General features: G+C 41.4%; 2 protein-coding genes across 7 annotated transcripts; one reads left to right on the top strand and one right to left on the bottom strand.

The window, feature by feature from the left end:
* Positions 1 to 50631: 50631 nt before the first annotated feature.
* On the bottom strand, positions 50632 to 109034 carry CDCA2 (cell division cycle associated 2). Of its 4 annotated transcripts, XM_084884801.1 has the most exons (17): positions 108844 to 109034; positions 108583 to 108743; positions 107313 to 107373; positions 107044 to 107217; positions 98582 to 98736; positions 88981 to 89128; positions 87497 to 87693; positions 85205 to 85289; positions 81772 to 81968; positions 79461 to 79545; positions 78805 to 79049; positions 78322 to 78360; positions 73460 to 73538; positions 72371 to 72453; positions 71299 to 71436; positions 56193 to 56364; positions 50632 to 55289 (listed from the first exon to the last, which is right to left on the bottom strand). In XM_084884801.1, exons 3-17 carry the CDS (start codon positions 107371 to 107373, stop codon positions 54169 to 54171), a joined length of 2979 nt encoding a protein of 992 aa, XP_084740927.1. In that variant the 5' UTR covers positions 108583 to 108743; positions 108844 to 109034; the 3' UTR covers positions 50632 to 54168. The 4 variants fall into 4 exon arrangements, with proteins under 4 accessions (XP_084740927.1, XP_084740929.1, XP_084740928.1 ...); XM_084884803.1 differs by lacking the exons at positions 108583 to 108743; positions 108844 to 109034 and adding an exon at positions 108536 to 108554; XM_084884802.1 differs by lacking the exons at positions 108583 to 108743; positions 108844 to 109034 and adding an exon at positions 108132 to 108359.
* Positions 109035 to 109123: 89 nt separating this feature from the next.
* On the top strand, positions 109124 to 141764 carry KCTD9 (potassium channel tetramerization domain containing 9). 3 transcript variants are annotated; one of them, XM_084884852.1, is made up of 12 exons: positions 109124 to 109373; positions 117487 to 117608; positions 120554 to 120597; positions 124855 to 124951; positions 125547 to 125605; positions 125799 to 125927; positions 129983 to 130050; positions 130139 to 130234; positions 131678 to 131827; positions 135942 to 136047; positions 136786 to 136919; positions 139885 to 141764. In XM_084884852.1, the coding sequence occupies exons 1-12, from the start codon at positions 109194 to 109196 to the stop codon at positions 139999 to 140001; spliced, it is 1302 nt and encodes a 433-aa protein (XP_084740978.1). In that variant the 5' UTR covers positions 109124 to 109193; the 3' UTR covers positions 140002 to 141764. The 3 variants fall into 3 exon arrangements, with proteins under 3 accessions (XP_084740978.1, XP_084740977.1, XP_084740976.1); XM_084884851.1 differs by having other exon boundaries at positions 109219 to 109373; positions 125419 to 125605; XM_084884850.1 differs by having other exon boundaries at positions 109219 to 109373; positions 124855 to 124955.
* Positions 141765 to 144179: the final 2415 nt, after the last annotated feature.

The raw sequence follows: 144179 nt of genomic DNA, 5'->3' as shown, positions 1-144179 counted from the left end.
ATCGCACTCAGGACCAGATGTCACTGGCTATCTCACACTTTCCCTGTTTGCTCTCTCTCCCCACCTTGCTCTAGCAGCTCCACAGCAATTTTTGCTCTTACAGGGGTCTTCAAACTACGGCCCGCGGGCCACATGCGGCCCGCAGAGGAGTCTGATCCGGCCCGCCAGGTTTTTTGGGCAGTGAGCGCAGCCGAGGTGTTACAGTAGGAATTAGTAGTTCATATAGTCCGGCCCTCCAGCTCTCTGAGGGACCGTGATCTGGCCCCCACTTTAAAAAGTTTGAGGACCCCTGTTTAGGACAACACCATCAACTAAGTTCCGAGAGAGCACCAGGCCCACAGGCCTTGGTGTTCCACCACCTGACCTTCCTTACCCTTCTCTCTCCTCCCACAAAACCTCGCATCGCCCCCTCGGTGGTCAGACCACACCAGGAGGCAGGGCCTTTCCCAAGGCAGGAGACCTTGGCCTGAGTCTGGCAGGACTCCGGTCACACCGTTGCCTGCAGGTCTTCTACCTGCAAATGATTTCATACACAGCAAGGCAAGCTACGTAGTTCAATTTGAAACCAACCAAAAATAACAACAACAAAAAGACTTTCAAAGAGCAACAAGCCCTCTGGTATAAAAGAGAAAGAAGGCCCTGGCCAGGTGGCTCAGTTGTTTGGAGCACTGTCCCCTACATGGAAAGGTCATGGGTTCGATTCTCTGTTAAGGCACATCCCTAGGTTGTGGGTTCAGGGTGGGGTGTATATGGGAGGCGATCCATCCATGTTTCTCTCTCTCCCCCCTTCCTCTCTCTAAAATCACTAAATGTATCTTCAGGTGAGAAAATTTTTTAAAAGAGAAAGGTCGGCAGTTTTCCCAGGAGGCTAAAACAGGAGTGACAGAATATAACCAAATCTATGTTTTAATAATGAAAAATACATATGCAGCTATTGTCAGACTTGAAAATATAAGGCAAAAGGTGGGAGGTAGGGCCAAAACCAGTTTGGCTCAGTGGATAGAGATCGGCCTGTGGATTAAAAGGTCCCATGTTCGATTCCGGTCAAGGGCATGTACATTGGTTGCAGGTACATCCCCAGTAGGAGTGTTGCAGGAGGCAGCTAGCTGGTCGATGTTTCTTTCTAACATCGATGTTTCTGACTTTCTATCCTTCTCCCTTCCTCTCTGTAAAAAAATCAATAAAATATATATTTTTTTAAAAAAGGTGGGAGGTAGGGTAGGGTGGAAAGAGCTAAGGATTAGACATCTCTTAAGCAAAATTCTTGGTATATTGCCACTCAATAGCCAGAGGAGGGTTCAACTTCAGCAGCTGAGAGGAACAGAGGCATAGACGGCTCTCTGTTGCCACCCAGTGGGAAAGGGCTGTGCAGTGGCCACACTCTGCCCTGAAAGGATTCTCTGTGTAAAATCACATTATTTCCTCCAAAGAATCGCTGAAGATTCCAGAATGTCCCCTCTGCTTCCCTCACTCTTCGCATCTCCCTCAATCCTGCCATTGTTCATCTTTGAGATAAAGGGGTCTTGGCTGGCCCTTCCTTGCTGACTAAAAAACTCAATACTAAACAACAAAAAAGCAGCTTCTGTGGCACTTGAACCAGACCTGCGGGTCCTTTAATTGGTTTAAGAGACGGGGGAGAGAGAGACCTCGCCCCATCTGAGTGCCAAATGGTGAATAAGCCCCTTTTTATGGACTCATTTGGTGTTGATGCTACAGAGGCTTCTCCAATTGAGGGAGGAAGCAGACAAAACAGGCCATTTCCAGTGATTTCTGATTCTTCCTGAGGAGGCTAAAGGTTGTGGCTGATCTGCAGAACAGATAAAAGGGATTCCCCGGCTGCATTTTAAGACCAGGGGTTAATTAACCCAAAATGAAGTGTCTTGGTCAAATTGTGCTGGGATTTGCCCCTCAGAGGTCTCCCATCCTCTGGTTCATGCTCTGACTCCTGTTTGCGCTCAGGAGCCAGGTCAGCTGTGCACGGGTCTGCACCAGCGGGTCTCTGGGTAGGTTGTCAACAGCCCGGGAGGCATCAGAAACCTCAGCATATCTTGCAGGTAGTTTCAAACTGCGTACCCCTGAACCCGGGGTTGCACTGGGATCCCACCACTGTTTGGCTCGATCCTCTTTAGAAATTATTTTATTTGCCCTAGCCCAGTGGTCAGCAAACTGCAGCTCGTGAGCCGCCGAGGTTTGCCGATCTGTTGACTAATGAGTTTGCCAACCACTGGGATAGGGGCTTAATCACGAGGAACAACAACAGCCTGTAATTATTGGATTCGAGAGTCTAGGTCAGTGGTAGGCAAACTCATTAATCAACAGAGTGGCAAACCGCAGCTCCAGAGCTGCATGTGGCTCACGAGCCGCAGTTTGCCGACCACTGCCCTAGCCAGTTTGGCTCAGTGGATAGAGCGTCGGCCTGCAGACTGAGGAGTCCCAGATTCAATTCCGGTTAAGGGCACATGTCCAGGTGCAAGCTTAATCCCGGTTAAGGGCACATGTCCAGGGCATGCAGGAGGCAGCCAATCAATGATTCTCTCTCATCAATGATGTTTCTCTCTCTCCCTCTTCCTTCGGCTCTTAAATCAATAAAAATATATTTTTTTAAATAAATTATTTTATTCTTTTAAAAAGTAAAATGCACTATGGAATGTCTTACACATCCAATTTTAACACATCAGGACACCAATAAGTTAATCGGGGTGTCTACACTTTTTTAAAAATCTAGGCCAGTGGTCAGCAAACTCATTCGTCAACAGAGCCAAATATCAGCAGTACAATGATTGAAAGTTCTTTTGAGAGCCGAATTTTTTAAACTTAAATTTCTTCTAACGCCACTTCTTCCAAAAAGACTCGCCCAGGCCGTGGTATTTTGTGGAAGAGCCACACTCAAGGGGTCAAAGATCCGCATGTGGCTCGCAAGCTGCAGTTTGCCGACCACAGCTCTAGGCTTATACATGTCTCCCGTGCAATACAGTCCGTGGTGTTCTCTGGTGAGCATTAGCTGTGCTCAGGCCGCGGGCAGGCAGGCATGCCCTCCTCTGAGCCTGTGCTGCCCCAGCATAGCATCCGTTGTATAGCAACCAGTAAAGAGATGCAAGACTCCTGAGAACATCACATTGCAAATCATTTCAGTCCTTATTGTACACTTTGGATGCTTTTTATTTAACTTGTCTTTGTGATGAATTATATTAACAGATGTTAAATACTGGAAATAATTCAACTTAAATTATTTTTAAGAATCCAACTATTCCTCTTTTGGGCTTTGCATCAATTTATTTGAAGGGTATCTAGAGAGTGCAATATGAGCTAATTTAAACTGTTGCCATTTGCAAACACTTATCTGCATGAATTAGAATTTTCACAATACTGTTCTACCCACACAAAACAAATACTGTGCTAATAAAGCCAGCATAATGCTTATCAGCAAATGTCATTGGCAAATACAACTACAGACTTCTACTGTCTTAAAAAGTGTATATTTAAAAAATATAAGCTTCGGGGTCTGTTATGGGCTGCATATTGATAGTTTGAATTCCTAAACGTTGACATCCCAAAATTGATATGTTGAAATCCTAATATCCAGGAGCTTACAATATAACCATATTTGGAAATAAAGCCTCTAAAGAGGTGATTACATAAAAATGAAGCTTGAAGGTGGGCCCTAACCCAGTCTGACTGGTGTCCTGATCAGGAGAGGGAATTTGGACTCACAGAGAGACACCAGGGGCGTGTGCGTGCACACGAGAAACTGAGGACACAGAGAGAGGAGGCCACTGGCAAGCCTAAGAGAGAGGCCTCAGGAGAAACAAATTCTGCCAACACCTTGATCTCAGACTCCTCAGCCTCCAGAACTGTGAGAAAAATACCTGTCTGTTCTGTAAGCCACCCAGTGTGCAGTGTTCTGTTATGGTAGCCTGAGCTGAGTAATACAAGGTCAAAACAAATAGGCCTACTATTTCCTGTTCTGCTGCAGACTACCTGCATGGTCTCTTAAAAAAAAAAAAATAGTTTATCTATAATAATGAAAGTGTAATATGCAAATCGACCAAATGACCGAACAGCAGAACGACAGTCCGGATGAACACGCTATGGCATGCACTGGCCCCAGGCCAGCCAAGGCAGGTGTGATTCGACTGGTCTAGGGCCCTGCCATCGCCCCATGATCGTCCCACAAAGGGAAACCCAGGCCACCGGCCAGCGGAACAATAGGTCAGGAACTCCACAGAACCGGGGGACTGAGGGTATATGTGGTGGCAGGCGCAGGCAGCGCCAGGCCAAGGCAGGTATGGGAGGGGGACGGGGCTGGGGCCGCAAAGCCAGTAGCCAAGGGAAGGAACGCCTACCCTTGCATGCATTTCTTGCATTGGGCCTCTAGTTCAAATATAATTTATATATCATACTGTGTGTCTGTGTTAAGTGTAAAATTCAATGATTTTTAGTAGATTTACAGAGTTTTTTAACCAATACCTGTGTGATCTTAAGAAAGATACTTATCCTCTCTGGACCTCAATTTCTTCCTCTGTAAAAGAGGCTAATACCTCTTTACATGTGTTTGTTTTGAGAGTTTAATTACATTACAAAAACATGTGGCATGTGTGTTTGTTTCTTTCCTTCTTCGATCATACTTAGAATGTGGTGCCCTTCCATTCTAACCCAACTGAGCCTGAAACCCTTGATGCTTGCCGGCTCCATGTTTCCTGTCAAGGCTCCAGTCCTTGCAAAACCTGGCACAATATGAGGTTAGGAGTCCCCAGCTCCCTGCAGTCTAAAATAACTTAACTACTAATAGCCTACAGTTGACCAGAAGCTTTACCCATGACATAAACAGTCGATTAACACATACTTTTGTATGTTACGTGTATTATATCTATAGTCTTACAATAAAGTAAGCTACAGAAAAGAAAATATTATAAGGAAGATAAAATACATTTACAGCATTTATTAAAAATAGCCTGTGTATAAGTGGCCCGTGCAGTGCAAACCTGTGCTGTTCCAGGGTCAGCTGAACTTGAACCCTCAGTAACAGTGACTGGTCTGAGAAATAAACAAAGGAGAGCCCTTCTCTTGGGTGGCTGGAGAGATTCTGTTTGCTAAGCCCGGAGAAATGCATTTGGGAGTGCTGGCTACCACACGGACAAAACCTGGCTGCAGAATGAAGCCAAAACAAGGACCGGGGAGAGAAAGAGGGAGAGGGCTCTGGTAGGATACGTCCCCATTCCAATTCCTAACACTCTGATCTTGAGGTTCTTTGGTGTCTGTGAGCAAATCAAGGACCCTTCCCAGGTATGAGTCCGCAAATAAAGCTGGTCTGACTTGAGTTTCATTTACTTGCAACTCAAACGATCTTTATAAATGCAAGAGGCTGACAGGATGTGAAGGTCATTAGAACAGGTCCTATAGGGTGGAGAACAAAACAAAAGGCTTTGGACTGGAGTAATGGGACAATTCAAGGCACAGGACCCAGGGACCTGAGGTGAAGTATCCAACTTGACCCCTGTCCAGATGTACACGGTTGCAGATTGCCAACTAGTTCTTAGAAGGTGGAGAAAGAACAGAGGTTAGCTTTATGCAAGATCCTTGTCAGACCTTCCGGGTATCCCGGGCAGGGTTTCTTTCAAGCTGTATTTGTCCATTAAGACCAATTATTAGAGCAGCCTGTCTCCATTGAAAGGCCCACGGAGCAACCTGTGCTGTCCCCAAGGCGGGCAGCCTCTGCTGTGTCAGTGTAAGGTGGCTCTGTAGACAGGGTCATTGATTAGATGGCCATGTTACAAAAGTCCAAGGGCAAGTGAACTCAGAGCAGTGGCATTGTGCTAGAGGGGAGCGCATGGGTGTTGGGAAGTATGCAAAGTGGAGTCAGACATGTTACTCTCTCACCCAATCCCCACTATGTGCAAGGGTGAAGGGTGTCACCTCGGTTTTGGAGCCGAGTCACTAACGACTCCTCAGGGGATAGAGCCCATAGCCTTGGCCTTGGTCTCATTAGGACTAAGCTCTAGCCAGATGAATTAATCATAGAAATGAGCACTTGTCTATGTAACACACATTTTCCCAGGGCACTTGAGCTCTGGGCTTAAAGGGAAGTTACATTAATAGTAGCAATCCATATTTTGCCGCATTTTTCTACCCTACTTGCTATAACGGGATATCCATTCCCCAACAAGTTCCCTAAAATTATATCTTGGGACCTCTGAGGGGGTTTTACAATGCACAGAAACAAACCCTGATGGCTGCAGTAGGGAGTCCACCTCCATTCTCCTGTCCATACTCTCTTCTGTCCCTTTAATGTCACCAAAAAGGATTGCCATTATGTCCTTCAGATGTCCCAATGCACCAACTCCACACTCCACGGAAGTAAGGAAAAATCTTTCTCTAACTCCTAACATCCACTGACAGGAACCACTGACCACTAGCTTTGCACCTTATGAAAATACACACACACACACACACACACACACACTTCACTAAAAAGATCTGTCACATTGATCTCAAAAGATGCCACATTGATCTCAAAGAAGGGATGTTACACTCCAAATTATAAAGGGGTCCTTTGGACAGACCACTCTATTCCACTCCCATATGCAGCTCCTTCCCATATTTTCTATGGACCCAGATGTGACTCCATGGGAAACCAGGCCTCACAACAGCCCCAATGATGCCCTCCAGTCCAGCACCTCCACCTGCCAAACATGACTCCCTTTCTGTCATAAATGTCCCTGGGTTCCATCATCCATCTGGAAGCCACAAGCCTTTGTGCTTTACTTTGATGTTTTGCTTGCATGCACACAATTTCCATTTTGGATAGCATAATAGATAATAAAGCAATTGCTACTGAATCCAGTCAGACTTAACAAGGAAGACACCTTGCCTCATCTTCCTTAAAGAAGGGGCTCACGCTCTACTGCTCTTCACAGTGTAGTGAAGAAGATCAATGCGATAGGAATCATCTTAAGAAGACAGACTAGAATTTAATTTTTCCTGTTCCTTGCCAGCTATTTTATAAACTTATATATATATATATATATATATATATATATATATATATATATATATGTATGTATATATATATGGAAGTTTATATATATATATATATATATATATATATATATATGAAGAAAGTCTAGCTGCAAAGCAAAATAGAGAGTGGGTTGGGACTCTGGCAACCCACCAACCAGGAAAGTCTATATTGAGTAGAGTGCTACAAGTTCCTGGACCACATGGTAACGTTTTAGATTCAAATTCAGACTTAGGTACAAAGCCCCCTTATCTTCCAACTCCTGTGTTAGGGACTTTCTTATATATTATTACATATTATTCTGTTTAATCATCATGATCAAACTGCCAGCTATGATATATGGAACAAACTATGCTGTTTTATCTTTTGTTCTCAATGTGATAGATAAATGCTCACTCTAAAAGAAAAATCTGATAAAAAGAGACATTTAACAATCATCTATAATTCCTGTGCCTAGAGAAAAGAATTTTAACCTTCAGATGTGGTATATATTATTCTCCCATGTTTTCTGTGCATATATAACATATAATTTATACTATTACAATTTTAAAGCTACCTTTTTTTGCATTAAATAATAGTGAATATTTTTCTAGGACATAAAATACAATTTTTTCCCACTACTCCAAGGTTGCAGGTTCAATCTCTAGTCAGGGCACCTACAAGAAGCAGCCAATGAATGTATAAATAAATGGAACAACAAATCAATGTTTCTCTCTCATTCTCTTTCTCTCTCTAAAAATCAATCAATACATAAAATTTTAAACACAGATATAATTTTTTATAACATGTTAAGGTTACATAAAATTCCATCATATATTATACACCATGATATATTTAGCAGCTTCCCTGTTGTTAATGAATTAAGCCATTCTGGGTTTTTTGTTGTTTTTTTTGTTGTTGTTGTTTTGTTTTTTTTTAAATATATTTTATTGATTTTGTACAGAGAGGAAGGGAGAGAGATAGAGAGTTAGAAACATCAATGAGAGAGAGTCGTCGATCAGCTGTCTCTTGCACACCCTCTCCTGGGGATATGCCCGCAACCAAGGTACATGCCCTTGACCGGAATCGAACCCGGGACCCTTCAGTCCCCAAGCCGATGCTCTATCCATTGAGCCAAACCGGTCTCGGCCCATTCTGGTTTTTAATTATTGTATGCTTTGATCAACAGTCTAATAGCAATTTTTTTGTACATAATTATTTCTTTTGATTGATTCCTGCATAGCACATGAAAATTTTACAACTTTTCTTCTATATTGCCAAATACCCATATAGAAAGGTTATACCCATTTCTATGGCCACAGCCAGTTTAAAACAGGACTAATTTCCCTGCAACACTGCTGGTATTTTTATCTTTGCTGATTGTTTGGAAGAAAATTTAACTTTCAATGGTTCAAAATGTACAATTTTTGACATTTATCAGCAGATTAATTATTTTTCTCATAGGTTTACTGGCCATTTACTTCTCTTCTTATGTAAAGTGGTGTTCACTTTTTTGTCTCTTCTGTAAACTTGTTCCTCTTTTCCTGGTTGATTTAGAAATGCTTTTTAATAAAATTGTCACCCCAAGACATGTTTGTTATTGAATAGAGAGAGAGACTAATGTAAGAGAGAAACTTCCATTATTTGCCTCCCAAACATGTCCTGACTAGAGATCTAACCTTCAACCTAGGTATGTGCCCTGACTGGTAATCGAACCCACAACCTTTTGGTGTAGGGGACAATGCTCCAACCAATTGATCCACCCATCCAGACTGAAATGCTTTTTGTTGAATTACTCATATGCACCATAAATATCTTATGATTAACTCTTCCATAGATACCCAAAATATCTCCTAGTTTGCCTTTAATATTGTTTAGTTTTCAATATACATACTTTTTATGATAAATTTTATGAAGTCATATTATTCCATATATTTAATTATTTTTGTACTTTCATACACATTTAGATTATTATTTTTTTAATATATTTTATTGATTTTTCACAGAGAGGAAGAGAGAGGGATAGAGAGTTAGAAACATCGATAAGAGAGAATCATTGATCAGCTGCCTCTTGCACACCCCATACTGGGGATGCACCAGCAACCAAGGTACATGCCCTTGACCGGAATCGAACTCGGGACCTTTCAGTCCCCAGGCTGACACTCTATCCACTGAGCCAAACCGGTCCCGGCTTAGATTATTTTTAAAAATTACTTTCTTATTTTTTAGAACTGTAGTTTTATTTTCACATTTAAATCTTTACTTTGGGTGTGATCTGAAGCAGAAATCTACCTTGATGAAATAACTCTCCTTATTAGATAATTCATTCTCTTCCCACTGAGTTGAAACACCTTTATTATCACATGAAAAATTCTGTCATATTTCAAGTCAATTTTTATTCCATTTCATTTGTTTAGCACACAGTGTCTATCATCATTCTTGTGTCTTTTTCCCTTTTTACTGCTCTACCACTGGGGAAAATATTCTTTTTTCTTCACAAAAAGTTTTTAGATCTGTTTTTAGATCTCCTTGAAAAGCAGAGTGGAAATAATGATTTGCCTTGGATATTTTAAATTGAAGAGTGTCATTTTAAAGAAAGTATTCCTAACGTAATAGACTTCAATCCTAGCAATTTTGTCACTATTAGCCATGATAGCAGCTGAAACAGAGAGAAAAAAAAAAAGAAAAAAAAAAAAGTCCTGTCAAAACACTTGTCTCTCTCTTTCCTGAGCTACATGGAGAGGTGGGCGCTGGACAGAAGAGCAATGCTATCCAGTCCACACAGATGAGGCAGAGAGCAGTGCCCCGTCCGCATGGCCGTTCCTGTCTCTTGCTGCTCCTTGGACGTGGTGAGTAAGAATCCACTTGTGACAGTGGGTGGTGTGAAAAGGCCTTTGACCCTGCACTGAAGGCCTCTATCACTCACTGTCTTCAATCTGTTTCTGGTCAACCCCGTTGGCCCGAATGGAGCCCTAATGAGGCTGAGGTCATGGGTTCAATACCAGTGTGTCCTAATTACCACAAAGTCAATGGTTTCAGGCCTCGGCTTGCACTTCTAAACCAAGCCAGCCATGCTGCCTGTGCCCAGCTCCGGTCCCACAGGGACAGGTGAGAGAGCAGAGGTCAATAAGAACAGGTTTCCCACCAGGCTGGACGTGTTGGCAGGGCCGTGAGCGAGGAGATCACATTTTATATTGGCTCAGAGGGCATCAGTGACTGCAGTGAACCCCACCCCAACCCACTGAGGGGCTGCCAGGCTCCCGTCTCAAAGGAATTCCTCGAATTCAAGGCTAGAGATGCGGTGAGGAGGGAGGAGGTGGATTCCTGCTTTCACAGGAATGTTTTCAGTACCCGTGATGCTAGGGGAACTAAAAAAGTTAAATAGCAATACAATCCTTCTTTTGCATTTCATTACGAAGTAAATCTAACATGTGACATTTGGAAAACCAGGACCGACAGAAAACACCCATTCTAACCAACACAACACAGGCACAATTAGAAATTTTAAACTCGCTTTTCATTACCATCTTCATGCATTGTACAAATAACATTTTACAGGAGGAATCAACATTGTTAAAGAAGCCCTGACTGGTTTGGCTCAGTAGATAGAGTGTCGGCCTGCAGACTGAAGGTCCCAGGTTCGATTCTGGTCAAGGGCATGTACCTTGGTTGTGGGCACATCCCCAGTGGGGGGGGTGCAGGAGGCAGCTGATTGATGTTTCTCTCTCATCAATGTTTCTCACTCCCTCTCCCTTCCTTTTTCTCTCTGTAAGAAAAATCAATAAAATATATTTTTTAAAATTGTTAAAGAAAACAAAGATCCCCTCCTGCCTCTAATAAAGTGACTATTTTACATTTACATTCCCCCCACAGACATCCAGGCCTCCTAAATGCAGAGGCCCTCAGAGCCACTGGCCCCCCATCTCGACCCAAGATCCAGAGTGACAATCCCCCAGGAAACAGACGACACCCCCGTGTTCCTGATTGCGCTCGCATGCTACCTGCTCCAGAAGTTTCTAACCTCGAGTACTGGGCCCAATATCATTTGGAAAACATCAAGAGGAGGCGAAAGTCCTCCCGCCCGATGTGAACTCAGCAGAAGGGGCCTTCCCTCTTAGAACGCACTGCGATTCCTCATGGAAACACTTTGCGAAAAGCCAGTCGTATATCGTAGCCCCTGCGTCTGAAGCCGCGGGTCCCTCCAACCACACGAAACAGCTGTGCCCTTGAGAGAAAGGTCACCTGCTGCAGCCGTGTTTCTTTTTACTTTTAAAGAAACGTCAGGCCGTGTTTTATGCGGTCCTTATGACAGGGTGCTGTTTATTGTATCAGCAAGCTGCCATAGCTTCAGGATGAGGAAACTGCCATTATTCGGAGAGCATATATCTTCCTGACTTGCAGGAAAGATGAAAATTAAGAACGGCCCTTTTGCGGAGCGGGCCTGAGGATGCCTTGACAGTCCCCCCCTCATATTTCAAACATCTTCGTCAGACCCATAAAACCCGATGCTCGCCTCGCTCGGCCCAGCTGAAGCCGCGTCGGGGTTCGGACATTCATCACGGGTGCGGTGTGAACGCTGCCACTTGGCAGATGTTTCGGAGCAAGGTTTGGAAGCCAGCTCGCCTCACATCCCCAAGGACGCCGAAGCGTACATAACAAAATCATACTACATTCGGAAATGATAACAGTAGCTAATGTGCATCATGTGCTCGGATCTGTGTGAAGCATTCTACACGCGTTATCTCAATTTGTCCTCACGTCCAGAAGGTCAGCCTTATCAACCCAGATAAGGAAATTAAGATGGAAGGAAATCAAGTTCCTCTCCCCCGAGGTCTCACTGCTGGAAAGCCAGGGGGCCGGGACTCGAACCCAGGTCTCATCGCCCTGAGCCGCACGTGTAATCCACATAGATGTTTCCTATGCGCTGTGGTCCCACAGAATATGTTGCTGTCACTGTCCAAATCATATCAGAGAGAGTATGTTCCCTTGGCGTGATAACACAACCCCGTGTGACAGCCTGCGCTTGAAACCAGATCCGTGTGACCTCCAGCTCCATACGCTGGTGCCAAAGTTCTTGACCTCGAGAGTGGAGATGAGAAGAAGTAAAGGGAACGTGAAACATTTTTTAAAACCTGCTCCAGGTCTTTGCGTGTCTGGGATTGACGAGGGGTGGAATGCAATAAAGTCACTTGAGAGTTCTGTTTAAAATCCTTGGCAAGTTCTGTTCCAATGTGCTCTTATGTTCTAGTGTCAGTGAAGTTTTAGGAGCGCCAAACTGATTCGAAAATCAGATTGTGGGGCAAGCGGTTACTAAGCGAAAAGCAGCCTGTGGGCATGGGTTAGTCAAGCCAGTGATACCTGGCCTGGATCACGTAGCTCGTGGTGGCCCAGGGCAGTGTAGGCAAGGTCCCCTGCCAGCCAGAAATCTCTGCTGGGATGGGGAAACCGTGAAGTTCAGCCTGAGTAGGTGAAGTGGCTGAGAACCTTTCTTTTGCTTAGAGAAAAGCAAGTCACGAGGGAGGCAGACAGCTGACATACAAATTTACTTTCTCCTTCCCCTCGGCTCGCCTCCCCCTCCCCCCACACCCCCCTTCTCTGTCCTCACTCCCTCCTCCCTCAGCCACCCTGGGGTGGGAGAGAGAGCAGCGGGGGGTGGGAACTGACTGAATAGGTGGGCTGGCTTCTAGCCTGTGCTCCGACACTCACTAGCTTTGTAACTCTAGACAAGTCGCTTAACCTATGTCTTTCGACCTCAATTGCTTCATTTTTTTTCCAGCAGATTTGTCTTAAATGCCAAATGAAATGTTCATATTTCATCGGCGACACGAAGAGCCAGGCCAAATGGAGTTTGCAGTCCTCTCTGGGTTTAAAACGCTGTGACTCTTCCCCCCCCTGCAATGATGCCCTTTTCCCTTTCTTTCTCATTTCTTCCTTCATTCTCTCCTTCTTTCTTCTGTAACCTGCCTTTCAGCCTGCCTCTAAGTCTCTCTGACATGGAAGCAGAGAAATAAAGATGGAGAGGAGAGGAATTCGTAGGTGTGTGAGATCTTCTGTTCTTAAAGTCAATCTTCTTTCCTTTCTCCCTCCTTCCCTCCTTCCCTCTTCTTTCCTTTGCTTCCTAACCTCATGGTCATTTTATTTGGCTTTTCAAGAGAGCATTTCAGGGAATTAAGAGGCCCTTCCCAATTCATGCCCTCATCCAGGCAAACATTTAGAGTGTATGCGAGTGCCAGCGTTTTGTTAGGCACAGTAATTACAACGGCCACCAGTGGGATCCGGGAAACGTTTGCTCTCCTTGGTTTGTGAATGGTGGTTCCTCAGGGAACAAAGGAGCTGATGCACACTGTGGTCACCTGCCTCGAGGAGAAGGGCCTGGACCAGGCACCCGGCCTACCTTAAAAGTGGCAGTTGCCGCCGAAACTGGTTTGGCTCAGTGGTAGAGCATCCGTCTGCGGACTGAAAGGTCCCAGGTTCGATTCCAGTCAAGGGCATGTACGTTGGTTGCGGGGCACATCCCCAGTAGGGAGTGTGCAAGAGGCAGCTGGTCAATGTTTCTCTCTCATCGACATTTCTAACTCTCTATCTCTCTCCCTTCCTCTCTGTAAAAAATCAATAAAATATATTAAAAAAAAAAAAAAAAAAAAAAAAAGTGGCAGTTGCCAGAGTGCCCTGTAAGGAAGCCTTCCGGTTAGACATGATCCCCGTGGCCTTCAAGGACGGTCGGCAGGTGCCAGCTCTGCATGTGTTGAAGGCATCTGGCCCTCCTGCGTGAGAAGAGCTCCAAAGGGCTTGAGGAATAGCTAGACCAGCCCTGCCCAATAGAACTTTGTGCAGTTATGGAAATGTCCTCTCTCTGCGCTGTTTCATATGGAGGCCAATGGCAACCTGGCTACTGAGCACTGGAAATGTCACCAGTGTGACTGAGGAACTGTGCTTGTAGTTTTATCCTATGTTAATTATTTAAATTTAAATAGTCACATGTGGCTAGTGGTTACCACACGGGGCAGTGCAGATCGAGTAAACACTACAGATTAAGCAATAGCACTCCTAGGTAGTCTACATCAACTTACATAAGATGGAAGTCAGGTACCTGGTATAAGACAATGAGGATGTGGAGGGTGATCAAGTCCTGAATCATGAGGGGAAAATGCCAAAACAAGGAAAAGGGAAGGATCTTACTCTTAGACAGTGTTAGATGACCCTGGCTTGTAGTAGCTCTCCAAAACTTCATTGGATGGATGCATGATTGCTTCTGGCATGGCTAGGCTACTTGTTCATCATGAAGAACAGAGACCCACCCATATTAGCTTAAGCAATGGTGGCAGTAGTTGTGGAGAAGCTGTGCTTGTTCTAGATAGGGGTGAGGATCCTTCGGACCTCCAAAACCAACAGCTAAATAGAGCTAAATCTCATTGTGGTTAGATGGATCTGGGATAAATTTAAACAATTGTTTAAAAAATAATATGTCAGATACCAGTACAAGCTGCATAAGCACTTTTCTGGATTTTAGCCATAGATACCAAAAATACCAAAGATAAAATTATTAATGAAGGGCTTTTAAAGAGTATACCAAGGGCAAAAAGTCGAAGGTCATCTTCATGCTTGGGGCAGAAGTTGATGTTAATTGATTACAGACAGAAAAAGGACTTTTTGGCTCCAGTTATTTTGTTTCCTCTTGTTTTATCTTAAGAAGATCAATTTCCAAAAGATAAAAGATCATGCAAACACTGTAAGAGAGAATCTACAGCCATTTGTAATACACAAATTTTGTGCATGGGTTGGGGGAGGGGTCCCTCAGCCCAGCCTGCATCCTCTCCAATCCAGGGCCCCGTAGGGCAGTGGTTCTCAACCTTTCTAATCCCTCTATGCCTTTAATATAGTTTCTCATGTTGTGGTGATCCCCAACCATAAAATTATTTTCATTGCTACTTCATAACTGTAATTTTGCTACTGTTAATCGTAATGTAAATATCTGTGTTTTCTGATGGTATTAGGCAATCCTGCTAGCAGTTCTCAACCTGTGAGTCATGACCCACGGGTTGAGAACCGCTGCTGTAGAGCCTAAGACCATCGGAAAACACAGTTATATACATTATGATTCATTAACAGTAGCAAAATTACAGCTATGAAATAGCAACAAAAATAATTTTATGGTTGAGGTCACCACAACATGAGGAACTGTGTTAAAGGGTCGCAGCCTTAGAAAGGTTGAGAACCATTGCCCTAGCTGCTCAACTGCTGGCCTGACTGCCTCCTAACTGTTCCCCTGCTGGTCTAATGGTCCCTAATCACCTCTGCCTCTGCCCCCACCACCATGACTTTGTCCAGAAGAAAGCCAACTATCAGGAAGATGTCTGGTCAACTGGGTCTAATTAGCATATTACCCTTTTATTAGTATAGAGGCTGTTGCTCTCAGCACATTCAAGTCTCAAGGTCTACACAAATTATACCACCAGGGACTTGTAGAAATAATGAAAGCTGAAATGCTATGGATACTCTCTGAACAATTATGGAAAATGAGAGAAGGCCCAGCAGGCTGGAGATGACTAAACATTTTTCCCAGTTTTCAAGAAAGGGTATAATAAACATCCTATAAACTAAAGACCAATAGGCTTGATGATAATTTATCAAACAACCAAAGAGGGTTTTAAAGAAAAGGGCTTGTGGACATACTTTGGAAAGAAAGCAGTGATCACCAAGAGTCAGAATGGGTTCACCAAGAATAAATCATGCCAGTCCACCCTTCATCCTGCTTTGGCACAGAGGATGGCAACCTATAAATTACACCACAGCATGGTGTTTAATGGGGTCTCTCGTTAGAGACCATCTTTGTGGACAAGATTTAGTAATTTGAGCCAAATGCTGGTACCATTAGTAAGCATTGGATGGCTTTCCTCAAAGAGCTGTGATTAATAGATTACTGTCAACCTAAAGGGAGGTTTTTATATCGTGCCATAGAACGATTTGTCCTTGGCCTGCTCTGCTAAACATTTACATGACTTAGTTGAGGGCAGTGATGGTATGTTTATTAAATTAGTGGGTGACAGGAAACTAGGAGGGATAGATAATAGATTTTAGGTCCCAAATCTTCTCAGTCTGAGACAATAGGCCAATTTTAATAAATTTTCAGTGTGAAGATCACCCACATCCACATTGACAAACACCCCCTTTAGCTCCTTGAGAGACCAGATGGGATGAAGCCAGGAAAACTTTGCCTGAGTAATTAAAACCCAGCTTCCACCATTTCCCATGATCAGATCACTAGAAACAATTTGACTTCCAGCCTCTTGACCTGTTTTATTTTGTGGTCAATAGAATACGTACAATATCTTATCTCATCCATTAGCTCTTGTTAGGACTGACCTCCAGGATGACTCCTCAGTGTCTTGTCTTGGCGCCTTGCTCCCCAGGAAGAAGTTTCAAGGTTCAGCCCACAGTTACAACCCGCAATGCTTTTTTCTCTTCCTGGTGAGGAACTCTCAAAACCAATTCTTGCTATTTGCCTTGTGATGGGGCTGAAGAAGGCTTTTGTCCTGCGTGACCATCCTGGGCTTGTGTGGAGTTGCACTATGTTCTGTTTAGCAGGCTCTGCTTGGTCTGTGATGTCATCCAAAAGCCTCAGGCTACAGAGACATAGCAGCATGGAACATACTGATGAATTTCAGAGGCAAGGTGGAGGAGGGGAGTGATTAACCAGGGAATTTATATGCATATATGCATAACTCATGGACACAGACAATAAAGTGGTGAAGGCCTGGGAGGGGCAGGTGTGGGGTGAGGCGGACAATAGGGAGGAAAAACAAAGCACAAACAAACAAAGGGGACATCCGTAATACTTTCAATGATAAAGATAAATTTTAAAAAATATGAAAAATACTCAATGGATCTGTTTTTCTTAGAAATAAATAATTTTTAAGAAAGAGATGACAGTTGGAATATCTATTGAGGGTAATGACTTCCCCCAAATCACATGCTAACAAGAGCAGTAAAAAATCAAAAGCTTCAGGCAACCCTGCTTTGCCTCTTAACACTTTGGGAGAAGGCCCCTGTGACATGACAGACGATGGAAGTTGGTTCCGTTAAAAAAAAAAAAAACAGGAACATAAGCCCTGGGCAGCAGCAGCTTGTGTGCAGTTGATTCTGAACCCCAAAGCCAATGGGAGCCTGAGCTCTTCTGTCAGACAGCATGAATCCATCATGAAGTGATTAGATTGCTCCTCCTTGTGAGGATTACACCATGCTGGAGACCACATGGAGTAACATCAAGTTGACTTGAAGTCAACTAAATAACAGACAAGTTGAAAGCTTGGAATGTTCATCTGGAAAGAAAAAAAAAATGGTAATAGCTGACCACAGATGTTAGGTCTGGCACGTAAAGAAAGATTGGAGTTATTCTACTAGACAGAGCAAGTATCAATAGGTGAAAACTACAGAAAAATCAAGTTTCCTACAATAATCTCTAACAATTAGAACTGTCCAAGTCAGTCCGGGGTTCCCTTTGGATTTTCTGAATCCCATGTTGCTAGAAGAACTCAAAAGAGGCAATGTGTGATCTGTAACATCGCAGCCAGAATGCACGAGCCAGCCTGTAGTCAACTAGAAAGTCTTTAAGGCTCCTTTCACGCTAGGTTTATAATTTTATAACTACGAGTATATGCTGATTTAACGTGGGCTCTTGTTTTCCTAACTTTCCTTGTCTACTATTCCAAGAATATATTCTGGAGGAGATATATGGCCTGTCTTTTTAAGTTTTTAAGGCGGCAGAGGAAAATTGGGGAAGCCCAAGATTAATCCTTCTTTGAAGCTACAGCTGGTAAATATCTGCCCGGGTTTCCAACATTTGCATAGTCATTTGTAACAGTTCTTCCCCTTACCCCGACTCCTTTGGGTCTGCTGAGCTATGATTTCAGTCCCGTCCTGTTATCAGACTCTGGACAACACATCAGTTTCCCTCCCAAGCCTTCCTCTTCACAGATGGGACCCACTCCAGGACACTGTGGCCAAGCTTGGTGGAGGGGGCCTTGATTACTCAGTCACTGAAACCCACACAACAACCTGACTGGCTGCTTCTTATTCCAGGATGAGAAGGGGAACAGAGAAAGGAGGGAATGATAACAAGGACGATGCTGACTAGGCTCATCCATCTGCGTCAGCCCATGGCCATTCCACTTCTGGGCCTCCTTCCATCCCTGGGCTTGTCTCTCTCGCTATACAGCTCCAAGGTGACTCCCTGCTTCTCTCCCAGGGTTTTGGGTTACCCTTCCCAGAAGAGCATCCTGTCTGCATTATTAGTGATCTCTGTCCAAACCACACATATTTCATCAGTTCAGATAATTGCCTTCAGAGAGGGAAGGTATGATTATTTTAATTGTTCTTGCTTCATTCCTGTTTCCTAAAAACTTACAATGTCAATGCTGGAAGGTACTTCCTGAAACAGATAAGTAATACTGAATAATTTACTAGTCTCAGAGCATGTTCCAGAGAGAACCTACAACAATGTGGTGTAACCAGGTGACAATAAGGGATCTTTTGAAATCTAAAAATTAAAAGAAAAAATAGAAAGTAGAATGGTGGTAGCCAGGGGCTGGAGAAAGGGAGTCATGGGGAGTTCTTTTATGTTTTTCAATTTTTCATTTTTTTCAATTACAGTTGACATTTAATATTATATTAGTTGCAGTTGGGAAATTATTGTTCAAATTAAGAAGATGAAAGAGTTCTGCAGATAGATGGTGGTGATGGCTGCCCAAGCATGTGAACACACTTACTGCCACTGAACTGTGCACTTAAACATGATTAAGGGAGTAATTTTTTTAAGTTATGTGTATTTTAGCACAATAAAAATTGGAGGGAAAGATCTCAAATTTAGATCTGGACTCTGTGATTTTCAATTAGGACTTCTAATTGAACTTCTAGCTGCTATTTAGACTGACTATGTCATCAGAATGCTTAATAAGCTCACCAGCCTTCGTTAAGGAGACTTCAGCACCCATAGTCCTCAAGTGATGGAAGATGCTTCTTGAGTAATGGATCACCTTTAACTGAACCAGAAATGGGCACCCGCTCCAAGGTTAGTGAATCCCTAGGCTGATCAGTAAGGTGGTCTGGCATGGAACAATCTACCCCACAGGTAATTACCAGGTCAATCTTTGTCTCTCATCAGAATTTGAAAAAGGAAAATATGGAGAAATTCAGCCAGTGTGTTTGAGATATGTGCCATGTAAGAATACTCTCTGTCCTCAAGGAGCATAAAGAAGAGTGGCTTTGCAGGCAAGAAAATACTCTTACTGTAACTGCTATGATCTTGTGAGATATAGGCTGAGATAAGTGAAGAGAGGGTGCGAAGCTGGATTTGAGTCTTGGAAAGGTTGTCAAGGGGACAAGACCTAAGCTGAAACCTAAAATATGAATTGAATGATGAGAAAAGAGGAGAGAAGGCAGAACAACCCATGTGAGGGTTAGACCAACATCAAGAGAGAGCTGCTGAGTCCAATAATGTAAAATTACAATACATCAAATGTGCAGGGGAAATGAGGTCAGAGGGACATGAAAGCTTTATAAACACCCTTAAGCAGTCTCATCTTTATACCAAGGGGGAAAGGAACCACTGAAGAAAAGAGATGTAATTAAATCTATTTCTAGAAGGACCATTTAAATTGGAGAATAGAAAACAAATAAGGGAGAAGCAAATATGGAACCAGGAAGCACAGTTTGTGCAGCAATAGGGAAGAGAGATAGTAGTGACTTGAATTAAAGAGATGGCACTGGGCCTGGAAAAAGAGAAGTCTAGGTGGCCGGAATTAGGAACTGGATTTAAAGCAAGTTATGAAGCCCAGGAGACGTCATCAAGAATAAAAGTTCCAGACTCAGCAATTAGATGGGAGGTGATAGCATGCAATGAGGTAAAGACAAGCAGAACACCTAAAAGACTGCCTAGCATCACTAACCATGGGTAAATGCAAATCAAAAGACAATGAGATAATACCTCACTCTTGCTAGAATCGCTATTATCAAGGAGATAAGAAATAACAAGTTTTGCTGAAACCGGTTTGGCTCAGTGGATAGAGCATCGGCCTGCGGACTGAAAGGTTCCAGGTTCGATTCCGGTCAAGGGCATATACCTCGGTTGCGGGCACATCCCCAGTGGGAGGTGTGCAAGAGGCAGCTGGTCGATGATTCTCTCTCATCGATGTTTCTGGCTCTCTATCCTTCTCTCTTCCTCTCTCTAAAAAATCAATTTTAAAAAATTAAAAAAAAACACACACACACAAGTTTTGACAAGGAAGTGGAGAAAAAGGAATCCTGGTACACCGTTGGTGAGGAAGTAAATTGGTGCAGTCACTATAGAAAACAGTATGGAGATTTCTGGGTATTTATCTGAAAAAATCCAAAAACACTAACTTGAAAAGATACATGCATCCTCATATTCATTGCAGCATTGTTTACAATAGCCAAGACATGAAAACAACCGATGTGTCCATCAATAGACGAATAAATAAAAATAATGTGATGTGTGTGTATATGTGAATATTATCCAATCATAAAAAGAAGGAAGTCCTACCATTTGTTATAGCATTGATGGATCTGTGGGACGTTGTGCTAAGTGAAATAAGACAAAGGCAAATACCATATGATCACACTTATACATGGAATCTTAAAAAGCAAACAAATAACAAAAATTAAAAACTGAACTCATAGATTCAGAGGACAAATAGGTCATTGCCAGAGGCAGAGGTGGGGGTTGGGGGATTGGGAATTGGTGAAGTGGATGAAGGTGGTCTAAAGGTACCAGCTTCAGTCATAAGTAAATCCTGGGTGTAATATACAGCATGGTGACTATCCTATATAATAAAACCCTAATATGCAAATTGACCAAATGGCAGAATGACTGGTCACTATGACACGCACTGACCACCAGGGGTCAGATGCTCAATGAAGGAGCTGCCCCCTGGTGGTCAGTGGGCTCCCACAGGGAGAGCACCAATCTGTCAGAAGCCAGATTTATGGTTGGCCAGCAGAGCTGTGGTAGCAGGAGTCTCTCCCACCTCCACTGCAGGTGGGCAGTAAGAAGCAAGGGGTCCCTGACTGCGAGAGCCCTGAACTGCAAGAGGGATGTCTGACTGCCAGCTTAGGCCCAAGGGGGATCAGGCCTAAGTTGTTAGGCAACATCCCCCAAGGGGTTCCGGAATGCCAGAGGGCGCAGGCTGGGCTGAGGGACCCCTCCACCCCCCAACGCACGATTTTTGTGCACTGGACCTCTAGTAGTTAATAATACTGTATTGTACAGTTGAAAGTTGCTAAGAGAATAGATTTTAAAAGTTCTCATCACAATAAAAATATTTGTAACTGTGTGTTAGTAAATGTTAACTAGACTTATTATGGTGATCATTTTGCAATATATACATATATGGAATTATGTGTACACCAAAAACTAATATAATATCATATGTCAATTAGATTTTAATTAAATTAGGTGGAAGGTGAGACCTTCCCTGATGTTCTGTCCAAAGGTTTTAAGTCTGCTTAAAACCTTTCTATAACTTCCTGATGTAAACAGAAAAAAAGTCCACACTTACTCCTCTGATCTAAAGGATGCACAAGCCTGGCCAGCCCGGCACAATGTTTGAGTGTTGATCTGTGAACCAGGAGGTCACCCTTCAATTCTCAGTCAGAGCACATGCCCAGGTTGTAGGCTTGATCCCCAGTGGGAGTGAGTGCAGGAGGCAGTTGATCCATGATTCTCTCTCATCATGGATGTTTCTATATCTCTCTTCCTCTCTGAAATCAATAAAAAAAAATTTTTTTTAAATAAATAAAGGATCTGGTCCTTGCCTGTATCTGATCACACCCCCTACAGCTTTCCCTGCCCTTCCACCCAGGTCTTCTGACAGTTCCTAGGCCTCGTCAGGGCCACCACAGGGCTCCCTTGTCTAGAACATGCTTCCAAACACAACCAGATGACTGGCTGCTTGTCACCCAGCACTGCACAAAACCATGGAGGAGCCTGAGGAAAATATGTTCCTCTAGTCCAGCGTTTTTCAACCGCTGTTCCGCGGCACACTAGAGATGTTGCCTGGTGTGCCGTAGGTGCAGACAAGACAAGAATTTTATAATTTTTCACTATTTTGTTTACTTAATATTTCATAATAAAGTAATTATAAAATACTTTCTTTGTGTTTATTTGATTCCTATTCAAGAGAATTACTTTATATATAGTCAATATAGGCACAGAGTTAAATTTTTTAACATTTTCTAATGGTGGTGTGCCTCATGTTTTTTTTCATGAAACAAGTGTGCCTTTGCCCAAAAAAGGTTGAAAAACACTGCTCTAGTCAATAACATATTTTAAATCTGCTCCTTTGCTTATCTCATTTTCAGTGGTGAGAATGGTCATATTTGACATCTCTTGACCAAGTGATAATCTTAAATAATTTTTAATTAGATTCAGCTTATTAATACTTTCTAATTAAAGTTTTGATATTTCATTCTTCATTTTTTTTTTTTACTTTGCTTTTTAACAATATTGTATTTATTTGGGTTACTGAGATTTTGGTGCCCCCTTAAATTCTGTGCTCAGTTCTGTGCTCATGCCTCACGCAGCCCAGCCCTGCTCAGCTCAAAGGCCTTCTCCTCTAAGAGGCCTTCCCTGACGCTCTATCCAAAGCAGCCAGGCAGCCTTGTACTTGCCCAGGTATCTTTCCTACTATTCCCCTGAACTCGTTTTAGTAGCACAACTATTATTCTACATGATTTTCCTTAACTTTTAGATTTTTTCTTGACTTTAGTCTTCAGACCCCAGATAGAACTTCTATGCTCTTTGCCAATCTTATGCATCGTCCTACCACACCTAGCACAGCAGCGGCACACATTTAAAGGAGTAATACAGCCCTAATCGGGTTTGGCTCAGTGGATGGAGCGTCAGCGTGCGGACTCAAGAGTCCCAGGTTTGATTTCAGTCAAGGGCATGTACCTTGGTTGCGGGTACATCCCAGTGGGGGTGGGGGTGGGAGGCAGCTGATAGATGTTTCTCTCTCATCAATGTTTCTCTCTATCCCTATCCCTTCCTCTCTGAAAAAAAAGAAAAAAAAAAAGAAGAAGAAGTAATACATTTAGGATAGTGAGTTTCTAGATGGTCCTTGAAGTCACAGACTTAAAGAATGTGTGGTACGAAAAGGAAAGCAGGCCTAGGACAAACTCTGGGAAACAACAACATTGAAGGAGCAAATAAAGAGGAATCTACAATAACTGAAATACAAACGGTGGTGAGAATGTAGAGGTCACAACTAGGAGCCCTCATTCACTGCCCATGGAAATGCAAAATAGAATAGCCACTTGGAAAGAGAGTTTGGAAGTCTCTTACAAAACTATATATACTCTCACCATATGACCCAGCAATTGCACTCCTTGGTGTTTACCCAAAGAAGTTAAAACTGTATGTCCACACAAGAATTGCACACAGATATTTGTAGCCAAAACTAGAAGCAATCAAAATGTCCTTGATAAATGAATGGGTAAATAAACTGTGGTACATCCAGACAATAGAATAGTATTCAGTGCTGAAAAGAAATGAGCTATTAAGCTATGAAAATATGTGGAAACTTAACTCATAATACTAGTTAAAGAAGCTAATATGAAAAGACTACATACTGTATTATTCCAGTTAGAGGACATTCTGGAAAATTCAAGAGTGTGGAGTAGTAAAAGGATTAGTGGAGACAGAAAAAAGGTCTAGGAGGGATGAATAGGCAGAGCACAAAGGATATTTAGGGCAGAATGAAACTCCTCTGCACAATGTGGATACATTTATCCAAACCCATAGAATGCACAACACTAAAAGTGAACCCTAATATAAATGATGGCCTTTAGATGATAATGATGTGTCAATGTAGGTTCATCCGTTGTAACAAATGTACCTCTCTGAGGGTATGCTTGTGATGGGGGCGGATGTGTGTGACTGAGAGTAGGAAATATATGGGCACTCCCACTGTACCTTCTGCTTCACTTTGCTGTGCACCTCAAAACGGCTGTAAGAAATTAAATCCTATTAAAAAGAAAAAGAGCTGCCCTGGTTGGGTGGCTTAGTTGGTTGCAGTGTTGTCCCATACACCAAAAGGTTGTGGGCACATAACCAGGTTGTGGATTCGATGCCCAATCAGGCATGTACAGGAGGCAACAGATCCATGTTTCTCTTTCTCCATCTCTTCCTTCTTTTTCTAAAATCAGTAAAAATATATCCTCAGGTGAGAATTGTTTTTTTTTTTTTTTAAAGGGCTAACTGATCAAGTACAAAGAAGCAGAGAGAATCTGAAAAGTAGTTCTTGAAAAAAGCAAAGGAAGAGACTTTCACACAGAGGGAGGGTGCGGCAATCATTGCCTAGGGCTGCCAAGAGATCATCTAACAAGGACCACAGAACGCCTCATGAATTTAGCAACAGATGTCATCCTCCACTTCAGCATCAGCAGACTCAGTGAAGAATTGTGGGTGGAAGCCAGATGGCAGGGGGTTGAGGAATGGATGGGTAATATGGAGGTAGAGATAACAATAATGACTACTCGAGATGTTTGGCAGGGAAGAAGCAACATAAAGAAATGTCTAGAGAAATAAAAGATTCAATAGAATATTGTTGTTTTTAGAGTGGGAGAGACAGTAACATGCTTAAATACTGATAGGAGAAAGCCAAGAAAAAGAGAGAGATAAAGAATGATAATGTGCCCTGGCTAGTTTGGCTCAGTGGATAAAGCATCAGCCTGTGGACCAAAGGGTCCCGGGTTCAATTCTGGTCAAGGGCACATGCCTGGAATGTGAGCTCAATCCCCAGTAGGGGGCATGCAAGAGGCAGCCGATCCATGATTCTCTCCCATCATTGATGTTTCTTATATCTCTCTCTCTCCCTTCCTCTCTGAAAAATATATTTTTAAAAGAATCATAATGTAAGAAAGGGAATAATTTAGCTTTGATATTTCTGAACAGGTGGGAGTGGGTGCAAACCAGAACCCTGGTGGAGGGTTTTACCTTAAACAGGCAGAGAAGACCTAGTCTACTGTGAATAGTAGGAAGCAAGATGGGGTGAAGACAGTAAATAGGTGTGATGGGAAATGGATGGCACCTTCTCTGCTGGTTTTCATCTCTTCTGTGAAATTGGAGGTGAGATCATCTGCTGAGGATGAGCAGTGAAGTGATCAGGCAGAGCTTTTTATTTATTCACTTAACAAAGATTTGTTGGACATCTACTCTGTGCCAGGCACTGCTTTGGGTGCTAGAAATCTATTAATGAACAAAACAAGATTCCTGCTATTGTGGAATTAAGAATAAATAATGAACATGCTAAATAAGTTATACGGTGTGTTAGAAAGTTATATAAGTACTTTGAGAAAAAAGAACAAGGCAAGGAAGATGCAGAGTGTTGTGTAGGGGGAGGCAGAGAGCAGCTTGCAGTGTCTAATAGAGAGATAAAGGTATAACTTGTAGCAAATATTTGAACATGATGAGAGAGTCAGATGGATAGCTGGGAGAACAGCATTTGAAGAGGAAGGAATAGCCAGTGCAATAGTTGTAAGGTGGGAGTAAATTAGATACTGTATAGGTTTCCTACTGCTGCTGTAACAAGTCACCATAAAACTTACGATTTAAAACAACACCAATGTGTTCTCTTACAGTTCTGGAAGCAGAAATTCAAAATCAGTCACAGGGTCAAGGTGTCAGCAGGGCCCATTTCTTCTGGAGTATGTAGGGGCGGATCTATGTCCTTGCCTTCTCTAACTTCTAGAGGCCGCCTGCATTTCTTTCCTTATGACCTCTTCCATCACTCCAGCCTCTTGTTTCCATCCTCGCACTTCCTACTTCCCCTTCCACAGTCAACTCTCTCAGCCTCTCTCTTATAAGGCTGCTTGTGATGGCAGGTGGTGTCCTCCAGGATAATCCGGAATCATCTCCCTATCTCAGGATCAAGCTCTGGCCAATGACATCTGCAAATCCCTTTTCCTGTAAAAGGTAATAGTCACATATTGCAAGGATTAGGACCTGGATGTATTTGGGGTCCATTCTCCAGCTTACCACAGTTCACCCTCTGACCCCCAAAGATTAACATCCATCCAATATGCAAAATACATTCACTTCCAACCCACCATACCTAAAAGCCTCAATCCGTTACAGCATCAATGTAAAGCCACCCAGAGTATCTAGAATAATCTCCCTTAGGCTTTCATCACATCTATGAAACACCTTCACAGCAACATCAAGATTAATGGGTTGTTTTTTTTAGTGGTTTTTTTTTTTTTTAATTTTCACCTGAGGATTTTATTTTTTTAGAGAAAGAGGGGGAGGGAGGGAGAGAAACACATCAATTGGTTGTCTCCCATATGCAACCTAAGTGTGTGCCCTGATCTGGAATCAAACCTGCAATCTTTTGGTGTAAGGGACTATGTTTCAACCAACTATGTCACCAGGGATGGCCACCTAGATTAATGTTTGATTGACTAACAGGCTACTACAGCTTAGTCAAGCTGACCCATAAGCTGACCATCACAGACATGTTCAAGATTCAGCAGGAGGCCATTTGGCTGAACAGATGAGAGTAAGAAAAAAGTAGTAAGAGATCATGTTAGAGAAAGAATGGAGGGCCTGCAATATAGGCCATTGAAAAGAACAAAGTTTTGGAACTATTACTTTAGAGAATCAGAGGGCCCAGTTTTAAGGCTGGAAAAACATACATGTAGAATGTACCAAACTCTATAATAATGTCATTTCCTCTAACAGCCAGCAGTCCAAGTTTAGGTAAGTTGAAGCCAGATATTTGAATTGAACCAGGGATTTAATTAAAAAAAAAAATAGACATAACTGTAAAAGGAAATGGGGGTAAGGAAATTAACAAGAGAAATATGAAACAACAAGCCATGACGTCTAAATTGGGTGGGAGGTAAGTGAACACTGGATAGGGAGAGAAGCTGGGCTTCGAGGCATCAGAGGACGACAAGGACAATAGTAACAACAGACCACACGGTCAAGGGGCATTTGGAGTAGGAGTTACTGCGTGGGACAGCTAGACACTCAAGAGGCCCTGGCTGACGTCCACACATATCCTTTCATGACAGAGCAGTGATGGGCTATGACAAGGAGCACCTGTGTTTGTGGACAGGGTAACTGATGAGAAATTGAATAAGTCATGGAGGTGAGCGGGACTTGGAGGGGAAATCTGCAGGATGAGCCTCTGCCAGTGTCTTCACTGAATGAAGGGTGCTTGTCAGGAGATGGGGATATAAGCAGAAGGACCAATCCTAAGGCAGAGGCTGGAAGAAAGTAGGGTTTTTCTTGCATCCTGAGGCATATGTGGAGGGCAAAAGTGAGAACTATCCGTTTGAGAGAAAAAAAAAACAAAAAACAGTGCCCTAAGGAGCCAGCCTGGCTACAGTTAGGGCCTGTACGTAGAGGGAATCTCCAGTGAAAAGGTTGAGCATGCAGGGAATTGTTCTCCATGGGACCTTGGACGGCTGGGAAAGGAGAGCAGTAGGAAGGTAAGCGGGAGAGGGAGCAGAGAACTATAAAAATGAGAGAAAATCCAAGGATCTTGGACGGTGACCAAGAGTAACAGAGAGAGAAGGCATGATGGATTTACTGGTGGTGAGTTTTCCAAAAGAGTAAGTCCCAGCAGTCTCCTGGTGGCTGAGGAGAGGGACACTTAGACCCTGAGTCATCCTGGCCCTGGATGGATTCCACGAGCAAGAGTGGCCTGCTGCTGGGCGAGTGGATCTGGCCTCACTGCAAGAAGACTGCCTTGGGCAGCATTCTACTGTGCTGCTGGGTGGAATTTAAGAAGGGGCGGACCTATCTATATATGACTGACCACTCAAAAGTGATATTGTGAATCGCTCAAAGGTGAAGGTCAACGGAAAGAAAAGCCCAGCAGACAGTTGGACCATGGGACAAAGAACTGTAGTTATAAATACACACATACATTTTTATACTGCTCTTTCATTGCTATCAATATTAGTGCATAAATGAAAGTTGAAATTGTGGCTATAGAAGAGGAAAAGTGCCGTCTAGGGATATCATTGATGATGACAATGATGATGATAATAATCCTATCTAATAAAAGAGTAATATGCAAATTGACCATCACTCCAACATACAAGATGGCCAACCCCATGTGGACACCAGATGGCTGGCAGGGGAGGGCAGTTGGGGATGACCAGGTTGGCAGGGGAGGGTAGTTAGGGGTTACCGAGCCAGTAGGGCAGGGCATTTGGGGGTGACCAGGCCTGCAGGAGAGGATAGTTAGGGGAAACCAGGCTGCCAGGGAAGGGCAGTTAGGGGCAATTGGGCCAGCGGGAGAGCAGTTAGGCATCAATCAGGCTGGCAGGGGAGTGGTTAGGGGGTGATCAGGCTGGCAGGCAGAAGCAGTTAGGGGCAATTAGGCAGGCAGGCAGGTGAGCAGTTGGGAGCCAGCAGTCCTGGATTGTGAGAAGGGTCCCAGATTGGAGAGGGTACAAGCTGGACTGAGGGGTATCCACCTAACCCCGTACCCCCAGGCATGAATTTCATGCACTGGGCCTCTAGTAACTATAACAATAATATTAGCAAACATTTATTGAGCACTTCCCCCACACCAGCCACTACTCTAGCACATGACATGTATTAACTCATTTAATCATCTAAATAACCTTATGAGTGGGTATTAATACCTTTCCTATCCTGCAGGTGATGTCACAATACTTACATTAATTACATTAGGATTCAAACTCAGAACCCAAACTCTTAATCCAAATCTTGAGAGAGAGAGAGAGAGAGAGAGAGAGAGAGAGAGAGAGAGAGAACTGAAGACATAACCCTGGAGAATATCAATAGTTAAGAATGTATTGCAAGGAAAATGGAGAAAGTGTATATGGTTAAGATACTTATGTCATGGATCTTAAATATGATACTAAAAGTTGATCTTAAAATAGGTTCTTGGCAATACCTCATTTTCATGCCTTTGACTCTTTTTTTGAATGTGAATGTAGAGGGAGAAAATGAATTCAAGTTATTTGGTTTTCAATTAATGAAAGTGTTGTGATATCTGCTCGGTGGCTTAATAAAAGCAACTTTAGCACTGAAAATTTTTCCTCCGGCCTTCCTGCATTCCCACAAGAAATTTTTATTTAAAAAATAATAATCACCATAATCATAATAATTTTTCTTGTTTTCCAAAGTGAACGCCTTGGACCCCACTGACTAGAGCAGTTACTGAGGAAGGGTCGGGGTTAATTTCAGTTCTCCTGGGTTATGAACACTGACATGGGACTTAAGAAAAACCTTCATCCAATTTTTTCCAAATTAAATCAAGAGCATTGATAATTAGTTTCTATCAAAGACATCTAGTGGGAAATGAAAGAACTGAAAAAGCCATAAGCTGCCTTTACCTCTTCATTAATATTTGCTCCCAAATGCAGGTCAAATAAACCACACTCGCAATTTGAAATGAGTTGCTTCAAAGTTGATGAATTATTTTTCTCTTTGGATTCATACCACCCGCTGCGGCTAATTATTCCCACTGCATTCCCTTCTCTTGCGCGAGGTTTTAGTCGAACAAAGAAAACAAATCGAGGCTCCCTAGAAATTAAACTCCGTTTTGCCATTTTGCTGTAAAGATTTCTTCCACCTCATAGGCAATCCCACTTTGAAGACCCAGAGAACTGTTCTCACCATCACTCCTCCAGTTCTCACTGATGGTTTGTGAGGTCGGCTGATTTTATGGTTTTCAGAATCCCTTGGGCACAAACAAGATTTGGAACACAGAAGCCTGTAGGAGCTGCAAGTGCCAATCCCACCAGGCCTACCACCGCCACCACTCTAATTTCCCTTGAAGCTTGCTTTCATTCTACTGTATCTCCGTTTGCCCATCTGTAAGATGAGGCTAAGAGCAGAGCGGTAGACACAGCTGGCTGGCCAAGCAGAGCTTCCCCTCCCCTGTGCAGTCTTTGCTGGGAAGCAATCATTCAGCCAGGAAGTACATTCCCCGCCTCCGCTGTATCCAAGTGGAGTACGTGACTGGTTGTCACCAATAGAAAGTCAATGGGCACAGTGTCCCTGGTTCTTAAGAGAGAATCTCCATATCCTTCCCCGAGTAATAGGAGTGTCTTTGTTATCCATGAGCCTCTTGGAACACACCTGAGTTTGTGCTAAGAGGTGAGATGACGCAGCATGGAAGCTGTCACCAGAAGAGCAGGAGATAAAGTTCAGTCACGTGGCCAATGGTTCACTCCATCACACCAGGAAATTTCTATTTAAAAAATAATAATCACCTCCAGGATAAACTCTGAGGAGCTCAGAGGAGCTTTCCAGCTGATAACACATCAGTATGCCGGGAGGGTGGGTGACAGGAAGTGTCCTAAGTCCATGGGGAGAGGACACTGGAGCCCTGTGTCCAGGGCCCTCCTGGCCCTCATCCCATAAGTGTCTTCACTTGGGTGGTCCTGACTTATATCCTTCATAATAAAACTGTCTTTATAATTTTTTTAAAAGTTGATGCAGTTGTGTAGGTGGAGGCTTTTAGGAGTGGCATGCACTCCGACTTCTGGCTAAGATAGCGTGCCAGGGACTAGATTTACCTAGAACACTAGACAATGTATGTAAAGCAATAGCTCTCAAGACGTAAGACATCAGTGTCCCTGAGTGACGGGAAGCAAATGAGGAAAGCACCAATGATTGGCCACATGTGTTGCCTGAGAAAAGTTTTCTTGTCTCTGCACGGGGAGAAGTTGAGGCGGAGCCCTGCAGTGTCCCTGAATTGAGAAGACAGAGCTGGGAGTCAGGGGAAGCAGGCCGCTTGGGTTCACAGGCCAGAGGACAGTAGGAGAGAGCAAGTACCACACAGAACTCTGAGCTCTGGGGAGGTCTCCATGGAAAATTCAGTTGACTATTCCTCAGCACATGTGCGTGAGTAAACTGCCTGAGGGCAGCAAAAGAACCACACAAAAGGATTAGAAGGAGCACCGTCCAGAACACACACCGGGCCAGGAACAGTGCCTGCCCAAGTGGCCACCGTGGAAAGTCTCAGAGGATATGAGGCATGGGAGCACTAAGGAGTCCTACTTCCCTTCTGGGGAGAGATTGATCTTAGGTTGAACACTGACCTCACCTAAAAAGGCTTAAAAGCAAGACCCAAAAGGATCAAACCATTTTTAAGCAACTTAACTGCATCCCAGTACAAAACTGAAGACTGTTAGTTGGAATACAAACATAGCCAGCACCAAATAATGCAAATTCACAATGTCTGGCAAAAATCGCCAAGCACATAAAGAAGAAATATACACTTCACGATAAGAAGAAAGTATCAATTGAAACTGACCCAGAAATGACACTAACAATAACATCAGTAGAAAAAAAGCTAACTAGAGGCATAAAAGATACTTAAAAAGAACTGAAGAAAAAAAAAAAAGTTGTTAGAACAAATGCAAAACCACTAGCACTAATAAATGCTTTTTGGCAAGGCTTCAGGGTGAAAAGCTAACATGTAAAAACCAATTGTATATCTATATAGTAGCAAAAAACACTCAGAAAATAAAATTTTAAATGCCATTTATAATAGCAAAGAACATCTGAAATACTTAGGGATTAATCTAACGAAAGATATAATACTTGCACACTGAAAACAACTCTCAGAGTATGCCCAAAGACCAACCCAATTCACAGAAAACATCTCCCCTGGACAAATTCTCTTTCAACACGCCCATTGCTCCCTGTAGGTCCCACCCCTCCCCATGATCCCGTTCACAAGCCAAAATTGGGTGAAGATAGGAAGCAACCACCATGAGTTTATATGAAAAAACGTTTGAGCATTCCCAGACCCCAAATCCAATGCATGCATGTCTTTATTTCATTCATGAGGATAAAAATGCCTAATTTTGTACAGTTCCACACTCATCGTAAGACCCTCTTGAGCTCTCTTTGGTCACATCTTGTTAATGGATGCACAAAGTCAACTGAGATGAAACACAGACGCTCATGGACGCCATCCAGAGCTCCGGGACTTGGTGCTGAGATGCTGAGTGTGGTTCCCAGCAAAGGAGCTGCCTCTGGAATTGGCTGTTGCCAAACAATGCTGAATGCTGTTTGCCCTTTTCACCTTTTCTTCATAAAGGCGAAATCCTCTTTGGATTTCTTTCTGTTGGCAAAATAGGTGCTTATGTAGGTCTTACTCTTCCCCACGCCCCACCTCTTGTCCCCAGCCTAAAGCCTGCCCCGTGGTCCCACCTCCTTTGGGGTCCTCTCCCACCATCCTATATAATAAAGATGTAATATGCAATTGGTTGTTACACCGTGAAGCATAACGACCGACCACGTAATGACGGGATCACGGATCAGCAGGAGGGTGGGGAAGTGAGCTACCAGCGGGTGGTGGAGAGCTACAGGAGGGGGTAGAGCAGCAAGCTATGAGGGGGGTATAGGGAGGAGGAGGACTGGGGGAGCTCCAGGAGGGTGAGGCAGTGGGCAGAGAGCTATTAGAGGGTGATAGCAAACTACTGCCGAGCTACTGGTGCACAGATTCATGCGCAAGGCTACTAGTTTCTGTGAAAAGTCGTCTTTTCAATACCCCAGCCCTGCCCATTTTCCTTTTCATTCCCTGGGTCTATCCCCATACAGGGTTATTGACATAAGGATTTTCACTCTCAGAGAAAACTCAGCCCCCTGGTTTCAAGGTGGTTTATCCTAAATCTCCCATCTGTCAATGCCCAGTAATCCACCACCAGCATACTGCTTGGGGCCATTGTATTTAGCTTGGAAGAACAACCCTGTGTGCCTTCACACATGGAATTCAAGCCTCCGGTGTAACCTTGCCTCATCTCAGTGGGACCAGGAAGGAATTGTCCCTGCTCTCCTGGCTGAGGAATGGCTTCGTCAAGAACCAACAACTATTTTTGGCAAGAGGGCTTGCAAAATCCATATAGAATGGGAAATTTTCTGAAAAAGTAAAATCTGAGGATTTCAAAGACAACTGTTTACATTATTTTGCAGAAAAGCTTCCTTTCTTCTTTTCAAAAATGTGTTTATTGATTTCAGAGAAGAAAGAGGGGGAGAGAGAGAGAGAGAGAGAGAGAGAGAGAGAGAGAGTGAGAGAGAGAGAGAGAGAGAGAGAAACATCAATGGTGAGAATCACTGATTGTCTCCCGCACGCTCTCTACTGGGGATTAAACCTGCAATCAGGCATGTACCCTGACTGAGAATCAAACCGTGACTTCCTGGTTTATAAGTTGACGCTCAACCACTGACCCACAGGTACCAGGCCAGCTTATTCTTCTTAGAGACTCTAGTTTGTTTGAAATCTATCCTTTCCAAGAAGGGAAGTATCTTTAAGTTTGCAAAGCCAAGGTTCCACTGAGCTGGTCTTTCCACAACCAATAACTATTTGTCCTAAAGTTCCTCAAGAACCCATATTTTAAATGTATTTTATCCCCCAGATTTCCAAGATCTCGGGACTAACTCTTTGGCAGGGCTCAAGTTCACGGTTGTGCTTGCTTTTGTTCCCAGATGACAACAGAGCAGTTGATGCAAGAAGAGCATATTTCTAAACCAGCAGCCGGCTGGCCACCCACAGCGGACCCCAGGGACCCCAGGCTGCACTTATTACAGGACACACAGCACACATCTAGTATAATATGATATGCACACATCACAGGTCATATATAACATACCACGACACACGAAGTATCGTGTTTGCTGACCTCCAACAGCCATGCCTACAAATGGCTGCCTCTGCCTGTCTCCTGTCTCTGCAAGCCTTGCCTCCAGGGTCTCTGTTCCCAGCAGTGAGGCAGGGTCCCTTTACCCTCTGCCTATACTGGCAGCTACAACGGGAATTTAACAGCTAGAGGGAAGAGGGAACACATGTTGGAATGAAAACGTCTGTGTATCCACCAGCATGCTCATACTAGGGGAGGGCAGGGGTTCTCTGCGTTCCACATTGCGAAATAGTTTCTGGAAGAAAACTCGTGCTGTGTTCTACACAAGCAGCCTTTGTCCCTTTATCATGCTTATACATACGACATCATGTAACATCCCCCACAGCATGTTTTCTCTCTGTACTATTCTGTGAGATAAATAGCAAGCAACTTGCTAGCTCCAGGTTACAGATGGAAGATCTGGAGCCTCGAGAGCACACAAAACCAAACAAATTTGTCCGTGGGCCAGGTCTACTAAGAGAGACTTCTTGCCAGCACAAACCAATCTCCCAGACACATACGTGAAGACACAGAAAAATAGAGGAAAACAGAAGAGTGAACCTTGCCCAAAAGACAGCATTGTACCACGTTAGCTGAGCCCCGCAGGCTTAGGGGTCTTAGCTTTCAGAAGTCTTCTGCTTTGGCCAATTGCAAACATTCCGTTATTGCACCAAGACAGAGGAATAAAAGAACCCACCGGGACACTTTGACTCAGCTTTGCTTCCATCCATCAGCCAAGAACTTCCTAGGTGGAAATGAAGTATCCACAGCCCTAAATTTTCCTGCCTGGCTCCCAACCCAGCCAGCTCCGAGGGGAGGCCACCGTGTTCTCTCGCCGAGGTCCCTCAGGTGTCCTCTCGCTGGCCAGCCTTGAGGTAGAACTCCAAAAGAAAACTGTTACTTCCACTCCGTTACAGTCCATTCTCTCACGATAATGCATCCCAGGCGTTGCGTTTCAGGCTAGTATTTACGGGCTATACGGGCTATTTCCAGGCCCAGCTATTACCAGCGAACGCGGTGACATTAATATGAGTAAATGCAGGAAAAGGGATGAAATAAAACATATCCTATTGAAGGAAATGAGAGCCCCTTAAGAAAGGAAAACACACATAGGAAAAGACATGGGCATATCGGAATACAAATAGGACACTTGGGAACGGTGGATTCCACAGGCATGAGGTTATTGAAGTATTTGATACTAGAGTAAGCACCTGCAGATATGAATTACATCCTTGTTCAGACCACTAACATCAGAGTACTGACATCTCAGGAAGTGCTTATGTTATATTTCAAATCCCCCTGCCCGCTGCCCACATATCCAATAAATCCATCAGTGATAAAGGACACTGGCTAAACGGCTTAAAATGCTGAACAAGCCACCTCTCCCTCCTCAGAGAGGCCGCCACCCTTAATTTATAGGGGGGCTTCCCTGGTCACTCACACCCCAGCTGTGGGACACAAAGAGAGGGAGATGGGCCTTTAACACCTTCAGTGCTGAAGTGGCGGGGGAGCAATAGGCTGGACATCTGGGGACGCTGAGGTGGGCTCCTGAGGTGGGCGTCAGCTTGGAGAGGGCAGATAGAATTCTCTAGTATCTCTCCCCACGCCACTCTGTCCCCTTAACTCAGTTGTCACTTCTCTCCTTGGGGTGAGACCTGAGGTTGTGGGCCATGCTCACTTTATTTGGTTATACAGTGCCTCTTAGATATTTGAGGCAGGCTTTCTAATAATAATTTTTGTTGTTGTTGTTAATTCTCACCCGAGGATATTTTTTCCATTGATTTTTAGAGTGGAAGGGAGGGGGAGAGACAAAGAGAGAGAAACATTGATGTGAGAGAGAGACATCATTGATTGCTTCCCGCATGTGCCCCAACCGGGCCATGGATAGAGCCTCCACCGAGGCATGTGCATGCCCTTGACCAGGATAGAACCCCAGACCTTTCATTTTGAGTACTGATGCTCCAACCACTGAGTAAGCACAAAAATCAAAGGCATAGCCGAGACCGGCTTCGGCTTGGGGACTGAAAGGTCCCAGGTTCGATTCCGGTCAAGGGTATGTACCTTGGTTGCGGGCATATCCCCAGTAGGGGGTGTGCAAGAGGCAGCTGATCAATGACTCTCTCTCATAGATGTTTCTAGCTCTCTATCTCTCTCCCTTCCTCTCTGTACAAAATCAATAAAATATATATTTTTTTAAAAAAATCAAAGGCATAATGGAAATTTTAGATACTTTCCTAAAACAACATGAAATCTCTAGTTAAGTAGAATGGGATTAAAAACTAATCTGTGGTATGTTTTTAAAAAGATTGGGGAAAATGTCAACTCTACTAATGGTTATCTTTGGGTGGCAGAATTTGGGGAAGTGTCATTTTTCCCCCCTATATTTCCCCAATATTCTGTAAGATTAGTGTGATGGTTAATTTTATGCATCCGTGTGACTGGGCTGCAGAGATGCACTATTAGGGTGGCCAGATATTTGGTCAAAAATTATTCTGGGTGTTTCCGTGAAGGTGTTTTGGATGAGACTGGCATTTGAATCAGGAGGCTGAGTAAGGCAGTGTGCCCTCCCCAACGTGGGTGGGCCTGGTTTAATCTCTTGAAAACCTGAGAAGAATAACAAGGCTGGTGAGAGAGAACCGCTCCATAACTGTCCTTGAGCTGGGACATCAGTCTTCTCCAGCCTTCGGACAGAGACTTGGACTGAGCTGCACCCTCAGCTCTCCTGGGTCCCGGGCTTGCCAACTACAGATCGTGGGACTTCCCAGCCTCCAGAACTGCATGAGCCAATTCCTTAATATATCTTATTAGTTCTGTTTCTCTGGAGGACACAAAGGCAACTAGTTTTGCATTTATACTTTTACTAGCTTCTACAATATTATTTCTGTAATTAGAAAATAACTTTTAAAATTCATCTATGCAAATTTAGGAAGAACTATATGTACTTATGCAAAGACAGCCTAACGGATTAATCCCACTGGGAGAGCATTTGTGTTTCATTTTTAGGTTTAATTTTAATATTTATTCTTATCACATAAATCTTAAGGCACCTAGAAAGTATTAACTTCAATGTTATTTACATAGGATTACTCAAAGCCTTTACTGGTTTTGAAAGTGTAGTTTTTTCGGTTTAAAGTTTTGCATTGGAAGTGAAATCAATTTATAATTACATGCCAACAATACTCATCTTCAGTGATTTTAAAACCCATAATAGCAAAAGTCTTAGCCTTGTTTTTAAATCAGAGAGCATTATACAATACAATTAACAGTAATGAACATTTTTTTAATTTACCAAGTGCTGTATTAATTATTTTATTTAATCATCACAATAATCACATCAGCCACATTTTATAAGGGAGGATATTACGGATGGCAGAGATAGGCAACTCACCAAAGGTCACACGGGCTAACAGGTTTCAGGGCTGGGGCTCAAACCCCGGGCCTCTACTTCCCAATCATAGGCTCTTTCCTACGAAGTGTGGCCCTGTCCCCAGCTTGAAGAGCTTGCCGTCAGGACCAGAGAGATACCCAGGAAACGCCATAAGAGTTTAAGATTAAGCATTAATTCTGAGTGGTGTTTTCATTGACTTTCATCAATTATAGCAAGTCTTGCCTGACTTGCTCCATTCTAAAAACTGAAGTTCAAAGTCGGAAAAGAATTCACCCCCACAGTTAGTGGCAGCTCCAGAAAGAGAAGCCTGGAATGATGGCTTGGGCTCCAAATGAGGCATAAACATGGACCTCGCTGCAGCCCACGAAGCCGTGTTCTGAGGAGGCCGGGCGAAGGCAGCCTTCCTCTCTGTCCAGATGTTCAGAAACAACACAATGTAATGATTCAGAGGGGAGAAAGCTTTTGTTTGATTGTGGGACTTTTTATTAAGCTTTACAAAATCAGTGATTCTCTTTAGGGTCCTCAAAATCATTGATTTCTTCTCCATGGAATGCCAAGAACCGGATGTCCTTTAATAATTAATGTCTTCCTTCAGAGCATCCAGAATTGGGCTAGGGAGGGCGGTGGTAAGGACAATGTGGGAAGAAAGGGAAAAACAAGAAGGGAGAAAGAAGGAGCAAACAACAAAGGAAAAGAATACAGAAAAAAAATTTGTTTTGCCCTATCAAGTTTATTGCTATTACAATTAATCACCATTTTTGAGGATTTTCTAAGAGGTGTTTTGTGTATATTAAGTATCACAAAAACACTTGAAAAGTAGATATTGCCATTATTTTAGACAATGAATTTGAGATTAATTAATTAATTAGCTCAGGGCCATGCAGCTAAATGCAGAAGCTGGGATCCGAATCCAGGTCAATCGGACTCTACAGTCTGAGCTCTTAACCTAATGAGAGAAACTCTTTCCCATTTCTAAGCTCTATAGGCAGGGATCCCAAATATTCCCAATGCTCTTTCCCAACTTGGCCAAATAATGGCTAACTGGCAGTTCCCAAGCTACTTAGAGTTCTTTATCTATTAAAACCCATGGTCTGTGAATTGAGATTCTTTTCCCATTGAACTTTTAATGCAATTGAGAATCAGGGCTGTTGATTAAAACACAGGATTTTATTTGAAGTGGAATTAATGCTAGTACCAAAAGGGTTCTGCTAGAATTCCTCTGTACTAAAATTTTCCAAAGGGATGTCAACCCAACAAACAAGTTTGTTCTCCAGGTGTAGCCATAAGCAGATCACGCCAGGTCTATCAGCTACAGCCAGCTGGGAAATCCTCAAAGGGAATGGGGTGGGAGGGGGGTGGGGGAGAAAGAGAACAACCAAAGATCTTATATGCATACTAGAGGCCCAGTGCACGAAATTCATGGACGGGGATGGGGGGCGGGGTTTGGCCTTCAGCCCAGCCTGCACCCTCTCCAATCTGGGAGCCCTCTAGGGCAGTCAGACATCCCTCTCACAATGCAGGACTGCTGGCTCCCAACTGCTCACCTGCCTGCCTTCCTGATTGCCCCTGACTGCTTCTGCCTGCCAGCCTGATCACCCCCTAAATACTCCCCTGCCAGCCTGGTTGATGTCTAACTACTCCCCTGCCAGCTCGTTTGCCCCCAACTTCCCTCTTCTACTGGCCTGGTCACCCCTAACTGCCCTCCCCTGCAGCATTGATTGCCTTCAACTGCCCTCCCTTGCAGGCCTGGTCCCTCTAACTGCCCTCCCTTGCAGAGCCTGGTGCCTCCCAACTACCCTCCCCTACTTGCCTGATCACCCACAACTGCCTCCTTTGCAGGCCTGGTCCACCCCAACTGCCCTCCCCTGCTGGCCATCTTGTGTCCACATAGGGGCAGGATCTTTGCCACCAATATGGGGGCAATCATATTGTGTGTTGGAGTGATGGTCAATCTGCATATTACTCTTTTATTAGATAGGATAGAGGCCTGGTACACAGGTGGGGCCAGCTGGTTTGCCCTGAAGGGTGTCCTGGATCTTGGGGCCTGGGATGGCCTGAGGTAGGGGCCTGTTGTGGTTTGCAGGTCGGCTACACCCCCCAGCCACCCAAGCGGAAGCCCTGATATCTGGAATATATTTACTTTGTACAACTGAAACTTTGTAGCATGGAGCGGAGTCAAGCCTCCTGCTCACTCTGTGGCAGCAGCCATTTCAGTTTGGATTTGTTTACCTTCTATAGTTGAAATTTTGTAGCCTTGAGTGGAGGCCGAGGCCGGCTAGGGCAGGCAGAAAGTTTGGCTTCCTCTGTTGCCGGGGAAATGCCTCCCTCCTGCTCTCTGTGGCTGTGGCCATTTTGGTTGGATTTATTTGTATACTCTCTCTGATTGGTTTGTGGGCATGGCTTGTGGAGCAGAATGATGGTTAATTTGCATATTACTATTTTATTAGGTAGGACTAGAGGCCCAGTGCATGAAATTTGGGAAGGGGGGTGGTGTCCCTCAGCCTGACCTGCACCCTCTCCAATCTGGAACCCCATGGTGGATGTCTGATTGCTGGTTTATAGGCAGGCCAGATCCTGTCAGACAATAAACCAACAGTCAGACATCCCTCTCACAATCCAGGACTGCTGGCTTCTAACAGCTCACTTGCCTGCCTGCCTGATTGCCCCTAACCACTTCTGCCTGCCAGCCTGATTGCCCTCTAACCACTCCTCTGCCAGCCTGATTGATGCCTAACTGCTCCCTTGACAGCCTGATCACCCCCAACTGCCCTCTTCTGCTGGCCAAATCACCCCTAACTGCTCTCCCCTGCCAGCCCAGTCACCCCTAACTGCCCTCCCCTGCTGGACTGGTCACCCCCAATTGCCCTCCCCTGCAGGCCTGGTCTCCCCCAACTGTCCCCCGCTGCCGTCCATCTTGTGACCACATGGGGATGGCCATCTTGTAACCACATGGGAGTGGCCATCTTGTGCAAGGGCATATTACCTCTTTATTATATAGGATGTGTTTATCAATCTAAAACAAAGAATACCTTTTTGTTGTTAATCCTCACCTGAGGAAAAATTTCTATTGATTTTTAGAAAGAGGAAGGGGTAAAGGGAGGGGAAGAGAGAAATATTGGTGAAAGACACACCATTGGTTGTCTCCCATATGTGCCCCAACTGGGGCTGAGGATTGAACCCACAACCGTTCATTCAGTGCACAGGCTGATGCTCTAACCACTGAGAACACTAGCTAGGGCCAAAGAATAGCTTTAATTTTTTTTAATTGATTTCAGAGAGGAAGGGAGAGAGCTAGAAACATCAATGATAAGAATCACTGATTGGCTGCCTCCTGCACATCCTCTACTGAGGATCAAGCCCACAACCCAAGCATGAGCTGGCAACCTGGGCATGTGTCCTGACTGGGAATCAATCTGTGGTTCACATATTGACTCTAAACCACTGAGCCACACCAGCCAGGCAAGAACACAATTTTTGTTAAAAGTGTTGTTTTGGAAGAACTGGGATTTGAACCCAAGTAAGGTCCTTTGCACCTTGAGTCTTATTACCAACCAGGCAATCTACTAACTCCTTGAGTCTTCTTAGTTGCTATGACCTGCAAAATGTGGTGAGTGATGTCTGCTTGACAATGCTGTTGAGAGAATTCCATGGAATATTTTTCAAGACATCCAGCACATGTCTGGACATAATATGTGCTCAGTAAAAGTTGGTTGGGTCATGGTCTGAAAGTGGTTCAGGAAGAAACAAACTGCAGAACTGCTCCATGTCTGGGCCTGCCATCAGCAGTTGTGTGACCTGGGCAAGTTACTCCAACTCCGTGGCTGTCATTTTCTTCATCTGCAAAGCAAAATAGTCCCTGAATTCTTCATCTCTGTCATTTTATGGTTTTAGAAAATTGTTTTTTTATAGAGCTGGATACCACAAACTCCAAGCACAAAATAATACCTCCTGAAGTTTACAATTGACATTTTTATGTGAATGTCCATGGCATAGGGACATGTTACAGGTGAAAAGAGTCCTCATGAAATTAAGATATATATTTTTTTTAAAAGATGGATTCCCAATGCCCTTGGCAGAAGCTGTTGGAGAAAGTGGGCTAGCTGCTCCCCACCTAGAGGCTAACTCCTTTAGATGGCAGCTTCCTTTCTCACCTGTACTGTTGTCTTAACGAGAGCAAGGAGCTGCAGGGACCCTTTAACTTTAATCACCTTCTCAACTTAAAGCTAGCATGCCACTAAATGTACACCAGCTCACTGTCTGGTTATTATCATTTAATAAACATTTCTTTTGGCATTTGCTGCCCCAGACCTTCAATACACGACCTCCAGACAGATATGGCAGCAGCTGCCCACAGGTTAGATAGATTTCTTCCTGGGGTTCAAGTGTCCAGCAGAATGGAAGGGTGTCCACATAACTCGAATCACCCCAGAATCCCCTGATGGAAGCCTTGTTCTTTCACCAGTCTCTAGCAAAAAGCTCTGGCAAGTTTGTTTGGTCCTTGGCTAAAATGCACAACTGAACCCACTGGGAAACCAGAGGTGGATGCATTTTGGGTGGTGAAAACATCCATGTATTTGATTTCCATGGCTAAGAATTTTGAATAAGTTGCATAACATTTTTAGCAAAAGCTAGTGCATTCAATACAGGATCATACAACCAACCACCTTGCTGATTACACGTAACCTCCCCACCCCCAGAAAAATTTAATACAGAAAAATCTAAAGTAGGAGTGAGGAGTGCAGTGATTGAGATTTATGTTCCAACTGATTTTCTTTTGTAGAATGTAGCTCTGGGCTAAGAACATGAAAGACTATAAGTGGAAGATGCCTCCAAAATGGAGAAAAGGTGTTGTTGGGTCTGAAATTACAGGGCTGAGGGCAGCAGCTTTTTATCAAGGGCATTTCTGATCATACTGGAAGCCCGATGCATGAAAATTCATGCACTGGAGGGAGGGGGGGAGGGAAAGAAGGGGAGGGGAGGCCGTCCCCTCAGCCCAGTCAGCTACCTCTCACAATCCAAAAGCCCTCAGGGGTGGGAGGTGACCCTGCGATCAGGGGAAGGCGACGCCCCATCAAACCTCTGTTGCTGCCACTGCCAGCAGTGCAAGCCTCAGCCGGCCCTGGTTACCTGAGCCTCCGGTGACCCTGGGCGGCTGGGCAGCCACCATTTGAGGCTTGCCTGTGCCTCGGGCTGAGGGAACTTGGGAACTCTGGAGGCAGGCGCGCATAGTGGCTGGGACTGCTTGGGCCGGGCCTAGCCTTGCAGTGTGCCTGCAACCCCGGTGGGGCTGAAGGAACTGGGCACCATTTGGATGCTGTGGGCACCACCATCTTTAAGTCAGGGCAGTCAATTAGCATATTCCCTTCCTATTGGCTGTGGGTGCTACCATCTTTAAATAGGATAGCAAGTCCAGCACAGAAGAAATGCTCATCTTCCCTATATAACCCTCCTCCTCTTTCACAGGCCCGGAATGCTTGCCTCTCTAGTGATAGCATCTTCATCAGACACTTGAGATGTAAACAGACTCCTAATTCCAGCTCTACCACTTGCTAGCTGTGGAATCATGTCATACTAACCTCGTGAAGTCTATTTCCTTATCTGTCAAGTGGGCTTAATAATGAGACCACACGAGAGCACATAGTGATTACACTGTGGATAAACAACACGCGGGGAATGGGCTTCTATAACAAGAAGGTGCAGAGTGCTGTGCCGATGAAACCAAGAGGCTCCACCTCTGTATTATTTGATTTCCACAGCAGCCTCATAAAATAGGTATCCCTAATATCCCCATTTTACAGACAGGGCGACTGAAACGAACAGGCCTTTGTTGTTTTCTAAGCAGTTTCCTTTTTGATTAATGTGTGCATGCTTGTGTGATTTCCTGTGTGTAGCCTCACTAGGGCGGTGGCGACAGGAGAGGGAGGCAAAAGCCTACAGGACCTGGCATTGCCAGGCTGTCTCCCATCCAAGTACTGACTGGATCCGACCTTGCTTGGCTTCTGAGAGCTGACGAGATCAGACGTGTTCGGGGTGGTATGGAGGTGGACAGCACTTGATTTCTTGAAATTTTCGTTTGAAATAAGTATGGAATCACAGGAAGTTGCAAAAATAGTAGAGAGGTCCCGTGTCCCCTTCCCCTAGCCTTTCCCGTGCTGACATCTTACCTAACTGCGGCCCCTCTGGGGCTATGCAGTTTCCTCAGGTGTACCCTTCAGAAATGGGGCTGAACCTGAGGCTGCCAGGCGGGGCACCACCGGGACCACCGCAGGGCTTTTATTGGGATAAAGGAACCGATTTCGGTGCCTGGGGACCCTGTGCTAATGTTCAGATAGCAGACTTATGAGGCAAGATGATAATTGAAGTTCACTGGCGGGTTAGAATGCTTCTGCCCCACGGACTCCACTTGCCAATGGTCCTGCCAACTCAGTACATGGTCCTCTAATGTGCTAACTAGGCTCTGGACGCCGCCCGGCCTCCAGCGGGGCATTCGGTGATGAAAGGCCTGCTGTTTTATTACCCGTCCCTCTGGTTCATCCGCTCTTCCCTCCATTCTGTTCACCATTCCAAGTTCACACTATCCCAAGCCAGCAGATGTATGTGGCCAGTTCTACCCGCCCCTTCCCTATCCAACTTGTGAACTTGGGAGAGAAAATCGCTTCCACATTTCTGACCACGGCATTGATTGGAGGGGGGTTATTTCGTCTATCGTTCACATCCTTCTCAGAGAAGAGGTTCCCAGGGAATGGGAGACTTGGCCTTTTCCTTCGGGTCGGATATTGCTCACAGGGCCCCACTAACCGGTCAAAGACTCCCCCAAATGCTTGACAACTGTGGCTTCTTTCCTCTTGGCCATGATGCCCGCAGGCCAAAAAGCCCTGAAGGAAAATCAAATATATGAAGCAGCACCCCCACTCCGGCTGTCCCCCTTTCCTCACTGCCCACACACTTGGAGGCCACCTTTTTGTGGCTGCTGCTCCTAACCTGGTCCACGGTCTGGTGGCACACCCTGGCTCATGAGATGGAGGAAGTCTGGGTGATGGCAAAAACAAAGAATACTTGTGCTCCTTTAAAAAAGCAAAGGAGAAATGTTCTCTCTGACCCCAGGACAACAAAAGGCTTTAGTGAACATAGCACCCTGCTCAGCTGCAAGAAGGTGAAAGGTTAAATGTGGACAGAGCGGTAATGCACACGCAGTTTCTTCGTTTTCTGCTGGGAATACTTAACAACTTAAGTATGTTTCCCCAGGAGGTAATCTATTATATTTTGTCCAATTTCTTCCTCCAAGAACTGAATCAAGGCATGATGTAATGCCCCGGGGAGAACAATCTTCTGGAAACAGAGTATCTTTCTGGGGACAAGGTTGAGGAAAACATCTCAATACTGCTGGCCTGGTGGTAACAGCTCTTGACTCGCAGAGATGGCAGAGCGAGAGCCAGGAAGGCTGGGAGACGTCAGAGGACACACGCCTCCCGAGTGTCGGGGATGGGCCACAGTGGTTCTCGTCCCTCGGAGAAACGCAGGCGTAAATCCGCTCGGACATTTACGGGCCGGCTGCGGGACACGGGCGTGTCCTGCAGGGACCGAGCTGGCCACGCGGCTCGATCAGTGCCGGCATCTCAGTGCAGATGCGGTCTTCATTTCTAGTTTAAAGAGTGTTTCTCCTGGCCCCAATCCCCTCTCCTGAAAAAGGTAAATCAACACTCATCCTTCACTTAAGGAAAACAGATGCAGCTCTGGTTATTTGTGAGAGGCTCAGGATGGCTCCAAGCCCCACTGTAGCTACCCATTCCGAGGGCTCCTCCAACTAAATTTTTACAAAAACTTTTACAAAAACCCGGTGTCCTAAGTGCCCGGGTGCCGGAGGATGGAGGCGGCAGTATAAACAGGAGCCGGCTAGGAGGGGGCCTCTGATCCATCTCTCCCCAGGCTCTAGCAGCGCTTGCTGCCTGGAGAAAATCACTCCCCTTTGGTTCCTCTTCTAAGATGGGAACAGTAGGATGTCTCATTCTGGACTTCCAGAGACAGAACACATGCCAACACGTTAGAGGGTGTTTTGTGTGTTTAACAGTACACAATATATGTTGTGTGTGGTTTGCAAAAAAATTAAAAGGTGGAAGGTCAAAGCCTAGATGAGGGGTTCTGAGATGAGCCTAGGTTACCTACTTAAAGGAAAGCTGCATCGTTTCTAAGGGGAAAAGAAACCACAATGAGAATCAAAAGGCTCCAATTTGGTTGCTAAAGGTATATTAGTTCTTTAAAATATATTTTTATTGATTTCTCAGAGGACAGGAGAGGGGGAAATAGATAGAAACATCGATGACTGTAAGAGATTCATTAATCGGCTGCCTCCTGCCCGCCCGCCATGGGAATGGAGCCCTAAACCTGGGCATGTGCCCTGACAGGGAATTAAACTGTGACCTCGGGTTCATAGGTTGAAGCTCAACCACTGAGCCACACCAGCTAGGCTATTACTTTTAATCTAAAACGAATTAAGTTTGTTTATTTGGCAAACAAGGAACCAACCGTCCAGCTCTCACAAGGTTAAAAAAAAAAAAATAGAACTTAGATCCACCAGAGTGTCCAATTATTCCCACCCTATCCCAATGACAGAACCCCATTTTATTTTTTTAAAATATATTTTATTGATTTTGTACAGAGAGGAAGGGAGAGAGATAGCTAGAAACATCGATGAGAGAGAGTCATCGATCAGCCACCTCTTGCACACCCCCTACTGGGGATATGCCCGCAACCAAGGTACATGCCCTTGACCGGAATCGAACCAGGGACCTTTCAGTCCCCAAGCCGACGCTCTATCCATTGAGCCAAACCGGTTTCAGCAAGAACCCCATTTTAAATGTGAAGACTAAGAACTGAAAGGAACACTTAAAACAGAAAATAAGAGCCAGCCTTTCACCAAGAAGTTTGTATTCTGCTCCCTTCTCGAATCTTACACTCATGCTCACCTCTCACCAGCCTGGGAGCCAGGGACCTCGGTCTGCTCCCCGCCATGCAGGCACGCAGCAAAAGACTAAGCGCCCCCTCCTTCAATGACTTATGCTGAGAGCAGGCGGGTCAGGCCAGTGATGGGCAAACAGCTGGCCTCTGGAGAAATCTTGGTGTCAATCCGCAGTGTTTCTAACTGCTTAATCTGTATGTAAAATCAACAGCCAATGAAATGATCCAGTGGCTTATTTCCAGCCACACACCAAAACTTGCAATGAAAATTAGAATGTTGTATTTCAAAGGGAGATAAAAAAAAAGTCTTTGCTGCCACTTTTAGAGGCTGATTGCTGGCTTAAAAAATGTATGTTTCCAGTGTTTTTTGTTTAAGGCCCCTGCTGGCCCATAGGTGGCCACCAATTTCAAGTTATGATTGTGACCAATTTGAAAAATATATTTTCTAGGGACGTGAAGCCCAGTGGCAAATTACAAAATGAGTTATCTTGATTTTGCAGAGTCCTGTCTCCCCACGGATCCAGAGGCTGGGATACTTAACCACCTCAGGGGGTGGCTGGAGCCGGTAACCAGCTCTGGGAATCATGTGGCACTGATGGATTCCCTGGGTCCCTAGCAGGCTACCGTCAAGGGGGTTTTATTGCACATTTGCAGGGTCTGATAGTCCTAGAATTCTCAGATTCTTAGTGGTCTTTCTAAATGTTTAAATACTTAAATTCAAGCATTTATTACTCTTCTGGGACCTCTGTAGAATTATTTACATTTGCAGTTGCTATTATCGAAGAGTTCACTTAAAAAAATATCAGCGCAAAAAAAAAAAAAAAAAAAAAAGTCAAGTTAAAAGTATTACCACAAATGCAATTCCTTAAGACAAATATCTGTGTTTTTTTAAATGCCACCTGTAAGCTGTAAATATGTGTATTCATTCTCCCCACAGTATTTGCTTTGGCTGTGACCTATCCTAATATGCAGCTGAACAAGGGCTAACAATTGTCAAACCGAATTCTTGTTTGAGAGCTGAGCTCTAACTACTGCCAGTTTGAGAGAAACACATATGCCGGTTTAGGGAATATGTTTTGTTTGTTTTGGCTGCGACACAGGGCAGAACAGTTTCCATCCCATTCGAATGCATTCAGGAGAGTTTGAAATATTGCACAATAAAAGTCATTCATTATATCTGTCTCCTCTCCCTTCCAAAAACAAAAATGGCCGCCCCGTTCCAAATCCACACAGGGGGCAGGAAGGAGGGAGTCACGGGGTCACTGGAAATCACCCAAGACTAACACCAGGTTTTTCAGGTCTGAGCGAGGGAACACTTCTGAAATCCTCATTCCCAACGTGCACTTAAAACGAGAAAAGGCCGGTCACGTTGGATTACAGCTCCGTTTTGAACAATTAGAAAGTGAACAACGTTCGTGTTCCTGTTTTATTACCTCCCGGCGCCTGGCATCTAACGAAACTTACGTGAATTGAAAAATCCTTTTACTCCCTTTCTCTATGAAGATTAAATAGTTTGACACCAGTTTTATACTGGAAAAAAGAATGGACCATGCATTTGGAAGAATCTATTTTTGCCAGCACCTGATGCCACCGAGCAGCTATTGGATGGCTCTGGAGAAAAAACAATGACATTCATTTCGTGTTGACCCATGGGCACCCTGGATATCAGGACACTGGAAATGCAGATTGTTTTTAAATGGCAGAAACAGAAATGACACTAACAAAACACCACATTTAACTATTTATAGAGCAAACTTTTAGTGGGTGGGTAAGGCCACTAGAATAGAGCATTGGGTGTAATAAATAAATGTAGCCGTTACTTCTACATTTCAGCACTTTAAAACTCACACATAAATACACTTGTAGGAATTTGAAACCTTAAAAAATGGCATAACTTGAATCTCACGCTTTACGTCTAAATCCAAAATGCCTGCAGTTGGCACCCCTGTAGGCCACTCTTATCATCGAGAACATAAATTAAACCACTGAGTCAGACAAGGTGTGTGTCAGGAACCACCAAGAAAAGGGAAGACTGAAGAAAAGCTGGTTTCCACTAGTCTTTGGGAATTTTGTAAATGCTGACCTACCCCTTAGAAAATGCAAACTTGTATATTTCTTGAATGTGCTTGCTCATTTATTTTTCTTTTCATAGTAAGTGACATAGAAGCAGTTCCAGACAATCCTTGTTTCCCAATATCCTAAAATTCTCTAAAACCTTTCTCATAAATCTTAAAATTAAGGTCACAGCAGGCTAAGGATAATCTTGGTTGAAGCTGGGGGGGCAGAGTATGGACCAGGAGAATGGCAGTAGTTATTAATCTTCTCGCTAAAGCTATTGTCACTCGTAGTCTGTATCACCATTTCACAAAAAGCAGACACGCATCAAAGAATGTATAAGAATGAACAAAGCAGCACAATATTAGACACACTCGAAATTGTTAGGCCACAGAACATTAGTCCATTCTAGAGCCAAGTCATGATATGAAACAATCTTCAAATAAATTTAAGACAAAAACAAAACAAAACACCTTTTTTGTATGTGCTATGACTTATTGTAACTTAATTTCACCCAGTACTGCTCATTTGATCTAGGACTCCAAGCCCAGATTCGGTCCTGCAGACACACAAAACCTGGTAGGTAGTACAGCACAGAAATGCATCAGCGTTCAAGAGGAGAGATTCGTCCAGGTGTATTCATAGGTTAGAATATAATGGGAAGTTACGAAAAAAACTTAAAAACAAACACGTGTATGAGATGACTCTAACTTACGTTGTCTGTTTTCAGTACGTGAACTTGAAAGGCTGTTTGGAGTAGAACTTGCCTTTGGATCCCCATTCCTCTAAAACTCATAACTGAACTTTAAGTATCACTTCATCCCTTCTTCCAGAAAAATATAAAAATATAAAACAAGCTGAACTGATCTGAAGCTGATGCCACCAGGGCTGAGGTCCAGGGCATTTCTTTATAATCAGACCCTGTATCATAGTTCTTCCTCTTAGAGCACTGAGCATCCTGAAGGTCAGGATCACACTTAGAAACTGTGCCTGGAACACAGATGAATGAAACCACCATGTGCCTGCCTCGGGCGACCTGGCAACATTTTCCCACGTTAAGAAATAATTCTCAAGTGCTCAGGCTACTTCCTGACATTTCTGTGTGCGACAATTTCAATACCAAACCAAACTATAATAAAACCTTAATTTCTGAGAAGAAATGAGCCAGATTTATTAGATAACAATTTTTTAGCAAACAATTTTGAGTCTTATTTTAAGTTAACTCACTTCATTCTCTTGCTGATAAAATATTGCACAATGTTAAAAAAAAAAAAAGAATGCTTTCTCAATAACTAATCTTTAAGTGACTGGGGGTGATTTTACATTATGAACTTTAGCAAACCAGTTTACCAGAAGATGAGGCTGAATGTATAGGTACCCCGAGGAAGTTGATCTCCTTACCATATTTCTAATAGCACAGTATTTACTGACTTTTTGCCCTAAATGGCAATACAGGTCTGGTACAATTGTAGGCTCCAGATAGAATTGGTTGGTCAAGCTTCTACTATCTTCTTCCCTCACAAAAAGAACTTTAACCGTAGCCCATTTCGCTCAGTGGATAGAGCACCGGCCAACACTCTATCCACTGAGCCAAACCAGCTGGGGCTATATTTTTGTTTGTTTGTTTATTTGTTTGTTTTAAAGAACTTTAAACATTTACTATGACCCAGATTCACAGAAAAAAACGTTTGGAATTAAGATGGTGTGATGGAGGTTACAAACACACACAGATCAATGGAACAGAATAAAAGTCCAGAAATAGACCTACATATATACCAACTGATTGCAACAAAAGTGCCAATGTCATTCAATGAGAAATGTATGATCTTTTCAACAAATGATTTCCATTAAAACAAAAACAAAAAAACAACGACCTTGCCTTACACAATTTACAAAAATTAGCTCAACGTAGACTGAACACCTGTATAAGAAAACAAAGGAGAAAAATCTCAGTGCCCTTGCGTCGTGCAAAGATTTCTTGGATAAGACACAAAAGCACGAACCATTAAAGAATAAATTAAATTATAACAAAATTTATGTCTGCTCTTCAAAAGACACTGCTAAGAAAATAAAAACACTAGCCACTGACTGGGGATAAACATTTGCAGACATATATCTAATAAAGGCCTTGTATCCAAATATGCACAGAACTCTTTCAACTCAATAACGAGACAAAAAAAACAAACAAAAACAAAAACCATGAGCAGTGGAATCGACACTTCAATAAAGGAAATATAAGGATGGCAAACACAGCAAAAGATGTTTATTCGGAAAATATACATCAAAGCCACACTGAGATACTATTGCACCCCGTACCTGCTAGAATGCCTATAATGACAAGGACTGCCAGTACCGGGTGCCGGTGAAAATGTGAAGCTACTGGGACAACTTTGCTGCAGGTAAGAATACAAAATGGTGCAGCCCTTCGGGAAAGCTTGGTGGCTTCTTAGCTAAACAGTTAGACATAACCCAATGGTATATCTCAGGATTCCCACTCCTAAGCATTTGTCCCAAGATAAATGAAAACACATGTCCATAAAAAATATCCTTATGTGACTGTGTTTAGGAGCCTTATTTGGAACCAAAACACAACAATAAAACAGAAACAACCCAAATAGCCATCAATTGGTGAATAAATAAACAAACTGGTACACCCATAAAATGGGACTACTACTTAGCAATACACGGAAATCAACTACGTATGACATGCGACATTGAATCTCAAAAGCTTTACACTAGATTTAAAAAGGACATATTATACCATATGAACCCATTTATATATCCTGGGAAAGGCAAAACTATGACAGCTATCAGTGAGGGAGGGGCTGTGAGAGGCCAGGTAGAGGGAGAGGGGACTGCAAGGAGGTAGGAGAGACCCTTTGAATATGCTCTGTGACTTGGCTACGGTAATGGTTACAGAACTTGATGAATTTGCCAAAATTCAAAAGGGGTGAACTTTACTGTAGGTTAATTATTCCTCAAGAAATCTGGTGTAAAAAAAGAAAAAGCCCTTTTAATATAAAGCATGAATCGGGTGTTATTAATCATTTTTTCTTCTTAGGCCAAATCTAAATCTGACCCTTAATTCTATGACTTAAGGGCCTGTGGGAGCAGTAGGAGAAAATGGAAGCCAAGTGGCAGGACAATATGAGAGACAGAAAGAAGGCAAAGATGCCAAATTCTTTATAGAGGGGCTTTGCCAGGTATGATTTATAAAAGAGAACTTAATAACCATTTTCATTTCAGGGAATGTATCTTGTATTTTCACACAAACCCAGTGTGGCTTAATTTTCAATAACAACAACAAAAAAGACAAGTAGCATTAGGGAGGAAATGACTAAATTATAAATACCAAAGTTACGTAATTCTACGAAAAGGGCTCCCCATGTTAAGACTGAGGATACTCAGTACTTTGTTGAGTAAAAAATCGAGTTGCAGAGTGGCACGTACAGTGATCCCATCAGAAAACAAGCCCGTAGTCCTGTTTACACAGGGAGATCTGGAGGCTGTGCGGGCTGTTAGCAGGGCTTACGTTTAAGAACGCTTGCAGGGTAGGAGAAGACAGTTTTTAATCTTGTAAAATCATCTCCTTTTTTCAATAGCCACATGTTACTTTTGTAATAAAAATGAGTCAAAACTAGAGCTAAAGGGAGGTCCCCGCAGCAGCAGCAAGAGGCCCTGGCTCTAGACAGGGGTGCAGGAGAAACTCCAGATGTCATGCTGCCATCTTCTGGAACGAACAAGAATCTACAGAAGCGGGAAAAGATGAGAAGAGGTTGTTGTCTAAGGCCAAACGTCAATGGTTACAGCAGTAAAAAAGGTAAAAAAAAAAAAAAAAAAAAAAAGACTTGGGAGCCAAGGTTTTGATTAAACCACAAGCGAAAACCATTAAAAAAAAGAAAGCATGGAAAATACAGAAATCTTGCAAGTTTTATGATTCAAATGAGACGTAAAAGATAAAACTGAACCTAAGTTTTTTTAATTTTTTGGAGCTGAACTTTTTAGGAGAAATGCATTTGTTCTTTAGAAATGGCAACAAAATATTCACATTAAAAACACTGAAACCAACACAATTTGTAAAATGTTTTTGTATTTTTAAATGTAGATGCTAGAAAATGAGAATAACTTTATATTTGGAAATTCAAGTGGAAAAAAAAATCACACACAAAAATGTTTCCTTCATCCTCATGAACACTTTTGAGGAATAAAACAAAGCATGTGAAATTTTTAAAAGACAAAGACAACTGACATCATAGATCACCATACAATTAAAAGGGGAGAAAATAACAATCTTTTTTTTTTTTTTAACCCTCATGTTAAACAAAGAAGAAATACAAATATTTAACAGAAAACAAAACCCTCTAACATCTTGTATTTCTGAAAGTTTTTTTTCTTTTTTAATTACCAAAACCAAAAAGCTTCCTAAGAAGTTAGTTTTTCTTTTTCTGTGGTTTGTTTTCAGTGGTATCCATTTGCCAACCACACTAAACTATAAAAGAGGGGGAAAGTCCATAAATAATTTACGTGTGAAGATAAAAGAATTTTTTAAACAATTCACCCTTTAGCAGGAGAAATTGGGGATCACTTGGAGTGTTAATGTAAAATACATTAGTCTTAACCAGCAGGAGTTCCAGACCTGTTGGTGCCAAGAAGGTAACAAATAGTCTCTCTCGGAGGAGGGGAAATGGGCGCTCAGCAGGCGCCTTCTTCCCTGTTGTGTTATTTATAGAGAGCCCTATTTGTTAACAGGTTCCTGCTTTATTGGAGAGGGCGAGTTTAATGATTTAAAGGATTCCAGAGACAATTGTGCAATGATACAATGATTTATGCACGTTCACAAATTCCAGATATAGAAGGCTTTAGGTTTTCAAACTACTATTGCCAAAGTGGCGACAGGAGACAGGATAGATATACTGCCATATGGCTGAGGCATAACTAGAAAATCCGAGACAAGTGACAGTACTTGACATGGCGAAATAAAGATAGGAAGGCTGGAAAACGCCTTGCTAAAAAAGAAAGTAGCAACCTACTCTGCCGCTTTGAATAATTTTTTTTTTTTAATTTCTTTAAGGAGAACCACAAAATAAATCCCAAATTACCTGTGACTAATGTGAGCAATCTGGGAAACGAGTCTTCAATTAAACTGCTGTAGCCGCCTCTCACCCAACAAAGCATGTAAGAATACTGTTTGAATTACAAAATGCTTTCACATTATTTATAAATTATGTTTTTCATTTTATAACGATAGATTTATCATACAGGTTGGGACAAAAGCAGGTTTACAGTTGTGAGTACATAATACAGTTTATTCTTATATTAGTATTTATGAATTATTGTATCATTTTCTGTACGAACTGTAAACCTACTTTTGCCCCACCTTGTATTCGTGTCATTAAAGACTTTTCCAAAATTCCATGTTTAAAATTTGATTTTAATATTAGTATTAAAAATTTAATTTGAGACAGATAAAACAGTCATTTAAACTGCTCTTAACTTTAACCCAAAGAAGAAACAAATTTTATAATTCATCTACTCTAATTGTTACAATTTTTAACCAGTTTTTTTTTTTTGCAGTATTTTTAAAATAAAAATAATTTTAACACCTTTCCACCTCCAATTTTCATCGTTACATTAATTATATCAATTTGGTTTTGGTTTTGCTTTTTCAAAAAAAAACAAAACCCTCTTCTCATCCAGATATGATGAGGCTGTAAATATGTACGAATGTGAAATGAAACTTGAGAGACATATTATCAGCTCTATAAATAATCCTTTTTTGCAAAATACGAATAAAGCATTTACCATGTGGGGGGAGGACAGATTTAATAGAATGTTTTCTTTTTCAATGATAAAGCAATTCACTTGTTTCTACTTAAAAGTAGGTTTAACTCAAGTGATTTTATTTGAAAACACTGAAATCGCACAGATCCCAGGAACCAGGAAGAATCTTTGAAGCACGGACAGTTACCTTCTCTCTGGCCAAAGGTCCCACAGAGGCCAGTTCCTGCCAGTTCTGTGACATGGCTCATGCTCTGGGTGTCTTCTACAGAGCTTTCTCCCTTCTGGCTGAGAAGGTTCTTCCTGCCTAGCATTTTGACTTAGCATTTTCGGTGTTTGCAAGTGCAGATGTACAAAAGCTCCTCCTCCTCCTCTGAGGGAAAGTGGGAGAATTCGCTGCCAAGCCCTCGCGGTTTTCTTGATCTGAGGTGGAGCAGAGTGGCTGTCTGGACACAGCTTTTCTCCTGGGGGACACACCTTCCAGTCCTCTGCTGTCAAATGTATGCATTGTCCTCCTTTTGGTTCTTTGGGGAGGACAGGAAGTGGAAGGAAGTGGAAGTGACATCCATACAAGTCCTTCATTTTCCAAATCTCTCTGTAGCCGTGTGCTACGTCTGACTTTCGTTTCCCGATTTGTTCTCTGAAAGGTTTGCTCTAGGGAGTCAGCTAAGTCTTTATACAGTTCAGAATTTTCCAAACTCGTTTGGACAGAGCTGCCCCCATGGTGGGAAGGTCTGTGACTTCCATCCGTTTCTACGTGTGAACTCTGCCCGTCAGGGTGACTCACGGAGCGTCGCCTCCTACCTTTCCTCTCACAGCTCCCACCACCGCTTCGTGCTGGCGACTTTTCCCCCACATCCTGCCTTTTACTCTTCTTTCCTTTCCTGCTGTCAACCAAGGCATCCGCTGAGTGATCACGCTCTTTTGGTGAGCCGGACAGTAAGTACTTGGTCTGCAGTTCTCCTTCAGTAGCTCCTAGGCAGTCATCCTGCTGTTCACACTTTGTATCACCTGGAACTTTCACGTGAGAGTGGTTTTCCACGCTTGGATCGGCAGCAGACAATTCTTGGGGCGGCGTAAGAAGAGCTGACTGTGGGCCGTCTGATGATATGATGGGTTTCTCAGTCACAGAAGCACCGGAACCGGGACTGTTTTCATTGTCCACCCCCGTTTTTAGGTCACTTTCGCTTTCCAACTTAGTTTCTGCTTTTGGAATAACTTCACTTGTACAGATTTCTCCAGTGTTTAGACTTGAATCGTGATCAACAGTGGAATTAGTAAGCGACAAGGAACTTTTCATATGAGTGCTGCGGGATTCTGACACACCGTGCTTATTCACCTCTGGATTCAGGTCTGAGTGCCGAGGGGGGCGGTGCTTTCTTCCCGGAGGCTTCCTTTCCTCACGGTCACCATGGGAGCTGAAATCACCTATGGGCAGGGAAATAAGTTTGAATCTAGTTAAAAAGTAATCATAAACTTTAACAGCCGAAACCGGTTTGGCTCAGTGGTAGAGCGTAGGTCTGCGGACTGAGGGGTCCCGGATTTGATTCAGGTCAGGGGCATGTACATTGGTTGCGGGCACGTCCCCAGTGGGGGGGGTGCAGGAGGCAGCTGGTCGATGTTTCTCTCTCATCGATGTTTCTAGCTCTCTATCTCTCTCCCTTCCTCTCTGTAAAAAATCAATAAAATATATATTTAAAAAAAAATAAAAATAAACTTTAACAATCAAATGGGTGCCATATTGTTGTATTTAGTGTTGAGCCATCACCTCATTCACTTTCAATGAAGGACTATACCACCAAACGAATTCATTTTACTGTAATGAAATGCTTTAAAAAGGAAAAAGAGCCAAAACCGGTTTGGCTCAGTGGATAGAGCATCGGCCTGCATACTCAAAAGTCCCAGGTTCGATTCCGGTCAGGGGCATGTACCTTGGTTGTGGGCACATCCTCTATGGGGGCTATGCAGGAGGCAACTGATCGATGTTTATCTCTCATCGATATTTCTACCTCTCTATTCCTCTCCCTTCCTAAAAAATCAATAAAATATATTTCCTAAAAAATCAATAAAATATATTTTTTTAAAAAGGAAAAAGAAACAGGATGAAAAAAGTATTTCTCCTAAAATGTATGTTTCTTTGGGGGGAGGATCCAGAGCTTCCATCAAAGTCTGAAAGGGTCTTGGTGACATAAAAGTTACACATTGCTGCTTCCTTTAACATGCTTGTGGTAAGATGAAAAGTTGTTGTTTTTTATTTACAGTTGACATGGTGAATGGGAAAAAGGGAAAAAATAAAGAGAAATAGCAACAAAGAAGGTGAAGGGAAGAGACCTGAAAACTTCCTGCGGACGCATGGAACTGAAGGCGACATCTCATAGACTTCAGGCAGCTCAGGAATAGGACTTAGAAGCGGCTTCTTAGACGCCATTTCTCTTTCCCCATACAGAGTCTTCTCAACGCCTTTTTTTCTTCTTGCTTTCTTCTTTCGGCAACTTTTTAAAGCCTGAGAAAATGTTTTAAAACACAGTAACTGAGAAAGCTATAGCACAATATACAATTTTGACCCTTTAATTTCCATCGAAACACTTAAAGTCATTCGTCTCATTTAAATTAAAGAAATCTGATTTGGAGTAGGGAGTGAGGTACTTTAATAAAGTCAAATAAAATATAAAGCAGAACTCAATGAACAAACTAGTAAAAACGTTTTGAACTGCCATAAAGCATTGTCAAAATAAACTCAGGGTAAGTAAAAAATAGATTAGAGAGACGGGACAGACTAAAGACACGAGGTATTTGTAACCACACTGTAGTTAGGATGACTCAGCATTAATTTCACAAGTAGATGAGCGGCAAAGGTTGGGAATAATTGATTTAAAAAAAACACAAAAAACATACGGATTCTATAAAAATAAAAATAAAAACTGCTTACTATCTGCAATGCAATATTACATTTAATTCTGACTACCATTTCAGTAACTGAGAACCAATGTCCTATGTTAAAGTTTCATATGGAAAAGACTTGAAGAAAAGTCAAACACTGTATTGAAATAATATATTATGAGTAAAAAAAACATAGTGTGATAATATATGAGAGAACCAGATAAGGAACATGTTTTTAACAATGCTTCTTAGAAAATGGAATTCACGCAAACATTTGTGGAGATACTGCTATGTGCAGGTAATACCTTCTTAGGGATGAGACAAAACACACTGCATGTGGTTATCCTATCTAATAAAAGAGTAATATGCAAATTGAACCTCACTCCAAGACACAAAATGGCTGCCACAAGATGGCCTGCAGGGGAGGGCGGTTATGGGAAGTTAAGGGTGACAAGGCCAGCAGAGAATGGCAACTGGAGATGACCAGGACAGCAAAGGAGAGAAGTTGAGTTCGACCAGGACATTGGAGTTTGCTCACTATGACATGTGCTGACCACCAGGGGGTGGTGTGGAAGACAGGCAGGCCCTCGCTGGCAGCCAGTAGGCCACGATCATCCCTGATCACCCACCCAGGCCTAGGGACCCTACCTATGCATGAATTTCATGCACTGGGCCTGTGTGTGTGTGTGTGTGTGTGTGTGTGTGTGTGTGTGTGTGTATTGATTTCAGAGAGGAAGGGAGAGGAAGAGAGAGATAGAACCATCAATGATGAGAATCATTGCCTGGCTGCCTCCTACAAGCCCGACGCTGGGGATAGAGCCTGCAACCTGTGTATATACCCAGACCAGGAATCAAACTGTAACCTCCTGGTTCACAGGTTAATGCTCAACCAAGGAGCCATGCCTGTTGGGCTGGATGTGACTTTTAGGGAGCTCAGGGTCTAATGACAAGTAGTCATAATACGTACAATCATGACACACTCTGCACAGACCAAGAAGATGGGTACATGGCCTATGGGAGGTGTTTAAGGCAGGCTCCCCAGAAAAGGTAATGTCTAAGTTAAGTCTTAAATGAGAATTGTTTTGGCCAATTATGGGAGCGGTGCAGTAGGGCGTTTCAAAAAGAAGAGAAGGGCACCTGGCTGGTGTGCTCAATGGTTGGGCACTGACCCAGGGTCACGGTTCGATTCCCAGTTGGGGCACATGCCTGGGTTGATTGCTAGTGTGGGGTGTGTGGGAGGCTGTTTGTTTCTGCCTCTCTCTTCCTCTCCCTTCCTCTCTCTGAAATCAATAAAAATATATTTTTTAAAAGATTAAAAAAAAAAAAGAAACAAAGAGAAGAAAAAGACATTCACAAGAGCACCATGTGAGGCAGCACACATGAAGAGCTGCAAGCAGCAGTGCATTATGGGTGGGCCCATGTAGAGATGGCAGATGAAGCTAACAAGGTCCCACTGCACGGTGATTCAGGGAGTAAACAACATCTGAAGTTACATTTAAGAAAGATCATATAAATGAATGTTGGGAAATAGTGAATGATTTTCAAGAGTACGTAAGTGGCCCAGAATTGTATGTTCCTTGAGATATCTACTGATAGCCTGTAAAACAAAACATTCCATGGAAAAATAATCATAGAACAGAAGATAAATGTTCCTTTTGGTGATATACAATATACATTTAACATTAAATTCTCTGAGAAATTCTTAGTATAAATAACATCTCCATACATTAGGAAAATGCTGGGTTAAATGTGTTTTCGTGACACTTTTTATTTTCAGGGAATTTCTGTTCATTTGGGACAGTTGAGGAAATGATAGCTTAATCAATGGATGTGGGCTCTATAGATGAGCTGCAAGAACAAGTATTTGGCCTCTGATGCCAGAGCCTTCTGTTCAAATCCTAACTCTGTATTATGACCTTAGGCAAGTTACCTCACCTCTCTGTACCTCATTTTGAACTCACCTGCAAAATGGAAATCACAATAGCACTAGTATTAAATAAGTTTACTTAGGTGTGAGGTTGATATGGGGGAATTATTTTTAACATAAAAAATTATGCTCTTGCTCTAGCCATTTTGGCTCAGTGGATAGAATATCAACTTGCGGACTGAAGGGTCCCAGATTCGATTCCAGTCAAGGGCACATACCTAGGTTGCAGGTTGGATTCCTGGCCCTAGTCAGGGTGCGTGCAGGAGGCAACCAATCGATGTGTCTCACTCATCACTGATGTTTTTCTCTCTCTCCCTCATCCTTCCTTTCTGAAAGCAATAAGTGTGTGTGTGTGTGTGTGTATATATATATATATATATATATATTTTTTTTTTAAATCATGCTCTTATTATTACTGTGTGACATGATCCCTACATGTTCAGCTAATACACTATGGTCAATATTATAACTTCTAGAATAGTTTCTGACTCATATGGAGACAAAATCCACTTTTAGCTGAATTTTGAAAACCTTTGTTTCATTCATAAAATTTGCCAAACATGGTGAAAGACAAGTATTCTGCTTTTTCATGGTCACGGCCAATAGAAGTATACAAACTAAAAAGTAAAGATGAAAGCCCCTGTGGTCTGACATGAAAATACATCTATATTATCCTCAAGGAGGTTTCATCTGCAAAGGCGGGAACTTTAACAGAATTTGAATTTAAGACAATACAAAAATGCCTTGCTCATACTGCAAAAAACAAAGAGCCACTTCTCACTGGAATCCTAGAGAAGTCTTATGATCGAGAAGTGGTTCATGACTGGGAGCAAAGGACAATCGAAAGTATTATCCCTAAAGTGACTCCATTTCCTCCAGAATCACCGATATTTCTTCCCATACAGTGAAGGAGGTCACACACCAGAAGCAAGTGCCTATCTTTTATTTGCACCATTAAGACTTGGCAACAAATCAAACTGTACAGGAAAGCTTATGATAAAAGCATACATTTCCCTACTCTTGTTGTTTGCTTACTAGTTCCATTTTTAGTTCTGTAGGTAGCTCCGTCCCTTAACTAAGGGGCTCATATTGCTATATTTTTATAAATGAAAATGCTGAACACACAAAAAAAGTAGAATAGTATATTGAACCCCATGTACCCATCAACTATTGTCAATAATTACTAATGTATATAAATCAAAATTCATTTATAAACACTCCCCCAGACCCACCTCGATTATTTTAAAGGAAATCATTTTATCTGAAAATCCTATATCTCTCTAAGAGGTAAGGGATCCCTTTTCCCACAATAAAATGAAACATTTTATTACCTGACATTGTATTCTATTGATTTTTTTGCCTTTTACTATGAAGTTTAATTTTTTCCAGCTTTCTTGAGATATGACATATAACATCATGTAAGTTTAAGTCATACAATGTAATCACTTATTTTATTTATATATACACACACATCTTTATATTTATTTATATCTTCATTTATATATCTATATAGATATAATATATATTTATACACACACACACACACACACACTAGTATATCTCTTTTTAAAAATAACAACATACCCAAAACCTTGGACCAATTTCCAGTGAATTATGCTGAGTGAAAAAAGCCAGTCCCAAAAGGTTACATAATGTGTGATTTCATTTAAATAATCTTCTTAAAATGACAAATAAAAAATATGGATAACAGATTAGTGGTTGCCAAGGGTTGTTGGGCGAGGGGGTAGGAATGGGAAGTGAATATAGCTACAAAAGGACAAGAAGAGAGATTTGCAGCAACAAAATCCCTCTATCTTGACTCTGTTTTGATAATGTACCACTGTGATATGTACAGCAGTTCTGCAAGATGTCCCCAGTACCATTGGGAAAAACTAGGTAGAGCATACTTGGGATCTTTCTAATTCTTACAACAGCCTGCATTTCTAAAATTATCTCAAAATGTAACATTTAACCATACAAAAACCATGACAGCAACTTTCCCTCATATTTTCTGTCAGAGTTCAAAGTACTCCAATTGGTCCATAAACATCTTTTTAGAATTATTCAAAGCGGGACACCAATAAGGTCTCCGCACATTCCATGTGGTTGCTATCTCTCTTTAAATCTTTGGTTCCTTTAATTTTTTCCTCTTGCCATTAATTTGGCGAGTAAACTGAGGCATCTATCCCCAACATAAGCCTTTTTTTTTTTTTTTTTTTGAAAGTGCATTTCACAGAGGACTGTATACTTCCTTACTGCACCAGGAGACCACTTTCACTCCTGCTGTGGCATGATGAACAACCAGGGTTCCGGAGTTCAGTCTCATGCATCCACCCTGCTTCCCTATCACCTTCCACCTAACACTCAACAGCTTTCATGAATATGTCTTTTTTTACTTATTCGTAAAAATGCCTCATCAATTATTTACATGAAATAGAGCTTTATTTTCTAATTTTTAGAAACATTAGTTGATGTCTGAGGCAGCTAAAGTGGCCTTCAAGTTTTGTTATATTTTTAATTATTATGAACTTAACTATTTTTTTTCATTATTTGATGTTGATGTTTCAATCTATTACAATCACTATTTCTGATGGTCAGACTGCCCCCCTTTTGGTCAGTGGTCACCCCTTCTTGCTGCTGTGTGGTCTCTAAGTGCCAGCAGCTTCAGCTCCCTTGCTTGCACACTGGGACAGAGCTGAGCTCATTTCCTATATCTGCTGTTGTAAGTCTGAAAGCAGTTGTTTCACTCAGGAACGCTGGGAAAATGGTACTTAGAGACAGCAATCAAGGTACCAGAGATGCTCACTCCTAAGCATCATCAGTAGAGAAAGAAGATGGTGCCAGCTGGGGTACTGGAAATATTGGGAGAGGACTATGTAAAGTATATGATTATCTAACCAAGCTGTATACCTGAAATTAATACATTAAAAAAAAAAAAGAATTTTCTCATAATTTTAAAGGAAAAAAAATATCAGTTATACTGGTATTTCCCTATTTTATCAAGCAAGGTTTTGAAATGTTTTTGTCTCACAGTGAAAGTCTTGATACCTAATGACAGTTAAAGAGCTGCTTATTTTCTTTATTCTAGATTTAATTCCCCTGTCAATATGAATGCTTCGTACTGTTTAAGCCTTCTTTGCAGTTATTTTTTGTATTTAAGATCTATCCCACAGGATTTGTCAAATTTCTAAGTTTAAAAAAATTCTTTGTAAGATTAAATCACCAACTTGACATATACAATGAATTTGTTTCATTTTGTTTTCAAATTTTAGGCAATGTTCTTTTTCCTCAACTTAATTTTGTTTGATAGAACACTTACATGTCAAAAGGTAAAACATTCAAGGAAGTCTAGCCTCATTTCTTCCTATTCCCCCCCACCCCCCGTCACCTCTCCCTATAGGTCACCAATTGTTTTTGCCTTATTCTCCAACTTTTTTAATTAAAAGATTTAGTGTGTTCATGTATATACACATACTTATATATTTTTAAATATATTTTTATTGATTTTACAGAGGAAGGGAGAGGGATAGAAACATCAATCATGAAAGAGAACCATTGATTGGCTGCCTCTTACACAACACCCACTGGGGATTGAGCCCGAAACCCAGTCATGTGTCCTTGGCCAGAATCGAACCTGGGACCCTTCAGTCCGCAGGCCGATGCTCTATCCACTGAGCCAAACCAGCTAGGGCTATATTATTTTTAATGCTCCCTCTTAGATAAAAAGGTAGTATATTAGCTTTCCATATTAAGTGCCATAACAAAATACCAGACAGGGTGGCTTAAACCAGCGTCGCCAACGTTTCGGACCTCACGGACCACCAGTAGTTTGTGGACCACTGGTTGGTGACAGCTGGCTTAAAAAGTATTATTTCTCACAGTTCTGGAAGCTCAAAGTTCAAGATCAAGGTGCCGGTAGGGTTGGTTTCTTCTGAGGCCTCTTATTATTGAACAGACGGTTGCCCTCCTGCTGTCCCATCATATGGTCTTCTACCTGCCTGTCTGCTGCCCCTGGTGTCTTTTATTTCTTAAAGGGACACCAGTCAGTATGGATTAGGGACCATACTATGGGGCTTCATTTTTACCTAATTACCCCTTTAAAGACTCTATTTCCAAACAGTCACATTGTGAGATAGTGGGGGTTAGGGCTTCTACCTAAGAATTCTGAGGGACCATAGTTCATTCACCCCTTAACAGGTAGCTTGCAATACTCATCATTTTATTTTATTTAAATATATTTTATTGAGCCAAAACTGGTTTGGCTCAGTGGATAGAGCGTCAGCCTGCAGACTGAAAGGTCCCAGGTTCGATTCCGGTCAAGGGCATGTACCTTGGTTGCGGGCACATCCCCAGTAGGGGGTGTGCAAGAGGCAGCTGATCGATGATTCTCTCTCATCGATGTTTCTAACTCTCTATCCCTCTCTCTTCCTCTCTGTGAAAAATCAATAAAATATATTTAAAAAATAAATAAATAAATTTTATTGATTCTCTACAGAGAGGAAGGGAGAGGGATAGAGAGCCAGAAACATTGACTAACCACCCCCTGCACACCCCTCACTGGGGATGTGCCCGCAACCAGTGTTGAGGAGACAATTTACAAGGAAGGGCAGAGGACACCTGGAGAGCTTAGGCTCAGGGTGTGGGCTTGAGAGGGTGAGTTGGAAGCCTCATCCCTTGGCAACAGGCATAATGTCCACCTGTGAAAAGGAAAAGCCAAGGAATCTGGACCCAAGACCACAGTCATGAAAGCAGCCTGAGCTAGGAGCAGCGTGGTGCTGGGGACAGGTGTGTGTGTGTGTGTGTGTGTGTGTGTTGGGGGGGGGGGGGGAGTAATCAACCGCGGGGTGGGGGATCAGCCGCAGTTTCCTTATTGTTTTGGTTTGTTTTTATTCTCTAAACCCAGAATGCAGGACTTGTCTATTGCAGTCACTCACCCGAGGCTTTGCAGGGAGGGAGGCAGACTTGAGGTGCTGAGGAGAGGTGAGAGGGCAGGAGTCTGCATTGGGACTTCTTAAACTTCCAACCCAAAGGGGTCATTTCTCCCCAGAAGAGCCAGGCCCTCCCAGTCGCCTCAGGGCGGGGACACAGCCTGCCACACCTAGCAGTTTGAGCTTTAGAGGAAACAGAGGCAGAGGCCAGGCTTACCGGTGTGAACAGTTCCCAAGAGCCCTCAGTGACTGGATTGGAAGAGGCCGTCCACCCTGCTATTCTGGGAACCAGAGGGATAAAAAGTCCAGGTTGCCAGCCAACCCCTTGTTCTCCCTACAAGGATCTCTGACCAGCCAAGGGCAAAGTAATATTTTGGGCCCCTTGCTGAGGAATAGCTCTGGGTCAGGAAAAAAACACCCACCTTACTCCCTGGAAGCAAAACAGGACCAACCCACCTGAAGCCCTGTCAGAAACAGACCTGAGTGACTGAGACTGGCAGCTGGCAGCCAGGCAGAGGGCAGACGGCCCGCCTGCTTGCTGCGAAGGCCCGCAGAGATAAACCTGAGCAGAGGACTGGTGGATTGCTTAGAGCAGTGGTCTGCAAACCGAGGCTCGACAGCCACATGGGGCTCTTTGGCTCCTTGAGTGTGGCTTGGCATTGAACAGACTCGCCCAGACCAAAAACTGACTTATGCACATGGGCCACGAAGTTTCCATCGCACTGTACATGCAGGTCCGCATGTGGTATTTTGTGGCAGAGCCACACTCACGGGAACAAAGAGCCACATATGTGGCTCGCGAGCCACAGTTTGCTGACCACTGGCTTAAAGCTTCAAGCAGGATGCTAAAAGCCAAAAGACAGTGCCTGACAGTGGCCAGCACTTAAGCACCTGACAAGGAACCCAGAACTGGAAAACAGAAGAGTGGGGTCCTAAACCAGCTCCCATGGGGCATTACTAATCGGCTGAAGCAAATGACACTTCACTTTTTAATTATGGTTTTAATTTTTTTTATTTACCGTATTTTGCACCCTTTTCTTCACTTTTTTCCTCCCATTTTTCTTTGCCTTTCCATCTGTTTTTCTCTTTTATTTTTCCCCCTTTTCAAAAATAGATCTCTTTATCTGCTATATTAATCTGTTATTATTTTAGTCGCTGATGGTTTATTCATATATCTAACTTCTTCCCTGTTCTTACTCTACTTCCCATTCTCTTTTTCTTCACTACTCATTTTTTCTCTTCTCTTCTCCTAATATTTTTAAATTGTTTCACTTCCTAAATTTAGGAGTTATCTGCTCTTTCCTCTAATTCCTTTTTCAAAAAATTATTTTTTACTGTCTTCTCATTTTTCTCCCTCCTCTATTCTAAACGATGGTCCTTCACCTATTCATCCAATTCCTTAACCTTATTTTCTCTATTTATGTTCTGCATCTACAGATTCTGCCCATCCTCCCCTTTTGTTTGTTTGTTTTTGTTGTTGTTGTTGTTCTTTGTGTGTGTGTGCGCTATTTGGTTTATTTGTTTGTTTTACTGTGTTTTCTCTCCATTCTTTCTTTTTTTTTTCCTCGCTATCATTCTTGCGGTCACTTTTATTGGGATTATAGGTGTCTTGTATACATTCGTGTTCTGTTTCTCCTGTGTCGTGTCTTGTCCTGTTGTATTTTGTGCTGTTTGTTCAGTCAGCGCCTCCACAATGGTTGGCAACACACAAGCCACATAATCAGACACCCTGAGAGGAGACTCCATCACAATCGGGACAATAAAATTTAAGACCCAGCTACATCAGGAGAAACCAAATATCTTAAGTAGGGGGTGTTCCTAGAACACCCAGCCCAAAGACCTGAGAGACTGCACCGCTGGGTCCTACAAAGCATCTACTACATAAGACCAATTAAAAATATCTGGATTGCAGAACAGTTTGACCTAATACTGTGGTCGGCAAACTCATTAGTCAACAGAGCCAAATATCAACAGTACAACTGAAATTTTTTTTGAGAGTCAAATTTTTTAAACTTAAACTTCTTCTAACACCAGTTCTTCAAAACAGACTCGACCAGGCCATGGTATTTTGTGGAAGAGCCACACTCCAGGGGCCAAAGAGCCGCATGTGGCTCGCGAGCCACAGTTTGCCGACCATGGGCCTAATACATAGAAATAATTACAAAGAAACAGCAAAAATGGGGAGACAAAGACTATATTTTCGACATTTTTCTCTAGTTAACTTTTCACTCAATTTAGAAGCTTTTTTAATATTAGTGATCTTACTCCTTTGTTTGATATAAATTGAAGATCATGATTACCTCAATCAAATTAATAAACACATCCATCCCCTCACATAGTTAGCAGTTACCACTTTTATATGTGTGTGTAAGATCTATTCTCTTTGAATACTTCTAGCACACAACATAGTGTATGTAAATCTCCACTAATCTCTTCCATGAAAGATGAGGCTATTTCTCACTTAAATCTTCCTCTTCCTTGTTAGTTTGGTTCTTTTATTGGTTACCTATGAATTTACATTTGTATTTCTTTACATCTTTTAAAAAAATCTTAAACTCCTCATTTGTAAGATGGTAATTATAACAGCCATAGTGCTTACTATGGCCAGGCATTGTTCTGTTTTACATGTATTAACTCATTTACTCTTCACCATCCTATATAATAAAGAGGTAATATGCAAATTGATCCCCACACCCTCACAAGATGGCCACCCCATGTTGTCATAAAATGGTCACCCCAGGTCACAAGATGGCCGGCAGGGGAGGGCAGTTGGGGGTGAGCAGGCCTGCAGGGAAAGGCAGTTGGGGGTGATCGGGCTGGCAGGGGAAGGCAGTTGGTGGCGACCATGCCAGTAGGGGAGCAATTATGTGTCTATCAGGCTGGCAGGGGAGCAGTTAGGGGGCTAACAGGCTGGCAGGCAGAGTGGATAGGAGCCAGCAGTCCTGGATTGTGAGAGGGATGTCCTAGATTGGAGAGGGTGCAAGCTGGGCTGAGGAACACCCCCCCCACACACACAACCACCTCCTCCATCCCACCCCACCCCTAGTGCATGAATTTCATAAACCGGGCCTCTAGTAAGTAAAACAACTCAACTTAAAAACCAATAGAAGAATCAAGAATCTTGCCCACAGTGCCAGTGCTAGGAAGCAGCAGGATTCAGAACCCAGGTTATCTGGCTCTAGAACCTGCACTATAAGCCACTACACTGATAGCGTTAATACCCTCACTACCATTCTTTCTACCTACTTCCACCTTCTGCTCTTACCTGTACTTACATCATCTTATACACAATCAAGTTGTTAAAACTTTGCCCTTAGATGAAAACAAACTGCATCTACATTATTACGACTGTATAAACATTTCCCATTGTTCTGTCAAGGACAGAGATCCTATTTCTTTCCTCTGGCGCCCCCTGTAGACGTTTTCAAGCATTATCAATTATACTTTTTCTCACACTTCCTTTATTGAAATCATATTTGCTCTAAAACTTTTGTATACAAACTTTTATTTGAAATGACATAAAACTACCTTTCTTTTTATCATATGGCACACTTTCCATTTTGTCAATCACAGGTCCTTTGTTTTTCCCTCCAGAGACCTACTTCCCAGAGCACCTTTTTCTCTTGACAAATTTGGACTGGCTGCTCTTCTGGGTTCGCTTAAAGGCCAAATCAGAGATTTTTCTTTCATGGCTCTCCTGTAGTATTAGATCCACAGAGTCCTGAAGTCTCAAGCTTACTTCATTTTGCTAAGTAGCACCTCCAGAAATACCCAAAGAAAAATTTCCAAAGTCCTTGAAATGTCAAATGTATTTTTTTCTTTCACACATAATTAAATTTGGCTGGGTTTAAAATATTGGGCTGAAATTAAGTTTATTTCACAGCTTTAAATATCCTGTTGTATTATCTCGCAGAAATCAGAGTGCAGTGAAACTTGGTACCACTCTGATTATTGTTTCCTGGTAGGAAAAATCCACTTTTCTCCTTATTTTTATTGTTCAATTTCACAATGATTTGTCAAAGTACTGACCTATTTTTTTTTTCCATTCCTTTCTTCAGTTCAAAGAAATCCTCTTCTTTTATTTTGACAATTTCGTCCAGGCTACTTTCTTGTTCTGAGATTCCCATGAAGTCTCCTAGACTGTTCTTCCATCTCATTACTCATTACTAGTCTATCTCTCCTTTGCTCTATCTTCAGGGAGACTTTCTTTCATTTTATTCTCTAGTCCAACTACTAAATTTTATAGTTTTTCTAATACTTTTTCTCTGCTCCCTTTTGATAGCATCCCCCTTCATAGTTTTATACTTTCTTAAATTTGAGTATATACTTTCTTAAATGTGAGGATATTAGAACATTTGCTTTTTAAATAATATTTCCTTCCATTCTCTGAATAACATTTCTTTCTGGGGTCAGTTTTTAGTTTTTTAATATTCATCTTTCATGTTCTTGGTTCTATTTAGTTGTCTGATTCTTGCATAGGAGAAGACTGGAAATTGGTATGGGTTTCCTCTGCTTTCCAGCTCAGAATCTTTCCTGCATGGGAATTCCACTAGGAACTCTGTGTGGGACAGGGAGAATGAGGAGTGTCAACTGCAGGCTTTTCCAAATGCCAGAATGAAGGTTTTAACCTAGATGACAACATCTGTTCTGAGCTTCAGAGTGGGAGATGGGGGTGGGGTGCCAACTGGTGCAAATTGTTTCACATAAAGCACTTCAATTAATCTGTTTTTCACTACCACTCCTCTCTCTCACCATCCATTGTACCTGCCAATCCTGGGCCCAGTCTCCTGGGATTCCCAGCGCCTCTCTAGCTCCTTGCTAGCACATTCTGGGCTGTAAATCTTTCCACCTTTTATCTGTCAACATGCTCCCATCTGCTTTGTCCTCCAGAAATTCATTGAAGGCTGTCATCTGTTGCTTAATATCCCTCTTCATTTCCTTCCTCTTTTCAGTGCTATTTTAAACCTATCCCTCCTATTACATCAATTATTTAATGCAGTGGAATCCTTGGAACAAAACTTAATGCTCAACCCTTCTTGAACTTTCTGGCTACTGATTTTATTAAAGTAGGTATATATTCTTTGAAACAGTGTTTTTTAAAGAGTATGAGGAATACTAATATCTAATGTAATAAGATGAATGCTATTTTTATACTTATTTTTAGACTTATGTGTACTGCCCTAGCCAGTTTGGCTCAGTGGATAGAGTGTAGGCCTGCAGAACATAAGGGTCTTGGTTCAATTCTGGTCAAGGATATGAATCTCTGTTACAGGCTCCTCCACGTCTTGGGCCCTAGTCAAACCCACACAGGAGGCAACAATCAATGTGTTTCTCTCACATCAATATTTTTCTCTGTCTTTCCCTCTCTATTCCACTCTCTCTAAAAATCAATGGAAAAATATCCTCAGGTGAGGATTAAAAAACAGAACAAAAAAAGTGCGTGTATTTTTTTCAGCAAAGGGGTCTTTCAAAGGAGTCCATGAACTAAAAAAGTGACTGAACCAGCCATGTTTAAACCAAGAAAGGAGGCAGTTTTTGTTTTGTGAATCATAAAAGTTTACTGAATGTTTTAGGTAGCTATGTGTTGAGATAAAATTGAAGAGTTTATTGGTTTTGAAATGTTAATTTTTTTAGGTGTTTGTAGAATGGTTTAAGAAGAGATGTCTAGTAGGCAGTGGAACTTAATGTTTATAGAACAGAAAGATTTGGAAGTTATCCACCAACCATGCTGCATATGAAATCACCCAGAAAATACAAAATTTGGAAGGGCAAAGAGAAGAACTCTGGGTAACAGAAACATCTAAGGATAGGTGGAAGAAAATAAACCTTTAACATAGACTGTAAGAATGTCCTCAATGATGGTGAATGTTGCTGAGATGGTGAGAGCAAGACCTCAACGAATGCACTGGAAAAATAAAATGAAGTGGCGAAGTGGTAGAGAATAAGACCAAACATCAGATAATATGTGGAACTGGACTTACAGAAGCATCTGTGTGTCTATCCAGGAACGATGCTAGATGGGAGAGGGGATTCTGATTAGATTAGTTCAGAGTGGACGAGGACTGAAAGGGATGCAGAGCTGAAGTTACTAACAAGAGTGGCTGAAAACAGTTCACATGATTTAGAATAAATAAGGAAACATGGGAATTTAAGGCACATCTGAAAGGTTAAGAGTAAACAAAGGGGCCAGAAGATTAGTACCAGCAGACGGATATCAGTAAGAGAGTTTGAACAAGAATGGATATAAAGCTGGGATTGGAGAGTGAGACATAGAAATGTATATTATTAAAAGTGAGAGGGGCTTGGGTATTAACAAGCGTGGGATATGGCAGAGGAAGATGTAGGTCAGTGAAGGGGAGAGGGAAAGTAACTGGGTTAAGGTGCTAGAATAGGATATACCAGTGGTCAGCAAACTGCGGCTCGCGAGCTACATGTGGCTCTTTGGCCCCTTGAGTTTTTAGCAAAGGCCAGCTTAGGAGTACCCTAATTAAGTTAATAACAATGTACCTACCTATATAGTTTAAGTTTAAAGAATTTGGCTCTCAAAAGAAATTTCAATCGTTGTACTGTTGATATTTGGCTCTGTTGACTAATGAGTTTGCCAACCACTAGATTATACCATACATAAAAGAGGGTGAAGGCAACTGAGTCAGGCTAGGACTTGACACACTGACTCAGTGCTAGTTCCTAAACTCTTCCTTTATGAGGGGAAGCATTCCAGCCACTGGCAGAAACAAGGTCAAACCAGTGCAGAGGGTGCACTCATCCCTGTCCAGAAAATTAAAGGATTCCCCAAATAGGATCAGGTTAGATTAGATTCAGAGATAAGAACTGATTTAACATTTGAGTGCAATGACTCACTGTGCTGGATTTACCTAACACAAGAAAGAAGATACAAAGAGGCCCTTGGGTAATAAAGAATCCTATATAGTAAAGAGGTAATTTGGAAATTGACCTTTATACTACGTACAAGATGGCCACCCCCATGTGGCCACAAGATGGCCAACATAAGATGGCTACCACAAGATGGCCAGTAGGGGAGGGCAGTTGGTGGCGACCAAGCCAGCAGGGGAGAGCAGTTGGGGGATACCAGGCCTGCAGGGGAGGCAGTTAAGGGGGACGAGGCCAGCAGTGGAGGGCAGTTATGAGCAACCAGGCCGGCAGGGGAGGGCAGTTAGGGGTGACCAGGCCAGCAGGGGAGGGCAGTTGGGGGGTTACAGGGTCAGCAGGGAAGGGCAGTTTGGGGGGGTGACTAGGTCAGCAGGGAGGGCAGTTAGGCATCTATCAGGCTGGCAGAGGAGTGGTTAGGGAGTGATCAGGCTGGCAGGCAGACACAGTTAAGGGCAGGCAGGCAGGCAGGCAGGTGAGCAGTTGGGAGCCAGCAGTCCCGAATTGTGAGAGGGATGTCCAATTGCCGGTTTAGATGGGGCCTAAACCGGCAATTGGACATCCCCCGAGGGGATTGGAGAGGGTGCAGGCTGGACTGAGGGACAATCCCCACCAGTGCACGAATTTCATGCATCAGGCCTCTAGTTGAGTATATAATCCCTTATGGCCCTTACTATTCTATGATAAAATGATTTTAATACTCTCGGTCTAATGTTAACTAAAAAAACAAAAATTTTGTTTCCACATTTTCCCAACTACAGAACAAAGAAATGCACCACTTCTACTCTGTAATAAATCTTGGACACACACTCACCGGATTCTTTTTAGGGCGTACTCTGTCTGTGCACTTGCTTTCTTGGGATTTCCTCCTCTTGATTTTCTTTTCGTGGCAGGGCTGAGCTTCTGTATTAAGTAAGTTGCAAACACTGTCTTCTGCAAAACTGAGCAATTGCTATAAAGAAAATTTAAAGTAGTAATACTAAACAATGCAGTAAGTTACATTTTAATGCATGTTCTCTCACATTTATTTTCTTTCCCATGCTCTTCTACTTTCCTCTAAATTCACAAATTCCATTAGATATATTTTAACCAACTTAACCTCACCTGAGGGAAGCAGTAATTACTAATTTCTGATCTACCAAACATGGACCCAGAAGCATATGCACTTTGCCCAATTATCATATGAAAAAAAACTTTAAGTATTAGTTAATTTAGTCATTCACTAAAACATTTATTGAGCATCTACAACTTAGCACCTAACTGCTTACAGTTGAACTATATAAAAAAATAATCATGTATTAGATTATCTAAGTTTATATTCTAGGTATATCATCTAACAATATCAGCCAGAAACCCTATAACATATAACATAGTACATATATTAATGCACTATGATGCTATAGACAAAAGTCCAATTTTATATAATTTAATAAAATACAAAAAGATATGCACTCAATGAAAATTAGTCTCATACTGAAAATAATTGAAATGCTATGTTAAAAAAAAACACACAAAACAAAGTATAGTTTTAAAAAAAGATCATATTTATGCCATTTTCTAGCTGTGCTTATTATATGCTACTCTTCTCCACTTTGTACCTCAACAAATCCATAAAACCTCACAGATTTTAAAAAAGGTTTTCAAACAGATTATCTTCCACATTAACACAAACTCTGAAGGCTTCTTGTTTTATTGGATTTTTCTTCTAATAGAATTAATTAAAACCAAAGCAGGAAACATCATTACCTGGATGACAAGCTAAGTAGGATAAAGTATTAGCTCTTAACAACACCATTCAAGCCAAAATTTTACCCATAATCAATCACAAAAAAAGAAAAACTCTAATGCAAAATAAAAAAAACATTGTGCCAAATAGAAACACTTACGCTTCTTCTGTTAGAGGTCCGTGTTCTTCTACCACCTTTACAGGAAGGTACTTTATCGTGGTTATTTGCAGATGTTTCTGTACCTGCAGAACAAAACACAAGCAAAATTAGGGTAGTTAGCAAAACAGTTTAAGATCCACCATTTCTCAGGTACTGCATACTCTTCTGAATACCCACCTTTGCTTTTACTATCTTATCATATCTAAACATAATTATCATTTGGGACTCAAAAATATTAAAACTTTAAGCTTACTGAATACTCAGAAACTTTTGACACTTTCCCTGAGAATGTATAACGTTATCATGTTCAGATAACAGATTAAATCATATTATAAACACTCACATTTTCACTCATTCCATTTATTCCAAGCTACATTTTGTACAATGAAACTGTAATAAAGGCCATTATGATAATAATAAAAGTATCTTATTTTACAAATTTTAGGAAAATTTTGATTACTTTTAATGATATAAATGAAAGGCAGTATGAAGAGCATATGCTTTTGAACCTGATAGATTAATGCTTCAAATTTTAACTACTTTGATACTGCATGTCTTAGATTCTGTGCTAATGAGCTCGGTTCGTGTCCCATAGCAAAAAAAAAAAAGCCATTAAAAGATTTCAACCAGGGGAAAGGTATGAATAATGATTCCCATGACATGCTTGCCAGCCTAGTTCCGTTCTGTCAGGAAAGTGCAGCAATATTTGTTGCCTTGTCACCTTGTTACAATCATAAAAAATCAGAGACTTTGGGAAGTACACGTGTCCGACATGCCATGTTACTGCTGATGAACAATTTTGGATATTTCAGAATGACCCTTACAATCCATGTCATTTCCACTTTGCTAACTGGGAAAAGACGCTCCCATCAAAGAAGTTAAAGGTGGATGATTATGAAGTGGGACTTGTAATCAAAATGGATGGGTAAGAGGCTTCTTATAAGCTTTTCTACACTATTTATTTTTTATGCCATGTATGCATTGTTCTAATAAAAATAAAATTTTAAAAAGATAATAAGGAAATTAAGTTTCATATACACAGACATTGCAAATAACAATTATGAATATAAGATAAACAAATGTTATTACCTGAGAGATTCTCAGAGATTGAAGACTTACTAAGAGGGCTCAAAACAGCAAATGATACCTGAAGAGGTTCTATGTTTTCCTAAACAAGGAAAAAAGGTAGAAATTAGACATCCTTAAATTCAGTGGATGTGTAAGCAATGGGCCCCCCCTGCCCAAAATGAATTTATTTTGGTAGGTGAAATTATAATCTGAATAAAGTTGGGAGATAAAAAAAAAGGTTGAAAAAAAAGTCAAGGCAAAATGAAAGATATTGTATATAAAAATAAAATATATTTTATAACATTTACCAATTATCTTGAACGAAACCAATCCACCAAAAAACAAAACAAAACAAAAACCCTTTAAGTGGAAGTGATCATAATGATCCATTCATAAGTTACTTTTTGGCTTATTTAAAATGCTATGCCCTTCGAGACCGGTTTGGCTCAATGGATAAAGCATCGGCTTGGGGACTAAAGGGGCCCAGGTTCGATTCCGGTCAAGGGCATGTACCTTGGTTGCGGGCATATCCCCGGTAGGGGGTGTGCAAGAGGCAGCTGATCGATGACTCTCTCTCATCGATGTTTCTAACTCTCTATCTCTCTCCCTTCCTCTCTGTACAAAATCAATAGAATATATTTAAAAAAATAAAAATAAAAAAAATAAAATAAAATACTATGCCCTAATTCCTTTAAAAGTAAATAAGATAAACACAACCTAACATTACAATATTATTGAGGGGAACTTCAGGTAAAATGGCAATATACTTCTCAAATCTTTTCTTTTCAACATAATTGCCATTTTAATAGTAAATTTGGTTTTTCAGATAAAATTTGTCAGGATGAAAAACATTTATTTTCACTATTTTGCTCAGAGGTCTTATCAGAAATGAACCCTGGATATTGTCAAATGGTTTTTCTACTGAGATGAACATAAGACTTTTCAGTCTTACTGTGTTAAAATGGTGAGTGACACATTGTTTTTAAAATACTAAACCATCTTCGCATCAAGGGTTACATCTCATTTAATCACAATGTGTTCTTTTTACATATTCTTACGTTTATGAAGATATCAGACTATACTTTTCTTATGTCTGATTATGGTATCCTATAATGCTGACAATAATGAATTGGGAAGTATTCCCAAGGGATGAGAACCGCTGCTGTAGAGCCTAAGACCATTGGAAAACACAGATATTTATATTACGATTCATTAACAGTAGCAAAATTACAGTTATGAAGTAAGTGTATAGAAGAGTGCATGTAGAATTAGTACTATATTTTCCATATATGTTTGATAGAATTCATTAGTAAAATCATCTGGACATACAGTTTTCTTTGTGAGGTTTAACTATAACTTAAATGTCTTTAGTTGATATAGTGTTTTTCAAGAAATGTGTCTAGTTTATCTAAGTTGTTGAATTTACTGGCATAACGTTTCCGGGATAGCCATTATCCTTTTAATATGTTAGCACATATAGTTATAATACCTCTCACATTCGTAACTCTGGTAACTTGAGTAATCTCGCTTTTCCCTGAAGAGTCTGATTAGAAGTTTACTAACACTATTATTTTAAAGCAGTACCTTTTTAAAAATATATATATATTTTATTGATTTTTTACGCAGAGGAAGAGAGAGGGGAGAGAGAGTTAGAAACATCGATGAGAGAGAATCATCTATCAGCTACCTCTTGTACACCCCTACTGTTACACCCGCAACCAAGTTACATGTCCCTGACAGGAATCAAACCTGGACCTTTCAGTCTACAGGCTGACACTCTTATCAACTGAGCCAAACCAGTTTTGGCAAGCACTATCTTTTGATTTCAATCATTTTTTTCTATTGTTTGTATTTTCTATTCCACTGATTTCTGCATTTATCTTTATTACTTCCTTTCTTCTGCTCACTTCGCTTTAATTTTTCTTTTTCTAATTTCTTAAAAGAAGTCAAGATTAGTGAGAATCTCTTATTTTGAAATACAAGTTTAATTTTTAAAAATTTCCTCTAAGCACTGCTTTAGCAGCATTCCATACATTTGTGCTGTCCTTTTAAAGTGGTTTATGATTTATAGTATGCATCTTTAACTTATACCACTTTGTGCACAGCCTAAGAACTCTTCCCAGTCTTTATGCCATGTTATTTTTATTGTATATTTATTTACATAGGTTATAAAGCAAACAATAGACTGTTGTTACTCTTACTCTGAATGATTGCCTTTTAGAGATTAAGAGGAGGAAACAGTCTGTTGCCTACATAGTTAGCATTTTAGCGCCCTTCTGCTTTGCTAAATGCAGATTTCCATCTGGAACCATTTTCCTTTTGACTAAGTAACCTCTTTGAACATTTCTTACAATGCTAAACTGCTGTAGTAATAAATTATTACAGCTTTCACATGTCTGCAAAAGCCTTTAATTTTTTTTTTTTTAATACTCACCCAAGGATGTTTCTCATTGATCTGAGAGAGGGAGGAGAGAAAGAGAAAGATCGATCGGTTGCCTCATGCCTAATGAGGGATCGAATACCCAAATTGGATATGTGTCTGACTGGGAATTGAACCCACAACCCTTTGGTGCACAGGATGATGCTCTAAGCATTGAGCTCCTGGCCAAGGATAATTCACCTTTGTATTGATGAAAGGGAAGTCTCACTGGATATAGAATTCTAGGTGACAGAATTTTTTTTTTCCTGAGTATACACGTTGCAATGTCTTCTCTTCTTCTTTATGTCATATGTCTGTTTTCCCATACTGTTTTTTAGGCCATTTATCCTTGATCTTAAACCATGATGTACTTTACTTCAGATTTCACATGCTGAAAATTGACTGAACTTTATAAGATCTATGGGTTTATCATTTTATCACATTGGGAAATTTCCCAGCCATAATTTTTCAAATATATTTTTCTGTTCCTGCTGGTCTCTTCTCTACTTTGGGGTGTCTAATTATACAAATATCATACCACCTGAAGTTTTCCCAGCTTGCAGATTGCCTGCTTCTTGTTCAGTCTTTTTTTGTTTGTTTGTTTCATTGTGAATAACTTCTTGCCATATCTTCAATTTCACTAATCTTTTATCATAATGGAGCATCTTGTCCTATATATCTATCGATTTTTAATTAAATGTCAGACACTGAATTTAATGTCATTTAGTACTGCATAGCATTGTTACGTTGTTTTTTTTTTTAAATGTTTTAAATTCTTTATTGTTTAAAGTATTACATATAATATTACATATGTCACCTTTTCCCTTCATTGACCACTACCTGGCCACCCCCACCTAAAGCACATGCCCTCACCCCCCCTAGTGTATATGCCCCAACTCCATCTTCTCAACTCATGAGACAGCCAGATTCCACTGAGGTAAACCCACCCTGTGATGGTGCCTAGAAATTCAGCCCAGGCAGGAGTTGGGCTTCTCATAAGCTCATCTCATTTGTTACTCCCCTTCAAAGATTACTATCCTGGGCTGCCTGATGTTAAATTTCTGAGAACCACTGCTCTGTGTATTGTCTCCAGTCTTTTAGTTGTTTTCCATAGGAGTAAAATTAGGTCCCTCTAATCCCATAGTAGTCGAAAGCAAAATATGTTAAAGTATAATAGCAGGAGAAAGAATGAATGATGGTCCCAATATAAAAATAGGTAAGGAAGCCCTGGCTGGTGTGGCTCAGTTGGTTGGAACATCACACCAGGTACTAGAAGACTGCAGGTTTGATCCCTGATCAGACATGAAAAGAAAGCAACGGATCGATGTCTCTCTCACATTGATGTTTCTCTCTGTCTCTGTCCCTTCCTTCCTCTCTCTCTAAATCAATAAAATTAAATAAATGTTTTAAATAAAATTTTAAAAATATATAGGTAAGGAAGATTAATGGGCAGTTCTCAAGAGAAGAAATTCAAAGGGCCTATACACATGTGAAAAATGTTCAAATCTCACTAATAAACAAAAAATTTCAAGTCAACTTTTTCGCCTATGAATCTATTTTAAATAAGTCCGTATAATTAACCCTTTGCACTCCGAACCATTCTGGACACTGGCTACCAGCTACTCGACGCTACTTTGCGGCGGAAACGTGCGTTGAATTTACTCAATTCCCCGTAATCACTAATAAACTGCAATGTCCCCCCTGAGAGGGGACATCCGAGTGATATGCTAGAATTCCGATGTCCCCTGAGAGGGGACAGCGGAGTGCAAAGGGTTAATATTCAGGATTTGCAAAGGTATATATTTATCTTGCAGTGAATCCAAATTTGTACATACTTTCTGATGGAAATTTATCAATATTCATCAAAAAGTTCATATACATTCATGTTCTTTTTTAAAAAATATTTTTATTGATTGCAGAGAGAAAGGGAGAGAGAAAGATAGAAACATCAATGAGAGAGAGAATCATCTATCGGCTGCCTCCTGCACTCCCCACTCTGGGGACCAAGCCCTCAACCCAGGCATGTGCCGTGACTGGGAATCAAACTGTGACCTCCTGGTTCATAGGCTGATGTTCAACCATTGAGCCATGCCAGCTGAGCAAACATTCATACTCTTTAGCTCAATAATTCCACCTGTAAATATTCACTTCAGGAGAACAGTTTGTCTCTACAATGCACCAATTCTAAGTCTGCTGCTCTTTCACATTTTAACACCCCTGAAATCTGCGTATAATAGTCCCCCTAGTCCACAGAGGGATAGGTTTAAAGACCCCCAGTGGATGCCTGAAACCGCGGGGTAATACTGAACACTACATATACTACGCTAAAGTTTAATTTATAAATTAGGCATAGTGAGAGATTAACAATAATAACTAATAATAATATGACAGTTATAATAAAACACTGCAATACAAGTTATTTAAACGTGGTCTCTCTCAAGAGATCTTACTGTACTGTACTCACCCCTCTCTCTTCCTGTAATGATGTGAGATGATGCAATGCCTATGTGATGAGATGAAATGAGGTACTCAGAATGGCATGCAATTTAAAACTTATGAATTGTTGAATTCTGGAATTTTCCATTTAACATTTCAGACTGTAGTTGCCCATGGGTAATTGAAACCAGTTTGGGGATAGGGGGCCACTGCACATGATACAGATGATGGTGTGTCACAGTTTAACGTTCAGCATTTTTTCTTAATGACACATAAAATATATAATCCATAGCACTTAGGTTCTATTAAATATACAATGAGTCACAGAAGTGCTGCTTTTAATAGGAGAAATCTGGTAATAATCTACCTAGAAAAATATATGAATTTGTACTATGACACGTCATTTAGTCCATTTCATGATTTCAAAGCATAATTACTGCTCATGCGAAATAGGTGAGGTCTGATGAAAATATAAACAACAACAACTTTGTTCCACATTTTTCACACTTACAAGATTCTCCCCCCTGTCATCAAAATTTGGTTGAGGCAACTTCGAGGGAGCTGGTGATTGCTCAAGTGGCAAGGAATTGACGGTATTTAAATCCTTTTTACGAACAGGTGTTTCTCCTTTACGCAATGGAGTATTTGCTGGCAAAGATTCATCAAATACTTCAGGGCTTAGGTCCTCTCCAAAAGTAACTCTCTTCCTCTTCCTCATATTTATAGAGGCGGGTACCTTATAATTTTCTTGACCTTCTATAAATAATAAATAGAAATGTATTAAAAAGGCAAGCTCATTTTCTTATCTAAAAGGTGTATCCCTATGAGTTATTCTTTGTATAACAATTTGTAAAGAAAAATTTCAAAATGAAAAAGATAAGTAGTATTTCTAATTAAATTACAGTAATAGATTTTAAAGTAAAATTTGAAGTTTCCAAAATTGGAATATCAAGTTTCATCATCAAACAAAAATGGATCGATGAAATGGATGGATCAAGTCTTAGACCATCCAAAGAGATTCCATTTCTCCCAACTTTCTTTCAGTTCCTTATAATTTTAGAAGCTTCAAGGTGCATTAGCAAGTCATTGAAAATACCATACCTTCTATCAGATTTTTTATAACAAGACAATAATATCCTTGGGCTTCAAAATACATGAATTTCTTACCTGCTTTTTGTTCCTTGCAACAGTTTACAAGAGTTGAGATTAAGTTCGGACGAGTCCCATTATCACAGAGGTTGTTACAATGCTCCTAAACAAAATGAACATCAGTGAATTTTACATAAACATGCACAGTCATTCAAAATAGCAACTGAATTTTTGTTGCCAGGAGTAGTAACTATAGTATTGCAGATTACCTTTACTTTCAAATTTGTTCTAGCTAAACCATCATAATATTAGCCACAAAGAAAAAACAGGTTGCTTAGATATAACTTTAGTAAATAGTATTTTAGGCCAAAATCAAAGAATGGAAATCCGTAACTTGAGCTAAATTCAGTTTTAATCTGGCAAGCGAAGTTAAGCAAATGGTGAGTGGCCAGATTTGACAGTGTACTACAGATGGTGTCAGATGAGGCAGATTATTAATGGCCTGAGGTATAAGAATTGCACTAAAACAGGAAAAGAAGAAATGAAGTGATATACTACGTTATTCTGTCTTTTAAACATGTGAACCACACCTTCTGTAAGTGCATAAATCTCCCATCTGCATTAATATCTTCTTGAGTTAGAAATAAGGAAAGAGGACAGTATTTGTCCCTCTGTGCTTTTCCAAAGGAAGATTATGGAGCAGGCAAATGAGTGAGGATGGAACAGTATGAACGCTGAAGAACAAGATGGGACAAGACTAACTCCAGGGAGGGCCCTGGAGCAGAGCAGGAGAGCCAGAGCTGGGGGCTGGGTAATAGTCATCCAAATCGCCATCTGCTTGTCCAGTCTCACCCAAACCCGACCAGCTCTTGTTCTCTGCAACTAGTCTTTTTCCCCAGCACACCCATTCCAACAGCAGCACCAGCTCTAAAATATTGTACAATCCTGCCCCAAACAAGCCTCCTTGACCAACTGTCTCCTAAGTCATTTCATTTTCCTAATTCACAGATCAATATTTGTGAATTAAGGGACCTCATAAAACAAAGTTCATGTTAACTTTTAGACTGACATAAACTTTTAATTAAAACCAAAAAGTTAGCAAAAAACTTCAACTGTAGAAACCTCCCAATTTTGGGCAGCTTGATGTTTGCTATATAACACTGTTAGCCAATAAGTTATACGAACAATTAAGATAGTAAGTCTCTTTGAGGATGAAACAAACAAGATATGAATGAGCAGTGCTGTACAGAGACTTAAATCAGATCTTAACCAGGAAAATTGTTAAAACATTTTAAATTATAACTGGATACCTATCCATGTAGATAGAAGGTAGTCTAGTTCATTTTAGCTGTAAAAACAGTTTGTAGATATAATTGTATTTAAAATGCCTACAGGTTGGAAAAACAACAACACAAAACTGTACCTCTCATTTGCCAGGCACTGGTGCTAATTTTACATTATTTTCCCACTTAATGTTCAGTTTACTTTTGTAAGGTAGTTTCTAATATTATCCTTTTTATAGATAAAACAGTAGAGTACAAAAAGGCTAAGTAGCTGAAACCAGTTTGGCTCAATGGATAGAGCGTCGGCTTGGGGACTGAAGGGTCCCGGGTTCGATTCCGGTCAAGGGCATGTACCTTGGTTGCGGGCATATCCCCAGTAGGGGATGTGCAAGAGGCAGCTGATCGATGACTCTCTCTCATCGATGTTTCTGGCTCTCTATCTCTCTCCCTTCCTCTCTGTACAAAATCAATAAAATATATTAAAAAAAAAAGAAAAAAAAAAAGGCTAAGTAATTTACCCAGCTCTTAAACCCGAGTCTGGATTTGACATGAGACACTTTGACTCCAGACCAATCCTCTCATCCTCTCACAGCATGGACAGTCCATCATGGATGCCAACGTCACGTTTGTCTGGGTTCATTGAACCTCGAGCTTCAGTTTATGTAAAACGGGGCTAAAACCTTTCTTAGAGGACTGAGGCTACATGTACATAACACATGCCAGAAGTCTAGAAAATACTCAATAAATGCCAGCTAGTTCCCTTCAACCTACTGGGCTGAGAAAGGTGCATGCCTGTAAAAGAGGTATATCCAAGACCAAATAGTTTGGATGAAAATAATAAACTCATTAGTAACATTAAGAACTGTGAAACACTCATAAAATACAATCTACCTATATAAATTCTATATGCTATATTCCGTATGAGTCCTTTTTAAAAAGAACAAAAACAAATAAACTTCACAGTGATACAAGTGATTAAAAGGAAGGGGGAAAGAGAGAAAGACCTTTCCTTTTCATCCAGTATGACATTTAGCATTTCAGAGGATTGCCTTGAACTAAATGACTTCTCATTCCATTTGCTTTAGGAAACGGTGCTCTGCACTTACCTGCAGGCTTTCTACACACAGCTTCACGGGGGGTTTCTTCAGCACAGAACGGAGGGCGGAGGTCTCAGAGGGCGGGATGTCCCTCTTGCACAGGGGAGTAACCAGTGGCCCCATGTTAGGAGCTGAGCCTGTTAGCTTGTCAAGTGAAACAGCATCACCTGATCCTTTGTCCTCTACTCGGTCAACAACCTTGATTCCTTCAAAGTAAACATGTAAGCATGAGAGGTGGAAGACGCCCGGATCCTTTTTGTTCTACACCAAAAATATGCATTTTGCATGCAGTGAAAAAATTTAACCCCAATAGGTCCTGCTTAGGGATTAATATTTAGCATTTGGAAACAGAAAAAGACAGAGAAGTGGCACTAGTCACAGCTTTTAATTCCAATCTGACTATTAAGGGTAAAGTTAATAAGGAGTTTTGGCTCCCATGGAAATCTAAGCAGGTATCCACGAACCAGCTATTAACTGTTAGTGCCTCTACTCATGACACCTATCTCCTGTACCATAAAACTAACCTGAGCTAAACCATGAATAATAGACCATTTTACTGCTGGAGCCAGAGGCATTTCACCATGTAAGGCTGGTCGGAGGGAGAGGACGGAATGCTGAGGAGAAAGATTATAAAGTAAAAACAACTAACATACCACATGTGCCCTCAAACAAAGCAAAGCTCCCCACTGCAAATTCTTTCTCACAAGAAAGCACTGCCTTGAGGAGATCTAAGATGGCAGTGTAGGTAAACATCTAAAATGCTGCCGTGTAAAACAATTTCAAAACTACAACTAAAAGACAAAATGTCTATCACCCAGAACCACGGGAAAGATGGCTGAGTGGAAGTTCTACAACTAGATGAAAAGAGAAAAGAGCATTCAGGGCACAAGCGCTGAAAAACTGAAGTATGGAGGCACACGAGCAGCATGGGCAGGCAGTGGATCCCGGCTGGCGGCAGGTGTTGCTTTCTTCAACCTGAAGAGAGACAAGCTCCCAATCTCTCTGAAATCCAGTTTCTGGGGAGAAGCTGGACTGTCTGCCATTGGGTCAGAAAGTGAGGGTGCATTGCTTGCAGAGCTGCACACAAGAATAATTGCTGCGCTGATCGCCAAGACATGGGGATGCAGTCAGAGAGGCAGAATGGCTCACTGGCAGCCGTGGCTGTTTACCATGCCCCAGCCTAGTGAGGCCCTGAGACTCCGCCCCGCACAATCTACAAACACACCCAAGCTCCAAGCAGTGGCTTTTGCATATGAATGGCCTTCTCTATTGTAGTATAACCTAGCAAACTTGCAACCCTGTGCATACAGCTCCAAAGCTTCCAAGCTCCAAGCAGGGAGGAGAGGACTGTGGTTCTCCCTGTAGCTCCTGCAGGGTGGCCTCAGACAGTAGCTGAACTGCACCCCATTGGAGATCCAGAAGCCAGTGTACCTAGTGGTCAGTGTGAGACACCAGATTTCAACTCCTCACATCCATAAGTGACACATTCAGGAGACGGACTCAGTGAGCACCAAAGCCCCACTGAAACAAGGCCTGCACCCTAACCGTGTCTCCAGCACAGCAGTTCTTCCATTATAGACACAGCGGGTCCTCACAGCCAATTGGCCTGGAGGTCAATTCCTCCCAGTGTACCAACAGCAATCAAGGCTTTGCATTCAGCCCACAAAGGGGTGTACCAAGAGCAACCACCTCGGGTAATTGGGGAAGCTGAGCTACTGGCCCATATAGGTCACTGACCACACAAAGCCACTCCAACACAGGAAGGCAGCCAAAATGCGGAGACACAGAAACATGTCACGAATGGGAGAGATGGAGGAAAGTAAACTACTGGACGACACAGAGTTCAGAACCACATTTATAAGGTTATTCAAAAATCTTCTAAAGCCGAGACCGGTTTGGCTCAATGGATAGAGCGTCAACTTGGGGACTGAAGAGTCCCGGGTTCAATTCCGGTCAAGGGCATGTACCTTGGTTGCGGGCATATCCCCAGTGGGGGGTGTGCAAGGGGCAGCTGATCGATGACTCTCTCTCATCGATGTTTCTAACTCTCTATCTTTCTCCCTTCCTCTCTGTACAAAATCAATAAAATATATATATATATATATTTTTTAAATCTTCTAAAAACCACTCGGAAACTTGAAGAGACCTCTGAGGAACTTAGTGAGACCTTCAAGGACCTTAATGAGAATGCCAAAAATGATGAACAAAACAAATCCAGAGACAGAAACATGGATCAGACCATCAAATCTCAGAGGGAAGGTAGGGAGGGGAGGTAAGGATAAGGAGGAGAGATCAACCAAAGGACTTGTATGCATGCATATAAGCCTAACCAATGGACACAGACAACAGGGAGGTGAGGGCATGAGTTGGGGGGTTAGGGGTAGTAATGGGGGAAATAACACATATATAACATCTTAATCAATAAAGAAATTTTAAAAAATAAAAAATAAAAAAAAAAATGGGCAGAGGACCCGAATAGACATTTCTCCAAAGACATACAAATGGCCAAGCAAAATATGAAAAGATGCTCAAATTCACTAATTAACAGACATGCAAATTAAAACCATGCTGAGCTATCACCTCACACCTGGTCAAAATGGCTATAATAAAAAAATCAATAATAACAAATGCTGACATGGAGAAAAGAAAACACTAGTTCACTGCTGGTGGGAATGCAAATGGTGCAGCCACTATGAAAAATAGTATGGAATGTAATGTCCTCAAAAACTTAAAAATGGAACTTCTGTTTGACCTAGAGATTGCATTTCTTGGAATATAACCTAAAAATCCCAAAACACCAATCAGAAAAAATATATGCACCCCTATGTTCACAGCAGCATTATTTATAATAGCTAAGATTTAGAAACAGCCCAAATGCCCATCAGTAGATGAATGAATAAATCAGCTGTGGATATTTACACAATGGAATACAATACAGATATAAAAAAGAAGGCTCTCTTACCCTTTGGGACAGCATGGATGGACATGGAGACTATTACATAAGTAAAATAAGTCCATCTAAGAATTAAATATCACATGATCTCACTTATTTGTGGAATCTAATGAAGTGACCAACAAAATAAGACTCGAGCCTTAACCATTTTGGCTCAGTGGATAGAGCGTCGGCCTGCGGACTACAGGGTCCCAGGTTCGATTCCGGTCAAGGGCATGTATCTTGGTTGCGGGCACATCTCCAGTAGGAGGTGTGCAAGAGGCAGCTGATTGATGTTTCTCTCTGATCGATGTTTCTGGCTCTCTCTCCATCTCCCTTCCTCTCTGTAAAAAATCAGTAAAATATATTTTTTTAAAAACCAAAATAGAATCAAAGTTGTTTTAGTTTTCCCAAATTTCAGCATGTAGGTACACCAATTATAGATGTCTATTGAACAAATACTGCAATGGGTGAAGTGGCACGCATACTAAGGAAAAATTAAATACTTACCAGCTGAAGCCTCTGTGAACTCAGGAAGTGGAACAGATTCTTCAACTAAACATCCAGACTGTGTTATACCCGGTTCAAAAAGTTTCTTGGGGGGACAAAAAGTGCACACAAAAAAAGTACTAAATCTTATTAATTACAGAATTATGATATATTCTTAAAGGTTTGAGTAAACATTGCAGATTACCTAGAAATATAATGTTAAACCAATCAATCAATCAATGAGGCAATTTTATCACTTTAATTATCTGATCTCAAAAATATAGGAAGGAGAATCTAACTAAAAACAGAATATTCATTCTGAATGTATTCCCTAGGCATTTTTGGTACATTATCTGAAGTCTAGAAATTATGCTAACTACATTCATTAAAGAAAAAATTCTCCGAAAAACAGAAAATGTCATATAATTATTAGTCAAACAACAAAAGTATCAACAAAGTTTTGATAAGAAACAATTATTATCCGTTCTGTCAGATGATGATTTCATATTAGCTAGAATAAGGTAGAGGGAGTAGAGATTCTAAGCAACTCTGAATGAAACCTATTGGACCCTGAAGAAACTTTAACTGACTATCCAACACTTATACCAGTCTAAATGAAATCATTAGGACATGTACCATATCAATGTGACAGAGAAGGTAGAGAAAAAGGTTTCAATTCTAATGGTTAGGTGTCTCTTCTCACTGAAGAAATGGGAACCTGCTGTTCAAACCAAAAGTAACAGTACGAAACAGGAAGTCATGAGAGAACTAGCTCCTTGTTTACATTTGAGTGAAGGTCAATAGTATTATTTAATTCAGGTTGGTCTTTTGATAATCTTGACAGACTTAAGTTATCAGCAACAAAAATCCTTAGTTTCTTGAGACAAGTGAGCAGAGCAAAGGAGCAACTGCTAAATAGTAATTATTAAACCAGTCAGAGCGTGTACTCTCCCTGCCAAAAGCATGCCCTGCGCCTTTCTCTTCAGCCTCTTCTTCCCCCACAAGCACTCATTCCTAAACTCTAAGGGACTCCAAGCAACTTGTAACCAGAGAGCAATGGGCAGCATCCAGGACTAGTTCCCTGGCCCTGTGACCAAGGACCCCTTTTCTCTGCACCTTAGTAGCCAAAGCAGCCCGCATGGGCTCATTTCCCCACCTAGGCCCTCACCTGCTGTTGCTTCTGTCCTAGGCCCTTCCTTGTTTCTCTGTACCCAGCTTTAATAAACGTCCTCTCAAAATCCCTTGGATGGTACTGTGAAATCTTCCCTGCATGAGGTCAAGACCCACACACTACCCACAGGTCCTAGGCAGACCTGCTCAGGGTCAGGTCCCATTTCTGTTAACACCAATATCACCCCAATAAATTCAATTTAAAAATAAATAAAATCATTCTTTGCAAAACAAACACAGAGGCAGCAAGGCAAAAGTGCCAAGACCCACAGACCTGAGGAGTACAGTAAAATCTTCGAGTTTACCAGTAATGTGTAAATAAAACACTCATGTCAGCCTCCTTTGGAAGACAAAAAGCTGCTCCAGAACAGGACTGTGACTCTCTATTGCACCATCAGCATTTTTGCAACAATACCTCACACTGTTTAATCTTTTTATAAAAACTTTTTCAGAAGGCTTTTAATCAAAACTGTCTCTAACAACCAATAAGCCCACTAACAACAAAAGTTAGTAAGTAGGAAATACATACACTCATGTACTGGTAATCTGAAACCCAGCTACAATATAGCAGTACAATGTACTCTAACTGAAAGAGAGATCTTTAGCAGAGACCAGTTTGGCTCAGAGGATAGAGAGTCGGCCTGCGGACTGAAAGGTCCGAGGTTCGATTCCGGTCAAGGGCATGTACCTCAGTTGCGGGCACATCCCCGGTAGGGGGTGTGCAAGAGGCAGCTGGTCGATGTTTCTCTTTCATTGACGTTTCTAGCTCTATCCTCTCTCTTCCTCTCTGTGAAAAATCAATAAAATATATATTTTTTTAAAAAATGAAAAAGGGATCTTTAAAACTACCTCACCAGGAAAGTAAAGCTTTATTTTCCTATTTTTCCAATAAGTGAGTTACCACCGAAACCGGTTTGGCTCAGTGGATAAAGCGTTGGTCTGCGGACTGAAAGGTCCCACATTCGATTTCGGTAAAGGGCATGTACCTTGGTTGCGGGCACATCCCCAGTGGGGAGTGTGCAGGAGGCAGCTGGTCGATGATTCTCTCTCATCGATGTTTCTAGCTCTCTATCCTTTTCCCTTCCTCTCTGTAAAAAAAAATCAATAAAAATATATTTTAAAAAATAATAATAAGTGAGTTACCTCAGAAAGATCTACAAGAGAAGTTTGAAAAGCGTATGTTCTATCTGTACTTGGAGGAGTGGCAACATTAACCATCAGAGGACCAACCGCATTAGTTAGATTCCCATCAGAGTTGCTCTGAGAAGATATTCTCCGACGTTTGGATAACTGTGCAAGGAACGGAGACTGCTGACATTCACCAAGACCTTCCTTTCTGGCTGTATACACAAAACCAAATAAAAACAAGATAGGTGTGAGTATTTTCTTTTACAATTTTGTACATCATCATTTTAGTATGTTTTAATGCTTGAGTATTATGAATAGGAAAATTGAGTAAATTTAGTATGTTTTAATGCTTGAGTATTATGAATAGGAAAATTGAGTAAATGAATAGGAAAATCTATAAAATTTTTTCATTCAAAAACGAAAATATAATGGAAAGACAAGTGAATACGATTACTAAAAAATAATACAAATTTACTTAGGAAAATGTATTAAATAATAATTAAGTTTTTTCAGACTATAAAATGAAGAAAGATATGCTAAACTACATTTGCACTAGTAATACAGTAACTCATGGTTTTTAAATTTATATTGAAACATTATTCTTTTGAACATTTTAAAGGATGTGGTTATGTTCTAATACTGGTTCTGCTTTGTGTATGAGTTTACGAAAATACAGCCACAATGTGCCCCAGTTCTTAGCTACAAAAAAGAATGTTATTCTTTGCAGAATTATAATAATGTTAATAAAATATTTTAAAACCCAGGTAGAAAATGAAAAATAGGTAAGTTACAAACTACAAATAAAAATGAATACATGAGAGGGGTCACACACTAACAGGTAGATGAACTAAACCTTGTCTTGAATTGAAGTGCATTGCACCCAAGGAGGTGGTGATATTACTTGAAGATGGTTCAAGACACTAAAAATCATGTGGAACCTTACTTAGGGTGCAGAGCAGCAGAGGTATGATTTTGATGATTACAGGTAAGGCGAAGATTCATCTAATTCTGGTATTTGAAATGTTTTGTGATTGGAAAATCAAAGGTGACCAAAAACAAAAACAAAAACAACAACAAATAAACAAACAAAAAACTAAATGAATTATAATCTAAAAGTTATTATAAAGAATATGGCAGGCTAAAAGTTGTCAGATTGGATAGATCAGTTTGTAATATTGGGGATGGGTGTTTGGTATTCATGTAAATGCTTGCCAAACTTGTCACATGTACTGTGATAAAGATGAAATGAGCTAATCAGCTCTGACAGTTTTACACCTAACACTTAAACTGTGACCATGTGGGCGTGGAGGCTCAAAAATGTTGACATCCGTTTTTTTTCAAGAGAACCAGATATCAAGGTTTTTACATGAAATGTCCCACATTTTGAATGTTAGACTCCATTTAAAAATACAACTCTGCACTGTGAATGAAACCTTTTTTATTTCTCAGAGGCTTGTCTGAATCCCACAGAAGTCCAAACTTGACTTTTTTCTACTCACTCAAGCCTGTTGTCAGGAATCCCTCTGCCTCTGAGAACTCAGGACAGTCAGTAATTTTTTCCTTTTCCTGTATGCAGTTAAAAGCCGACTGGAAGGCAGATATGCGCTCTTTTAAAGAATTAACATTTCGATATAATACAGGGCTGCCCTGTTAAAATACAGAGACACAAAGGTTATTATAAATCAAGTCAAACACAGATTTTATATTCTTGGCCTAAAACTATTGAATCTAAAACTAAACACAAAGGTTTTTGGAAGACCAGAGATGATAAATTAGCAAAACCTCTTCTCCCTTAAGTCACACATTTTTGGTCTGAATATTTAGTGTGCTGCCAACATCTTAGGCTGCCAACATCTTAGGCTGCCTCTGCTCCTCCTCCAGTGTTTAGCTGTGTGATATGAATACTTTCATGTGTAGCTATGGGCTGATCAATAATGACACTAGTAAGTCTATGGACCAGACAAGAAAAGTCTGGAGTAGGTGGAAAACACTTTAAAGAGGCACCCAGATAAAACATACCCCCAATTATTTGAGGGCTAAATAATTCTTAACAATATCCATAGACAATCATCTGCATGATGCCTTTACCTCATGCAAGTCTCAGGGAACCTGGTTCAAGTTAAGCTAATCTCCTTACTCATCTTCCTTCATGCACACCCTCTCCCTAGGAGGCCAGAACACACACATATTCCCTAGTAGCTCAGATACCACTCTCACATTTTCCCTCTTCTTTGGCTTTTCCAGCTAACGTTTCTTCATTTCATGGGATCCTACTTCCTTAGAGCTGAAAGCCAGCCATTCACTTAAAATATGGAGCCAAACAGTAAGATGGTATAAGCACAGGAGCTCCCTGCAAACTCTAGCGAGATTTCAGCCAAAGAGGCACAAGTGAAACTGATACAAGCAGGGATAGAAATGCCAGATAAATGCAAGCAATGCACAGTTTGAGTTCTGTTTGCCCATAAAACAAACTACTCATTATATTCTCTATCCAGGATCTCCTTCCCTATCCCTTTATTATTTACACTACCAACATATTTCCATTGCTTTGGAGTTTGTGGCATTAACAAAATTACACAAACAGGCAAAATTAAAGTAAAAAATACCTCCCTTTAAGATATTGTATGGAGGAAAATCAGTTAAAATCTTGAAGCCATGTTTGATGGTAAATCTGTTCATGCACTTGATTCTATTCCCAGTTAAATACATTCAGAAAGCAAACTGTTACATAACAACAGAACATTTAAAAATTCTAATATGATTGATGATGTTAAACCTTTATGACATAAACAGCAAATAACATTAACTCTAATGAACTGTCAACTCTAATCTATATGAAATATAGAGAAAGAAAGGGGTTATTCCAAAGTCCTAAATTTACCTCGAATATTCTTTTTTGGTACTCATATTTGAACATGGCAGAGGTAAGTTCAGTATCCTAGGAATTTGAGCACTTCGAAATGCTGCTTAAAACAACTTTTAGGTTCTCTGAGTCAAAACTGTTTGGGTTTTTTTTCTGATGGGGAATAACAATATACAAAGTAAATGAAACATTCAAAATGTACTGCTTTTTTTTTTTTTTTAATGCTTTTGTCTTATGAATTGTGTCAGTCAACAACATTCTTTCATATGCCAGAAACTGTTCAACAGATTTAGAATGAAGGGAGGAAATTATCTTCTGGAGTGAAATTCTGAAAACACATTACCATAATACAGTTTTAGGTACAAGAGGTGCTATTGAGAAGATGAAAAAGGAATGGTGATTCAGTAACTAAGAGAGCTTACTAGCTTGTATCGAACAATATTCTACCTGAAAAAAATTGGCAGTGAAGGGAAGATACTGGGGAAGGGAGCCATTTTACAGTAACAAGGTAGACAAAAGCAAAGGCCCAGATGGAAATGAGATGTAGCAGAAAGAAGGCCAAGAGTGCCCAAGGATGAAAGGAGACAGGGAGATGAGGCTCGTGGTAGGCAAGGCTCAGATGAGGGAGGTGTGATGTGATGAAAGCTTCCGGAGGTGTTTGGGTTTAAGTCAAGTCATAACAGAAAGCCATGGGAAGGTTTTAAAGTAAAGGAAATGATTTGATTTATACTTTAAATGTATCTTTGATTAGTCTGTGAAATGGTGAACGAATTAAGGAAAGAGGGAAGTATTGTAGAAAGATCAGTTAGAGTGAAATTAGCAATTAGGCAAGTAGTTGGTGATCTAGGCAGGAATCACATTATGGTTGTAGCAAGTGAACTGTGAGGACATGAGGAACTAGATAGGTTTTGATATGTAATGATGAGTTGGATGTGGAAAATGAAAAAGAAATACTGATAGATAATTGGGCTGAGCAACTGGATAATGATGGATGTAATGACATGGAGAAGTAGACTGGAAGATCTGATAAAAGAATTCTATAATTTGGTTGGGGCCATGCAATGTTGAACAACAACTGGATATCCAGTTGCTCATGGGGGAAAATTAGACTACATAAGGAAAGCAAAGAAAAAGGGGCAGAGGAAAACCCTGGAACAATTAGTATTTTTACAGGGAAAAATGAAAAAGAGGTGAAATGAGCAAATTAAGCAAAGAACAACCAGTGACACAGGAAGAAAATCAGGTTAGTGTGGCAGTCCAGAAACCAAGTGAAAAAGCCTTTCAAAGAGGGGTGGTCGAGCATATCAAAAACCGAGTAAAGAAGAAAAAAAAGAAAGGTTGAGTAAGATGCAAATTTGGATTTTATCTTTGTCTTAGCTATTTGGGATGAATGATGACGAGAGTATTCTCAATGGAGTGATCTAAATGGAGTAGCTAGAAGGAGTGGAGAGGACAGGATAGAAGAAAGTAAACATTTGAACAATGATGTAACCAACCTACTGGGAAGTTGTAGACTCTACAATGTAAAGGATAGGAATATCCTATATAATAAAAACCCAATAACCATAACAGCAGATCGACCTCTTGACCAGTCACTATGAGGTGCACTGACCATCTCTCAGTCCCTATCCACAGCCAACAGGCTCTGATTGCTGATGGCGAACAGGGACCCGTGGTGGGTGGTGGGGGATGTGGGCGGCGCCAGGCCAAGGCCCCTGCCCTGCTGGTCGCCCCACACACAGAGGGCAACCTGCGGCAGGGGTGGGGTTGGTAGCAGGCGGGAACAGCCGACCTCTCAATCTCTCCCCCAGCCAGCAGGCTCCCATTACTGGGTGGCAAACTGGGAACTGGGGTGGATGGTCGCAGAGGGCAGGGCTCGCTGCCCCCCAGGGGAGTAGAGGGTGGCCCTGATCACAGGCTAGGCCTAGGTACCTTAACCACACACAATTTCATGCATCGGGCCTCTAGTATGTATGATAATAGGTATGAATAATAAAGAAGGCTAGATTTCCATCATCCATAGTGGGAAGGATCAATAGCTAAAACATCAACATTGAAAGATTGAGAAATAGCAATTAAGCAAGAAGAAATAAAAGGCATCCCAATTGGAAAGGAAGAATTAAAACTGTCACTATTTGTATATTATAGATATAAAAAAAACAAAGACTCCACACCAAAAAACTGTTGGAATTAACAGAATTCAGTAAATTTGCAGAATACATAATTAACATACAAAAATCTGTTGCATTTCTATATGTTTATAACAAGCTATCTGAAAGAGAAATTAAGAAAACAATTGCATTTGCATTAAAAAATACCTAGGAACAAATTTAACCAAGGATGTGAAAGACCTATACACTAAAATTTTACAATATTAATGAAAACACAAGTAAGTGGAAAGATATTTTGTGCCCATGGACTGAAAGAATTAATACTACTAAAATGTCCATAGTATCCAAAGCAATCTATAGATTCAATATATTCCCCATAAATATTCTAATTATATTCACTACAGAAACAAAGCAATCATAAAATTTATATGAAACTACAAAAAATCCCAAATACCGTATTTTTCGGACCATAAGATGCACTTTTTTCCCCCCAGAAGTGGGGGGAAAAAGTCCCTGCGTCTTATGGTCCAAATATAGCCTACACATATACTGTAAAAAAAAAGTTTTTTTACTTGCCCGGCTCTGTGTGGTCTCTGTGTGCTTGCCCGGCTCTAAAATGGTTCTAAATGCTGCTGTTTACTTTACAGGGTTGATTACATGCGTTTATGACTGTGATGTTGGGTTTTAATGCACATAAAATATTTTAGGACACTATTTGTTTCAGAATCTTTTTTTCTCCATTTCCCTTCTCTAAAAACTGGTGCGTCTTATGATCCGGTGCGTCTTATGGTCCGAAAAATACGGTAGTCAAAGTAATCTTGAGAAAGACCAAAGCTGGAGGCATCATTACTCCCTGACTTCAAATTATATTACAAAGCTATAGTAATTAAAATAGAATGATATTGCCATAAAAAGACAGTAAGATCAATAAAACAAGAATAGAGTCCAGAACCAAACCCACCTATGTATGGTCAATTTAGGACAATGAAGCAAAAAATATACAAAGGACAAAGAGTCTCTTCAATAAATGATGATGGGAAAAATATGCACCCACATACAAAAGAATGAAAATGGACCACTATTTTCCAGCATACACAAAATTTAACTCCAAATGGATTAAAGATTTGAAAGTAAAATCTGAAACCATTAAACTCCTAGAAGAAAATAGACAGTGAGTTCCTTGACATTAGTCTTGGCTGACTTTCTGATTTGGCAACAACATAAAAAATAAACAAGTGGAATTACATCAAACTAAAAAGATTTCACATAGGAAAAAAAAAAAAAAAAGAAAAGAAAAAAAAATCTCAAAAGAACGAAATGAAAAGGCAACCTACCAAATAGGAGAAAATATGTGCAAATTCTATATATAATTAGGGGCTAATATCCAAAATATATAAAGAACTCATATAACTCAATTGCAAAAGAACAAACAATACAATTAAAAAATAGGCAGAAAATCTCAACAGATGTTTTCCCAAATAAAATAAACAGATACACAAAAAGTTGCTCAACATCACTAACCTTGAGGGAAATGTAAATCAAAACCACAATGAGATATAATCTCACACCTATCAGTCTATTATCAAAAAGACAGTAAGTGTTGGCAAGGATGTAGAGAAAAGGGAATAATTATTATGTACTGTTGGTAAAAGGGTAAATTAGTATAGCCATTGTGGAAACACTATGGATTTCCTCAAAAAATTAAAAACAGAGCTACCATATGATCCAGCAAGTCTATATTTGGGTTTATTCAAAGAAAACAAAAAGACTTATTAAAAAAGATATATATACCACTATGTTCACTGCAGCATTAACTACAACTAGAAGCCGGGTACACAAATTCGTGCACTGGTGGGATCCGTTGGCCTGGCTTGCAGGGACCAGGCCAAAACTGGCTCTCTGACATCTCCTAGGGTTCCCGGATTGTGAGAGGGCGGGTCTCAGGCGAAGCACCCCGGAATTGTGTTCCCTCTCTCTGTACATCACCCAAGAACCACAGCTGTTAAGTCATCACAGCTCAATAGCCCCTGCATTGAGCATCTACCCCCTGGTGGTCATTGCTTGTCATAGCTACCGGCTGGTCAGACGGTTGGCAGGTCAGCCAGTTGTTTAGGCTTTTATATGTATACTAGAGGCCCAGTGCACGAAATTCGTGCCCTGGGGTGTGGGAGGGTGTCCCTCAGCCTGGCCTGTACCCTCTAACAGTCCGGGAGCCATCAGTTGGACATCCTTAGCATTGCCACAGAGGCAGGAGAGGCTCCCAGCTTCTGGCTGCACAGTGCTCCCCCTGTCGGAGCACATTGACCACCAGGGGGCAGCTCCTGCATTGAGTGTCTGCCTCCTGGTGGTCAGTGCGTGTCATAGTGACCAGCAGTTCTGCTGTCATGCCGAAACCAGCTCTCCAACATCCCGAGGAGTTCCAGATTGCAAGAGGGTGCAGGCCAGGCCAAGAGACCCCACCGGTGCAAGATCAGGGCCGGGGAGTGATGTAGGAGATTGGCCAGCTGCGGAGGGGCCAAGGGAGGACTGCAGGGTGTATCCAGCCCATCTCACTCAGTCCCAATTGACCAGACCCCAGAATCAAGGTAACCTACTGGTCAGAGCATCTGTCCCCTGGGGGTCAGTACATGTCACAGTAAGCAGTTGAGTGGCCTTAGCATATCATTACCATATTACGCTTTGATTGGTTGAATGGCTAACTGGACAACCAGACACTTAGCATATTAGGTTTTTATTATATAGGATTAGAGGCTAGGTTACCATCGTCCCTTCCCTCGGCCCACTGGCACCTGCCTTAGCTGGCCTGACACTGCCCACTCACCGTCCCCGTCCCCTGCTGACCAGTCATTCTGCCATTTGATTAATTTCCATATTAGGATTTTATTATATAGGATAGCCAAATATGGAAACAGCCCTCCTGCCCCCCCCTCCCAACCCCTACACACACACACAAAGTAGAATGTTACTCAACCATAAGAATAAAACCTTGCCATTTGGGACAACATATTTGGATGGACCTAGGGAATATTATGCTAAACAAAATAAGATGGAGAAGAGTAAATACCATATGATTTCACATAAGTGGAATTAAAAAACCAAAGCAAACAAACAAAGCAAAACAGAAAGACTCATGAAAACAGAGATCAAACTGATGGCTGTCAGATGGGAAGGTGTTTGGGGGAAGGGCAAAAAAGGTGAAGAGTTAAGAGGTCCAAATTTCAGTTATAAGTCACAGAGATTTAATGTACAGAATAGGGGATATCTTATATAATAAAAGTATAGTATGCAAATTGTCTGTTCGACCAGGAGTTTGTCCGGGAGTTCAACCAAGGGGACAGGGGAAAGGAGGGACCCTACCAGTGCACGAATTCCAAGCAATGGGCTTCTAGTAGTCAATAATAATGCAATAATTTTGTATAGCTATTACATCAGTAGGTAAATAAAAAATGATTAAGTAGGTTGTAAACCTGAAACTAATATAGTACTTTTTTTAAAACTATTTTTAAATTTTGAAAAAAAGCAGGCCACTTAAAGAATAGGAAATAAAAATATGTGTTGATTGAATAAATGAACAGGATTCTTTAGTTCTGTAAGCTAAAATACAATGGAACAATGTCTTCAAAATATTGATGGAAAACATATGTCCAACCTAGATTTCTATTATATTAAGACAACCTATAACACAATATGCTGGTAGAATAAATTTTGTCAGCTATGCAGAAGTTGCAGAAAAATGAGGTAGTAAACCAAGACAAGAGAAAGATATTCGGTCAAGGAAACAGGGAATTCAAATTGGAGAGGAAAAGAGAATTACCACAAATGGTGAAAAAAAGTCACAAAATGACAGCTATCCAACAAAGCTAGTAACAACCAAGCCAACAGGAAAAAGATAGAGGGCGTTAGGAAAAAAGAAAAGAATTGATAGACTCTTTAAGATTTCTAAATCTTGTCAAATTTCTTGGATGAGATTATATGATAAATTAAAAGATTAAACAAAAAAGAGTAATTATTAACCTACAGGAAAAACAAAAGTTGTGCAAGAAAGGACTATGACCATAACATACTATGTGGTACCTTATAAAAAATGTCTACATGGTTAAATATGCACACAAAACCCTAATTTAAACAAAAAATGTAATGAACTGTATTGGAAGAAACGGGAAAGGGGAGAGTGTTGGGAAAACTATGGCTAGAAGATGTGAGAAAGCAAAATTTTTATTACCCATCTCTCTCTCTCTCTCTCTCTCTCTCTCGTTCACACACACCCACACACACACACTTTCTCTCCCCCCCCCCCCTTCCTCTCTTTCTAAAAATGAATTTTTTTTTTTTTTTTTTTAATGCCGGGACCCGTTTGGCTCAGTGGATAGAGCGTCGGAAGGTCCCGGGTTCGATTCTGGACAAGGGCATGTACCTTGATTACGGGCACATCCCCAGTAGGGGGTGTGCAAGAGGCAGCTGATCGATGATTCTCTCTCATCGATGTTTCTAACTCTCTATCCTTCTCTCTTCCTCTCTGTGAAAAATCAATAAAGTATATTTAAAAAAAAAGAATAGGAAAAAAAAATTTTTTTTAAATAATCTATGGGTCTATCTTGCAATTTGAAGGTATACTTTTATGCACTGTAATTTGGAAAATATGACTTCACTCATCTGCAGATTTCTAATGTTGACACATTTTACTATGCAATATCAAAACCACTCATTAATAAACCCATTGATCTATCAGAAGACTCTAGCTATTGGGAAGTTATCAAGCTAAGGGTGGTGAATTTTTTCTAAGATTCCAATTTTCTCCTAAAAACTTAAATTTTTCATTGGTAAGAAGTATCTCAATTTTTCCTTTCAGTGGTACATACATTTTTGAGAAAATGTCAGCCACATTCCCAATTCTGACTAACCATATGAAAAAAGTGTTTAGTCCAACTCGGAGCTCAAATAATCACACTTAATTTTCCTCAAAACATCCACACTTCTGTATGCTCTTTGGAAGTACTTGATGCATGCTTCCCATTTTATCACATATAACATTCAAGGGCTGAGAATTAATAAAATGTGTAATTTCTATTGCTTCATCAGGATATTAAGTGAAAATGGCATTATTACTATTTCTTGTGAATGCTTGTTGGTGATGAATAAAATGACAACTTGGATCCATGAGTTTTACTCAGCACTGCTTTCGCACCATGGATGTAAACATCAACACAGTGAAAAAGGCAAATAGCCTTTTTCTTTCCAAAAATAGGGACTTTTTTACAACGCCACTGGACGGGGGACAAATTGTTAAAAATCTGGTCACCTTAGGCAAATACCATCTTAGGACATTTACAAAAGATAGTTTAGACATCCTGAAGGGAACTCAGGAATCTGCAGATAAACTTTGAGAACTACTGAACTACACTCTATGGCCTACGCACAAACACTGTCTAAAAATGAAAAATAAAGAAGTGGACAGTGTACGTACATTTTAAAATACGAAGGCCAATACCACAAGAGGCAAAAGCAGTTGTCCTTCTAGGATAAACTGGGACTGTGTCTTTCATAGCAAGACTTGCACTACTCTTTGACTTTCATTATTCTACTAAAACCTGGAAAAGTATCTGAAAAGTTCCCCATCAGCAGACAAATAATTTGCTCCCTTCCACAGGTTATCCCAAATACAATTTGTCCTGGGAACTCTTGCCCTATATGCCAACATATAGTAGTCACAAAAAAGTTACACACTTAAGAGCTAAGATATCTAAATAAAAAGGTTGGAAATCACTGCTTCACCTCACTACAGAAAAATAGATATTAACTAGAAAGAAAATTTGCAAAGTGAAAAAGAAAGCTCCTCTAGAAAGCCATTTCTATCCAGAATCTTATAACTTTTAGTACAGGGGCTGGTAAAAGTAGGTTTACAGTGGCAAAACAATTTATTCTTGAATTATTATTTGTTACTATATTATTTTCCACATGAACTACTGTAAACCTATTTACATGCTCAACATCATTTACATTAACTGCACATTTTCTATAAGACAGAGATATACCGTCTCTCCAGATCCAAATCAGGAAGGTAGAAACACTTTACAAAAGCAAAACATTCTCTCTAGAATTCATGACAGAAATTAAAGAAAATCATACCAGAAAATGGAAATCCTGTGTCAAAGGAGACTTCTCTGCATTCTTTAAATTCCGCTGCTGAGCAATGAAGCGAATCAGATTGTTTGTTTCAGGAGAGCCCCGAACACCAACTGAAGAGCGTCGTCTGGCTTTTTTAAGGCAGGAGGATGACTTTCCTATAATGAAAACTCTTTTAAATTGAGACAAAACAAGGCAATCCTCAGTAATCATGTCCTGAAATCTGTGCTATACCAGTCTGAGAGACAGCATGATAAACACATGGTACAGAAATCTAAATAAAGAATTATAGGCAAAATTGTTCACCAATGATCAATTGGACAAAAAGCTTTGTTTTGTCCATTGATTTATTCCATGTTCCTGGAACAGTGACAGGTACAAAAAGGTATTTATTAAATACTAGTGGCCCAGTGCACGAAATTCGTGCACATTAAAGCGGATTAATTAGAGGAAATATTTTAATATTGCTATTTGCCCTTTCTCTATAATAGAAGTGTCAGAGATGAAAGAAAGATAGTAAAATATATATGAAAATCTTCCTCCTGTCAGAATCTAGGGCACACCGCCAGACCCAGCATCAAGTCCCCACTCCCACCCCCCACCCCTCGGTGGCACCTCAAAATAGCGAGAGACCCAGACCCAGTTAGCCCACCCCCATTGGGCAAGATCCAGACCCGACCAGCGCCACCCTTTTTAAGTCACGCTGGGCGGGGTACACAATCTCAGGTCCCCCTTCAAAACCCGTCATGTAGGGGGCGAAGCCTCAGGGCCCCGATCAAGACCCACAGGGTGGGGGGGCACAGCCTAGGGCCCCGATCAAGACCCACAGGGTGGGGGGCACAGCCTCAGGTCCCCTGTCAAGCCCCACCGAGCCAGGGGCAGGGCCTGAGGTCCCCCATCAAGCCCCACCAGGCAGGCGACAAAGCCTGAGGACCCCGAACTGGTGCAGGGGTGGGGGATGTGGCCTGAGGTCTCCCAGCCCAGCAACAAGGTGAGGGAAGTGGCTTGAGGTCACCCATCAAGCCCTGCCAGGTAGGGGATGAGGACTGAGATTCCCCCATCAAGTCTTATGGGGGGGAAAGGGGGGCGCGCAGCCTCAGATCCCCCAGAGCCAGGGTTGGGGGCGCAGCCTAAGGTTTCCCAGTCCGGGGTGGGGGAAGCAGCCTGAGGTCCGCAGGTCTAGCACCAGAGTGGGGGGCGAACCTTGAGGTCCCTGTCAAGCCACACAGGGCCCAGCTTCACGCAGGCTTAGGGCCCTGCTGATTGCTAGTTAAGGCTCATTACAGGAACTCCGCCTCTGCTGTGGGTGAAGCCATCTTGTGTTATGGAAACCCAGCCTCCGCTGTGGGCACAGACATCTTATGTCTGGAAACCCGCCTCCATCTCTGTGATGGTATGATGGGTCAATTTGCATGTTCCTCTTTATTAGCTAGGATAGTTGGGTGGAAGCTACTCAGTTTGGGTCAGTGGATAGAGTGCCAGCCCATGGATTGAAGTTCCAGACTGGATTCCAGTCGAGGGCACATACCACAGTTGCAGCCTTGATCCTCGGCCCCAGATCTGGGCATGTGCGAAAGGCAACCAAACCATATGTCTCTCTCACAGGGATGTTTTTCTCTGTTTCTCCCCCTCCCACTCTCTCTCTAAAAATCAATGGAAAAATATCCTCTGGTGAGGATTTAAAAAAAGAAAAATTATATACCATATTTTCCGGCATATAAGACGACCTCCTAATTTTACAGTTAAAACATAGGTTTAGGCCTATATTTGCTGTATAAGACTACCCCCCCACTTCCGAGGCAACACCAGTTTTTATTTTTAATAGACCGCCTCTCTGACTCTGGCCAATCTGAGCAGGCTTTTTACTAGAACACAGTGTAGCTTCGGGTACAGAACATGTATAATTTGCATGCATAGAAAGCCTGCTTGGATTGGCTGAGTTAGAGAGACAGTCTATTAAAAAAAGAACTGGTGAGAGGATCCAAGATGGCTGCTCGGGTAGACACCTAACCGCAGCAGCACACAACAATTTCAATGGAATACAACTAAAATGTAGAGTGGACATCGCCCAGAGCTACAGGTAGTCGACTGACTGAAAATTCTACAACAAGAAGGAAAGAGAAAACCAGAAGGAAAATCAGAGGAGCTGAAAAAAAAAGCCTAAGGTACGGAGACATGCTGCGGGCTCGCACGCACGCGCGTGGAGAGGTCGCAGCCGGAGAGGAGAAGAGGGCTGGGTGCTGCCCGGCGTTCCCTAGCAGGAAGGAAATAAAACCCCCAGCCTGGGCTGAACCCCAAACCGGCAGCGCTGAACCCCAAGTTATGGGCCAGACCCTGGGGACCCAGGCTCCAGCAGGGGGAGACGGGGCTGTGAGGCGGAATCCCAGGCGAGCAGCGAAAAGCAGGGCCCCCGGAGTCGCGCGCACATTGCGCGCAGAGGACTGAATGTTGACTCTGATGCTGGAATACCCTAGCCGGAAGGAACAGGGCCTCCGGCAGCGCTGAGCCTCAGTCCGGACTGCTCTGAACCCCAGTTCTGGGCCAATCCCTGGGGACTCAGGCTCAAGTAGAGGGAGACGGGGCTGTGAGGTGGAGTCCTGGGAGAGCGGCGAAAGGCCGAGCCCCCGGAGTCGCACACATTGCTTGCAAGGGAAGGAATGTTGACTCTGATGCGGGATTGCCCTGGAGGGAAGGAAACGGGAGCCCTGGCTGTGTTGGGCCCCAGTTTCGACTGCTCTGAACCCCAGTCCTGGACCAGACCCTGGGGACTCAGGCTCGAGCAGGGGGAGACGGGGCTGTGAGGCGGAATCCCAGGGGAGTGGCGAAAAGCGGAGCCCCCCCGAGTCGCACACACTGTGCGCAGAGGACACTCTGTTGACTCTGATCCTAGACTCCCCTAGCGGGAAAGAGAGAAAAAAGCTCCAGACTGGAGGAATGCGACAGGGAGCAGGAGCCCCTGCCGGACACCGGTCAACCGGGCACCGGCAGGGAGCTGGGCGACGAGGCCCCCCCGGGGGGGGGGGGGGGGAGGGTGCCCCTGAGCCTTCGACCTCTGAGCGCAGGCAACGGAGCCAAGGCCTTGGGCTGCTTCCTGGGCGGCGCCGACCGCGGCAACAGGCTGGAGCAGCGCGGGAGCCCGCGGAGAACAAAGGGGTGCCACAGGCCAACCTGCTGAGCTCCCAGGACAAAGAGGAAGAAACCAAAGAAGTTCTCAATGTGAAGAAATCAAGTGAGAGCAAAAGATAGTAAAATTACTTAAGAAAGAATACAAAGAAGATCTTGAAAAATCAAAGACTAAGTCAGAACTCAACTCACCAGCCAACATTGCAACATATATGGGTTTAAAGAAAAAAAAAAAAAAAAAAAAAAGGACAGAATGTTGGAACAGCGGCGGCCAGGCCTAGAGTGCCCAGGCACAAGGCAGTGGCAACCGGGCCCGGAGCAGCAACAGCCAGGCCCCAGAGCAGCAGCAGCCAGAACCAGAGCAACAACAGCCAGCACTGGAGCAGCCAGACCTGGGGCAGTGGCAGCCAGGCCTGAGGCGGAGGCAGCCAAGCCCAGGGTGGCCAGTCCAGGAACACCCAGACCCGGAGTGGCCGGGCCCGGAGAAGCCGGGCCCAGAGCAGCCGGGTTGGGAGCAGCCATGCCCAGAACAGCAGCAGCCAAGCCCGGAGCATCCAGGCTGGGAGCGGCCAGACTCGGAGCGGCCGGGCCCGGGGCATCCGAGCCCAGAGCAGCCGGGTCAGATGCAGCCAGGCCCAGAGCAGCAGCTGCCAGGCTGGGAGCGGCCAGGCCCGGAGCAGCCGGGTCTGGTGCGGCCAGGCCCAGAGCAGCGGCTGCCAGGCTGGGAGCGGCCAGGCCCGGAGCAGCGGCAGCCATGCTGGGAGCGGCCAGGCCCGGAGCAGCGGCTGCCAGGCTGGGAGCAGCCAGGCCCGGAGCAGCCGGGTCGGGTGCGACCAGGCCCGGAGCAGCGGCTGCCATGCTGGGAGCGGCCAGGCCCGGAGCAGCCGGGTCGGGTGCGGCCAGGCCCGGAGCAGCGGCTGCCAGGCTGGGAGCGGCCAGGCTCAGAGCAGCCGGGTCTGGTGCGGCCAGGCCTGAAGCAGCGGTTGCCAGGCTGGGAGCAGCTAGGCCCGGAGCAGCCGGGTCTGGTGTGGCCAGGCCCGGAGCAGCGGCTGCCAGTCTGGGAGCGGCCAGGCCCGGAGCAGACGGGTCTGGTGTGGCCAGGCTCGGAGCAGCAGCAGCCAAGTCCAGAGCAACTAGGTCGGGAGCGGCAGTGACCAGACCCGGAGCAGCTGGTTGTGGAACGAACCAGAGCAACAAAGGCCAGTCCCGAAGCAGCCAGGCCCGGAACAGCTCGCTCCTCGCCTGCCCCTGCCCCACGGCTGCCTCTCAGACATGGCTGGAAACTTCTGTGGGACCTTGAGGGTCTGCTGAATCAAGTGATGAAGGCTTAGATCTGGATGTGTTGAGTTAGTATAGGGCTGGGGTGTTGATCTGTGAGTGCCTTGGGTGGGGCCTGGATGAGGCTGGTTGACCTATTTGGAAATGTCTTTTGTGTGAAATGTATCATTGCGCATGTGGAAGTATTATTGATATGAGAAAATGCTAAGTAACTGATTTACTATCTGAAAAGGGATTTACTATCGGGGAAAGGGAGGGAGGAAGAGACTGAACATAAACTGCACCTATGGATGAGGACAATGGGGGATGGGGAGGGGGCGGAGGGTGGGGTGGGAACCTGGTGTAGGGGGGAAGAAATGAGGAACCTTTTTAATAATATGAACAATAAAGATTGATTTAAAAAAAAAAAAAAAAGAACTGGTGGTGTCTCGGAAATGGGGGGGTAGTCTTATACAGCGAATATAGGCCTAAACCTATGTTTTAACTGTAAAATTAGGGTGTCGTCTTATACGCCCGGTCGTCTGATACGCCGGAAAATACGGTATACATATCCTAATATATAAAAACCCAGGGTCTGTAACATCCAAAATTACCAAAGTTTTGACTGAACACCAGAAGTCTATCGTGCAGTCAGTGCTGGGCTGCTGTGGTGACCCAGCAATGACTGCCAAGGGGGCTGCAGATCAGGCCCGGAGAGAGGCTCAGAGAGAGGCAGGGTTTGATCCATTGCTCCGTGGCAGCTGTTGATCAGCCATTGTCTGTCTCTGTCTCTGTCTCTCTCTCTTTCAGCTTTGCCAGCAGCAGCGCCTTTGTTTCTCTCCAGGCCTCTTCAGGGGCTGATCAGCCCTGCCTCTCTCATCAGGCCCAGAGATAGGCCTGGAGACACTGACTGGCATAGAAACTGACCAATCAGAATCAAATCTGGGTTAACTGTGAGAAGCCAATGGCTGCCTAGGAGGCAGAGCTTTTGACCTAACTGGCATAGAAACCAACCAATCAGAACCAAATTTGTCGAAGGGAGGGCAGTTGGGGAGCGAGATCAGGCCTGCAGGAGAGGGTAGTTGGAAGCACTATTAGGCTGGCAGGGGAGGGCAGTTAGGAGTGATCAGGCAAGCAGAGGCAGTTAGGGGCGATCAGGCTGGCAGAGAAGGGCAGTTGGGGGAGAGATCAGGCCAGTAGGGGAGTGATATCAGGCCAGCAGGGGAGGGCAGTAGGGGAGAGATCAGGCAGGCAGGGGAGGGCAGTTAAGGGCAACCAGGCTGGCAGGGGAGAGTAGCTGGGGGCAAGATCAGGCCATTAGGGGAGAGCAGTTGGGGGCGACCAGGCTGGCAGAGAGTGCAGTTGGGGGCAAAATCAGGCCAGCACGGGGGTGCAGTTGGGAGGAGATCAGGCAGGCAGAGGCTGTTGGGAGTGAGATCAGGCCAGCAGGGAAAAGCAGTTGGGGTGAGATCAGGCCAGCAGAGGAGGGCAATTAGGGGTGACCAGGCAGGCAGATAGCTGTAGTTAGGAGTGATAAAGCAGGCAGGCAGAGAGGTTAGGGGCGATCAGGCAGGCAGGCAGAGGAGTTAGGAGCAATCAGGCAGGCAGGCTGGTGAAAAATTAAGAGCCAGCAGTCCCAGGTTGCAAAAGGGATGTCTGACCTGTGGTCGGACATCCCACAAGAGGTCCCCAATTGGAGAGGGTTCAGGCTAGGCTGAGGGGAATCCCCACACACACACACCGGCACATGAATTTCATGCACCAGGCCAGTGGGGTGTGTGTGTGTGTGTGTGTGTGTGTGTGTGTGTGTGTATATATATATATATATTTATATAAAAGCTTAAGCGACTAAACGACCAAAGGACCAGCCAACAGGACGCTATGATGCATATTGAACACCAGGGGCAGATGCTCAATGCAGGAGCTGCCCCCTGGTGGTCGATGCATTCCCACAGCAGGAACACCGCTCAGCTGTCCCACCCGTCCCAGCAGCCCGCCAGCCCAGCTGCAGCCACACATTCCCTCAGTATCCTGCAGGTCCAATCTCCAGAGAACAGGCCAGGCACCAACGGATGGGTGCAGCCAGCACGAACCCAGTAGTGCTGCCAGCCTCCTAGAAGTCGGCCTTGGGCACTGCAGACACTTCCCCTCCCTAGACGCTCCGCAAGGAAGAAACAATATAAAAGCGGCCGCCAGGTGGCTCCTGCCAACCGGCGCAAACATCAGCAGGACAGATCCAGATCCCAAGAGGGCAAGGGTGTCTCACTGCCTACCCAGAGGGCAGGTCGCATTCCGAACCCCCCAAACCCCCTTGGGACAGGCGTCAGCAGCAGGACTTATGGCTGGCAAGCACCACTGTGGTGGCACAAACCTCTTCCAATAAGGACTGACTGGGCGCGGGGGGGGGGGGGGGGTCAGGATGAGTGGGAGCAGCAGGCAGGAGCGGCAGGCAGTGTTGGACTGCCAGTTTGGGCTCAATCCCCTCAGGCCACCCTGAGGGACCCCACCCATGCACGAATTTGTGCACTTGAAGCGGGGGGGGGGGGGGGGGGGGCCTCAGCCCAACCTGCACCCTTTAGCAGTCCAAGAGCCCTCAGAGGATGTTCAACTGATGGCATAGGCCTGCTCCCCAGTTGGACATCCTTAGCTATGCCACAGAGGTGGGCGAGTCTCCTGCCACTGCCAGCCATTAGCCAGGGTTGTGGCTGACCAGTGCTCCCCTGTGGGAGCTCACTGACCACCAAGGGACAGCTCCTTTTTTAGGTGTCTGCTCCCTGGTGGTCAGTGCATGTCATAGCAACTGGTCATTCTGCAGTTCGATCGATTTGCATATTAGCCTTTTATTATATAAGACTATAGTAGCCCTGTGTACAAATCAGTGTACCAGTAGCTCACTGCCAACCTGCTGTGGCTCTCCGCAGCCAGGCTGTAGCCAGTAGCTCACTGCCGCCTTCCTGTAGCTCTCTCTCCGCCCACTGCCCCACCCTCCTGGAGCTCCCCCCAGCCCATAGCTTGCTGCCCTGCACCCTTCTGTAGCTCTCCGCTGCCCCGCCCCACCCGCCTTCTGACCCATGATCTGGTCATTACACTTCACAGCATAACAGATAATTAGCATTTTCCTTTATTATACCGGTTACACACACACACACACACACACACACACACAGTTGTGTGGAATGAATGTATGAATAAATTTATAATTAATAGATCTCACTTTTGTTTCATATTTTAGCACACAGATAATGACTTGCTTTGGACCAAAACTTTCTCTTTTTCTGAATTACAGTCTAATCCCCAGGGACTGAAAGGAGAGATGTCCACCGAGGCACATGCACTTTCCTGCTCTCAAATCTTCAAGGTAAGGTGTTTCTCTCCGATATCTATCTAGTTTTGGCACATTACCCTGAATTCTGGCCACATGCCTAAGCACAGGAAATAAATGTAGATTTTTACACGTCTAAGAGTGATGTTCTTAGAATGGCGTGCCACTTTAGTCTTGTCTCAAATCAGGTATTAGTCTAGTGCCCTTTGACGTTCACCTCCCCCATTACCTTCCATTTCTAAATGTTCTTCTCAAATCTAATCCCTCTCCCGTATTTCTCCTTCATCTAAGTCAGACTTCACAGTGGAATGTTCCTTCTGCTTCTTGATGATTAGTTTGAGCCAATTCTCTGTTTGTGATTTCCAAAGAAGCAAACTTCAATCATTCAATGTAATATTTTCTTATTTGCTCTTCAAATTTCTCTTATTTTTGTCATGTGACCATAAAATGTCTTACTACTTATAGTACACACACTCCTCTGTAGCATGTGTTGGGTCAAAATGTGATTTACACACACAATCTTTTCCAGTTTGGGCAGGAAGGCAACTCAGACTTAGGAACATAATCACGCTGGTGGCCCAGACCCTGGCCTCCCGCTATGCTGGATGAACGCTGCGTGTCCACAGAAGTCTCTCTGACCAAACAAGTTTTCAGAGTCAATCAATTTAGATACGAAAAGCAGTAAGGTACACAGGATAAGGAACAAATTGAGTTATATTACAGTTATTTTTAAACTTTAAAAGCACTGAAATACTTCTCTTACCTGCAGAGTTCTTTACAAAGCTTTCCGACGTAATTCCCAATTGCTGTACAGTTACTGTGGAAAAGTCCAAAGGTGATTTAAAACTATCTGGTGTGCCAGGATGAGCAATCACTTCAGCCGCAGGCTTCTGGGATGTTACAAGATCCCCATTTCCCAAAGGGAAAGAGGCATTTTCTGAAACAAAGCATTGAGGGGGCTAATGAAGCATCATTACCAAGACAAATACCTAAATCTTTAATTTCACAAGGAGGCCACGGATCACTACATACCAGCATTAATAGCAGGCTCCATGGTTTCAAAGGGCTCGCTGTCTTTTAAATTGGTGTCCATCTAAAAAAAAAAGAGAGAGAGAGAGAGAGAGAAGAGAAAAAAGAACCCCATTCCCCAGATTAATGTGATTTAAATGAAGATTCTCATTCGAGACTGAACTCTAACACAATCTATACTGGCATGAAATTAGATGTGGAGAGTACTTTTGGAATTCAAATTAGAGGGAGAGGAAACTGTTTGATACTAAAACGCGCACACCCCCCCCCCCCCACACACACACACACACAACAAAACAAAAAAACATACTATAAGCCAGTGTGCTGCAAAATTTTTAAAAACATGCACTACCTGACTGGGTAGTCGGGGGCCCTGACCTCTTTTACGCTTAGATTGTCAAATAAAAAAAAATAAAAGAAAGACAACAGCCAACACAATATCGTCGGGTGTGAATGAATCCAAATCACACCTAATTTTTTTTGTCAGATTGATAAGAAATATATATTTTTGTATGCAACAGAATTTTGTGTGTGCCATGAGATGAATAAAGGGTTGACAATCGCTGCTATGAGCCATGTAGCTTCTCAATCTTAGCGAACATCCGAGTCATCTGGGTACCCCGCTGAAGGCCTAGCTAGCTCGGTGGGATCCCGGAAACCCTAGCTCAGAAGGTCGGGCCGGGCCCCAGAAAGCTGAAAAGCACACGGGCTGCAGCAGCCCCGGCCGCGGGAGGACCGCGGTCTCCGGGGGCAGGAGGAGCAGGAGGCACTTCTGAGAGCCAGCGAGGCCGCCGCGCAGGACACCGGAAAGCCCAGCCCTACCTGACGCCGCGGCTGCGCTCCTCTCGCCCGGGGTTTAGTTTGGACGCCGCTGCACGGGAGTATCGTGGCGGCCTTGCCTTCTAAACCTCGGCTCTTCCGCTCGAGAGCCAGCAGCCTGGGCGGAGGACTGCCCCGTCCCGGGCCGCCAACCACTCCGACCCGCCGCCCGCGGACCCTGCGCCGCAGCCACGCGCGGCCGCCGCCCGCCGCCCGCCGCCCGATTCAAATCACCCGCCCCGCCCCCTCCCACAGCGACGTTACTCCGGGAACCTCTGCGCCGCCGCCGGCGCCCCCACCTGCCCGCGCGCACCCCGAAACCTCCCAGGCCCCTCCTTCCCCGACCCGGGAACTCGAGTGGCTTCGTGATTTCGGAGAGAAGCGACCGCTGGCTGCGGGGGACTCACGGGGCCGAGGGGACACCTGTTAACCCGCGTCCGTGGGGACTACTTACCGCGAGCGTCTCGCGGAGGAACCCTTACGGTTAGACTTTGGACCCGCCCCTCCTATCTCTCCATTGGATGCTGCAAACTTCGAAAAGAATCATTGGACCAATCGCGACAGAACGATGGAGCGGTTCTAACCCAATCAGCGAGCTTCCTCCGACGGTGGCGCCTAGGAGGGGTCACAAACAGCCGCGGGCGCTGATTCCTGTCAGTCACTTTTAGAGCTCCGGTTCCCTCAAGCCCCGCCTCCGTATGCAGATGAGATCTACCTGGCGTTGGGTTGGCGCCTGCTCCGTAGCGCTTCTTCGAGCCGGAGTTCGGCTCCGAGGTCTGCTCTGATTGGCTGGGAACCCTTCCCTGCTAGACCGCAGCCGCGCGCTCTTCCCTCCACCGGGTGGGCGGAGTCAGAATGAACCCACCCAGTTACAGGGTGGTGATTGGCGGAGTGCTGACCGGCGTTGCCGGCTGATTGGTCGAGCTTAGAGTCACTCTGGGGTGGGGGGGAGGGAGTTGGGGGAAGGGCCCCAGGCTGGCTGAAGCGCCCAGAGGCGGGGCGGGCAGGAGGACCGGCCACCCCGGGGGTGTGGGACGGAGGGTGCGCGTCTGTGTGCGGGTGTCTATGAGAAGGAAGGTGGCGAAGGGGGGAGCGTCCGAGTGGGTGGAGGGAGGGGAAGGGCGGGAGGAGAAAAAGGTGGGACCGGAGCCAGGCGGGAGGGTGGCGACTCACTCGGGACCCGGCGGGGTCGGCGCGATGCGGCGGGTGACCCTGTTCCTGAACGGCAGCCCCCGGAACGGAAAGGTGAGGGGGCCGGAGGCGGCGGGCCGGGCCGGGCCGGGCCGGGCTGCGGGGGGCCGGGGCCGCGGAGTGCGGAGCGGGCTCGCGGGGCGCCGGGCTGAAGTTGGGGAGAGGGTTTGGGCGGTGGGCGTGAGCGGGATGGCGGGTGTCTGGGAGGTGAAGGTGGGGTCCCCGCAGCCTCCTCCCAGCCCCAGGTTCCTCCCCGGAGCCTGCCCTTGGGCTCCCTCCCCAGCCGCCCGGGGACTGGCGCAGGTCAGCGGGCGCTTCACGGTCCCCGCGTCCCGGTGCGGGGCCGGGAGGGCCGCGGTCACCCCGGCGCTGGGTGCCCCCGGCGCTGGGTGCGGGTGCTCCTCTGCCCGCCGCCTCCCGGAAGACCCCGCTGCCCGCACCCCGGCCCGGGGAAGCGCGCCTTCCCACCTGGGTGCTGGCTATGGTCTGCTCCGGAGAGTGCTGGCATGCAGGCTTCATCGTGCAAAAATAATAATAATAATGATAATAATAATAATAGTAATAGTAATAAAGCTCTATCAGTGAATAAATGAGATGCTCCTGTATCCTAGGTCTAATAGGGGATCGGAAGTTAGGGATCTTTTCCTGGCGGTGCCTTCTCTCCCCGGTGCCCCCCAAGCCCCGCCGCCGCCGCCAAACTTGTGCTCTCTCTATCTCGCCTTATATTTCAGTTAGGGGCCTGGGACCCTCGGCCAGAAGGGATCGGTTTGACAGGTCTCCTCTCCGTGCTAGGCCTCTGTTGAGGGCGTGATGCTAAATATTTTTCCACCCGCCGGAGCAATCCAAAAGGAATCCCTTTCCTTCTCAGCGCTCGCCCCACCCCATGAAAAGTTGTCCGCCTGCTTTGGAAAATGTGACTGTTCCAGGCTGACTTTGTGGTGCGGCCAAGTGACATTCAGACTAACTGAGCCTGAGAGTCTCAAGGTAAAAGCGCACAGGCCTCGCTGTGTTTACCTGCCAGAATGCTGTGTCTCCTGCATGATTTGGAAACACACATGGTCCATTTCTGAATAGTGTAATGGCGCCATGGTATAAGAAATGATTTTTCCAACTTGCTCTGCGGTTTTAAACATGCTCTAAAAATGTGAACCACATTGTAGTTTGTTGCCTATGATTTTGTGTTCTGGTGTTAGAGAGTTAATACCCATATAAAATAGAACTGGCATAAGTTCAAGTGTTTGAATGTTCATAAATGCTGCCTTAAAGGATGCTTCCCAAGATTTATATTTACATTATTACTTCCCAAGATTTACATTAACAACAGATAAAACAGGCAATCTAAAACTTAGGTTGTTACTGGAAGAAAGCTTTAGTATTTCCAAAGTTACAAGTATAATATGTCCTCAGAACGGCCTCTGCTGCACCTTTTCATCCAATCTCTCTGCTGTTATTCCATGAAAGACAAGATGTTTAGACCAGGCACAGTATTTATACTGTAAATTTCTCCTGTGTTAGTCCTGCCATATTATCTTTAATACATTTTTTAAGCTGTCCAGATTTGACTCCGTTAGATTTTGGGATTTAAATTTTATTTGCTTTAAAAATATTTGGCTAGAGAATCCCAGAAGATTGGAAAAACACATCTCAAATAACTAAAGGTCAGTGTTTTTATTAAAAATCATAAAAACCCAAATTGAAAAATACTAGTATGAGTCAATATTAAAAATGTCATGCCATAATCCTTACTACTCAACTGGGAAACATTCTGTGCCAGAGTTGTCAGTGTTTCCTCTCCTTTCCCTTCGGCTGATTAAAAATAAATGTATTTGAATTATTTTACTTGACAAAAGAGAGCAGAATAATACATAACAGCCTGCATTTTTACATATATAAAGTGACTGTATTTAGCCAGGATGGTATAATAATGACATGATGTTCATGAAGAACAGGCTGGGGGGAAAAATTACTACAAAATAGAGTTTGATTTTCCCATCCAACAGTTGGAACATCTGTGTCACTTCCATTATCTTCTTATTTGTACCTTGTATATTTGTTTCCTGCTCATCAGAATGTCAGTTTTTGTTTTGTTTTCTTTCAAATAAGTTATTGTCCTATAAAGCTTATTTATCGGTTACCAGACAAGGCTATGAAGCTGGGGTAGGAAGGTATAGAGTCACAGCAGGGGACAAAATATGGTCATCAGGACGCTTCTGTGTAACCTATAATTATTATAGCATAATATGCTAATTAGACGGGACAGCCAAGTGACCTTCCGGACATCCTTCCGAAAGAAGCTGTGGCTGTGAGGGCTGAGCCCCTTGCACAAATTTCGTGCATGGGGCCTCTAGTTAGTGAATAAACAGAGTGTAACTAGTGAATGTTTCACTGTGGAAGGGAGGACTGTGTATTCTCTCAAACAGTGCTTTCCGCAGTGAGATGCTGCACAAGAGGATCCAGTGCAGTTTAAGATTTATGTTTTTTTCTTAAAAACATAAAATAATGTTACAACTTCTTTTTGTTCCGTTCTGGAAAGACACGGATGCTTTCCGCCACCCAGTGTGTCTGCTGGTCCCAGGTCTGAGAGCAGGGAGTGTGTTCAATGGGCAGCTTCTTCACGGGTTGGTCCACTTTGGCAGGTTGTGATGTATGGAAGCTACCAAGTACCAGGTTAAGAGTCTTGCTATCCATTTTTTTCACTAAATTAACCCTCACCACAGTGCCAAGTGGCATTGAAAGATTTCTTCAAAGAATTGGTGGGTTGAAGACCCTATAATCCTGCAAGAACAAATAATGAAAACAGCAGCACTGCCCCTTCTCCTAATATAAACTATGAGATTTCTTTAATGGTGGATCCCTTTGGATCTGAGAAGTCAGAAAGTGCCAGATTTTAAAGAAGTCTGTTTGAACTCTTATGTAATAACTGCTATTGACAATAAGTGCTTCCTTAATTTGTACTATTGTTCTTCGAAATATTAGCCAGTGATAGAATGAGATCATCCCAATTAGCAAGACATTTAAAAATATTTTCCAGCACATGAAAATAAACCATTTCAGAATTTTTTTCTTTAACTTCTTTATTTTCATATTTAAAGTCAATTTGGTATTTGGCAAAATTTCACTAAATTTATGGATAAACATTTAGGACATACTTACTGCAGTCAATAAAAGTCCTCATGTTGTTTAGAAAATCATATTCTTTGAGTTTGAATTTTTTAAAAATTGCCTTTCATCCTTTCTCCATATGCTCAGAATTCCCATTGTTCTCTTTTTATTATTCCATCTTTTTATTATTCCTCATTTCAATTTTAACGCCTGGCGTTAAAATTGAAATGAGGACTCGGGATATCTGAGTATAGCAAGTGGCTTCTGAGCAACCTGATGTCAATTCAGAGTTTCTGTATCTCTTGAACATAAGTTGTGCAGAGCATAGGGTACCTTATTCATTCAGCCAACACTAATAGAGTGCCGTCTTTGTATGGAGGCACCTTGCCAGGCTGCAGGCTTAGTGGGATGTGAAATAGATCTTAATTCTCTACTGATGTTTATAGTCTTGGTCCAGGAAGTAACTGTTTTCTTCTGGCTTTGCTATTAGGTCAGAAATATGTTGATATTATATATATCCAGATTTGAGCCCATTATATTGTTAGAGTTGAAGACAGTTGAAAATCTATGTGAACTTTTGCTTATTGAAATCTAAATATTAATTATTAATAAGAACCTTGTGAGGGCTTGCTCTTCATGTTAAACGGTTTTAAAATATATTTGATACAGCCGAGACCGGTTTGGCTCAGTGGATAGAGCGTCGGCCTGCAGACTGAAAGGTCCCGGGTTCGATTCCGGTCAAGGGCATGTACCTTGGTTGCGGGCACATCCCCAGTAGGGGGTGTGCAGGAGGCAGCTGATCCATGTTTCTCTCTCATCAATGTTTCTAAAATCTCTATCCCTCTCCCTTCCTCTCTGTAAAAATCAATAAAAATATATTTTTTAAAAAAAATATATATATATATTTGATACATATAAAAGAAAATATTAAAGAATAACAAATTTCAGTAAGCTTGCCACACAATCCAAGAAATACTTTATTACCAATAACTTAATGTATTCATCCACTTTCCTTTCTCCCTGCCTATTCCATTTTCATAATTTGTATTCCTTTTTGCCATGCTTTTTTAATAGTAGTCTTGTCACTTATGTATATATAACTATACTATATATTTTTTGTTTGTCACTTTTGTGAAATATATCCTAATTTGGTATCTCATTGCATGTAGTCTTTTAGGAGTTGGCTATTAATATAATGTATCTAAGATTCCATCCATAGTGTTCCACATAGTAGTACATTATTCATTTTTACATATATATATATTTTTTTTATTTTTTTTTACAGAGAGGAAGGGAGAGGGACAGAGAGCCAGAAACATCCATGAGAGAGAAACATCGACCAGCTGCCTCCTGCACAACCCCCTGCCTCCTGCACAACCCCCACAACCAAGGCACATACCCTTGACGGAATCGAACCTGGGACCTTTCATTCCACAGACTGATACTCTATCCACTGAGCCAAACCGGTTTAGGCTTTACTTTTTTATATGAATATAGATATGTAGATATACTACCACAGTTTATCCATTATCCTATCAATGGACATTTGAATTGTTTATTTTCTTTATAGTTTGCTATTAACAGTGCTCCATGGATAGATAGATAGATAGATAGATAGATAGATAGATAGATAGATATATCCAGGTTTATGTGTATGTTTGTACATATGCATATAAATATGTATGTATCTTGATACACATGCAATCATTTTTCTAGGGCCATAGTTCACAGACTTTAGCATGCATTGGAATTACCTGTAGGAATTGAAAAAACACATTGCTAGACCCCACCCCCGAAGTTTTAGTGTTAGTAGGTCTGGGTGAGCCTAGGATTTGAGTTTCTAACATATTCCCATAGTTCCAGCTGCCTGTGTAGGGACTACACATTTGAGAACTACGGTTTCTATGTAAGTTGTAATTATTGAGTGTTAGGGTGTCTGAGTGTTTTAATTTTACAAAATAGTGCCAAATTGTTTTTTCAATGCCATTGCATTAATTTATGACCTACATTCTCTTCAACACTTGGTGTTTTCAGACTTTTTAATTTTTTAATTTTTCAGTGTTTGCCTTTTTGGTCTAGAGTTAATGTCATTTTTTTTTTTTTTAATAAAATCATTTTAAAATTTTAGATGTATTCAACTGAAAGTGTAAGTAGAGTAAGTTGAGTTCTACATTAAGTTAATAATTGTAATTGATTATTGCATTAATTTAAATTGGCCTGCATAAATTAAACAAGTACTTATCAATTTTGTATTATGTAAAAGATACTGTTGGGAATATAAAAAATCTTTTAAGTACATATACAGGTTTTTGTTTTGTTTTGTTTTTTAATATCTTGATTTTTTTACAGAGAGGAAGAGAGAGAGATAGTTAAAAACATCGATGAGAGAGAAACATCGAGCAACCTTGACCGGAATCGAACCTGGGACCTTTCAGTCCATAGGCCAATGCTCTAGCCACTGAGCTAAACCGGTTTTGGCTACATGTGCAGGTTTTAACTTTTGAATTTTACTAATACAGGGTATAATTTGAAAATGGTATTTAAAGGCAAATTTAAAACTTACATTAAACTGAAAAGTCCTGCTATGTATAAAACACATTTACTTTCTCAATTGATAGATAGCTTTCACTTGTCATAGGACCTGATTAAGTTAAATAGTATATTATAGTGGCCATAAACTTTAACAGATGTGTTTCTCAATTTACTCCATAGAGTGCTCTCATTCTAGGTATAGTACAGTGCCTAAGTTCATAAAGTTACATGGACATTTCAGGCCCACACAGGGGAGTATAATGCACATGAAGCAAATAACCTTTATGATCATGACCATTTTACAAATGCTCAGCCTCTGTGAGGACCAAAGAAAGCTTAGTATATAACAATTAGAACACATACCCATGAAATATACAAGATTTCCATTGCTGCTTTTTTCCAACAAAGTTGTTATATAAGAAGCAGCAGTAAGAAGAGAAGGAGAATTGTCTAGAAAATTCTTAGTATAACAGCTGAGACAAGGATGTTAATGTTGAAAAGGATGGTTTTCTTACTTGCCACCCATTGCACTTTCCAGACTGTAAAAGTTGGTTTGCATTTCCTTTGGTCAATCTCTTGCTCCTTTGCATTTTTAATTCTTCTGTTTCCTCTCTTCACACCCTGTACACATGCCTTATGCAGTTTATTTCTCTTGCCTTTCTCCCAGGAACATGTATCTGCCGTAAAGGAGATTTCCACGCTCTGTTACAGATGTGAAAAGTGATAGGAAATGTGAGGGACACGTTTTATTCAAGTTTTCATTTATGGTGTTGTCTGCTTTGTGCAAGTGCTTTGGATTATTATTTTTTATTGTGGAAAAATAGAATATGAACGTTAACATTTTAGCCATTTTTTAAGTGTACAATTCCTTAGTATTATGTACATTCACAATGTATATAACCTCACCACTCTATATTTCCAAATCTTTTTCATCATCCCTAACAGAAACTCTGTATTGATTAAGCAGTGACCTCCATTTCCCACTCTGCCCTGATAACCTTTATTCTACTTTGTCTCAATGAATTTGCCTGTTCTAATTACCTCATATAAGTGGAATCATACAATGTTTGTCCTTTTATTGTCTGGTTTATTACACTTAGCATGATGTTTTCCAGATTCACTCATGTTGTAGTATTATTATTTTTATGGCTGAATAATATCCCACTGTATGTATATACCACATGCTATTTATCCATTCATCTGTTTATGGACACTTGGGTTGTGCATTATTTTAATAATTCACTTAGCCCCCTTTAAATTGTGCTTGCCTACAACCCTCCTCCCAAATGCCCCAGCTTGGAACAATTATCTGTTTGTTTGTTTTTCTTATGATACAAGAGGAAATAGTTGGAAACTGAGTACTCTGCTATGAAAGATTGCATGCTGCTAGATTAGCAAACAACTCCCTTCATATACAGCTATTAATTTATTTAACTAAAAGTCAGTGTCTCCTATACTCCATTCACTGGTGAGCAAAGGACCTCATTTCATATGGCACATTTATCCAATATCCTGTGGGAAGTCAATTGGCTATAATGCTTCATGTTCAGCTCCTCACCTACTTTTTATTCATAACATTCAGAAATCCTAACTGATAAGTACAGCTGTACAACTCAGCTGCTGGGAACCCATAGTTACAATTAGGACTGGAGCAAGAAATTCACTTCATGTAGAGATTTTCAACCCCCTACCTAAGCAATTGTATATACCTCACACATACATCAGGCTACCTGATTGAAGGCAGGACAGATCAGTTCACTGGGCAGATCAAACCCAGCTGCTTCCTGTGTTTAGAATGTTCTCTGAAGTCTGGCTTTTATAAAATAAGTAGTTATTGAGGAATTAAATGAGGTGGGAAGTTGTTACTTTTTTATGGTAGTTGATGTAATACATGTTATAATAAACAGCAGTAAATCATTCCTATCTATAACAATAAAAGGGTAATATGCGAATTACCTGGACAGCCGAACGACCTTCCAAATGACATTCCCGATGACTTTCCCAACAAAGCCAAGGCTGTGGGGGCGGAGATGGCAGCCGGCCCCTTGCATGGATTCTGTGCTTCGGGCCTCTATTTTTTTTTTTTTAAAACAATTCCTGTAGCAAAAGAATAATGTGAAAGCATAAAGGTTTAATAGGTCTCAGGCACTTTGCTAAGCTCTTAACTGCATTATTTCATTTCATTCTCATGACAACCTTCTGATGTAGGTGTGACATTTTTCTTCATTTCCAGGTAAAGCAACAGAAGCATAAAGAGGTTAAATTGTTTCAAGTCAACAGGCAGCATAACTGGAGCACTATTTAACATACTTTAAGATTGCAGTTTGCGTTTAGTCAGACAATTTCTGATTCTCTAGTTTTAGATTTCAGCATATTAAGCACTCAGCAAATATTTATCATAGATAAAAAAAGAACATTCAAGAACCTCTCAAAATCTCCTTTTATATGATAATCTCATTTTAATCCAGTTTATGGTGTGGTAATTTATGATTATGAGTGATGAAATTCATTATGCAAATTGTTCACATTACAGGTGGTCGCTGTATATGGAACTTTATCTGACTTACTATCTGTGGCCAGCAGTAAACTTGGCATAAAAGCCACTAGTGTGTATAATGGGAAAGGCGGACTGATTGATGATATTGCTTTGATCAGGTAAGTTTGGCTTTTTATAAACTTTCTACTCTGAGCTCTTCGCTTCTCGGTGCTATGCTAGTTGCCTGACGCAATGGTTTAGTCACTGTTAAAGAGTTTAGGATTTTGGCAAGTAATTGTCTACTATTTGCTCTTTGGAAGTTAAATCATTTGAGCTTAGGGTATATTGATCAGATAGAAAATCCTCAGTACATTCCAATATATTAATAGTCGCTCTGCATAATTCATATATGGTTATGAGGAATTTCTTTATGGCACTAGAAATGAATCCAATAAGATGCATTTAAAAAAAAAAATATATATATATATATATATATATATATATATATATATATATTTTATTGGTTTTCCACAGAGAGGAAGGGAGAGGGATAGAGAGCTAGAAACTTCGATGAGAGAAAAACATTGACCAGCTGCCTCCTGCACAACCCCTACCTGGGATGTGCCCGCAACCAATGTACATGCCCTTGACTGGAATCAAACCTGGGACCTTTCAGTCCACAGACCGACGCTCTATCCACTGAGCCAAATCGGTTTCCGCAAGACATGCATTTTTTAATGTTAGAAATCTGCCCTAGCTAGTTTGGCTCAGCGGATAGAGCATCAGCCTGTGTTCTGAAGGGCCCAGGGTTCATTCTGGTCAAGGGCACATGCCTGGGTTACAAGCTCTATCCCCAGTAGGGGGCATGCAGGAGGCAGTCAAACAATTATTTTCATCATTGATGTTTCTATTTCTATCTCTTCCTCTCCCTCTCTGTAATCAATAAAAAATATATATATATTAAAGTAAAAAGAAATCTAATTGATCTCTTTAATTTTATGTGCCTCTGCTTATTGTTCATTTGGTTTCCTAAGAATGCTTTGAATTTTATAAATATCACAAACATTTATAAACTAGAGACCCCATGCACGAATTTGTGCACAGTGGGGTCTCCTGGCCTGCTAGAACAGGCCTATACCGGCTCTCCCAACATCCCCTGAGGGGTCCCGGGTTGTGAGAGGGTGCAGGTCAGGCCAAGGGACCCCAGCAGTGTACGATAGGGGCCCTGAGAGGGGTGCAGGAGGTTGGCCAGCTGGGGAGATACCATGGAAGGGCTCCAGGGTGTGTCTAGCCCGTCTTGCTCAGTCCCGATTGGCCAGACCCCAGCAGCAAGCTAACCTACCCGTTGGAGCGTTTGCCCCTTGGTGGTCTGTGCACGTCATAGCTTCCAGTCAGCTGGTCGACTGTCTGCCCCCTCATGGTCAATTCACGTCATAGCGAGCAGTTGAGTGGCCTTAGCATATCATTAGCATATTATACTTTGAAATATCCCAGGCAGATTTACCTCTTTAAAAAGTATCTAGTTTACCTCATCTCATCCTTATGGGATCCTTTTGAGGCTTAACAAATATGGAAAGGGAACACAAATTACTGACAATGTTCCAGTTAGTATTTGCTTTGCCCACATTATCTCATTTCACTGGCAAAGCATGGGATTTAAAAAAAAAAATTGATGGAGTGAGCCCCAGCCAGTGTGGAGCATTGTCCCATACACTAAAAGGTTGTGGGTTCAATTCCTGGTCTGGGCATATATCTATTGTAGGTTCTGGGTTTAATCCCCAACTGGGGCACATATACAAGGCACCCAATTGATGTTCTCTGTCACATTGATGTTTCTCTCTCTCTCCCTCTCTCTCCACCCCCCTCTCTTTCTCTCTCTCTCTTCCTCCCTCCCTCCTACCCTTCCTCCCTCTCCCTTCTCTAAAGTCAATAAGCATACCCTCATATCCTCAGGTAAAGATTAAAAGAAAATTGATGGAGTGAAAAGAATATGCTCTACATTATAATAGTATACAAAGCTTAATTTTCATTTAAATGTAGGTCATAATGATATACTTCAATATAATATTCTGCCTTTGAAGTTAATAACTTCTAGTCCCTTCATTTTATAAATTAAAATACTAAACATCTGAGAAAATAACTACCCAGGCCATAAAGTTACTAACTGATTTTTGTTAGAGAAGAAAACAAATTTTCATACTAGCCCTAAAAAGTTAACTGGCATTGTGAGCACATAGAAAGTTTATAAGTTTAAAAGATACATATTTAAAAATCCAAATAAAATAGGAGAGTTTCTTATTTTTTCAATATCTATCTTCCAGATTTTTTCCGTTTTTATGCATAAACGAGTTACACTGTTGAATGATTTCTTAAAAAGACTTCATTATAAGAAAAATTCAGTGTGTTCCTGTGATGTTTTATAGGAAATAAAAATTTCTCCAACATAGAGGGTCATAAGCCTTCCAAACTATAAAATATATACCTGTTTAGTAATTTGTGGGTCACAGAACAATCTGGTACCTTATTTGTAGTACTGGTGGGATGGGTTGGGGCAGAGAGGAAGATGTCACTGATAATCCACGACTTCGAATTATGTGAGTCATTTACATTGGGGGGTGAGGGGTTGTGTATATTAGATGAGTGTTTAAGCAGTTACTTTCATATATTCTTCCTAAATTTAGAACATAAATTTATTTTCCTTTCCAAAGCACAAAGCAGCTGATGATGTGGGAGAAAACCCCAGTAATTTAGATAGGATTGCAGAATTAAAATAAAAAAAGAATTGGCTAGGCTTTAATCATATCCTTTGAACATAACAGTACATTCTTCAATAGATAAGAAAGCTTAATTTTAATATTAATAATCTGTATAGCGGGTATTGTTTTGTTGACTTGTTTTCCATTTCAAAAGTACTTTCATGTTCTGGATCTTACTTGAATTTAAATCAAGGATAGTTAAGTGTATATGTAGTGGGTGTTTAGCAAAGAAAGCACTGGAAATTTACGTAGTCCATTTTGCAAACCTGTCTTCTACATAATTCTAAGGAGAAGTTCCTGTATTAAACAGATAATTCATGTGATTTCTAGATTTTGATGGTACCTTTTTAAATTTTTATTTCCCTCAGGGATGATGATGTTTTGTTTGTGTGTGAAGGAGAGCCATTCATTGGTAAGTGACTTCCTTAAAAGCCAATTTTGTCTGCCAAAATAAAAAAAATAAATTACATGTTTTACATGGCTTACTGCTAAAAAATATTTTGTGGTAGGATTCAAATCTTCATACCTGTTTTGATTCTGCATTGGGTGTGTGTGTTAAGTTAATGTTTAATTTGAATTGTATGATCATATTTAGTATAGGTACCTTATCTATTACATGCCTTTAACATGTTCTGGATGTGTACACATTCATTAAATATGACATTATATGGTACTTTTGATTTTAGAAATTATAATTGTTTTGAAATTTTCTCTTTCATATTCTGACAATTTCTATAAGTATTATATTACATATTTTTAAGCATTTATTGCTGCATAAGTAATGTTTGACAATCCTTCATAGTGGTCAAATCAGATTAGTCAAAATTACTCGGTGTCAAACACACACACTTGCACACATACACACTGCCCTTTGATTCAGAAGAAAGTGTCTATAGTTGTATTAGGCTTAAATACAGTAAATATTCTTAGCAAGTAGTTGATATATTTAGTTCCACTCAATCAAACTCTGAAAATTTAAGAATGTTTTTTAAGCCATCACAGTTACTGTACTTGGTGAGTGGAGGTAGATCTCAAGATCATCGCACTCGTAGTTGTCCACTTAGAAGTAAGTGCGTACTCTTCTCCATCTCCACTTGGCAGCAAAAGAATTTTTTTGATCTTCTATTATCCATTATCCTAACAGAGTGCTTGGCAGGCAGTGGTCATATAATTGGTTCATTGCTTTCATACTTAAAAAAGTGATCAATTAGTATTTATTATTTCATCCTTATGAATCTTTGGATTTAAAAATATTTGGTATCTTTATTTTCATCCTCTGCATTAATTGATATCTGGATTATCCTACTTTGGGCCAGTGGAAACCTCTTCATATCTTTTAATGCAACCTCATTAATCTTTTATAGCTTCCTTACTATCTGGAATAACAAGATGTTCATCTTATACTTCTCCTGTCCTAGATCCTGATCAATATTTTTTCTAAGAAGCCTTGATTTCTTTTCTTTTTAATACTAGAGGCCTGGTGCATGAAATTTGTGCACAGGTAGGGTTCCTAGGATTGGCCCACGATTAGGGCCAATCATGTTCCCTGCCTCCCTGCCTACTCCTTTTCTTGCCTCCTGCGCACTGCCACCACATGGTCCTTTCCCCACCCTTCACCCCGCCTCCCTGCTTCCTTCTTCCCTCACTTCCTCAGTGCCGTACTCCCACCACTGGTCACCTACCATGTTCCGTGCCACACCCTGGTGGTCAGTGCATATCATAGCGAGTGATCGAACTCCCAAGAAGGCACTTTGCATATTAGCCTTTTATATATATATAGAGAGAGATATAGATATATAGATATTTATATTGATTTCAGAGCAGAGGGAGAGAGAGAGAGAAACATCAATGAGAGGAAATCATTGACGGACTGCCTCTTGCATGCCCCTTAATGGGGATGGAGCCTGCAACCTGGCATGCACCCTTGACCAGAATCAAACCAGGGACCCTTCAGTCCACAGGCCAGCACTCTATCCACCAAGCCAAACCAGCTAGGGCCTTGATTTCTTTTAGTGAGAAATATCTCAAGACACAGTCTGGGTGGTAGGGAGGCTCATTGTTATTGGGTTTACCTTTGTTACTAGGGTTTTTGGTAGACAAAGTTGGAAATACATAGCTAGCCAGAGATAAAATTTATATGTAATATAAAGTACCTTTATAGAGAGGTTATCTCATGGATTCATGCTAATACTTACAGTTTATAATCAGGAAAATAAGATTTTTATTTAACTTCTATCTTACATCTCCTTTCTATCATATCAATAATCTTGATTTTTCAGGGACATTGGAAATGATAGAATAATAATGTCACATAATTACTCATTTACTTCATCCCACATAAAACACACATGTCAGTAAAAATCTCAATACTTTCATTACCAGTATAAATGCTAAAGACAGTTAAACATTTTTTGCATATCTTCATTCCTTTCTCCTCTTACTTAAAAAATAATTGTATTTTTTTCTACATTGTCAAAATATATATCTACTATATACCATATGCTCTCCTTTCAAACCATCTCTTAGTTTTACTCCTCAAGTGTATTTAATTTTTACCTCCATTCCTTATGTTCATACCTCCAAAGGTTGTCTGAAATTTGTTCTCCAGTAAATTCCTTACAAACAAGTTGTGAGAACAATGTTCTATGACATCTTGCATGATAATAAGTATTTTGGTTTTTACACTTTCAAGTCAGATGGGCCCTGGCCAGTAACTCAGTTGGTTATAGTGTCACCCTGATACACCAAGGTTGCAGATTCAATCCCCTGTCAGGTGCATACAAGAATCAACCAATAGCCAAAACCGGTTTGGCTCAGTGGTAGAGCATCGGTCTGCGGACTGAAAGGTCCCAGGTTCGATTCAGGTCAGGGGCATGTGCGTTGGTTGCGGGCACATCCCCGGTAAGGAGTGTGCAAGAGGCAGCTGGTCGATGTTTCTCTCTCATCAATGTTTCTAGCTCTCTATCTCTGTCCCTTCCTCTCTGTAAAAAAATCAATACAATATATTTAAAAAAAAAAAAAAAAAAAAAGAATCAACCAATGAATGCATAAATAAGTGGTACAACAAATTAATGTTTTTGTTTCTCTCTCCCCCTTTCTATTTCTCTCTAAAAGTCAATAAATAAATAAAATGTTTAAAGTTAGTTTGACTGAATATAATATCATATGTCAAAACTTAAATTGTAAATTTTAATAATGTGTAGTTTATTGTATATCAATTATGACTCAGTGAAGCAGTCATACTTCACTTTATTCTGGCTTAAAATATTTGTGTCAAAAAATATCTGGTCTTTCATAAGTGATTATTTTTCCCAAGTCACTTGAATGTTCAGTCTCTTCTTTTAAAATACAGTGATTATAGTAAACTTTTTGTGGATGTTCTGGGTTGTTCTGAATTGTTTCTTTCAGATACATGGTGAGCCCTTTTAATATGTAATTTCAAATCTTTTTCATTTCATAAAAGTTTTCTTGAAGTTTATATTACATATTTATTTTGTTCCCTGGCTTATCTTCTAGGACTCCTATTGTATATACATTGGATCTTTTACTTAATATATTTGAAATTTTCTATTAAATCCTTTTCATTTATTTCTATTAAACCCTTTTCATTTATTTTTAAAGCTTTTCCCTTTTGCATATTTTATTTCCCGTAAGACATTGTCTTTTGTGTTTATTGACTCCTGTGTTTGTTCTGGTTTAATCTTCCTTTCCAAATTTTTTTTTTTTATTTCCAATTATCTTCTGAGTTCTCTTACTTCATTTCTGAATTTTATTATTCTGGTTTATGTTATTCTTTTATATCTTCTATTCACTTCTTTAGCATGTTTTGGAATATTAGGTTATAGTTTTTAATCTATTTTGTAGGCATTTCTTTCTGGCACTTTCTAATTCTCATAAAAATTTTATATGGAATTTTTATCTCAGTCCTTTTTTGTTGCTCAATTTTATGTGAAGTTAGTTTTCTTTAACTTGTGAAGGGAGGGCTGACTTAGGAAATTTTTTCTCATTTCATGGCTCTAAAGTTCCCTTTTCTGTATTTTTTTGTGAAGTGTTTAAAAAAATGAAACTCACCTTCTGATATGTTCTGGTTCTTTAGAATGTAGAACCTCTATCACTTTGATCTGTAATATGTTTTGGGTTTTGTTTGTTTGTTTGTTTGTTTTCCCCTTTGATCTCTATTCCATTCTACTTGGATTCTTTTCCCAACATCTTATCTGCAGTTTGAGACTTTGTCCTGAAAGGAAGTTTTGGCCAGTGGGTTCTGAGAGTTCATTTCCAGCCTCTTCAGATCTTTCTGCAAACTACTTATATCACTAATGGCAGGAGTGGGCATACCCCTCCCATTTTCAGTCTGTATTTCTCAAATGGACTTGCTGAGCTTTGAAGTGAATATTTGCGGATTCCTTTGGATTCTTAGGTTCATCGGGTACTCTGTTGTTTCTCTCAGCTTCTTCCTGCACGGATGCTAATGCCATGCTGCTCTCTTTCTGTCCGTGCTGATGGGAATACCTTATCATCTAGTTTGGTTTAGATGTTGTCTATGAGTATGGGTTTTGTTGTCCTGGTAACTCTGGTACACTTTTATGTGTGTTTTTGGTTTTAAAAATCATGCTATTGCCATCTCCCCAAAAACCAATTAAATTTATTATTTTCTACTTGTTCTCTCTAGATCCTCAGACAGATCCTAAACTGCCTGAAGGGTTGTCAGGATCTCACACAGACTGGCTTACATTAAATGTTGGAGGGCGGTACTTTACAACCACACGGTAGGTGCGTGTGCATGTGTGTAGCTGTGTGTCGGGGGTCCTATGTATCATTTGTTCTTCAATTTCCTGATTTCCTTAGAAGATATTGAAATGCTGCTTAAATATACTGCAAACTATTTTATAGAAAGTTTATTTTAAAGAAAAGAGAAGAAAAATGATTCAAAGATAATTTCTGAGAATGCATGAATTAGTATTATGGAACATGCTTTTTAGATATTCAGTAATACTTATGCAATGTAAGTAAAAATTAACAATATTAAAATTCATAGAGACTACAACTGCTTATATTAAAGGTATAGGAAAAATAAGTTTAGGTCAAGACTATTGTGATATAATAGCTTGCAAGACAGATAGAATCGTGTGTTGTTTTTTTTTTATATATATAAAAAGGGAACTAAAGCAAAGGAAGTGCCAGAGTAGAAGAGATTTTGATAAATGGCAACTTACCGCACGTTTTTGTTCCCCAGCATCGCTCCTACCAGGTGATAGCATGCATCTTTTTGAGAGAACAGCTGGGATCGAGTGTACTCTTGACTTAAATATGTTTGTTTATAAAGACAAATGGAGAAATCAATTTTTTTCCCTGAATTCTTAGGAGCACTTTAGTGAACAAAGAACCCGACAGTATGCTGGCCCACATGTTTAAGGACAAAGGTGAGCGCAACATAGGATTTTTCCATTTTGTGTGATCTCTTTGTATTGACTGTATATCTTTTATCCTTTATTTTTTAATGATAGCATTATTTTTACACAAGAAAAAAACTTACTGTTATGTTCCACAATTTTTCTTCCACAAATTTCTAACTTTTTTTTCATTATGGGGGACTTCATTTTAATGGTGACACAGGTGTCTGGGGTAATAAGCAAGATCGTAGAGGAGCTTTCTTAATTGACCGAAGTCCTGAGTACTTTGAACCTATTTTGAACTACTTGCGTCATGGACAACTCATTGTAAATGATGGCATTAATTTACTGGGTGAGTTTTTATTATAATGCCTCACGCTTTTGTAAGTTTATAATCTTTATTGTTTTCACTTGCTTAGTAAGTTAGTATATTTTCAGCCGAGACCGGTTTGGCTCAGTGGATAGAGCGTCGGCTTGGGGACTGAAGGGTCCCGGGTTTGATTCCGGTCAAGGGCATGTAACTTGGTTGTGGGCACATCCCCAGTAGGGGTTGTGTAAGAGGCAGCTGATCGATGATTCTCTCTCATTGATGTTTCTAACTCTCTATCCCTCTCTCTTCCTCTCTGTATAAATCAATAAAATATATTTTTTAAAAAGTATATTTTCATAAAGTTGAAGGTATATCTAAATGTTTTACTTATACAGTTGACCCTTAAATAACACACATTTGAACCACCCAGTCCTCTTACACATGGATTTTTTTTTTTTTTTAAATAAATAGCATACAGTTGGCCCTCCCTGTCTACAGGTTTTACATCATTTTTTTTCTAAACCTCACCTGAGGATATTTTTCCCATTGCTTTTAGATAGCATGGGAGGGAGAGAGTAGAAAGGGAGAGAAGAAAAGAAAGAGAGAGAGAGAAAAACATCAATGTGAGAGAAACATCAGTTCGTTTCCTCTAGTCCACACCACAGATGGACTGGGGAATGAACCCACAATCCAGGTACATGCCCTTGATTGGGAATCAAACCCATCACCCTTTGGTGTGCTCTAACCATTGAGCACACTGGCCAGGGCATCAATAATATTTTCACTGTACAGTTGAGAATACCCAGATGCAGAGGGCCAACTGGATGTATTGTTCTATACCATTTTTTATAAGGGACTTGAGCATCAATAGATTTGGGTATTTGTTGGAGTCCTAAAATCAGTTTTCCACAGATATCAAAAACAACTGAACTTTTGGGAGATTAAAAAATTATATGCATATTTTTGACTGTGTGGGAGTTGATACCCTTAATCCCCATTGTTCAAAGGTCAACTGTATATGAGTGTATATAACAGCGATTTTCAACCTTTCATCTTATGATACACATAAACTACTAAAATTCTGCAGCTCACCAAATAAAATATTTGTTGTCAATCTAAAAAAAAGTAGGTATAATTTTTATTTATTCACACCTGTTGGCTATTGTTCTGTTGGCTGATGTCATTTTTTTTTTATTTGACAGTCTAAGAGAAAAGAAGTCAGGCAGTGCATGTTTTAAAATTCTAGCAGCATACCAGTGTGCCTCTTGTGGGACACCTGTATGAGGCAGCACACGGGTTGAAAATCGCTGATATATTGGTATAGAAATAGTTATAGGCACAGGTAGATAGTCTTGTGGAAAGTCTCTCTGAGTCCCCTTTGAGTGTTAAAAATAACACTGATTAAAACTTCCAGTCAAGATGGAGGAGTCTCTGGCACCCTAGGCCCACACACGGCAATAATTGGGCAGGTACACTCCGGATCCCCACGTTCCCCACCACTCCTTAAGCCAGACCAAAGTCAGTCACTTGGAGGCCTATGCACTTTGACTCTGCAACCACAGCTGCGTGGGGGCGGGCTGGAAAAAGGACCAGGGCATCTGCCAACATTCTTGCCCTGACTTATTATAAATAATCTTTTCTATACTTTTTTAGCTAAATCTCACCTCAATTCAATTAGTCCACTCATTTGAGAACTTTTCTAGTATTTCAATACCTATTTCCCTGAAGCTAACATGAATTTTCTGAAACCTAGTTTGATACAGGAAAAAAAAATTATAAAACCTGTAACTTAATAATAATTTAAAATATATAATTTAATATTAATGATTTATGGAGGACCTACCACGAAGGTGCCAAGTATTATACCAGATAACAAATACACATTATTTCTGACAACTTCGTTTTCATGATAATAATACATTTCATAAATGTCGAGGCGTTGGTTAAGAGAAAGATTGTAGCTTCTTCAAGTCAAAATCCGAGCTGGGATCAAATCCAGATCTTACTGGTGCTAACAGAAAATACACTAAATATCACATTCTTTACTAAACTGTCCCTCAGGGACAGTTGTATTTATAAGGCTTTCCTGGAAGTTTTTAAGGTTTAGTTTTGAGCCTAGAATTGGACAAACATTCTTACCACACTCCCTGGGAGGTTCTGATTTACTCATAAAAACTTGGCAAACTGAGAGTGAGGCCCCTAGAGTCTCATTTTGCTGGGTTTCTACCAGGGACAGATACTGAAGTATGACTGTCCTTCCTGAGGAATCCAGAGAGGAAGCCACTCCAGGGTGGACAGAAGATATTGTCCCAGAGCGGCTCCCTGAGTGGTGTGCTGGTCCTTAGAGGGCCTTTGTTTTGCAGCTGGAATATTGGAGGTGGCATTGGGTTTACCCAAAAAGATTGTAATGTTTTTCCCAGATAACTGCTGTAGTTTTCTATATCTAATTGTAGTTACCCTTATCTTGGAAACATTTGAAGGGAGAGATTACACCTCTTACTAACTTTGTAATTCTTCAGTCCTTTTTAAAAAAGTAAACTCAGGCTACTGAAGTATTCATTTTAAAGAAAATAGACCCCGATTTATTTCTACACTAGAGACTGGATACACGAAATTCGTGTCAGAGTAGGCCTTCGCAGCTGCGGTGGCTGCCTCAATCCCTCCATCACAGCTGCCTCCATCCCTTGCAGCTGTGGCAGCGACCTCCGCTTTGTCCGGAAGGTCATCTGGAAGGTCGTCTGGACTGCTGTTTGATTTGCATATTACACTTTTATTATTATAGACTAGAGGCCTGGTGCACGAAATTCATACGCTCAAGGCGGGGTCCCTCAGCCTGTATTGTGAGAGGACGCTGGCCAGGCTGAGGGACCCCACCCTTGCACCATCGGGGCCAGGGAGGGACGAGGGAGGTTGGCCAGCCAGGGAGGGGCTACGGGAGGACTCCAGGGCATGTCCAACCCATCTTGCTCAGTCCTGATTGGCTGGACCCCAGCAGCAAGCTAACCTACCAGTTAAAGCGTCTGCCCGCTGGTGGTCAGTACACATTATAGCAAGCAGTTGAGCAGCCTTAGCATATCATTAGCATATTACACTTTGATTGGTTGAATGGACAACCAGACACTTAGCATATTAGGCTTTTATTATATAGGATACTCTGATGAAAAGTTTTATTGACAGATGAGAAAGTATATGTAATAAGTCACCAGGACAATCCACAGATTTTCTTTACCAAACTAAGAAAAGTAAATGATAGATTAAAATCCTTTTTATCTTTTAGAAGTCTTTTTTTAAATTGATTCTTTTATAAAAAAAAAAAAAAAAAAAAAAAAAAAAGGTTTCACCACAACCCATTTGGCTCATTTGATAGAGTGTTGGCCTGTGGACTGAAGGGTCTCAGGTTCAATTCCGGTCAAGGGCATGTACCTTGGTTGCAGGCACATACCCAGTAGGGAGTGTGCAGGAGGCAGCTGATTGATGTTTCTCTATCATAGATGCTTGTAACTCTCTATCCCTCTCCCTTCGTCTCTGTAAAAAATCAATAAAATATATAAATATATATATATACACACATATATATAAAAGGTTTCTAAATTATACTTTTGACTTCTGCTTTGAAATTTACTTTTATTCATTTCTATAATTTCCTAATTCAGTAAGTCTTAAGATATTTGGGACATACTGATTTAGATCTGTTCCACTGGAAAGGTCAGTGAAATGTTAAAGTTAGGTAAACTATTTTTTATTGGATTCACAATCAAACCACTATATCAATTATTTGAGGAATATGTGGTGTTAGGATTTTTTTGCTTATGGCTTCTTTATAGTAATTTTTAGAAATAATTTTGAAATATGGAAGCCTTTTATTCTATTTCATTTGTTTTTCACATTTTTTCTTTTGATAAATGTAAACTACCTACTTTTTTTTACAAATATTTTTAAATATCCTATTATGTTCTAAACAAGAGTTATTTTTCTTCAATATTGATTGATAATCTACTTGTTGAATTTCACTTCTTTTGTGAGAATTTAACATAAAGAATTATATAAATATTAAAATGAAGTTTTCTGTAACAGTCACATCCTTTTTATTATGATAGGGGTGTTGGAAGAAGCCAGATTTTTTGGTATTGACTCACTGATTGAACACCTAGAAGTGGCAATAAAGGTAAGGTTCTTTCTACACTAGCCAATATTACATTTGTTGTAGCTATCTCCCAGAATGCTCCACTAATTTCTTAATATCTCTTTTCAAGAATTCTCAACCACCAGAGGATCATTCACCAATATCTCGAAAGGAATTTGTCCGATTTCTCCTCGCCACTCCAACCAAATCAGAATTGCGTTGCCAGGTAATTAAAACAGACATTTAAATGAGTTATGTCAGCAAATCTGTGAGTAATGTTTTATGTTCTTGTAAGATTTTTTTATTTCTGCTTCATTTTCTTTTTTAATGCAAGATATAATCTAATTATACGCCGTAGCACTGATGTAATCCTAAAATGGTTAGCAAAAAAAGAGCTATGTAATAGCTTTTTTTATTGTCCAATTATTCAAGTTATACCTCACATAGAAGTCTTTGAATAGTGCACTGAAATCAGCAATTAAAATAAAACATCAATTGTTTGTACAGTCGTGCATGACTAGTCAGTGGCAGATACTTTTTAAAAAAATATATTTTATTGATTTTTTATACAGAGGAAGAGAGAGGGATAGAGAGTTAGAAACATCGATGAGAGAATCATCGATTAGCTGCCTCTTGCACACTCCCTACTGGGGATGTGCCCGCAACCAAGGTACATGCCCTTGACCGGAATCGAACCTGGGACCTCTCAGTCCACAAGCCGACGCTCTATCGACTGAGCCAAACCGGTTTTGGCAGTGGCAGATACTTTTATGTTTGTGTTTATAGCATTAAAGTTTTTAAAAATCACAATATTTGCTTTTCAAAAAGAAACTATCTTGAATTGTTTAATTAAAAAATTATATATAAAACCCTAAGCGACCTTTGACGCTAAGCGCAGGAGCTACCCTCTGGAGGTGGTGGGCTCCCACAGTGGGAGCAATGCTTAATTGACTGACAGGCACCAGACACTGGGCTCATGGCTGGCAAGCACTGCTGCAATGGCGTGAGCCTCTCCCCGCTCCACGGCAGCACTGCCAAACAGTGGCCGCCGGCACTACCAAACAGTGGCCGCCGGCACTACCAAACAGTGGCCGCCGCCGCCGGCGCAGCGGGCCGGGCTGAGCAGGAGTGGTTCAGCCCCAGCCCAGGCTCAGGCTCTCCCCGCCACCTGCCGCTTCACGCACTACTACGTCTCTTAGGGGATGTCAGACTGCCTGGTTTGCCCGATCCCTGCAGGCCAGGCAGAAACCAACTGTCCAACATCCCCCAAAGGGTCCCAGGTTGCTAGAGAGAGCAGGCCAGGTTGAGGGATCCCACCAGTGCATGAGTCCGTGCACCAGGCCTCTAGTGTAAATATAATTAGGTTTAACAAAAAACAATAGTAGTCAGCAGGTATGTGGCTAACAGAGATCTCTCTTTAGAAAATTCTTCCCATAAATGTGGTATAGCCAGGCTGCACTCTAATGTTAATTGCAAACAGTTTCTTTTACTAGAACCCAGTCAGGACACTGATTTTGTACATCTAAGTTCCATCTGATCGTGTTTTGTAATGAATTCCAAATTACTGAACCACCAATTGCTTCTAAAAAACTTGGTGGTTTGGTAGAATAATTAAATTTAATGTAACAAATAGGTGAAATATGGTGACAATTTGTATTTTTAATTTCAGGGTTTAAACTTTAGTGGTGCTGATCTTTCTCGTTTGGACCTTCGATACATTAACTTCAAGATGGCCAATTTAAGCCGCTGCAATCTTGCACATGCCAATCTCTGCTGTGCAAATCTTGAACGAGCTGATCTCTCTGGATCAGTGCTTGACGTAAGAATCATTTTTGGTTACAAGAGAAAATTAAATTGTTAGTCTATTGAGCATTCTCAAAGAGCAGAAATTACATCTTTCTCTTACTGAAGCATTTACTTAAACACTGATAAAACTGAAGGTTTTGAAAGTAAAATGGGTTGGTTTTCTAACTTTGGCTCTCTCTCTTCACATATATTTGTATATGTGTTTACATGTAGGTACACGTAGATTTGTGTGTGCACATATGTATATGCATGTATGTATAGAAAAAATATCTGTGTTAATTTGAGATTAGATGATACATGTAGAACCAACAGTGAAATTTACTAACTTCTAGCTTTGTTTCTTAATACCAAGTCCCATGTCTGCATATCTATATGTCTTTTGAATTAACAGCACCTAATATAGTACTTGCTTTTAGTAGTCATTGAATAAATGTTTCTCAAATTTTATAATTTTGGAAGTAGACTCAAAAGCATGATGTTAATTTTCCAACCCGTGAACCACAGTATAGTCTCCCTCTTGTTTATATCTTCCTCTATCTCTTTTTTTAATGTCCTGTAGTTTTCTGAGTTCAAGTCTTTTACCTCCTTGGTTAAGTTTATTCCTACGTATCTTAAATTTTTTGTTGTTATTGCTATGGTAAATAGAATTTTTTGTGTAGTTTCTCTTTTAGAGAACTCATTATTGGTATACAAAAAATGCCATAGATTTCTGGGTATTAATTTTGTAATCTGCTACATTGCCGAATTCATATGTTAAATCTAGTAGTGTTTTGGTGTGAAGTCCTTAGGGTTTTCTATGTACAATATCATGTCATCTGCGAATAAGGGGAGCTTTATTTCCTCCTTTCCAATTTGAATACCTTTTATTTTTCCTCATGTCTGATCCCTGTGACTACAATTTCCAGTACTATGTTGAACAGGAGTTGTGAAAGGGGACCTCCCTGTATTGTTCCTGATATTAGGGGAAGCGCTTTTAGTTTTTTTCCATTGAGTCTGATTTTAGCTGTAGATTTGTCATAAATGGCCTTTCTTACTTTGAGGTATGATCCCTCTCTTCCCACCTTGTTAAGAGTTTTTGTCATATACGGGTACTGAATTTTATTTAATGCATTTTCTGCATTTATTAATATAATTATGTGATTTTTATCATTCATTTTGTTTGTTATGTATCACATTTATTGATTTGTGAATATTGTACCAACCTTTTTATTCCAGAATAAAACCCGCCTGGTCATGGTATGTGATCTTTATAATGTATTGCTGAATTTGATTTGCTAATATTTTGTTGAGGATCTTTGCTTATCAGGGATATTGGCCTATAATTTTCTTTCTTTGTAGTGTCTTTATCTGGCTTTGGAATTATAGTAATGCTGGCCTCATGAAAAGAGTTTGGAAGTTTTCCCTTCGCTTGAATTTTTTAGAATAGCTTGAGAAGGGTAGGTGTTGGTTTTTCTTTGAATGTTGGGTAAAATTTGCCTGTGAAGCCATCTGGCTCAGGGCTTTTATTTGCTGGGAGTTTTTTAAATTACTACTTCGATTTTATTAATTGTTACCAGCCTATACAGTGTTTTCTGATTCTTCCTGATTGAGTTTTGGAAGATTATGTTTCTGGGAATTTGTCTGTTTCACCCAGGTTATCCAATTTGTTCACATATAGTTGTTCATAGTATTTTCTTCCTATCCTTTGTATTTCTGTGATGTCTGTTGTTACTTCTCCTTTTTCTGTCTTCTTTATTCCTTCTCCGTTCTATGAGTCTGGCTAAAGGTTCATCAATCTTTTTCTTTTTTTAATCCTCACCCAAAGATATTTTTCCATTGATTTCTTAGAGAGAGTGGAAGAGAAAGGAGAAAGACAAAGAGAAATATCGATGTGAGAGAAACACATTGGTTGCCTCTTGCACATACCCTGACCAGGGCCCAGGCCAGGGTGTATCCTGCAACTAAGGTAAGTGCTTTGACCGAAATCAAACCCAGGACCCTTTGGTCCCAGGTTGGCACTCTATGCACTAAGCCAACTGGCTAGGGCAGGTTTATCAATCTTGTTTATCTTTTCAAAAAACTAGCTCTTGGTTTCATTGATCTTTCATTCTTTCTGTTTGTTTGTTTGTCTCTATGTCATTTATTTCTGCTTTGATCTTGATTATTTTCTTCTATTTACTCTAGGCTTTGTTATTCTTTTTCTAGTTATTTTAGGTGCAGGATTAAATAGTTTGAGATTTTTCTTGCTTCTTGAGATAGCTGTGTAATGCTGTGAACATCCTTCTCAGGACTGCTTTTACTGTGTCCCATAGATTTGGGGTTGTTATGTGCTCATTTTCATTTGTTTCTAGGAAGTTTTTTTATTTGTTTCTTTCTTGATCTCATTGGTAACCCATTCTTTGTTTAATAACATGCTATTTAGCCTCCATGTGTTTGAATATTTTTGAGTGTTTATATTGTAGTTGATTTCTAGTTTCATACCATTGTGATCTGATAAAATGCTTGATGTGATTTCAATCTTCTTGAATTTATTAAGACTCATTTTGTGTCCTAATATGTGATCTATCTTTGATAATGTTCCATGAGCACTTGAGAAGAATGTATATTCTACAGCTTTGGGATGAAATGTCCTACATGATCTAGTATATCATTTCCGGTCACTATTTCCTTGTTTATTTTTTGTTTGGATGATGTATTCAATGTTGACAGTGGGCTGTTCAGTTCCCCTACTATGACTGCATTACCTTCATTCTCTTCCTCATAATACACCAACAAGTGTTGTTGTTTTTTTATATTTACTAATAGGTGTTCCTATATTGGGTGCATCTATTTTTACCAGTGTTATGTCCTCCTGATGGATCAGTCCCTTTAGTATTATGTAGTGACCTTTGTTTCTTTTATAACCTTTGTCTTGAAATCTATTTTGTCAGATATAATATTGTTAACCCAGTTTTTTTGTTTGTTTGTTTCCACCTGCATGGGATATTTTTGTCCATCTCTTCACTGTCAGTCTGTGTGAATCTTTTGTTTTGAGGTGGGTCTCTTTTGGACAACATTTATATATATAATGTTTTCTTATCCATTTAGCTGTCCTATGTCTTTTGATGAGAGCATTTAATCCATTTACATTTAAGGTTATTTTTATTTTTAAAAATCTTTATTGTTGAGAGTATTACAGATGTCCCTCTTTTCCCCCCATTGATTAATTGCTACTGTAATAAAGAAATAGAAAAATCCATACCCCTAACAAGTTTATCCTTTCCTTATTCACATTTCTACTGTCGTTTGTCATTCCCAAGGCTGTTTATAAAAATAGAAACAAATGTATCAGAGTTCTTACTCCCCAACTTCATCTAAACTGTTAATTATTTTTTAACACAGTTCTAAGTTTGTATTAATTTCAATTAGAAAAGTCTTTATTGTGAGCAGAAAATAATTGTTAGTATATGGAAGTGAGCTTTACTTCCCATTTTTCTATTTTTTTTTTTCTTTTACTGTGACAAGATATAAATTCTGAAACGTTCTAAATTAAAATCATAGTAGCTGGAGAGTGAGAGAAAGAGAGAGCAGTTAGCCTGTTGATAGCTATCAATAGCTCTGGTGAAAGACTGTTTACATTCCTGTATATCTGTTAGAATTTAGAATTAATTTCCAGCTGCTATTTCTGAGATTTTCCAAAAGAGAATAGCCAGGCACCACAAGGCCTCCCCTGTTTATTTACACATTGGTGTTTGTCTGGGTTGTTTTTTTTTTTTTCTCTCTCTCTTCCTCTCTCTAAATCTATAAAAATTATAATAATAAAATAGACTTTTTCAGCCATGGAAGTTAAACATTTTTTGTTGCCGAAACAGGTTTGACTCAGTGGATAGAGCATCGGCCTGTGGACTGAGGGGTCCCAGGTTCGATTCCGGTCAAGGGCATGTACCTTGGTTGCCGGCACATCCCCAGTAAATGGTGTGCAGGAGGCAGCTGATCGATGATTCTCTCTCATAGATGTTTCTAACTCTCTAATTCTCTCCCTTCCTCTCTGTAAAAAATCAATAAAATACATTAAAAAACAAAAACAAAACATTTTTTGTTTAACAACTGTTTGAGCCAATTTTTTCTTTTCCAAACAATATTCTGAATCTTAATCTTTTCTTTGCCAGTTTGCAAATCTCCAGGGAGTCAAGATGCTCTGTTCTAATGCAGAAGGCGCATCCTTGAAACAGTGTAATTTTGAAGATCCTTCTGGTATTAAAGCCAATTTAGAAGGTGAGATTCTGTCTATAATTACCTTTTCTATGGGAAAACACACCATTAAATAAAAAGCCCAGCAAAGTAATAGTTACAGGTAAATCATGACCATAGCTGGGTAGATTTCCTCTGTCACCATGCTTGGAGAATTTGCACAGGAGTCAGTCATATCTTGGTCTGAGTCATAGGCTAACCAACATTGAGAACTTGGGGAGATCCAGACTCTGACATTTAATGAGGCCTCAGTCGGAGAATTTCATGTCAACATCTCAAACTTCCAAACACAGCACATATTCTTATGCTGACCAAAATTAAGAATTTCAGTTTGCACAAAGCCAGACAGTTTTTGTCATTTTTAAATGTAATGTTTTATTTATGAATTTCTTATTGCTCTCTTGTATCTGTGCACACTGGTCACTTTGTTTACTTGTGTATTTCGAAGGTATAGTACTTTTCTCCCTTGTCAAACTTATGGAGGCATGTTATAAAAGTGCTAATTATCCTAAGACCGAATTGAATTACTCCCTCAAAAATATAAACTAAAACATTCTTAAGTCTGAGCTAACACATCATTACCAGTGAACTCTATAGATGTAAGTAGATTGAGACACTGAGATTTATAGTTCAGAATCCTTTTCAAAAGTTAGAGGGCCCTGTCATCATTCTTCTCCATTTAAGTCTTAAAGTGGTTTTGTTGAAGGTAGATGACAATAAATATTTTCAAGTTCAACTAATCCCCAAATATGTTCACTCAAGGTGCTAATCTAAAAGGTGTGGATATGGAAGGAAGTCAAATGACGGGCATCAACCTGAGAGTCGCCACCTTAAAAAATGCAAAGTTGAAGAATTGTAACCTCAGAGGAGCAACTCTGGCAGGAACTGATTTGGAGGTGAGTCACCAGTTTTTAAAGTTTCTGTTGGCATTGGCCACATGGCTCAGTTGCCTGGAGCTTCCTCCCATACACTAAAAGGTTGCAGATTCCATTCCCAGTCATGGCACATGCCACATTCCTAGGCTGTTGGTTCCATTCCTAATCAGACGCTTAAGGGAGACAACCATCGATATTCCTCTCATGCTGATGTTTCTCTCTCTGTTTCCCCTTTTCTCTCTCTCTAAAAATCAGTAAGAATATCCTCAGGTGAGGATTGGGGGGAAAAAGTTTTTGTTAATCTAAAATCACTGAGTACCTCATACAAAATTTATTGAAATCATAAAATAGTCGTATGGCCCTGGTGGGGTACCTTAGTTGGTAAGAGCAGTAGTCAGCATACTCATTAGTCAACAGAGCCAAATATCAACAGTACAACAATTGAAATTTCTTTTGAGTGTCAAATTTTTTAAACTTAAGCTTCTTCTAACGCCACTTCTTCAAAATAGACTCACCCAGGCCGTGGTATTTTGTGGAAGAGCCACACTCAAGGGGCCAAAGAGCCACATGTGGCTCCCAAGCCGCAGTTTGCCGACCACGGGGTTAGAATATCCGATACACCAAGATTGCAGGTTTGAGTTCCAGGGCACATACAAGAATCAACCAATGAATGCATGAATAAGTGGGACAACAAATCAATATCTCTCTCTCTCTCTCTCTCTCTCTCTCTCTCTCTCTCTCTCTCTCTCTCTCTCTCTCCCTCCGTCCCTCCCTCTCTCTCTTTCTCCCCCCTCTTCCATTCCTCCTTCCTCTCTCTCTCTAACATCAATCAGTCTATAAATTAACTGGCTCATAAGAACTTCCGGATGACATGCCAGAACAGCTGGAGGGATGTTTTCCTTTCAAGTGCTTGTTAAGCCTGAATTCCAGAGCAGCATCAGTTCCTAAGTCAAGAGATGCCAGTTTCAGATGGGAAAATTCATTTGACATTCTAAGTTCATTTTATTTCTCTCTTTTCCTTGAGTTTTTCTCATGTAGATAAGTTTGATAGGTGCTTTATTAAACTAATTTATCATTTTTCTTCAGTTTCAATTCCAAACAATTAAATGGGGCCAGATTATTTTGTGAACTATTTGAGAAATTTAACTGGTATCCAGGTTTGAAATCAGATTGAGGAAAGTCTATTCTAAATTGGCATCATATTCTTTTTAATTCTCAAGGTGAGATTTTAATTTGGCTTTCTCATCAGCTCTGTATTCTATGCTTTGTCTTGATTTGCCAATTTTGCCAGCTGGTTCAGTAACTATGGATAGGCCTGCCTTGGCACTGGCCAGCAGCACTTCCTGTAGTGCTGGGCATGCTCCGTGTCTGTTCAGCACAGTAGCCATCAGCCCACATGGCTGTTGAGCACTGCAAATGTGGGTAGTGTAGGTGGGAAATGAATTTTTAAGTTTATTTAATTTTAATGCATTTAAATATAAAGGGGCACATTTGGCTGGTGCCATCATATTAAACAGCACAGCCTTATACAATAAAATTTGGCATAGACTGGATTGTAGAGAACAAAACAAAATTTGCTGTTCATTTTTTAAAAAATGTTTTGCCTTGTTCTCTTAATAGCTCAAAGCAGCAGAATAGCAGTTCCTATTAAACTTAAAGGCAAGCCCTAGCTGGTTTGGCTCAGTGGATGGAGTGTCGGCCTGTGGACTCAAAGGATCCCACGTTTGATTCCGGTCAAGGGCATGCACCTTGGTTGCAGGCACGTCCCCAGCAGGGGGTGTGCAGGAGGCAGCTGGTCGATATTTCTCTCTCATAAATCAGTGAAATATATTTTTAAAAAACAAACTTAAAGGCAAAAGTGACAGCCTATAGCTGAAGATATAAATTAGTTAAGCACCATTACTTAATTTGTTATTATTTGTTGCCATCACCTAAGATGATGACTTTTTTCCCTTGATTTTAGATGCTACGTAGTCAATGGTTAAACAGCAAAAGCCTCCCTCTGTCCGAGTGATTGTAAAGACTAATGAGGTTGACTCTTGAGGGGCAGCAGCTGACATTCTGCCCTAAACGGTTATGTGCTGTCACCCTTCTCTAGCTATGACCCCCACCATCCCCAGGGACTTACTCAGAATCTCATCTCATCTGTCACACTACAATCTCAAGAGAAATTTAAAAGCAGTTTGCAATGATGGTGGTAGTTATGCTGTTATATAGGTTCATTAAAACGAATTGAGCCAAAACTGGTTTGGCTCAGTGGATAGAGTCGGCCTGTGGACTGAAAGGTCTCAGGTTCGATTCCGATCAAGGGTGTGTGCCTGAGTTGCACACCCAGTAAAGGGTGTGCAGGAGGCAGCTGGTCGATGTTTCTCTCCCATCGATGTTTCTAACTTTCTATCCCTCTCCCTTCCTCTCAATAAAAAATATATTAAAAAAAAAAAAACACGAATTGAATTGTGCACATAATTTGGAGGTTAAACAAAGGTGGTTCGTTGCTATAAAAATGTTAGGGTTGAGGAATGGAATTTAATTATTAAGTAAAATCTGTTTCTCTCAGGTTTTTCAAATAGTATCTCAATTCTCCCCCCACTGCTTTCATTGTTGTTGTTCTTGGATTGTGGTTAAATTATTTAGATAATATTTACTACATTTGAGTCCACTCTGAATTTTAAGTGATTTTAAATGACTGATTATAAAATACATGATTACAAGGGACATGTTTCCTTGTTAACATCTGTGTGTGTGTGTGTGTGTGTGTGTGTGTGTGTGTGTGTGTTGGGAGGGTGGGGAGGGAGTCAGCCAGAGCATCAATTAGAAAAAAATGGAAATATAAAAAAATCTGACTTGTAAAACCAAAATTTTCCAGAAATAACCAAGTTTTATTATATAGCAACCTTTTCCTAACATGCCTAGGAATCATTTTTGAGAAGGGACAGATAAACCTTAAATCTCCGTGTTAGTTACATGTTATTGTTTTTGTCTTCAGAACTGCGACCTGTCCGGGTGTGACCTGCAGGAAGCCAACCTGAGAGGCTCCAACGTGAAGGGAGCCATATTTGAGGAGATGCTGACCCCGCTCCACATGTCACAAAGCGTCAGATGAGAATTCAGGGCTGGAGGAACATGCTCAAGATGAAAATGTTTTCCTTATCACTTTTATTTCTCCACTCAGTTGTCTAGAAGAAGTAACACAGTAAGGAAATGAAAAAGACAGAACCATTTAGATGATTATGCTTGTTCTCAGTGGTGCACAAGAGGAAGAGTGGTTTTTTCCCACATTCCGGTTTTCACAGAGAAGCACTCATCTACCAGCTGTAGGGAAGCTAGATTAGATTGCTGCCTTTAGAGTAGAGTCGGGGTTCACCTGGCTTTATAACCAGGAATGGTATCTATCATATTTGCTTTCAATAGGCATGATGTGGAATTACCATCTTGATTTGAAATGCATTTGAGGATTTTCATTTATGAGAAGCACAACATATGAAATTGTTTTTATTGAGTCTCTAGATGCTTATGGATATTTAAATTGTTAAACTTAGATGAAAATTTCAAGAGGGTGATCGGGTTATAAAAAGCTTTAGAGCCTCTCTTTTCTTGTCACACCGTGAATATGGCTCTCTTTTCAAGTTCATTTTAATAATGGTTATTTTTTTAGAACAAAATAGTAGCTGAATTAAAGAAATCCTCTAGTCTTACTGGTTGAGGCAAGAGTTGAAGGAAAGACATTGTACATCATTGTCAGCTGAAGTTACAGTGGAACTCTAGCAACAACCTGTAGCAACAGCTTTTAAAGGAGCACTCTTCAGAATTTCATTCTAAGCAAGTTCCACTCAGTGCAGACCAGGCAATTTTTTATTTACACTACCAGCCTAGTTTCCTCCTGTACAGTCAAAATAAGCATAGGAAGATACTTCAAAACCAAAAAAAACAAGGTGTGTTACCAATATTTAATTCAGAGGCCAAATAGTTTAATCAGGGCCAGCTTAGAACTAGATACTAAGTCTCAATCCACTGTAATCAACGCTGTAAAATATGAATGGGTATTGCAAAGTCATCTTTTAAATAGCTACACAATAGAATTGCAGCTGAAACCCTACAGTGGACAATGAGGGATTTTAAACTGACTGTTCAATTATAGCCACCAAAAAAACTTAACTACTAAAAATAAAAACATTTGGCTGGTCCAAAATGTAATACCAGTCAGTCAGCACCTGTGGTTCTTTAACTTATATTTTCTGGTTTGGTTTTGTTTTAATAATTTTAGCCTCATTTTCCTGAGTCATCATCTCTCTGCAGCAGCAGGCATGGGCCTGTGCTTCCTTACCAGTAAACGGTGTCCTTACATCTGCCCCCAGAGCAGGAATAGCGCTGTATCCAAAGGGATTCTGAATTCTCCAGACTCATCAGTTGAGGCAATGAATTATTAAAACCCACTTTGTATCCTTTGGGAGGATGTCATGTCTTGAATATTTACATAGCTTATTCTTTTATATATACATATGCAAAGCTTTCCTTACAGTGAAGGGTATATGCATAGCGGGAGGAGATTAGGCCTTTACAGGTAAAGGAAAGCAACTTCAGAAATGAATTATTTTCTTTGCTTTATTATTTTTACCAAGACAGAGAATTATTGTATTGAGAGATATCTATTTTCATAATCAATATGTGCCTAAATTATATTTAAACCATTTCACTCTGTAGTATATTTTCAACAATTATAGAAGGTGTGGTTCATCACTTAAGGGTACCTCTGTAGACATAACCTAAAAGTGCAGAAGAATCTGAAAAATGAAACATGATAGTCTTAGAAACTGCAGTTTGGGTCTAATGTATACTGCATTAATAAACAATATGAAATGTTGAAAAGGAGTTTGTCTGGTTTTTGAAAAGCAACCCTTTCTAATTTTTGCTTATATTTCTTCAGTATGTATTGATGACTAGCCCTGAGGGTCTGGGTGGAAAAAGAAATACAGCATAACACTTACTATGATTAGGTTTTTTTAATTAATTTATTTAATTTTTTAAGTTGATTTGAGAAAGAGAAACATCTATTTGTTCCACTTATTTATGCATTCACTGATTTATTCTTGTATGTGCCCTGAGGGCATCAAACCTCCAACATTGAGTTATTGGGATGACACTCTAACCTAGGGGTGTCGAACTCAATCAGAGAAGGGGCCAAAATCTAAAATCCAGCCTAAATCGCGGGCCGAATGGTTTACTGAACAGTCATAAACTGACAATGTCATAAACTGACAGCGGAGTGCAGTGATGACAGCGCGGTGCGGGCCACATTGCAAGGCCTGGTGGGCTGGATTTGGCCCGCGGGCCTTGTGTTTGACACATGTGCTCTAACCAATAGATGAGAAGCACAACCAGGTAGCTCATTAACTTATTGGCCCTGGCTGGTTAGAGCATAGGCCAATCTATGTGGCTCTGTCACATCAATGTTTCTCTCTCCTCCCACCCTCGCCTTCCCACCTGCCTCCACGCTCTCTAAAAATCAATGGAAAATATCCTCCAGTGAAAATTAACAAAAGAAGCAGAAGGGCCATTAAAGTAAATTTATTAAAGTAAATTTACATGTTTAAGCATTATTTTATGATCCCCTTAAAATCCACCAACAGGAAGAAATTTAAAAAAAGAAAAGACTGCCCCCCAAAATTCATTTAATTTGTGTCACTTTTGGCTGATGAACATTACCAATTGGCTCTATTAGGTTGTTTAAATACATTGCCCGCCCCCGTCCAAAACATTCTTGCCTGACCACTTGAGAGAATTTTAAGAAGGAAGGAAAGTTTCAAAATAGTAAAACTTCCATTAGGCCTAGTGATGAAACATGTCCATACACAGGGGCAAAAATATAGTTATTGTTGGGAAGGAGGGACAGAAAAATGTTTTATAGCTAAATTATCTACATGGATAAAATTTAATACTCTACTGTGTAATTGTTTAGAGCATTATTTTATGTTATGCTGTAATTTAGCCCACTTGCTTCTACACTCTCTAAAAATCAATGGAGAACTATAGCTTCAAATAAATTTTAGTAGGAAATAATGTAAATTTATTTTCTTAAGAAGATTACCATCACAAATCAATATTTGAAGATTTTCTCCAGTTGTTCATTTGTGAATTGGCTATTTAATACCGTAAATCTACCCTCAAGTCAACTTTAAATCATCTTTTAAAAAAAAATTCTCACCCAAGGATTATGTTTCTATTGATTTTAGAGAGGAAGAGAGAGAGAGAGAAACATCCTACAAACCAGGTATGTGCCCTGACCAGGACTTGAACCTTCCAACTTTGGTGCACAATGCTCCAACTGAGCCACCCGACCTGGACTAAAACATCTTTAATTTTTGAAAAGCCCTAGAATGTTATTAAATCTCCAAGGAAGTATTATTTTTAACTTCTTTTAATTAAAGGTACACCTCTGCAAAGAAAAATAATTTATTTTCCGTACTGAGCACCTATTCAAGGATTAATTTTCTGAAGCCCTTTCACAACCTCAGATATATCAGCAGGTGTTCAGGAGTTCTTCCTGCTGAGATTTCACATTAGGACAAAAAAAGAGGTTTGCATCTGTCAGTCAACAGGATTACTAAATCACTATTGTTGCATTTTAATAATTTAAAAGTTTCTTGTAATGCAGATAATGAAACCATTTTCCCTCTAAAGCCACACTTTAACAGGAAATTTCTAAATTTAGAAAAAAAAAATTGGTTACTCTAAAATCCAATTATTTTAACCCAATTGACTAAATTTAGCTTCGTGATAAATTGTTCTGTCCTTGGAACTCCATAAAGGTTCAGAGTTTGTCACTAAACATCAAGATTTTGTTAATTGCATATATGATGCCCTATTTGATGCTATAGGAGATTAAACAAATCTGACCTTTGCCCTTGATATCTGTGACCTACAATAATACTAGTGCAGACTTAGAGTGCATAAAGCATACTAATGAGTTCATAGAGTATGTGGCTAGCTTCATCTAAAAACTTCAAAGCATTATTCAAGAATGTAATACCAGCTGATAGAAATAAATCCAGTGATGCTTAACCAGAGCTAAGTGGTCAATCTGACAGTAAGAGTCAGCAGTCCTTACTCCCTTCTCTTTAGTCCTAACCAAAGACCACATCTGCTTCTGCAGCTCTATTAGAAGAAGACATCTCTTTCAGCAAAGAGGAAATCAACTGCTCACTTTTCAAACATAATGAACTTTCGTTGAAAAGTAGCTTCTTATTACCTTTCTATTATGGTGAGATGATAGTCCACTCCTTC

The sequence above is a fragment of the Pipistrellus hanaki genome, assembly GCF_964339955.1.
Source record: "Pipistrellus hanaki genome assembly, chromosome: 5".
Lineage (NCBI taxonomy): Eukaryota > Metazoa > Chordata > Mammalia > Chiroptera > Vespertilionidae > Pipistrellus > Pipistrellus hanaki.
Note: the sequence above shows the minus strand (reverse complement) of the source record. Positions and strands in the feature narration are given on the sequence as shown.

Coding starts and splice junctions, on each gene's coding strand:
- KCTD9 (XM_084884852.1), top strand. CDS start 109,194: ATGAGAAGGAAGGTGGCGAAGGGGGGAGCGTCCGAGTGGGTGGAGGGA. Junction 109,374..117,486: donor GCAGCCCCCGGAACGGAAAG/GTGAGGGGGCCG, acceptor TTCACATTACAG/GTGGTCGCTGTATATGGAAC. Junction 136,048..136,785: donor TATTAAAGCCAATTTAGAAG/GTGAGATTCTGT, acceptor TGTTCACTCAAG/GTGCTAATCTAAAAGGTGTG.
- CDCA2 (XM_084884801.1), bottom strand. CDS start 107,373: ATGGACACCAATTTAAAAGACAGCGAGCCCTTTGAAACCATGGAGCCT. Junction 107,218..107,312: donor GGAGCCTGCTATTAATGCTG/GTATGTAGTGAT, acceptor GCTTTGTTTCAG/AAAATGCCTCTTTCCCTTTG. Junction 55,290..56,192: donor CGTCCGCAGGAAGTTTTCAG/GTCTCTTCCCTT, acceptor CCCTGCCCATAG/GTGATTTCAGCTCCCATGGT.